Raw genomic sequence first — 121,896 nt, 5'->3', positions numbered from 1 at the left:
ATACTCCCTCTAAAGATAACATTTCTCTGGGGAATGCCAAGGCTGACTGCAGCTAAATTGGCTGCATCTTCTTCTGTTTCCCCTCTCCTACAGATGCCAGTAGTTCCAGCTCCCACCAACTTTTTCTCTGTTAATGATATTGTTGCTTTACAGGCCACGGCTGATGCTTCAGAGAAATGCAAGTGGGCTGCGTGCTGTCATAAAGATGCCTCGGGTGTATTGATGAGTGGAGCAGACCTGCCATGCCCCGTTGTACATTCCATTCTCTTGCAAAATTATCACATGGTCAAGACCATGTGTCAAAAGTAGGGATGGTGAATTTTGTAAATAAATATTGATGTAGGTTTTACTGTGTTTGATTTGTATGTCGCGGCATTTCAATATTCCCTGCGTCCCAGCCACGGCCTGAAGGACATTTTGAGCACTTAATGATGGACACTGAATTGACCCCTTGTGAGGGGAATAAGTAGTGGTTGGTGATTGTTGACATGGATTGAAGCTTTCCGTTGCAGGAGAGCCACAGCTCGCGCTGTTGCAAAAGCACACGTGAGAGAGATCATACCCAGGTTGGGTCTGCCATCAAAAATATCTTCTGACAATGGTTGCAGATTGATTTGAGAAACCATTTTACCTATCATCCCCGATCAGGGGGTGCGGTAGAAAGGGCAAACCAATGTTTGGCTCTCCCATGCAGATGACAAATACACCTTTTTCCCCAGAATGCTTCTTAGCCAGATCTAGCAGGTGAAGCTGAACACTGTTTGAACCCAGGTGATTTCGTGGTGGTGATAGACTTCAGGAAAAAGAGTTTGAAGGACCCCCATTGGAGAGGCCTGTACCAAGCTCTTCTGACCACCCTCACTGCGGTGATGGTTGCTGAGAGAGATTCCTGGATTCACGTGTCACACTGCAGACAAGTTCCTGATCCAGAAGATGATGGGATCTCGCCAGTTCCAGTGGTGCAATCTGGCCCTCCTCTGCATTAGCACAGGAGTGCTAATAAGAACAGTAGGTTGTCCTCTTGTTGGAGACCTGACAGAGGTTGAAAAGTCCTGAGCCAAAGGGGCCAACGCCGGCCCGTAGTTGTGGCCCAGAAGGAGATGGTCATCATCGAAAGAGACCCCTGCAAGGCCCACAACTTGTTCTTCTCTAGAGCAGAAATTGTTGCTAATCTTACATCTGGACAAAAAGAGTGTTGAGTGTGTGGTTTGGTGCCAGTAAAGGTAGGAGCAGGTTTACGGCTTGTGGGAGTTCCCATAGGACTTACCATTCTTAGTGGAGATGCCACGTAACCCTGACCCTATGACGTTCTCTGCATTACACAACCACACAGTCCCACCGTTGTTGGCTAGGACAGATAATACTTAACTCCTACCTAATTCAGTAGCAGGAGTGATGACAACCCCTTGGTGTATTAGAGGTAATCATTGGGGTGAACTAGAATGTAATTGTATAATGTATTACAATGGAACCAATACCTGTAAGTTAACTGTTAATGCAGACACCTATGGTACTTCAGTCTATAATGACATCCCTTTCAGAGGAGCTCCGAATGGAACCTATTGGTTGTGTGGAAAAATGGCTTACTATAGCATTCCCTCAAACTTGGGAGGTACGTGCACTGTTGGGTTTATGGTGACAGCTATGAGAACCATTCCAAATGATGAGAGGGATCTGAAGGCTTTGTTTAAAGACTACAAACTCCCTGGAATGAAGAGCAATAAGAGATCCCTCACCGACATCACTCGCACTCTGGCACCTGCCTCCAAGTTCAAAGTAACATTATCCTTAGATTTCCTAAGATTTCCAAGGCATCATTTTCCCCCAATCAATTGAACGTGTAATTTGGGCTAAGATTAGCTTGCAGTTTTTTTATGAATGCCCACAAGTCACCACTTAATTCTGGCGCATTATATATGAGGAAACATTACGGTTTCATTAATAAAGGCTTAGAGTATGTGAATGTTGCTCATCCAATTGATATTCAGTGTAAAAAAGAAAACCCCATCCATCTATGGTTTTAATACTTTATCAACATTGTATTATGTCCAACAGGATGTAATGTTGCTAAATATTACCACATTTTCAAAATAATGTAATATTATTGTACACGTAGAAAAAGTCTTAAAACAGACACCACAGTTTATATTAATCTCTTTATTACCTTTATTTAACTAGGCAAGCCTTATTAAGGGAATGATTAGAGGAATGTGCTGTAGTGCTGATTTTACAGTTAGTAAACTATCATGGTAAACATTTCATGAGACATGACACACAGCCTGGCAGGGACCCATGATAGTTCCCATCTTGGAGGCCTGGCAGGGTCTGGAATGGTACTGGGGCTCCTCACAAGCTGCACGCCTGCAGCTTCTTGTCAGCCTGCTTCAGAGACACCCAGGTGTTGAGCATGGAGGCTCGCAGTTTGGACCACACCAGGTGGTCACTGAGCCCGAAGATCTGAGCAGCAAACTGGGCCGCAGCTTCTGGGGAGAGGACAGTGGAGCAGCCAAGACCTGCGGGAGAGGAGCTCACAGGGTTAAGGTAAACACACAGATACAATAAAACGGGAGAATTACCACACATTACTGAATACACACAGCAAGAAAGACCGCATGCAGGGATGTACTCACCGCTTGGCATGCGAAGGGATGACCAGATGTCCTGTGCCCCCCAGTTGGGGGTGATAGGAGGGCAGTTGATGACTGGGTAGACGGTGTTTCCTGACATCACTGGACCAAGGCCGTTGCTTCTGCCCGCCACAGCCACAAACACAGTTGGTACTCCGTCACCTGGGAAAATACTGCACATTAGCTCATCCATCCTAATATGTTTTATATTAGATAGCCACTATATTACAGTTACTCCACATACCAAGCCATTATTTAAAACACTTTCAGAAAAAAATTGATATATCAGAATCTTCCACTCTCAATAAACATAAGCAAGCAATGGCTTTTACAATGCATGAACAATCTATGTAGAGGGGTAGCTATGTTTGTAGGGGTGCCCAGTAAGCTTAGGGCTAAAAGGCTAAGCTCAGCCCACCTTCATATTCAGCTTTGATGCGGAGAGTTTCATCTGGTCCTTTGTGTGCCGAGGTGACTCTGAGGTCACAGGGGATTCCGTAGGAGCCACAGGCCTTCCTGATCTTCTCACAGTGGGCCGTGTCAGAGATGGAGCCCATCAGAACCACCACTCTGCCACTGGCCTGGGGCTCCAGCAGCCGCTAGACAAAAACACACTGCCTGTTAGCCTCTACAGAATGCCTGGACTAACCTATTCCATTATGGGCTGTACTTGTACCAGGTCTGCATGTCATTTCATGACAGATTAAAACAAACTTGGTTAATTTGACAGAAGTTGTGAAGGTCACAAATGGTTCACCTGAGAACCTGATAATGTCTAAGAGATCACACTGGATTGGAACACAATCAACAGACACAACCAGTTAATTTTTAACCCCTTTTTTCTCCCCAATTTTGTGGTATCCAAGTGGTAGTAGTTACAGTCTTGTCTCATTTCTGCAACTCCCGTACCGACTCGGGAGAGGCGAAGGTCGAGAGCCATGCGTCCTCCGAACCACAACCCAACAGCTTCTGCTTCTCGACACAACGCACATCCAACCCGGAAGCCAGACGCACCAATGTGTCGGAGGAAACACCGTACACCTGGTGACCTGGTCAGCGTGCACTGCACCCGGCCCACCACAGGAGTCGCTAGTGAGCGATGAGACAAGGATATCCCTGCCGGCCAAACCCTCCCTAACCCGGACAACACTGGGCCAATTGTGCGTCGCCCCATGGACCTCCCGGTCAGAGCCTGGGCTCGAACCCAGAATCTCTGGTGGCACAGCGACGCAGTGCCTTAGACGACTGCGCCACCCGGGAGGCCACCAGTTAATGTTAAACTACCTTATTCTCTATCAGTATGGTATGTTGATTCAACACAAACACTAGTGCTTGTCCTCCTGATAACAGATACAGCTGGTCAGCTCAGGCTCTTTTAGGCTACAGGGCAAAAGGGCACAGAAGTAGTGGGATACACAAGGTTAGCTTACCTTCACGCTTTCAGAGACCCACTCAAAGTTCCTCTTCACCATCTGCATAGCTTCAGGAGTCACCTCCTTCAGGTCCCGGTACACCTGCAGAGAAGAGGAGAGCACACAGGTTTACACTACAGCTAATGTGGTGTAACTCAAAATCTGAGGTGGTTAAATAATGGCAACATTCGATTTTTTCGAATGATGAGATCACCTCACCTGTTTGTCTTTCTGCTGACTCCGATCTCCCGCTGGCCACAGCCTCCAGGAGTCATTGTCAATCACGTCAGCAAGCACTATCTCTTTAGTGCTCACATTCACACCAAACTCAATCTGTCAACAACAAAAAAACACAAAAAAACATTCAAAAGCAATGTTTTACGGGAAGACATTAAATTCAAAATGCCCCAACATGACTTCCACATCTAGCTTGTAGCACTGTGCTACCCCCCATGACCAGCAGAGGGTGGTGCTGAGCTGCATACCTTCATGTCCACAAGGGTGCAGTTCTGGGTGGCCCAGGCCCTCTCCAGGACCTCAAAGATGGCCACAGTGCTGCGGTTCATGATGTCCACCTCACAGCGGCCAATGGTGAGCCCAGCCAGAGATAACTTAGTTTCCAGCAGCTGCTCCTCTGACCATTGAGGGTCATTGTTGGCATCGTCCTGGGACAAACACAAATGGTGACCAAGATAAGACATTGATGTAAATTGTAAAACACAGCAATATTTGTATGAAGGAGGATGAGTTGATGCACCTAACTTTCAATGTTGTCCCCTGAGCGGACAAATCAAACCGGAAGATTGGATTACTGGAGAGGATATGTTTCTACTGGGCATGATTGGACAGAGAAATACACACACACACCTTGAAGAACATTTCCATTTTCAGAGGGTAGAACCTGTAGCCCTCCTTGACCCCTGGGTTCCTCTTGAGAAAGGATCCGGTGGCCACCCTCCGACAGACCCACTCGATTGGAATCATCTCACAGCGGGCCGCCACGAATGCCTTCTCCGACTGCTGCCTCACAAAAGCTGTCTTAATGCCTGAGGGATAGGGACATCACAAGGTCTTACTCAGCCACTGATGATTAAATCAAATGCACTACTACTAAGGCCACGAAGCCAATTAACAGCCAGTCAGATATGCCATTGTCTTAGATGAAGGAGAGGAAAGAGGGCTAGAGTGGGACACATTCTGAGTTGCAACGAATTCATTTCCACAGCTAGGCTTACAACATTTATTTAAAAATAAACGCCAACATGGAGTTATTTCTGATCAAGTAGTGTTTATTAACAGACTACTGTGATTCCGATGTCAAACACAGGAATGTAACATGGCCTGGATACTCAGGACAGCTGGCCACTGTGCTCAGTTACAGACAGAACAATCCCTGAGAATAGCTTTTTGATTGCATTCTAGCATGCAGACGAATCCATTCATGAATTGTTGGCACACTTAAATGTCCCAGGACAATGTATATTTCTCACAGATCCAAGAAGCTTTCGAATTGATTACAAAAAAATCGGATGTTCTCGACACTTGACAGGATGAGAGGAGGTATGGCGGAGGGCACATCTAAACAAAGTATCACAAGCACCCACACATGCATACATTGCCAAACTAATCATTACATTTACATGTCATTAGCATTTACTAACTTGCATAATTGATAACAGTGTAGCCTAACGACTCACCGGCCTCCTGCAGCAACTTGAAAACACAGCTCGTGGTTCTGTTTGCTATCGCGGCCTTGCCCTCCATCTGGTCCTTCCTCGCTGCATTCCCTGCTGTGATTTGGTCCTTCGACTGGACCAAAACATGGCCTGGCTCATCCGCGAGTTCGAAAATCTGCTTGGTCTTTCCCTCGTTTAGTTTCTGTCCCAGTTTCAGCTCTTCAAAACCAGAAAACAAAGAAACATTGAGTAACCCCAAACATTGGTTAATCGATTTTTACGATCAACGCGTGTTTACAGTAGACATCTGATTGCATCATCATTTCAATTATCCATCTTCAAATTACTTGATGGGCCGTTTTGCAAATGAACAAACATAAGTAATGGGCCTACAAGTTGTACTTTGGTGGAAAACATACCTGATGGAGACGCCATGTTGGAAGACGATCTGCAACCCTGAAAAGTAAAGCAAGCAAAAATATATTAAATCAAGTGTGGGAAATGTACACCCAAAATATCTTATTTATAATTTTCGCAACTTCACCCGCAACCCGTAGAAAAGTCAGCACAGAAAGAGGACTCTGCACTGAGCGAGTTCGTTGTGCGTGGCCTGGTTCACTGGGTGGGCGGGGTTTGTTGATTTAGACGCGGTCAAAGTAATGAAGGCCTCTCCACGTGGGGGGAAGTTATGCCTCATCACTACATTTATTTGTCTGAAATGCCAAGTCTCGTTTTTTGATTAGTATCTCTTGAATACTTTCAAATAAATTTCATTGCACCTTTATCACACGCAAAAAAACAGGGCGAATGATTGGAAATCTTGGACTAGCTGACATTATCAGGCAGTCATCAAATCTATATACTTTTTTTTCGTTTGTAAATTGTCGGCCTAGTACTTTCGCAATCTGCCACGGATGATTCCGTCTTGTCAGGGGCGGTCAACTCGAAGTAACGTTACATTTTAGCGATTCAATTCAATAGGCTTCATAGCAAGCATCCCCATTTTATAGCCCTGTACTAGGTTGAGCCCGTCTGTGTGTAGACGCTAACCAACAAGAGGAAGCATACTTTCCCGCTAGCTCTATTTTTAACACGTGGTCAGTGTGTAAAACGTGGAATTGCACTGCTGTGAGTGTGAAGTATACAAGCTGAGACGCGCAGGGACTGAAGAATGAGCGAGTTCGAAGAATCTGGCATCGGAGAAGAGTGCGGAGTGTTTGGCTGTGTTGCAGCAGGGGAATGGCCAACACAACTAGAAGTTGCCAAAGTGTTAACTTTGGGTCTTGTAGCGCTACAGCACAGGTGAGTTGATGTTTTCTAGCTAGCACGTTTACATAGCGCCGTCAACTATTTTGTATACCCATCCGCTAAGCACAAATTCCGATTCTTTCCCATAATTGATTATACACTTGCATTATCAAACCCTCAACCCCATTGTGCAACTTTCACTGAGAAAATACATTGGAGGGAGCGGTCCATTTCTCAGAACAACACATGATGTGACGTCAAACTTTCTTGATCACTTCTTGCTAAATTGGACATTTTAAGTGTTACTTTGTTTCCCGTGAAAGTATGGACATCTCGTCCTTGGATTCCAGACTAGCGCTGATACATTTCTCCAATGGAGACTCAACTCAATATCTTTCGTAAAGGTATTGTGTACCACGACTTTCAGACTCTTATTGTATACAACAGTCAACTGGTTACTGTGATGCTGAAACATACTTTTTCACATTCTGACGCCTACCTGTTTTTCTCGGAATGAGTCAGAGGCTGCCATGGAACAGACTGAGTTGATCTCTATAATAGGAATGTATTGATCCTCCTCTTTGTACTGGAAGTCAATACTCTCAGCACAGCTGCCCCCAGTGTCATGCCTTTTCACAGGTCTATGTGTATCTATAAAACAAGGAATCAATAGGGTCAGTACATCAGAGATTGAGTTGAGGGGTTAAATGCCTTTACTCACTTTTTACTGTGTGCAGAAGTCTGTGACACATGGGTTGTGTTCATATAGGCAGCCCAATTCTGATCTTTTTTCCACTAATTGGTCTTCTGACCAATTTGGATTTGACCAAATATCTGATGTGGTTGATCAAAAGACCAATTTATTGGAGAAAACAAATATCAGAATTGGGGCTGCCATGATGTACAAAAGAGCTATCTGGCGCAGATTCTTGACCTTGGTCCTCTCAAATTGATCGTGCTAATGTGCTCAAAGAATATTTCAAAATGTGTACAAAAGAATGTGATCTCTTCAGATTTTGATGACAGATTGTAATCTTGATTTGACTGAAAACACTGTTCTACTTTTTGAACAGATGGGACACACACAAGCCATATTGCAGTTTTGTAAAGGCCAATGTTGTAGCCTTTTCTCAGCAGTTTCCTGACTCCTTACCAACCCACCCTCTCGTGATTTGATTAGGAGACTCCTTGGCAAGTCACTGGACTGACTCACCCAGTCACACTGTCCATCATTAGTCTGTTACTGAGCCTTTGGTCATGTGTGGATTTTAAAATGAGATAAGACATTCTCGTGATGTGACAAACATAATTGTTGATGGAGGAGGTACAATTTAACCTTGATCCAATGCTTTCCTCTTCAGCCCTCTTTTTGCTGTCACGTCCTCTCTTTTATCCATCTCAGCATTGCCTGTAAGAAACCAATAGGCACATGACAAATCAGTGTTAATGCACAATATCAGAACCTCTTTTCCTCCACCAAGTTCTGCTGTCTCCGACTACCAGCTTTGGGGCTGATGGGGGTTAATTTTTAATCTGAGAAATTAGCTTGTTATAGGCTATAACATAGAGATGTGGGATATGTCTGAAGATGTAATGGCTTGTTTGTTATCTTTTATATGGTCACCACTAAATTATATTGAGTGACCTTCGGTTTATCTACAATTGCTATCTGAGTCACTTATTTTTTTACCTGTGTATGCTCGTTTGTCCTCATTCCTGGGGATAACCTCGTAACTTTGAGCTGTGTAAGAGTTAACTGGACGAGTCCTTTCTTCATGTCCCATTCTTGCAGTTGCTCGATCTGACGACATGAAAATGGCATCTTTGCCATCCTCGTACCCCATCATGGCCGCCCCAGCCAAAATGGCACCAGCCTCTGTTTGTTCCTCATATCTCATGGCAGGTCCACTATCCGACCTGGTCAAAATGGCATCCACCTCATCATAGAACCTCATAAGGTGGCGCGGGTCCGAGCCGTCAGCCCTTCCCCTCTGTAAGGAGCGGTACAGGTACTTGAGGTTCTTGTATTTGGTGTGACACTGCTTCCAGTCACGCTCCACCCCTTGCTGCAGTAGTCGGCAGGAGATCTGCACAAAGATGTCCCTCTTCCTGGTGGAGCTCTGCAGCTGCCTGCACACGCCCTCTTCAGACCACACCTGGATCAGTGCACGCACCTCCTGGTCACTCCAGTTCCGTCCTGTGTCGGACACCGTTACCACGTGGAACTGCTCGGTGCTAGACTGGTCCAGTGGTGATATGTGGGCCTCTATTAGGGTGGGAGACAGAATAGTGAGTGGGCAAAGGGCATAGCTGTTAAATTTCAGAAGGCATTTCTGCTGTAGGTTATTTGATTACACATACCTAATTCCCTTTGATTTGGGTCTGTGTCCAGCTCATAATCGTCACTATTGTCATCTGAAAGAGACATTTGTTCCAGGACTGTAAAAAGTAGAACTAAGACTAGGCAATGTACTCATTCAGTATCATCATTCATTAAAACCTCACCATCAATCTCAATGACCAGGTCTCCTGCAGGTGCTGTTGACTGTGTCTGACCTCCAAGAGTTTCAAGCCTCCCAGCTCCCTGGTCAACATCAGGTCCTCTCCTCTGCATATCATGGGTCCCATCCTTCCCATCAAGTCCCCTGTCCAGCAATATGGCCTCCAATTCGTCGAAGAATTTCATGTACCTTCCTGGGCCACTGCCGCTGCTGCCTGCAGCGGCCTGGGCGCTCTTGGCCATCTTGTACTCATACTTGAGGTTCTTATATTTTGTGCGGCATTGTTTCCAGTTGCGCACCACTCCGAAACCTCTTTGCATGCGGCGGGCCATCTCCTGGAAGATGGCCTTGTTGCGTAGCGTCCCTTTCAGACGCTGCCGGACGTGGCGGTCAGACCAGACGCACAGCAGAGCCCGCACCTCCTCATCTGTCCAGTGGCGGCCCCCCTCCGGGCCCACGCATTGGGCGTAGGGGAGAGCCCCATGAAGAATCTGACCCGGGACTCCTAAACGAACACACACATACGCTTACATTTTTAAAGGAATGTGAATCAAGGGATACTTTTTTGATATGGTCTGTTACAGATACTCAGTAATCCTTTTTCTAGGCTACTGGTATGTGACTCCAGTTGTGTCCGAGTCAACATCTTGGTCACAAAGCAGCCTCTGAGGCTTCTTATTTAGATGAGGGATCATTTAAAGACTGCTAGTTAGACTACTGCTGCATATACTAAACCACTTAAGATTTGGTACTACATTTATTAGGCATAGTCTATGGTCCACTGTTTTTCTGACATTATCTTAACAATCCTTCACTCACAGCTAGTGTGTTGGGATGTCGCAGATCATTTTATTTCATTGCTTCCTATAACCTACGCCAATTGCTATATACTCTAATTGTTTCAAAGTTTCCATATACAAATATTTTGTAAGCACTTGTATATTTCTCTCCCAATATAACACTGTTCCTGTAACTCCGAGTTACCTTCCTGCATTGTGACTAAGGAAGAGTGGGCCTCTTTCTCACTGGTCAGATCCTCCTCCTCTTCCACCAAGTCACTTGGGGTCATTTGGGTGTCCATCATGGCTGCTGCCCCCTGATTGTAGTTGTTGAATGTGCCTGGTGATTCAGCCTTCCTGGCTTGCAGTCCCAGCCTCCTGCACTGGGCTTGACACTCCCTCCAGTCCCGCAGCACGCTGAGCCCTCTCAGCTGCTCTGAGATGCATTCAAATGTGGCTCTGCTGCTGACGCCTGAATGCTGAGCTGCTCCCAGCTCCCCCCACACTGACAGAAGAGCCAGCACCTCCGCTTCCCCCCACTGTCCTGCTGCTCCTGTCGCCTCTACCTCTACCGTCTCTTCTTCACCTCTTCTTTGTCTCCCTGCTCCTCTCTCCATGTTTGAGCTGACCTGGAAACGCTTCTTTCTCTCCCAGCCCCCCTTCCTCTACTGCCCGGTTCCCTAGGCAACCAGGCGTTTAAGCCTGAGAGGAACGCCCACGCAGCCTCACTACTGGCTTAAGCTTTGTGATGTGGGGGAGGGATGGACTGTAATCCGAGAAGCAGCTTGGCAAATCGTCTGCAGCGCAAGGCCACTCCATATAAGGAAACTCCACTGCAGATACACACAACCCCCATTCCCCCCCCCCCCCCCCCACACCACTTCTCCTTCACCAAAACGGTTTAGTCTGCCCCAAGGCATTATGCATGCATAAAAGCTGGCCTCAAACATGTTGCATCAAGCAAAGTCGAGTAGGTTTGGCTGTAAGAGATTTAAGGACCGCTGTGTCATTGTTGCAAGTGTTTCCACCTCACATAAACTGTCATTCAAGCAATCTATTTGTTTTTGTTTACCTAGGGGTCAGGAAAGTGCTGGGATTGTCACAAGCAATGGAGTCAACCCACCAACGTACAACACCCTCAAGGTACAAATGTGTGACAAACAGAACCATTCAGTATGGAAACATGAAAGAGAAATGGCTACAATCCTACTCATTCTAGAATACAAAGATACTCAACTTGCCCTCTAATTTACACAACATCCCATCAGTTGCCTCAAACTAGGCATAATACTACCCCCCCCAAAAAAAAAAAAATAATATATATACACATGTTTAAACCCTTCCATCTGTGGGAGTTTCAGTGCTATTAGTTAACTAAAATCTCAGAAGTACAAGGAGAGAACACACTATAGAAATGAGACACTTGTAGCATAAAAACAGGCATGTGATATCATTACTTAAAGCTTTACTAATCACAGTTTGGCTACATTTATTTTTAATGCACAGGGTTTTAGGAGAGCAAAGTTCAGTGGGTGTGTACCCAAGATGTCCCTGTCTGCCTATGTGTTGTGATTAGCTACATCTCTTCCCAACTCAGGGAATGGGCTTAGTGAACAACGCCTTCCCACCTGAGAACCTTCTGAAGCTGCGCTACGGTAACCTGGGCATCGGGCACACGCGCTACTCCACCACGGGCATCTCTGAGCTGCAGAACTGCCAGCCCTTTGTAGTGGACACACTACACGGCAAGATCGCTGTGGCACACAACGGGGAGCTGGTCAATGCAGCCGCACTGCGTAAGAAGGTGGGTTGTGCTGTCATATCCACCGACCGTGTGTGTTTTTTTGTTTTAAAGGTACATTACTGTGTGTATGTGTATGGCAGGTGATGCGTCACGGCGTGGGCCTGTCCACCAGCTCAGACAGTGAGCTCATCACCCAGCTGCTGGCTCTGACTCCACCCATGGAGGAGCTGGATGCCCCTGACTGGGTGGCCAGGTTGGTTCTAGAACCTTCTATTCTAATAATACCCCATCTCCTCCTTTACCTCCTGTGATACTCTTCTTCATCTTGATTGTTTATTCTCGCCATTGCAGGATAAAGAACCTGATGCATGAGACCCCGACATCCTACTCGCTGCTGGTGATGTACACAGATGTGATCTATGCTATCCGTGACCCGTATGGAAACAGACCCCTCAGTATTGGGCGCCTCGTCCCCATTTCTAAACTCCACACTGCAGGTATTTTTGGTCCTTCCTTAGCGCTGCATGGTATTTTTGGATCTCTTGATTTGTGCATTATCTATGAGCAGGGTTACTAATCTATAATCAAATATATTGGCACCCTTGCACTTTGCAATGGAGCAGAGTGTTCTCTTTTCAAAACTGGTTGAATGGCAGGTGAGAGAAATTACACATGAATGAGAATCACTTGCCTTCAACCAAATTCATTTGAATTTTGAATAATTTATCACTTTCACTTTCAGTCAAAATCTAAATTTCAATATAGAATTTCTTTCTTGGTGCTGTGCAGTAGTAAATCAAGCAAATTCATGTGTGAACACCATTTTTATTTTAAAATGTCTACTCATTTTAGAAGAAATGGTGAATTGTACAAGGGTGCCACTGCCAATATATTTGACCACAACTGTATAAAGAGGTGGAAGCGGATGGATGATTGACAGGCCATACTCTGTCCACTGTTAGGTGCTGGCGAGGGGGAGACAGAGGGCTGGGTGGTGTCATCAGAGTCCTGCAGCTTCCAGTCCATCGGTGCCAAGTGAGTGCTCTCATCACCATGGTTACCATTCTCTTATTGCCATGGCAATGTGTGGCTCAATAGCCTCTTTCTGCTCGGTCTGGTCCTCAGGTACTACAGAGAGGTGATGCCTGGAGAGATAGTCCAGATCTCCAAACACGGTGTGAAGTCCCTAAGCATCGTCCCTCGCCCCGAGGGAGACCTCCCTGCATTCTGCATCTTTGAATATGTCTACTTTGCCAGACCAGATTCCATATTTGAAGGTAGGCATATTTAGAAGTTGGCCTAGCTAATAACACTAAAACTGATTTAGTACTTAGTCGGTGAGAGTAGTGAATAGTTTGACTGGGAGATTACAGCACACAATGTGATTTAAAAAAACAACATTTATTTAACTAGGCTGGTCAGTTAAAAAAACAATCATCTTATTTACAATGACGTCCTACCGGGGAACAATGCCGTGTTCAGGGGCAGAATGACAGATTTTCACCGTGTCAGCTCGGGGATGTGATCCAGCAACGGTGCCTTTGACCTGATGCCAGAGCACCTATAGTTTCCTCCTGGTGTTTCAGGTCAGATGGTGTACACGGTGAGGCAGCGCTGTGGACGTCAGCTGGCCATTGAGGCCCCTACAGAGGCAGACGTGGTCAGCACTGTGCCCGAGTCTGCTACACCGGCTGCACTGGGATATGCTCAACAGGTGAGGCAGCAAAAACACACTGATCAGGTCTTCTGTGTTTTCCATGACCATTTTTTTTTCTATGTAGTCGCCTATAGGACGTTTTGATAAGTTGCATGTCTTGACTATTCTTTCATATTTTTTTGTGCTGGGTATGTATGCATGTGCTCCTCTTGGGCTTCAGTCTGTACTATGCTGTTCCATCTCTGCAGTCGGGACTGCCGTACGTGGAGGTTCTGTGTAAGAATCGCTATGTTGGGAGAACGTTTATTCAACCAAACACACGCCTCAGGCAGTTGGGGGTGGCCAAGAAGTTTGGGGCACTGACAGACAACTTTACAGGCAAGCGAGTGGTGCTCGTTGATGACTCCATCGTCAGGGGCAACACCATCTCCCCCATAATAAAGCTCTTAAAGGAAGCAGGAGCCACAGAGGTGAGTGGCCCAGAGTTGGATCGTTATCAGCCCTCTTTCTATCAATTATACTGCAGGTAATCTCTCCTTGTTATAATGGTTGAGTACTATACTAAGTTTGGTCTCGCGTTGTCTGTAATGACCACTCATTTTGGTTGCTTACCTCCCTCCTATAGGTTCACATCCGTGTTGCCTCACCACCCATCAGGTTCCCATGCTACATGGGCATCAACATCCCCACAAAAGAGGAGCTCATCGCTAACAGGCCAGAGTTTGAGGACATTGCGGGCTACATTGGTGAGATTTGGAACGCTACAAAGTTCATGTTTTTGAGAGTAGTCCCCTCTAGATTCACATTTTGATCTGTGACTTGAGAAATAGTTGGCTAACACCAGTTGTGTGTGTGGCAAACTGATGTGTTCTGTAGGTGCAACCAGTGTGAGGTATCTGTCGGTTGAGGGCCTGTTATCAGCAGTGCAGGGAGGAATCCCCTCCCTCCAGGGGAAGGATGGGAGGATCAACACCAATGCCAGCAGGAGAGTGGGCCACTGCACCGCCTGCCTCACAGGCAAATACCCTGTGGAACTGGAGTGGTGACTGTTGACCACAACCCTCTCAACAAGTCATCAGACACCGCTGAAGCTGCCATAGATGACCACAACCAAACTGTTCTCGATCACACTACTGCTGTTTATTGTACTTAACCCTGAATCATTTGGGGGCATTAATGCTGCCATTCTGGCAACACAACTGTATGCATGTCAATGTATTACATTTGAATCCAGCCTTTTCATTCCACGTAAGATTACATTCCATTGTTACTGAAAAGCAACATTTTGTGAGGTGAAAGTAGCTGTGTTCCACCCCCTTATTTCTATCCTCTCATAGGAGAGATGTTACAAGTTGCCTTATCAGCTGTAAGACGCACAAGACTAAACAATGTTTAGTGGAAACTTCATTTCATATAGCCCAAAATCTTTCAATAGGAAAATACATATGCAGACCTGTTTAAAGTAGTTGAATCCTCTGTCTCCCTTATTTACATGAATCCTCCTGTAAAGTACATTTCAGATTATTTTCTATGTTGATCATAATTAGATTTTCCCTATTGTGATATGTAAGAAAATTAAAGTGATAAAATAAATCCATACAGCCCAAAACATTTCTAACTTATTTTATTACAAAGTAATTTAGTATATTTTATGCATCTATCCATTCAAAAAAAACAGCTATTATCCCACGGGGGCATAAAAAGACCTTGTGGGAACACTGTTCATTGTAACATGAGTGAGTAATTGGAACATCAGAACTGTTTTAAAAGCTGATATATAAAACAGCAACATATTTAACAGTCAGGCATATCATCTAGAGGTGCAGGCCTTCGTGGGCTGACATCATTTATACAGAAGCTGTCTCCTAGAGAAACTGGGGAAAGAAGGGAGGCTGGTTAACATAACAAAATGCATCTTCTATGAAAGATTAACGACAACACAGAACAGACTGAATAAGGTCATGGTTACCTTGGCGAACAGCCACATTGGCACTCTGCCTTGACAGGTGACTTTCCTGGGGGGAGAAATGGTCTCATCAGAACTGAATATATTCATTGCGGTGGTCAAAGTTCAGAATTTTATTTTCCAAGAAACAAAGCAAACGAACCTGGATGAATCCCAACAAATCTGTTGTATTTCACTCTCTAAAACAGGAGACAGGACAGCAATGTTACAAAATATAAGGAAACAAAATACTGGTATTCTATATGTACATTGTTTCTGTGGAAGACCCTTACACAAGCAGGAGAGGGCTGATCAACATGCAGGCCAGACCAGGAGCCTGCAGCTTTCCTGACTGCTGCGTCTGAGTGGTGATGGGGGCTGTGGCGGATCTGAGACAGGCTGGCCCTATGCGGGCTCCAGGTGTGGGAGTCACAGGAGATGTCCCTCTGGGTGGAGGACAAGTGGCTGTCTAAGTGATTCTGGCACCTGATCATTTCTCTCCGCTGGCGGAGAGATCCTGGTGAGTACACGCAGGAGTTGTCTCTGAAGCGTTTGGACTCTGGGGAATGTTTCTGGACCAGCTCCCTGCGACGCTTCCTCATGACAGAGTGGTGAGGAGACAGGGCCAGGGCAGCCAGAGCAGAGGAGGAGGGGCCTCTGGTGGTCTCTGCTCTCCTCTCACACATGCGACAGGAGGGGACCGATTTGCCCTGACAGACAAGCTTGTGGTATTTGCCCTGACACACAAGCTTGTGGTAGAGCTTCTGGAAGTCCTCATCGATCTGCTTAGTGGAGTTCCTTAGACTGATGGATGGGGAGAATGAATCCAGGGAATAGTGTCGCTGGAGCTTTGGCTGAGCTGCCCCAGCAGTAGACTCCTGATGGGTGACTCGAGATGAGTGGACTTTCAGTTGGGAGGTACTGCAGGCGTCTAGGTGGTGGAGCTTCCCGGGTGACAGAGGACTCTGAAAAGAGGGGGAAAACGCAAGGGAAGATCTGGGTTCCACCGTCACCATGTTTCTCTGATGATATCCAGCAACGCCTGATTTGAGGCTTCTATGGTCAGTGTTAGGAGATGCACGCTGGCCTTCCCAGCTCAGCAGTCTGGCTCTGTAGGGACTCTGTGCTGCTGAGGAGCGGTAGACAGACCTCTCTGTGTCTGAAGACATGTCCATACTGACCACAGGGCGTACTGCTGTGAAAATCCTCTGACTGGGGGCGGCACACCTCAGAGATGGGCTGCTCAACCCTCCTGCTGTGGAAGGGCCTTCAGATCTGTCAGGACTGAAGACAAGGGTAGTATACCTAACCCTGGTGGGTGGGGCAGAGGACATAGACACCGTGAAGGTTTGGTTTAGGGGGGAGGCTGCAGAGGGAGGGGAGGAGGGAGCAGAGGGGGGGGAAGAGGGAGGAGCAGAGGGAGGGGAAGAGGGAGCAGAGGTGGCAGGACTGGAGCCTGCAGAGGAAGGACAAGAGGAGAAGTCCATCAGTGGAAAAGGGCGAGACGGTTGTCCGTTTCCTGAATTTGTCCGCTTCCTGGGTGACTGCCTCTCTGCTGGCCACTTCTGGAGGATGACCTTGGTCTGTGGAGGAGGATGGGTGCCGTTTGTCCTTTTGAGGTTATACTTTGGACTCTTGGGGTTACTCACATTCAGTGTGGTGTTCTGAGATGTTGGGAGGATGGATTGGCTAATGTTGAGGTCAGGTTTTCTGTGAGCTGGTCTCAGGGTGCTGTTGAAGGTGCGGTTGAGGTTTCTGTTAGACGACCACCTGAGTCTGTGGTACCTCCTTAGCACCCCTACAGCCGCGTCGGACACATGTTGGCGCCTCCAGGCCTCTCCTATCTGACTGAGCATGCTGGGATACAGCTCCTGTAGAGTGCTCCGTTGACCGCTCAGAGAGCGCTCCAGCTCCCCATCCTGCTCCTCTGGTGCCCCCCACAGGTTACTTCTAGTCTCATTCACCTTGGAATTGTCCACCCCTGTTGGAGGCGATATAAATCCAATTTATTCATCAGAAATGTCAAAAACAAAAAAAAGTGCAGCAGTTGTATTTCATAAGTCACTGGGGTTTATGTTGAAATAATTAACGTACAGTGGCTGTTCTCGGCAGCCTGATGCATAACATAATCGTTACTGGGGGCAGTGACAGCACTCGTGTCTACAGAACCCTCATCGACACAATCACTGCTGGCATCATACTGGTGGTATGAGATGTCCATCTGTTGGAAACCATGAGAAGTACAGTAAGATTTATTTTTCCATGGGGTTTTGTTATGTGTATTTAAATCTTATTCTTGACAAACGCTACTATTATAACATTGCATTTTAGCTACACTGCTTATATATTTATATACTGGATTCTTGACATATCTGGATTACTGTTACGGTGCCACTTGGGTTAATTGACTGATTCGGACATTAAGATGTTATATGTATTGATTATTTGCATACTTGTTGACCTTTTACTACATTGTTAGGAGCTAGTAACATAAGCATTTTGTGGCACTCGCTATAACATCTGCAAAACGGTGTACGCGACCAACAACTTTGATTTTATGCTATAGTAATGTGAACTGTTAACATCTGGTTGGACTCTAGTCTCCAAACAGACAGATCTGTTCTACCCACAATCAGTTTTCTGTGTGTGTAGGTCATTACTCCATAGATTTCTATATTTTTATATATTACCTTTATTTAACAAGGCAAATCAGTTAAGAACAAATTCTTATTTTCAATGACGGCCTAGGAACAGTGGGTTAACTGCCTGGCTACCTAGGCTACCCTGCCGCCCCAGATTGGGAGAACTCCAATTAGATTAAGTAAAAGCAATTTACCTTGAAGTCTCCAGTGGTGTCATGTGGCCTGTGTATTTCAGAAATATCTGAAATAACAAAACATAACTTGAATATAGATTTAGATCAATTGAACAAGTGCACATCTCAAAGAGAAACAACATGTTGTAGTTCCCTACCTCCTAGTGACAGCTCTGCCAGGACAGCATCACTCTAAAGAGAAGGTGGATAAGAGGTGTGATCCAGAAAGAGATTCCTCAGAAAAATGTAAAGTCAACATAAACAGAAAATGTACAAAGTGGATGTAAAATAATTAGCCACAGATCATTTACAAACCTTTGACAATTCCAGCTTTGACAGCGCCAACTCTGACTTGAACATGCAACGGCTCACATCTTCTCCATCCAATGACAGGATACATGAAAAAAAAAAAAGAAAACATCAAGGCATGGAGCCAATTCTTCTGAGTCCAGATGGTTTACCCATCAACATAAAGCTGGCTACTTATTGTTGACAAGACTAAACAATTATTCTTCAAGCACTGAAGATCCACAGTGACACCATAAACTGACTTTTGTTTACCTTGGGGAGTTATGTCCTCCAGGTTCACCTCAGTCCCATCATCATGCAGCTTTGAATACTGTTGAGTCAGAAAGAGTAAATACAGGCACATTTGGATGTTTCCCTATAGGGGGGAGGTCAGAGACCTGGCCGTGTGGTGCCAGGATAACAACCTCTCCCTCAATGTGATCAAGACGAAGGACTACAGTCGTGAAGAGGGCACGACAAAGCCTATTCCCCCTCAGGAGACTGAAATTATTTGGCATGGGTCCTCAGATCCTTAAAAGGCTCTACAGCTGCACCATCGAGGGCATCACTGCCTGGTATGGCAATGGCTTGGCCTCCGACCGCAAGGCACTACAGAGGGTAGTGCGTACGGTCCAGTACATCACTGGGGCCAAGTTTCCTGCCATCCAGGATCTCTATACCAGGCGTGAAGAGGAAGGCCCTAAAAATGGTCAAAGACTCCAGTCACCCCACCCATAGACTGTTCTCTCTGGTACCGCCAAGTCTAGGTCCAAAAGGCTTCTTAACAGCTTCTACCCACAAGCCATAAGACTCCTGAACAGCTAATCAAATGGCTACCCAGACTATTTGCATTGTCGCCCCCCCCCCCCTCTTCTACACTGCTGCTACTCTCTGTTCATCATCTATGCATAGTCACTTACTCTACCTACATGTACATATTACCTCGACTAACCTGTGCATCGTTATGTTATTTTACTGCTGCTCTTTAATTATTTGTTATTTTTTACTCATCCATCCACTCATCTCACCTTATTTTTCTTAAAACTGCATTGTTGGTTATTAAGGGCTTGTAAGTAAACATTTCACTAAGGTCTAAACCTGTTGTATTCGGAGCATGTGACAAATACAATTTGATTTGGTACATGCTTGGTAGTCCTGAGTGCCATTGATGAGGGGTGTGCATTGTTGGAGCATTTCGTCCCGTGGCCATAAGGGGGATTGGCGAGAAAAGACTAGCTACTACCAAAGTCAGTCGCTACATACGTTTTGAAAACTGCATCTGCTCTGCTACTACTAGTTAGTTGGCTAACACCAAAAGAGGGTGTCTTTTCTAACTATGATCATCATACAAAATCGTCAGAAGAATACGGTCTACAAAATAAGCAAACTTCTAGTTACAGTCACGGCTCACGGCAGAGTTACAAGTTAGCCAACGTTAGCTAAACTTACGTTCCCTAACGTTAACTAGCTACCAGTCCATTTCCACCTACCTTCTGAACGATTCTCTCCAGATGATCAGTGTAAATCTTGACATTGTTCTGAAATTGATTTTTTACGAAGTCGTCCATGTTGTCAGACTTTATCAATCAAAACACTAAAACGGAAAAAAATGTATTCCCCTCATTTGTTTGCTTCTCTCCGGGTCAAGGGCTCTGACTAGCGGAATACAGCTTCGATCGGAAGTCGTTTTTTTTGTAGCAGGTTAGGATAATTAATGTGGTAGGTTAGGAGACAGGTTTAGGTTTTATGGTTAGCTAAATTGATCTCCTAACCTGATGCAAAAAGTCCCTTCTAGTCGTAGCTGTACTCCATCTAGTCACGAAAATATTTTTAAATTTCCCGCAACAAAATACTGAACTATGATTGGATGTTTCACTATGTGACACGTTTTTTTCTACATGGTGTGGTGTGATGTCATCTTCATGCGACAAAACATCGACCAGCCAACAACAAAATCAGTAGTTCTGTTGTAAAGTAACTATGTAACATGAATGTGATAGTGAATAGCCATACTTTAGATTTTCCGTATTCACCCGGAGATGGCAACGAAAACACTACAAGACATGGTGCTCGCAGCTTCTTCTTTGCATAGTGGCAAAATAGCTGTCACATTTGACAAGGGAATAACAGAAGGAGGTCCCATGTTGCTTTATTACCACGAACTTGTTGCTCTTGGAAATGAATTAACACTTTTTCTACAGATACAGTGTGTGCAAAATACAAGAGAAATTGCATTATATTGTCAGCCAGATATCAACCTTCCTGTGTGGATTCTGGGGTAAGTTTATTATTGGAAATCAAAGCAATTGTCTATTTATACAATAGATGATCTGGAACAGCACCATCCAATTAGCCCAAATTAGATTCATCTCTATGGCAAGATATTATTCACTGCTCTCTTTTTAATGGTGTGCAGATAGCTAATGACTCTCAATGGGGGTTGATCCATTTGATCAGCTGTTGCATACCATAGATTAGTATTACCCAAGTCTACTGTAAGTTCTCGGCTTGGACTACTGTAAACACAGCTCTCAAGGGGATCCTCTGTCTGTCAGCATCCTCCAGTTACCTGCTGCGTATGTACCACTGGACCCAGATGCGCCAGCACTCTTGTCTGCCCGTGTCATGAAGCAGTGTGGGCTGAAGTACTGTGTTCTACAGAGTGACCTGTTGCAGGTAAGAGTGGACTTCACAGAGCATTATGAGAGTGGTTTATATTACAACTAACTGTGGCTTAAAATTATGATTACTTGCTGACAGGTTTCACCTTCTGACTATTTGACTCTCTCTTTCCCTAGCAATTCCAGATGGCATTTTCCAACCTCATGTCTATAGAGGTGTGTGCAGTGTGGTCTGCTCACAACCTGACCCTCGTACTAGTACAGCACATACCAACTGCAGCCCGTAAAGAAGAGCCGAATGCTGACCTTTTTACTCTTGCTGCAGTTCCAGAGAGTGCCAGCCAGGGGGCACTGGCATATATATTACACACATCTGGAACCACAGGGCTTCCCAAGACCGTGAGGGTACCACATAAGTGTATAGTGCCCAATATACTGCACCTCCGGTATGTCCCTTTGGTTGGATTGGTGTAATGCATGTATTCCTGTATATCAATGTCCAGATTACTGGTTGCATTGAATGTTAAGAATTTCATTAAATGTTGTTTGTTAAACAGCATTCTGTCTTTATCTCTTCAGATCTCTGTTTCAGATGACACCAGATGATGTGGTGTTCCTGGCCTCTCCCCTGACTTTTGACCCTTCAGTGGTGGAGATATTTTTGGCGTTGTCATCAGGGGCACGTCTCCTCATCGTCCCCACTGCGATTAAGAGAATGCCCAACAGACTGGCTCATGTGCTGTTTAAGAAACACAAAACGACCGTCTTACAGGTAACTATGACAGTGGGATGAGAGTAACTTATCAAGCCTTTTGTTGCTTTTTGTTGTTGCATGTGCTAATTTTGTGTCTCCCTCAGGTGACGCCCACTCTGCTTGGGCGTTTTGGAAGGCGTGTCCTACAGGAAGAGGTCCTCTCTGCTGGCTCTTCTCTGCGTGTGTTAGCCCTAGGGGGCGAGGCCTGTCCCTCCCTAGCCCTGCTCCGTAGCTGGAGGCAGCAGGGGAACTGCACTCACATCTACAACATCTACGGCATCACTGAGGTTTCCTGCTGGGCCTGCTGCTACCACTTACCAGAGAGCCTCCTGCAGTCTACTGACGTGTGAGTGACCACTGAGCCCTAAAACCCTGACTGTGGCATCCAACTGCTGCCTAAACCAGCAACTCATTTTATGAACCTTTTATCCAATTCTCTGCACCCTGGACATATAATTGATTTGACTCTGTTGTTTACCGGGATGGATATTTCACAGGGCTGAATCCTCTGTGCCGCTGGGTCCTCCCCTGATGGAGACCACCGTGGAGCTAAGAGATGAGGATGGCTGCGTCATCACTCAGGGGGAAGGACAGGTGTTTATAGGTGGGATGGACAGGGTGTGCCTTCTAGATGACGAGGTGAATGTTGCTCCTGGTACAATGCGGTCCACAGGAGACTGGGTGCAGATTAGAGACACACATCTCTACTTCCTCGGGAGGCGGGACCGACTGGTCAAACGCCATGGACAGCGGCTGCATCTGGACACCTTACAGCAAGTCAGTACCATTTCAGACAGCATGTCATGTCAGGCACATATCACCAATTTTCCTGTGCTATCCCCACCTCCAGTCATTGATCTTTCAATCCTCCATGTCCCCCTTCAGGTTGTAATGAGTCTACCCCAGGTGGAGGCATGTGCTGTGGGTCTGTATGAGGGGTCTCGGCTGGTGGCCTTTGTCGTAGCCTGCTCTACGTCTGGAGAACAAAAGGCAACCCATTCCTCCTCCCCTGTAGAGCACCAGGTAGAGCATCTTGAAGAGACTGCCCCCTCAACTAGAGGCCTACAGAAGGCCATCCTCCACAGGTTGTCTCAGGTCCTACCCAGTCACAGTGTTCCAGACACCCTAGTCCTGGTCCCGGCCCTACCACTATCCTCACATGGTGAGTGACACTGTCCTCTGTAGCTGAGCATCGCTAGACTCTACTGTAGATGCTGCATTCTAAAACATTTTCTATCAGGGTTTTACCATTCGTTTTTGACCATGGTAGTATCTGAAGTCTGGTGTAAATTAAATGGTGTTTCTTCAGGGAAAGTGTCTATGGGTGAACTTATGAAGATCTACCAGAGACAGAGTGCAGGTTCAGAGTCCCATAGTGCACTGGGGGACATGGAGACACTGAGAGAGAGACTCCAGTCTCTGTGGAGGGTACAGACAAGCCATTATGTTGTTTTATTATGGTCACATACAAGTCAATATCCCCTTTACATCAAGAGTTTACATATTTGTACCTGTATATTTGTGTGTGTCAGGAGACTTTAGGTCTAATGGAGGATGAAGCCATCCAGGAGGACTCCAACTTCCTGTTAAGTGGAGGCGACTCTCTGCAGGCCCTGCGTCTCTGTAATGACATCACCACTGCCGTTGGAGTGACCTCATCAGGGCTTCTGGAGGTTATCCTGGACGGATCCTTCTCAGAAATACTGCGCCATGTTGCCATAGCAACACTGCCTTTCCCATCTGAGCACAGCCGGACATCCCATCCTGTGTCCATGAAACGCCCAGCAGACCCTGTCTCCTCAGCACAGCCCAAGAGACAGCATACAGACCCCTACTCTACAACAGCTGCAGAATGGCCTCTGGGAGTTGTAGTTTCTTCTTTGAAGAAGGCTGTAAGATGTACAGTGGTAAGGAGAGCAGGGGAGGTTGTAGAAATGGGTCAGTCAGACTCTTTGAGGACCAATGAAAACTCCTACTCAGACTCAGAGGGACCAATCAAAAGAACGAGAAATACACAGAAAAAAGGAGCCAATGATCCCAGTGCTAGCAGTGTTACCCCTCCCTCCAGAGAGGCTGGTGGTCTGGGACTGGTGGTGAGCTGGGAGTCAGACACAGGGAGGTGTGTAGACGCCTCTCCAGTCCTGCTGGTCCAGAGAGGAGCGGACGGGTCCTCAGGAGGCACCAGGGCCACAGTGTTCATTGGCTCCCATTCCCACAGGATGCAGGCCCTGGACCTGACCACCGGGGGTCTGCTGTGGGAAAGGGTTTTAGGGGACAGGATCGAGTCCTCTTCTGCTGTGTCCCGATGTGGAAGACTCGTCGTGGTTGGTCAGTATCCACATAAAGCATCTGCTTTTTTGGTTATGATAAATTGTTTAGTCTATTCTACTCTACAGTGTATATTTGGGGGTGGCAGGTAGCCTAGTGGTTAGAGCGTTGGACTAGTAACCAAAATGTTGCTGGATCGAATCCCCGAGCTGGCAAGGCTAAAATTTGTAATTCTGCCCCTGAACAAGGCAGTTAAACCACTGTTCCTAGGCCGTCGTTGTAAATAAGAATTTGTTCTTAACTGACTTGCCTAGTTAAATAAAGGTTAAATATTGAGGGTCTATGTTGTGTGTTTGTTCTCAGGGTGCTATGATGGTGGTGTGTATTTCCTGTGTGTGGAGTCTGGGGAGACACAGTGGGTGTTTGAGACTGGAGACACAGTGAAGAGCTGTCCTACTGTGGACCCTCTCACAGGCCTAGTGATGGTGGGGTCGCATGATGGCCACGTCTATGCCCTCGACCCACAGGTGTGTGTGTGTATGTGCATACCTTTCCAGTGTAAATCTTGCATCACATGCTCAATAGTTATAGGTTTTTGTGTGTATTCTAGGTTCGGCAGTGTGTTTGGAAGCGCCACTGTGGGTGTGGGGCGGTGTTCTCCTCGCCCTGTCTCCACCCCTCTCTCAGGCAGCTGTATGTAGCCACCCTCGGAGGACATCTCCTCTGTCTCAATCCTGTGAGTGTCCATGCTTCCTTACCTGCACAAATCACACTTAGTAGTAATACCCGCGCTTGTTTACTGACATGGCTCAGAAGCACTAGCACTGTTTGAGTGAAGACAACCGACTGACTCAATGTTCTTCTGTTAGGACACTGGTGCTGTCCTGTGGACATATTCCAGGAAGACTCCATTCTTCTCCTCACCAAGTTGCTCCTCGGGTCACATCATCATCGGCTCTGTGGATGGAAACATCTGCTGCTTCAGCCACACAGGGGAAATGGTGAGAGGAAGACCTGGCACTAAGATAATGGCAGTTTAGTGTCTTGATCATCTTCATTTTCCTCACTGAGGTGTTTCATTTGTGTTAATGCTTTGTGTTTTCGCAGGTCTGGCAGTATGTGACCAATGGACCAGTTTTCTCATCCCCCTGCATCACACCAGACAAGCAGAGGGTTGTGTGTGGGTCACATGACGGGTGTGTGTACTGTCTGAACTGTACTGACGGCTCATTGGTGTGGCGCTATCAGACCCCCAGCAGGGTGTACTCCAGCCCCTGTGTGTTTGACGGGTCAGCCTGGGGTAAGGAGGGTACATTGGTAGGCCTGGCCTCCACAGACGGGACCCTGTGCATTCTGGATGGAGAGGATGGGACCTTGAGAGCATCTCTCTCTCTGCTCGGGGAGCTGTTCTCCTCTCCTGTGGTGTGGGAGCGCTCCCTGGTGGTGGGATGTCGCAATGACTTTGTGTATTGTGTGGCGCCGACAGGGGAGCTCAAATAGATTCCTGAGATATGATATCGTGTTTTTGTACCCTCTTATAATATTAAAGAATAAGATCGGAAACAAATGTGTTGACACTCATTTGAATGAGGAATATGATTCTAAGCTTTGAGTTCAGACATCAGTATTTAATTTACATAATTCATAACATTTGCATCACTTTAAGATGTTCTCATGAATACCTTTTAAGTCAGACAAAAAAAGTGCAAATATTATCAAACAATATGTTGTTACATACAACACTGTGTACACTACACTATTGCACACAATCAAAGTTAAACAAAAATGCCAAAGTGACTGAGCCTTGGGGTCCTCTTTTTGACCAACGTTCCGGTAAAACCGCCTCTAACAACACACATACAGGTCTTTACATTGAGTAGTGAGAGCAAGGTAGTGATGGGAGAAATAGCCATAGGATGTCTGTCATCAACAGACAGCCCAGCAGATGTTCTCATAGCAAGGCTGGCTGGTTCACATGACATTGAGGAAAATGGAAGAGGATGTGATATAGCTGTAAGATTATCCTATGATGGGATTCACAGAATGTGACTTTCCAAATGCTGGAGGAGAAAAGGCCTTATTATAGGTCAACGCATTAGCGGTGACATGACAGGAGAATGTGTGTTACAGCCGGTAGGTTGTCTCTTTCCACAGCAAAGCAAAATACAGGACACAATTAAAGTGGTAAGAACATTGTGCAATTCACAACCACCTGACACCTGGTCTTTAATGGTTTGTTTCAGTACAGTCGACATTTGATTATGACAGATCTAGTGTTATTTTACAAACTGCGGTGAGATTCAAAACAACTCTGTCATGGCAATGTATTTATCTTTTTTACAATATAGCATCTTTGACAGCTGTCACAGTCATCACGGACACAGTGAGAATAGTTCTATACTAAGTACTGCTTTTGAATACATGTTTGTTTGCTTTTTAAGAAAAAAAGAAGCTTATTCTGTACATTGCAGACAAGGCTCAGAGATGACAAATATATTGTTTCAACATTGTTAAAACCAGTGCTTGAAATAAACCCCACGAGATAAGGAAATGTTTTTATTTTAAGGGAGATAAACCAGGGTTGATCATCTGTCATGTTGGGTTATTGGCTACTGGTAGCCCTTAACACTGTCACCAAAGTACCCTTGAAATTAAGAATCTTTATCCTTTTTCAGACCTGTCAAGACACGTCTTTCCAATACATCAGCATTTTTATCTTGTATTATGTTTAGTGTATGATCTATTTACAGCTGTGGAGCTTTGATTGGCTACTGAAGGGAAGGAAGGGTTGGGATTGGCTAATGCAATGGCCAGCAGTGGCCATGATTGGCTGCTATAGGATCTTTTGACTTGTTGGAAGATATTATATAGTTGATAGTATACAGCCAGGTAATCTTGAAAAAATAATTGAGTTTGTGTTCATGTTTTCGTTTAAGAGCATGCTTGAACTGAGTGTTCATGTTTGTAAACGTGTGATCATATTTATATTATGAATGTGAAACACACTTTTGACATAATCAAACAAGTGCATGGTTATTGTGGCATGGGAGGAGAATGACTTGGGCTGGTGGCTGAGGTTAGAATGCAGGGTCAGGTGCACACCAGAGAGGAGAGGTCAGGGGATGGTTTGGGACAGGGGTCATAGTTCATGGGCAGTGTGTGTGTACTGTACTGATGCAGTGTAGAGGTTAGAGAGTAGGTTATTTGATGATCTGAGGGCAGTCACTCCAGGCTTTAGCCTTGCGCTTGGCCAGAGCCAGCCAGGCCGGCTCAGTGGACACCTGGGGAGAGTCAGTGGATGGGAAGCGCTTGGTCAACTCCTTCACTGCAGGGGGCGATGGAGTGGGGTCTGCAATCTCAACTGGAACACAAGACCCAGAGAGAAAGGGTTATAAAGCACGCCGAGGACGCCATAAAAGTGTAGTCATCCATGCAATTTACATAACAGATTGGTTTGATTATGATGATCCAGATGTAATAGATGTGAGATATCCTAACTGTCCGATCCGATCTTGGGAAAGTGTGATGTCAAACACTTGTGAATATGCTAGCTCTTACCTGTGACAGAGCTGGGCAGGGTGTTGGCTTTCTTCAGGAGGTCCCGGCGCTCCAAGCGGCCCAGGAGGGTGTCTGGTCTCTTAGCTTCCTCCGGTGTCTGTGGTTTGGGAGGGTTGGTGTTTCTACTCCCCTTACCCTCCATAGGACTAAGCAACACATCCTATGAAACACAGTTACCTTTCAGCTGTGCTCTCCTACTGTTATTAGTACAGGTGACTACTGAGAACGTGCATGTCTTTCTCTACATAAGCACATGTGTGTGTATGTACGGCATTCGTGTATGTTAAAGTGCAGTAACATACGTTGTCTTTGTCCTTGGTTTGCTTCTCAGACAGTTTGGCCTCTCTGTGGCTGCGGCGTTCGTCTCGGCTCTGCTGCTGCTCCCTGAAGCCTTTCTGTTTCTGCAGCGCTAGCGTGATCCACAGAGGCCCTGACTCCTTGTCCTGGACCCGCGTACTGTCCAATGAGTGCCTACTCTGCAGTGATGGCTTTCCCTCTGTAAGGGGCGAGACGAGACAACTATCATATACTGGGACATTCACACAAAATGACTCAAGTAATTAAAATGCAGGAGTGACTTTCCTACTCGCTTAAAAAAATAAATCCATCAAATCTCTGTCTTGGACCAGCAGCACAGGCGTTTCCCAAGGTGACACTGACCTCTTCTGATGAGCTCCGTCTTCCTGTCAGCCTTCTCCCTCCAGGGGATACTGATGGAGGGGAAGAAGGACCTCTTCTCCTTGGGCTCCCCCTCCCCCTGGCCCTGGCTCTGTCCCTGGCTGTTCCTGTGGAGCTGGGCCACAGCTGAGGTCTCCTCCCTCCTCCTCTCACCTCGCTCCTCATGGCCAGCTGAATCAGCCTCCACCCAGCTCCTCTGGACCACTGCGTCACTGGAACTCTCTCTGCCCACTTTGGGGAGTGGAGAGGGGGGAGGGGTTGCAGGTTTAGGGGATGTGCTGGGTCTCTGGTAAAGTGAGGGTTTGGACGGCAGCTTCTCCCCCTCGCTGTGCATGGAAGGGGTGGGAGACTTGCCTGCTTTGGCCCGGGGCTCTGGAAGAGATACAATCACATGTCCAGGCTTGACCCCAGGAATGCTCTCTCTGAGTGGAGATGCAGGGCTGGAGCTATTAGAGAACACTGAGGCGTCAGAGTCGCGGTCAATGGGGGTCAGAGGTGAGGGGACCCCGTCAAAGCTGTCGCCAGCACTGTACCTCTTCTTCCTCTTGTCTGTCGACTGATCACTGTGGAAGCGGAGGGAGTAGTTGGTCCTCCTCAGCTTGATCCCAAATGGAGATGGCTGGCCCTTCTCCTCCCCCTCCTCCCGGCCATCAGAGTCCTCTGATTCTCCTCCCAGGCTCCCAGTATCTGTCTCAGAGCCCTTGGGTCTGGGTGAGGCCTGGGAAGAGCTGGGGACTATGAAAGACGGGAGGTCTTTGGCAAACATGCACTCCCCTGTTCCATCTGCAATCCGGACAGTCTTACCGCCCCGGCTCTGGGTCTTGCTGTCTGGGGCTGTTGAAGCTGCAGGGGGAACAGAGACACTGGAGGAGGTGTCGGAGACAGCAGTTGCTGGCCTTCCTCCTTCCTTCTCTTCCTGACTCAACACCTCAGAGTTCCTGTTTGAGTCGGCAAACTTCTTCCTGGCCGGGGTGATGGAGAACTTGGCGCTGGCGGACATGGTCTTCCTGAGGTTGCTATGGAGGAACGGACTCTGGTCCTCACTGCTGGGTCGGCTCTGGCTCTGGTGGTCTGGGTATTCCTCATACTTTCCCTCCCCCGCCCCCTTGAATATCTTGGAGCGGATACTGGCCCACTCTGCAAGGACGGCTGCACTGGACTGGTCTGTGGACTCGCTGAGGGATTTGGTTTTCCCAGACTTGCGGTCTGGTGAAGTCTTGCTCTTGGTTGGTGGCGGGGTGCCCATGGCAGCTTTCTTTTCATCTGCCAGACCCAGGAGAGACTTACAAGCTGTTTCTTTGATATGGTCCAGGTTGACAGCAGTCCCACAGAGCTGGGCACCCGTCACCAGGATGGCTGTGTGGGGGACATACTGAGAGGACGGGAGGGTTGGGGAGTCAGCTCCTCCAGGGGACGAGGCCTTGACTCCCTCTTTGTGTTCAGTCACAGCACTCCCCTGCTGGCTGGAGGCCGGCGTAACAGGCGTCAGGTTGACCTTCTGGAACAGAATCTGCTTCTCCCCAGAGGACACTTTGAAGGTGAACGGCCTTTGTCTCTCCTCCATCTCTCTCCAGCGCACCTCCTCCGCCCTCCTCTTCCTTTCAGGGTCAGAGCTGCTCGCAGCCACTTCTGCACACAGTCTCTTCTCCTCCTCCTCCTCTGCAAGCAGTTTTCTCTTTTCTTCCACCTGCTCTTTCTTCCTTTCCTCCTCTTCTTCTGCCTCTTTCAGTCTCTTTTCCTCCTCGACACAGAGACGCTCTGCCTCCAGTTCGTGCTGCTTCCTCTCCTCTTCCTCTTTCCTCATTCTTTCCTCTTCCTCTTTCCTCCTTTTCTCTTCCTCCAGTGTCCTCTGCTCCTCCTCTCGCTGCATAAGCTCCAATTCCTCCCTCATCCTTCTCTCTTCTTCTCTCTGTATCCTCTCTTCTTCCTCTCTGATTCTCATCACTTCCAGTTCTCTCTGTCTCCTTTCTTCTTCCTCCCTAATTCTCCTTTCCTCTTCTTCTTTCATCCTCCTCTCCATCTCCTCTCCCTGCCTTCTTTCCTCCTCCTCTTTACGTATAAGTTCCTCCTCCTGTTGGCGACATCTCTCCTCCTCTAACTCACGCAGCCTCCACTCCTCTGCTTTCTTCTTCCTATCCTCTTCTTCCTCTCTGTGCCTTTGTTCTGCCAGCTCTCTCTTCCTCCTGGACTCCTGTCTCTCGTCCTCCTGCAGTTTCTGCTTCTTAGTTTTCTCTGGGGGTGTCTCTTCCTCAGCGGTTCTGTGGACGTCAGCTGCATCTGTTTCCTCCTGCAGTATGCCAGGGATATCCACCTCTTGCAAATCCTGGAAAAAAGTATGTATTTTGATTTCTATTGTTGAGCTCCATCTCACTCTATTCCATCTACATGACAATTCTATGCATGCACATTCATACCAAAGAAAGACCACCAACTGTAAGGAACCTGACCCCCTCTCACCTGTGTGAATCGGCGGTGCTTGCGGGAGATCCTCTGGTTTTTGGGTTTGACAGACAGTTTATGCTTGGCAGCGGTGTTGTCCAGTCTAGGGACAGACTGTGGGACTCCGTCCAGGTCGATGGACTCGATGGTACCGGTGGCTGGAAGAACTCGTTTGGACCTAGGAGATTTCACTGGAGTACTTGGAGTCCCGGCCTGGGCAGCTCCGTGGCTCTGGCTGGGCCCTTGGCTCTGGCTGGGCCCTTGGCTCTGGCTGGCCCCCTGGTTGTCATGGAAAGAATACATTGTCAATCTCTTCCTATATTTCCAATACTAATTCTTTAGGTTACTACTGTAGCATTATAAGCTAACAGTGAACCAAAGAGTATGCAATTAGTATGTATACCAATGGTGCCCAGTCTGCCATTAATAATCCTGCCTTTACCTTTGTCTCTGTGTCCACTGGCTCAGCTTCCACCTGGGCTAAGACCTTCAGGGGGCTCCTGGGCACCTCCTCTTCATCTGAGCTGCCCTCGTCTCCCTCACTCTTCCTCAGAGAGGGGGGCCTCTGGCCAAACTTGATATTCTGTGCTATCTGCCTCTGCACATTCAACACGTACACACACATTTTGGGTTTGGTGTTAGACATTGACGAGAGCAGTAACGCTAAAGTGTCTGTTAGAGTGTAAGTGATTGTTACCTGGGGCAACGGTTGACTTACGAGTCATCAACCAAGACTGTGAACATACATCTGACTGTGTGTGCATGTGTGTGTGTGTGTGTGCATGTGTGTGTTTAAGTCCCACCTGCAGGTTCCTGACTTTATCTGAGACGTTTTCCTGGGACATGGTATGTTCTGGACTGGGCTCCTGTACTGCTTCCTCTGGGATAAACACACTGTCGTGGGAGAGGGCTCGGGAGCCAATGGGGTTCAGCTCCCTGCAAAGACAAAACGGACTCTACAGATATAGTATGTTATTACAGTCAGTCATTCATTTCTGACAGGGTGTAGTGTCCCTCACACACTCTAAACTCCATAAATTAAAAGATAAAAGTCAGTCAAGCAGTTTATAGACCACATTTCAACTGAACCGCACCACTTTCTCACCAGACCGTGAGATTTAATCGACTCTGCTGACATGAAAATAGATAAACAGATCCATTGCAAATCGAGAAGCCACATGGTAATACAGTGTCTTCAGAAAGTATACATACCCCTTGATCTATTCTACATTTTGTTGTGTTACAGACTGAATTCAAAATGAATGTGAAAAAAAAACATCGAACCAATCTACATACAATACCCCATAATGACAATGGGAAAACATGTTTTTATAAATTTTTGCAACTTTATTGAAAATGAAATACATGAATGAATACATGAATACAGAAATATCTCATTTAGATACATAAGTATTCACACCCCTGAACCAATACTTTGTAGAAGCTCCTTTGGCAGCGATTACAGCTGAGTCTTTCTGGGAAAGTCTAAGAGTTTTGCACATCTGGATTTTACAATATTTGCACATTATTATTATTTTTAAATTCTTCAAGCTCTGTCGAGTTGGTTGTTGATCATTGCTAAACAGCCATTTTCAAATCTTGCCATATATTTTTAAGCCGATTTAAGTCAAAACTGTAACTAATCCATTCAGTCAGGAACATTCAATAGCATCTTAGTAAGCAAACATAACGCTTTGTATTCAGAACATGAAATTCATTTCTTTGCCACATTTCTTGCAGTTTTACAAACAGGAATTACAGGATGCATGTTTAGGGATATTTGTATTCTGTATAGGCTTCCTTCTTTTCACTCTGTCATTTAGGTTAGTATTGTGGAGTAACTACAATGTTGTTGAGCCATCCTCAATTTTCTCCTATCACAACCATTAAACCCGGTTTCCTTCCTCTCCGGCAACTGAGTTAGGAAGGATGCCTGTATCTTTGTAGTGACTGCGTGTATTGATACACCATCCAAAGTGTGATTAATAACTTCAGCATGCTCAAAGGGATATTCAATGTCTTCTTTTTTAAATGTATTACCCATCTAACAATACGTGCCCCCTTCTTTGCGAGGCGCTGTAAAACACCTCCCTGGTCTTTGTGGTTGAATCTGTGTTTGAAATGCACTGCTCGACTGAGGAATATTACAGATAATTGTATGTGTTGGGTACAGAGATGAGGTAGTCATTCAAATATCATGAAAAACACTATTATTGCACACTATTATTGAGTCCATGCAACTTATTACGTGAGTTGTTAAGAACATTTTTACTGCTGAACTTATTTAGGCTTTCCATATAACAAAATGGGTGAATACTCGACTCAAAACATTTCAGTTTTTCATTTTAAATGAATTAGTAAACATTTCTGAAAACATATTTCCACTTTGACATTATGGGTTATTGTGTGTAAGCCAGTGACACAAAATCTCAATTGAAATTCATTTTACATTCAGGCTGTAAAACAACAAAATGTTGAAAAAGTCTAGGGGTGTAAATACTTTCTGAGGGCACTGTGTATATGTGGGATATAAGTTGGGTCTTCGTGGGAATAGTATCATAGGCTTTCTCTGTGGTCTGGGTAAGTGTGTCTTACTGAAAGGGATTAAAGACATAATGTGCTCAAGGCCATGCAGACTAAATTATTGATAAGACCTGTGTTTAGAGTTTGTTTCATTTTGAGGTGGAGGCCTGTACAAGCAATAGGGGGGGGGGGGGGGGGGAACTGCAATGGCGGTTCAACTCTTTATGACAACATTATGAGCAATGTATAGATGCAATCTTGACTGCTGGAGTATTTCACAGCACCAAACAGAATGCATAAATGTCCTGTTTACCTCAGATGTTGATTGGTCTCCTCATCATCTGAGACGACTCCGTTGCACACTTCCCCTGTGGAGAAGCTAGCCTTCAGCTCTACTGCATCAAAGCCCCTCTCCGCTGCCTCCCTCTTCTTCCTCCTTCCAAACAGGCGTCGGAACGGCTGGAATTTGCCCTGCCGTCGCCTCTCTGCAGGCAGAAAGAGAAATGATAACCAAAGCCACTAGCCACACACTATCAGCTTATCTCTCTTTATATCACACCCATGAACATGTTTGATTACATATAAATGTGTGGGCCGGAGTGTGTGTGAATGTGTGCAATTTACACAAGGTGTGTGAATGGATACAAAAGAACTCCGCAGCAGATGAAGTGAAGAGAAAACCTTGGCTCGGTTGATAATACTTACCTTCAACAACAGTACGTTTATGTGAACGCCTATCTGAAAGCCTATGTACAGTAGTAGGACTACTCAGGAGGACATGGTTGAGAACCAACATTCTGATCACATAACAGGCTGAATCATTCTGTCCTGACTGGACCTTTGGGAGTCACTCAGTAAATCACTCACTCTGACTGACTGACTCTGTCCTTCCCATATATATACTGTAATCCGTATGTCTGCATATGATATCACGTGTTTCACTTGAATACTCAAACGCTCTTTGGATAATGTAGAGACACAGGTGAGGAGCACTCCTTTGGTTATAGTTAATCCATGAGGTGATCTTTGATCAAGGGATGAAATATTATAAAACAGAAATACTATAAAACTAAATGGCTGCTGTAGCCTCAACGGTGCATTTTTTATTCTTGCAATGCATAAGCCGTGAACAATAAAGTTATTTTTTTTATCCACAGGTGTTCTAAAACTTTTGGCTGGTATTGTATATTTGTGTTCTTTTGTTGAGGAAGTATTTTTTTAATCAAATAAATGCATTATTATTGATTAAAATCACACAATTTAGCTCTATCCCTCAGTGTACACTCAACCCCGTTACGCCAATAAAAATGGTCAGTCCACCCTTATGTGCCATCATTAACAGGAAGTGACATTATTCAACCATTTTTAACTGCATGGTACGTAATCACATTATTTTATATCTTTGTTTTATTGTTTTTTAAAGACAGGTGGGGACTGTTGAGCAGACCAACACAAACCCATTACATGAAATACAGATGGAAAACTAGTACTTATCAAAATGATACTTTAACCCATAAAAATATACAATACATGAATTTCGTTGCACACCATGTGGTCTCCTGTCCTTCACCACATGAGGAGCCATTTTGAGCCCCCCCCCAAAATTAAACCCTGTCACACTAAACCCGTACACATGTTTCATTGTAAATGTCACGCCCTGACCTTAAAGAGCCTTTTTATGTCTTTATTTGGTTTGGTCAGGGTGTGATTTGGGGTGGGCATTCTATGTTCTATTTTCTATGTTTTTGTATTTCTATGTTTGGGCCGGGTATGGTTCTCAATCAGGGACAGCTGTCTATCGTTGTCTCTGATTGGGAACCATACTTAGGTAGCCCTTTTCCCTCCTTTCTGTGTGGAAAGTTTTATTTGTTTGTGGCACTATAGCACTTAAGCTTCACGGTCGTTTTGTATGGTTTATTGTTTTGTTGCCGTCATTTTAAATAAAGGAAAAATGTAAGCTCACCACGCTGCGCTTTGGTCTTCCTTCAACGACAGCAGTGACAGTAACAGGGGTTGCAAACCTGTGACAGGGTTGAGTTATATACTTTATTTATGAATATTGCATCTAAACAAATACACTTTTCAATATATTATACATTATATATAGTTTATATTCACTTATGAAACATGCTGTAATGTGTTCCATGTGAACAAAAAATATATTTTAAGGCAGGTAGCCTAGGGGTAGGAGAGTTGGGCAAGGCTCTTAACTCCAGTTGTTCCTTTAAGTCGCTCTAGATCCTAAATTACTCAAGGATTATAGTGTATACATGCATATATTCTAAGAATCTTTGATTTAACGTTATCCACTGAAACATCTAGGGAATGGTGGCACCCTCATCAACAGCAGAAAGACAAAGGCAGTGTCGAGCACGTCAAAATGCTGACCCAGAAAAAAAGGAACAATACTTTGAGAGAGAGCGTCAGATATGGAAAAGAAATGTTGAGGCAGGGAAAAAGGAAAAGTTCAGTGATTTAAAGTGAGAGAGACCAGCGTCAGAAGCGTAAACAGTGGAGAACATACAAAAGAAGCAAGGAGGGGAAAGGAGCACTGAGGAACTTGAACACTCCTCCACAAAGTCCAGATCATGTTCCAGAGCAGTCCCCACAGACAGGATCTTCAAGGTCAGGGCAATGTGGCAATGGTACATGGAACTTTTATTTTGAGTCAAGCCATGGAAAAGGGGCTCCTGATGGTGTGGGAGGAACGTTGAAGAGAACGGAGGACAGGTTGGTGGCTAAGGGCCGTGATATCAGTGATGCACAGGAGCTTTACAAAGCCCTCCGTGAGACAAACACGTCAGGTTGGTGGCTGAGGGCCATGATATCAGTGATGCACAGGAGCTTTACAAAGCCCTGCGTGAGACAAACACGTCAGGTTGGTGGCTGAGGGCCTTGATATCAGTGATACACAGGAGCTTTACAAAGCCCTCCGTGAGACAAACACGTCAGGTTGGTGGCTGAGGGCCTTGATATCAGTGATGCACAGGAGCTTTACAAAGCCCTCCGTGAGACAAACACGTCAGGTTGGTGGCTAAGGGCCGTGATATCAGTGATGCACAGGAGCTTTACAAAGCCCTCCGTGAGACAAACACGTCAGGGAAGCTGTTCTTTGTGAAGTGTGCCGATGTCGAACGTGCGATGGAGATGATGTTAAGCCCGATAAAAGCGGTGCCCTCCACCATGAGAATACACCAGGTCATCACCCGTGCTCCTGGTGAGCTGATGTCTCGTGATGTCAGCTGCCTTTGTTCAACAAAGAAGGACCGAAACTGTACATGCTTTAACACACACTACTTCAGTTTCAGGCAGAAGGTCCTGACTGCTCCAGAACAGCCAGCCAATGAGGAAAATCCACAACCTGTGGACGAAATCCAGTGGGGAAATCCAGGTCTTCTTAGGCAGTGGTGTATAGTGGAATACGATGATGACCTTTATCCAGGCTTCATCCTCTGCACGGATGAAATGAGTGTACAAGTGAAATGTATGCATCGTGTAGGACCAAAAACATTTTTCTGGCCTTTTGGAGATGACATCCACTGGTATCAGTTTGATGAAGTCCTTGAGATGATTCCACCCCCACAGCGTGTGACATCCCGCCACGTAGAGGTTGAGAGAGACGTGTGGGCCAGACTCTCAGGAAGAAAACCATGAATGAATATGGTGCTACTGAGAAGAAGGATAGTCATGCTGACACTAGTGCTGTAGTTACAGCTGTTCTAACATTCTAAATGCCCTTGGAAAATGTTCCTACAGTTTGATGACACGTTGAACTTTTATAATGCAACGTGTTGAATGTTATTAATTACTCTAATGCCGGATGTTTTTTAAATACATTTTTTGATATTTACTGCAGTTTGGTTAATAAAAACCAGATTGTTCTAAATATATCTAAACGTCCTTATTACATGGTTGCATCCAATGAAGTGCAATGTTTCCGGGTATATCTTGAAGGGATTTTGATAGTAAACTAAACTAGTTTATATAGAAACCGATGTGTCTCTTCAACCCTGTTACAGTATTCAACCATCACCCTAGTCTCAACCCTGTCACATGACAATATTTGTTAAAAGAAATGTCAAAGATGAATAAATATGAATTGAATGTTTTCTGAGCTCAGTCTGAAATGTTAAGGACAATCCCAAGATGATTAGATTTATGTTAAAATTCTGAACTGAAAGCATTTTTAAAATTTAAATGATGAGCCCGTTGACACCTGTCTATTTCAGGGTTTACTATAGGAACATTGCGATTTTGCATACATTGCGTTTTTGCTTCGTCATTATGGGGTATTGTGTGTAGATTGATGAGGATCATCAATGATCGGCTATGAAAAGCCAACTGACATTTACTCCTGAGGTGCTGACTTGTTGCACCCTCGACAACCAGTGTGATTATTATTATTTGACCCTGCTGGTCATTTATGAACATTTGAACATCTTGGCCATGTTCTGTTATAATCTCCACCCGGCACAGCCAGAAGAGGACTGGCCACCCCACATAGCCTGGTTCCTCTCTAGATGTCTTCCTAGGTTTTGGCCTTTCTAGGGAGTTTTTCCTAGCCACTGTGATTCTACACCTGCATTGCTTACTGTTTGGGGTTTTAGGCTGGGTTTCTGTACAGCACTTTGATATATCAGCTGATGTAAGAAGGGCTATATAAATAAATCTGATTAGATTTGATTTCAAATATATATATATTGTAGAATAATATTGTAATGTATCAAAATGTGGAAAAAGGAAAGGGGTCTGGATACTTTCTGAATGCACTGTATTCCAGCTATTTATATATCAATTCCAGTTGTACTTTATCAAAAGCCTTTAAGTCAGCTATGAATACCAGGCCTGGTTTCCCTGATTATTCATAATGTTCTATTTTTCCCAGTACTTGTTTTATATTACCTCCAATGTATTGTCCTTGTAAAAAATCTGTCTGATTAGGATGAATAATATCCAACATTTTTATAACACCTTTTTAATTCTATACGCCATGGAATTTGTCTAAATTTTTGCAATTTTTGAATTGTAATGGGCCTCCCATTTCTTTTAATGGACTGGATCTTTATATTTACCACTTGGGTCCTGTTTCAGTAGTTATGAAAATCAGACCTGGTTGAGTATCTGATAATCTACCATTTTTATAGGAGTGGTTAAAACGGTCCTCTGAGTACATCAAAAAAGGTTTGGTATACCTCAACTGATATGCCATCTATCCCTGGATTTATCCCAGACTTAAATGCTTTAATTGCATCAATAAGTTCCTCCTCTGTAGTTTGGCCTTCACATGAGTCTTTCTGTACAGTTGTTCATTTTACATTATTAACAGAAAAAAAATCCATACAATTAACTTCAGTTAGTGAAGATGGAGGAGACTGAAATGAAAACATATGCTTAAAATAATTAGCTTCCTCTTTAAAAACATTGTTTGATGAATCATGGGTGACTCCATCATTCGTAACAAGTTTCAGTAAATTCTTTTTGGTTGCATTTCTATGTTGAAGATAAAAAAAAATATTCTCCCATATTCCATCCAGTTCACTTAATTTTTTAAATAATATGTTATATTTGATCTTTCTTGAATAAGTTCCTCTATTCCTTTTTGTTGTTTCTATAACGTATTCTGTGCCTCTATTGCTCTCTGTCTGTACTGTTACTCCTTTTTACTTTGTTAATATGAACTCTTTTGACCTAAATTGCTTTTGTTTTAAAGATGAGTGTTGAATTGCATGGCGTCTAAAGGCCCATTTAAAAGTGGGCCTTTAGTGGGCCTGCTGTACCTATATTATGTCAGAAAAAGTCAGTTACAAATGATTCTGTTCTAGTTAAAAACAAGTTATCATCCAATAGGCTTTGATTAAAGTTCCAATATCCTTTCCCACATGGAAATTCTGTAAGAGTAAGGTATATGCCAATTATTTGATGATCCATTATGCCAAGATAGTGCAGGTCCACTTAGGCCATGGCCCAGTGTCCCAGGAGCCGGGACATGGAGGTGGAAACACAAACGTCTGAGGCTTTTTGGTAAAACACTAGGGTAAATCCTCAGTGGAAATGCAACATTATTAAAGTGTAGGGAGCTCCTAATGTGAACATTGGTGCTCAGCATGCCCACAGAGCATTTTAGATCTGCCAAGTGGTAGAATGCTAGCACGCCAGACCAGCTAGGCCACAAACAAAACAAACTAATATGATATCTACAGAATCCCCGACTATAATATTGAATGATGAAGCTCTACTACAGCGAAGACAGGAAATGACATTGACAGCTATGCTCAAGAGAATTTCCTGTTTATCAGAGTGTAAAATGCGGTTCCCTGAGTGCCGAAGCTTATCTCTGGAAATGTCAATGTCAGTGTGTAAAGGACACATTACAGTGTACATCTAATTTCTTCTCTCTACAAAATTCATTAGAGATTCGCACCCTGAGACCTAACCTCATAATGCACTTATGGACAAGAAAGTCTCATGGACAAGGAAGCTTGTTGTTCATTTATCTACAAGGCAGTTGCTTACTGCTACTATAACAACATAATGATTACAATATAATTTTGCTGGTATTGACCATGTGAATTATAGACCAGTATCCAGGCTTGAAATATTGATTCAGTAAATTACCTTTGTCCAAAACATAAATCATAGTGTACCTACCTAACACACAACCACGGACGATGCAAACCCCTCCACTGGCTCACACTGATAGGGCATGATTTCAGTTGGTCATGATTGAGTCATGGCAACAGAGCAGTTTTAAATGCCACAGTGTTGAATTGAAGATAAGACGAGGACCTTTGATTCCAATCTTTATCGCCTTGTTGGCTTTCCTTGCCTGTCAGATATAAACTTTAAGCCATATAATCTAAACATTCCCACATCAGGGGTGGTTAGGGGGTGTGTTTTCCTGGATTAGTGCATGTGTTCCCATGTGTGTCTGCCTGAGCAAAAGCTGAGGAACATACGCACATCCAGGTACTTGTGTGGCTAACTAACCCTTTGTATGTGCTGGAGTTATGGAAAACGCTGCTGTTCATGCTCCCAGGTGATTTTATTGTTACAAGGTTTCGAAACCCTTAGGTCTTTATGAGTTGGCCATGTGTCTGTACGAGCAGCTATGTGTGTATCTATGTCCGTGTGTGTGGAACTATCCTAGAATAGTACACTTTTTTTGTTGTCGACATACTGTGTACATGTTGTTAGTCCCCACAAGATGAAATGCTATTTCTAGGGGGTTTAGGGTTAAGGTTACAATTAGTGTTAGAATTAGGTTTAGGTTTAGGAGCTAAGCTTAGTTTTCGGGTTAGAGTTTGGAGCTAGGGTTAGGTTTAGGGTTAAGGTTTTCGGGTTAAGGTTAGGGGTTAAAATCCTCCCTGGATTTTGTGTTAAAAGCTCTACAACAAAGCTTTCTTTGTGTCCAACAAGCTTTCTCTGCCCTTAACCTTGTTCTGAACACCTCCAAAACAAAGGTCATATGGTTTGGTAAGAAGAATGCCCCTCTCCCCACAGGTGTGATTACTACCTCTAGAGCTTGAGGTAGTCACCTCATAGAAGTACTTGGGAGTATGGCTAGACGGTACACTGTCCTTCTCTCAGCACATATCAAAGCTGCAGGCTAAAGTTAAATCTAGACTTGGTTTCCTCTATCATAATCACTCCTTTTTCACCCCAGCTGCCAAAGTAACCCTGATTCAGATGACCATCCTACCCATGCTAGATTATGGAGACGTCATTTATAGATCGGCAGGTAAGGGTGCTCTCGAGTGGCTAGATGTTCTTTACCATTCGGCCATCAGATTTGCCACCAATGGTCCTTATAGGACACTGCACTCTATGCTCCTCTGTAAACTGGTCATCCCTGTATACCTGTCGCAAGACCCACTGGTTGATGCTTATTTATAAAACTCTCTTAGGCCTCACTCCCGTCTATCTGAGATAGCTATTGCAGCCCTCATCCTCCACATACAACACCCGTTCTGCCAGTCACATTCTGCTTTGCGTGGTGTATTGTTGACTCTAACTTCTTGCCCTTTGTGCTGTTGCCTGTGGCCAATAATGTTTGTACCCTGTTTTGTGCTGCTACCATGCTGTGTTGTCATGCGTTGCTGCCATGCTATGTTGTTGTCTTAGGTCTCTCTTTATGCAATGTTGTGTTGTCTCTCTTAATGTGATGTGTGTTTTGTCCTATATTTTTATTTAATACGTTTTATCTGTCATCCCAGCCCCCGCCCCCGCAGGAGGCCTTTTGGTAGGCCGTCATTGTAAGTAAGAATTTGTTCTTAACTGACTTGCCTAGTTAAATAAAGGTTAAATAAATGGGGAAACTAGGATTTTGAATGGGACTGAATTGTGTCCCCCCACAAGGTTAGTTATACAAGACTGTGTTTGTGTGTGTGTTAGTGGGAGGTCCTGTGATGAACTGAAGTGGGTTAGAGTTACCAGGCTACTCTACACCACTGTGAAGACAAACACTTTCTGGGCTCTCTGAGTATCCCTTTCAGGGCTATAAGTAGCAACCAGTGTGGGATTTCACTCAGTGTGTGTTGCTGCACAGGGGCATTGTGGGAAATGATACAGTAAACTCCATATCATCATCTCAGGCAGCTGTGTGAGTTTGAGTAGTGTGTTATGCTAAAAGCATCAGCAAACTACATCCATCTATCCTTAGTGATTCAAATACTATACTGTATGTTGACTCTTCACTCGTGACCATGTAAATCTTATCAAAATGTCCACCTTTACCAAGACCTCAGCCAAATCATAATCTGTCCTCATATCCAATCCACCACATCAGTGGTATAAATCAATCATAGAATTAGTGTTACCTTATAATTTATTAACAATGGTGCAATTTAGAAAAACAAAGGCCTTAACAGAACAGTGCACCAACCGTTTACCAACAGGATGTCAACAGTGTACCAGTCTGTTGAACCAGACTGCTGACTGAGCCAACCCTGAGAGTCTACTGGACTCAGCCTCTGTGTTTTAGCGTGTGTTATTGAGTAAACTGATGAGCTTCTCTAGCCTATTTATCTCTGACTGTCAGACTGTTCCTCACTCCCTCTGTGGAAGTGCTGAGTGTCATTGTACTGTGGCACTGATATCCTATTTCCCCACAACATGCTCTGCTCTCCCAGCATCAGGACCTGTCCTGCACTGCTTCTGCTCTGTTTCGCTAGCCGGCCCATACTGCACTCACTGCCTCTGGCGTGCTCACACACTCATGCGTGAAACTGTAAAGGACAAGTTTTCTGCAGAGTAGAACACTCAGCAGCACTCCACACGTCTACTCTAGCTAGCCGACTCCCGGGTTAAGTCTATGAATGGTCTACATAAAACATCTTGTACATAGTAAAGCTATTACTAGTAATATTCTGCTCCCAACACATACCGACATTTTGAACTACAGCGCAACATTACATTAGACTGTTTGTGAATGGAGAAAGGAAATGCTTAAAGCCCGAGCATAAAGTGGAGAGATGTGGGCCGTGTATTGATTTACCAAGGCCTGAACCATAGTCAACTAATATGATCCTATTGATCCATTTTTGTTATTTACCGTAGCTCGTATATCAACAATCTACTGCCATTTACTGCTCGCTGTCCTGATTCATGTTGTTTTCATCCTTTTTGTTTTTGTCCTGACAATTCAATCAATTCAGAATGTATCAGTTCACCATGGTAAATATCAATAGGAGATAAAAGAGCAGCTCTTCGAGCGGGAGCATAGTGCAGAGAACACATAGGGTCACGCAGAGGCCTTAGCACATCACACACATCTAAGCCTATGTAAAGCTTTTGATATCAGTTACTGTACTACACATCATCACACCATGCCTTTCTTAAAGAGACACGTAAAGAGAGCTCTAAATGTAACCCAACAAAGGCCTCGTTGTATCCTGACGTTATCATTCATTCTAGTCTAAGTCCTGTCTCTTTAAGGCTGTGTCTAAAATCACTCTTGTTTTCCTATTTACCTGGGCTTTCGGATACGGTTACCTCTAAATGAGTTTCACTGGCGTCCGTAGCCATGGTAACGGCACACCTTGTCTGTGGTGAGAGAAAAAGGGAGTGAACATGGGGGTTGTAGTTGTCTTTAGTGGGAGAGTCCCTTGTCAGGAAAGAAAAAGAGAAAATGCTGTGGACAGAGCAGCACTCACTGAGTGAAGGGAGAAACATGAGAGTTCACGCAAAGGGCGCACTTTGAATGGCACACTTGTCCCTTGCTCTCCTCTATCTAGCTATGCTCCTCTCTCCCCTCTTTCGGAGAGTCCCTTGGTGACTAGCTTGTTAATGGCAAGGGGAACCGCTCAGAGACCACTGTGCTACACACATTTTGTGTACAAACATCACTGCTATTATGAAGCCAAACACACACCCAAGATAGCTGGAAAAGTTTTGCAATTATATGACACCTAACGCACCTTTCAAATCAATATAATCCCAACTGAACAAAATCACAGGATACTCACAGTGTAATTTCCCTCTGCCTCTCCTCTCCTCGCCCCACTGCAGCTGTGAATAATGTGTTAACCCAGCAGGGAAGCACTTTGTTGCTCCAGACCTGCATTTGATTACAGACCCTCCACGTAAGCACAACGTGGATAATACTCGTCACACATGACTGCAGTGCTCCCTCAGATCAAAACCACATGGTACACCCACCAAGACCACCGCCACTTCTAACAGACACCATTTAAGAAACATAATGTATGGACATGAAAGATGCTGGTGTTATCTTGCACCAGAGAATGGCTGCAACACCTCCATCATACACATAGCCCTCTGGCTGCAACACCTCCATCATACACATAGCCCTCTGGCTGCAACACCTCCATCATACACATAGCCCTCTGGCTGCAACACCTCAATCATACACATGGCTCTTTGGCTGCAACACCTCCATCATACACATAGCCCTCTGGCTGCAACACCTCAATCATACACATGGCTCTCTGGCTGCAACACCTCTCATCCAACACCTGTCAGTCTCTAGACACCATCACGTTGTTGAGCCACAGATTTTCAGATGTACAGTGGAAACACACGGTGTGTAAAATTTGAAGCACTTGGGCCAGAAGCCTGGCATGGTGAGACAGTCCTGAGAAAGAGATGGGGAGAAATAGAGACAGACATATAAAGAAGAGGGGGGGGGGGGGGATAGAGGGAGCGAGAGGGATAGAGACAGAGAGACCACGAGGGAGAGAGAGAGGGAGGGATAGACAGAGAGTGAGATCAACAACGTGCTGTACTCTCTCTGCTACATGCTTCTCCTTTCTGAGGGTGACAGGGTCTGACAGAGCCTCTCAGAAATGTCTCGCCAAGAATGGCTCTTTGTCCTGACTGACTATAGTTAGGGCAGGACAAGGAGCCAGCAATCACGTGTGGAGATGTATAAGAGGGAATGTGTATATTGTGTGTATTGATGTGGGTGAGAGTATGCTATTGGTTGTAAGGGAGTAGTGACTGTGTTAGTGTATGCCGGTATTCATGTGTGTATGAGTGTTTGCATACGTGTACAGTATGTGCGTTGTTATGGATGTACAGTGCCTTCAGAAAGTATTCATACCCCTTGACTTATTCCACATTTTGTTGTGTTACAGCCTGAATTCAAAATGTATTATATATATATTTTGTCCTCACCCATCTACATATAATACCCCATAATGACAATTTGAAAACATGTTTTTAGACATTTTTGCAAATTTATTGAAAAAGAAATACAGAAATATCAAATTTACATAATGTGTCTTTCTGGGTAAGTCTCTAAGAGCTTTCGACACCTGAATTATGCAAAATTTACCCATGATTCTTTTCAAAATTCTTCAAGCTCTGACAAGTTGGTTGTTGATCATTGCTAGACAGCCATATTCAAGTTGCCATAGATTTTCAAGTAGATTTAAGTCAAAACTGTAAATCAGTTACATTCAGTGTCTTCTTGGTAAACAACTCCAGTGTAGATTTGGCCTTGTGTTTTAGGTTATTGTTGTGCTGAAAAGGTGAATTCATCTCCCAGTGTCTGTTGGAAAGCAGACTGAACCAGGTTTTCCCCTAGGATTTTGCCTGTGCTTAGCTCCATTCCGTTTCTTTTTTTGTCCTGACAAATTCTCCAGTACTTAATGATTACAAGCATACCCATAACATGATGCAGCCACCACTATGCTTGGAAATATGGATGGTGGTACTCAGTAATGTTTTGCATTGGATTTGTCCCAAATATAACACTGTGTGCTTTGCCATATTCTTTGCAGTATTACTTTAGTGCCTTGTTGCAAACAGGATGCATGTTTTGGAATATTTCAATTCTGCAAAGGCTTCCTTCTTTTCACTGTCATTTAGGTTAGTATTGTGGATAAACTAAAATGTTGCTGACCCAGCCTACATTTTCTCCTATCACAGCCATTAAACTCTGTAACTGTTTCAAAGTCATTATTGGCCTCATGGTGAAATCCTTGATTTCATTCCTTTCCAGCAACTAAGTTAGGAAGGACGCTTGTATCTTTGCAGTGACTCGGTGTATTGATTCACCATCCAAACAGATATTCAATGTCTGCTTTTTAACATTTTTATCTACGCCCTTCTTTGCGAGGTATTGGAAAATGTCTCTGGTGTTTGTGGTTGAATCTGTGTTTGGAATTCACTGCTCGACTGAGGGACCTTACAGAGAATTGTATGTGTGGGGTACAGAGATTAGGTAGTCATTCAAAAATCATGTTAAATGCTATTATTGCACACAGAGTGAGTCCATGCAACTTATTATGTGGTTGGTTAAGATGTTTTATTTTTTTACTCCTTAACTTAATTATGCTTGCTATAACAAAGGGGATGAATACTTATTGACTCAATACATTTCAGTTTTCATTTTTTATTAATTTGTACAAATTTCAAAAAACATAATTCCACTTTGACATTACGGGATATTTTGTGTAGGCCAGTGACAAAACATTTGAAATTCAGGATGTAGAACAACAAAATGTGGAAAAAGTTAAGGGTGTGAATACTTTCTGAAGGCACTGTATGTGCCTGGGCATATTTTGGGTGTGTGAGTAGAAAAGCTTTAGCTGAGCTGACCATATGGGTGTACAGTGGGGCAAAAAACGATTTAGTCAGCCACCAATTGTGCATGTTCTCCCACTTAAAAAGATGAGAGAGGCCTGTAATTGTCATCATAGGTACACTTCAACTATGACAGACAAAATGAGAAAAAAAATCCAGAAAATCACATTGTAGGATTTTTACTGAATTTATTTGCAAATTATGGTGGAAAATTAGAATTTGGTCACCTACAAACAAGCAAGATTTCTGGCTCTCACAGACCTGTAACTTCTTCTTTAAGAGGCTCCTCTGTCCTCCACTCGTTACCTGTATTAATGGCACCTGTTTGAACTTGTTATCAGTATACAAGACACCTGCCCACAACCTCAAACAGCCAAACTCCACTATGGCCAAGACCAAAGAGCTGTCAAAGGACACCAGAAACAAAATTGTAGACCTGCACCAGGCTGGGAAGACTGAATCTGCAATAGGTAAGCAGCTTGGTTTGAAGAAATCAACTGTGGGAGCAATTATTAGGAAATGGAAGACATACAAGACCACTGATAATCTCCCTCGATCTGGGGCTCAACGCAAGATCTCACCCCGTGGGGTCAAAATGATCACAAGAACGGTGAGCAAAAATCCCTGAACCACACGGTGGGACCTAGTGAATGTCCTGCAGAGAGCTGGGACCAAAGTAACAAAGCCTACCATCAGTAACACACTACGCCGCCAGGGACTCAAATCCTACAGTGCCAGACGAGTCCCCCTGCTTAAGCCAGTACATGTCCAGGCCTGTCTGAAGTTTGCTAGAGAGCATTTGGATGATCCAGAAGAAGATTGGGAGAATGTCATATGGTCAGATGAAACCAAAATATAACTTTTTGGTAAAAACTCAACTCGTCGTGTTTGGAGGACAAAGAATGCTGAGTTGCATCCAAAGAACACCATACCTACTGTGAAGCATGGGGGTGGAAACATCATGCTTTGGGGCTGTTTTTCTGCAAAGGGACCAGGACGACTGATCCGTGTAAAGGATGAATGAATGGGGCCATGTATCAAGAGATTTTGAGTGAAAACCTCCTTCCATCAGCAAGGGCATTGAAGATGAAACGTGGCTGGGTCTTTCAGCATGACAATGATCCCAAACACACTGCCCGGGCAACGAAGGAGTGGCTTCGTAAGAAGCATTTCAAGTTCCTGGAGTGGCCTAGCCAGTCTCCAGATCTCAACCCCATAGAACATCTTTGGAGGGAGTTGAAAGTCCGTGTTGCCCAGCAACAGCCCCAAAACATCACTGCTCTAGAGGAGATCTGCATGGAGGAATGGGCCAAAATACCAGCAACAGTGTGTGAAAACCTTGTGAAAACTTACAGAAAACATTTGACCTCTGTCATTGCCAACAAAGGGTATATAATAAAGTATTGAGATAAACTTATGATGAAAATTACAGGCCTCTCTCATCTTTTTAAGTGGGAGAACTTGCACAATTGGTGGCTGACTAAAAACTTTTTTGCCCCACTGTATGTTGCGCATGTGTCTACATGGCAGTGTGTGTGTGTGTGTGTGTCTGTCTGTCTATGCTGTGGTAGACAGACTTGAGAGCAGAGCTGCAGATGGGATGAGAGAAGCACGAGGAGCGGCCATGTGCTCTGCAGAAGCAGAGAGAGAGATGCCTTTGACAAGGGTACAGCTGCAACACAGTGTGACAGTGGCATAGCATCACAATGCTGTGTTGCAGTGGAGCTGCTGTGTAGCCACTGAAGAGCTCAACATCACTCCACTGTGACACAGCCCTGTGCAATGGCTTCATAGCACAGCTCATTGTCATAAGCACAGTGGGACAGCTAACAGCTAACTGCCATAGCTCAATGGCATTGCTCAGTGCCATGATAAATAGCGCAATGGGTTGGCTATAGTGTCGTAGCTTGACAGCGTAAACAGCTTGTTGTCGAAGCAGACAGACGAGGTGGAACTGTGCAACCCTTTACCTATTTTAGCGGCACAACTTGACAGGGCTGCGCACCACTGCAGAAAAACCTTAGGGAACATCGATCTGCCCTTCTGCACAATGTTTTACCCAGACCAGCGGCGTTGCTGCTGCTGCTTCCTCTCTCTGCGGCTTTGGGAGAAACAAAGGGAAATAAAATACAAACAGAAAGATAAACAGCAGCTTTGGGGTTGTTATTAAAAATAGAGGATGGCGATCAGGTATGAAATGGAGGGCAACTAAGGTATTTGAAGGTATGGATGAGGATGAGGGTTGGAGCCAAATTCCCTTACTTTAGCAGATACCTGTAGCCTCAAGGCAAGTTTTTAATTGGATTACAAATGTCCCTTATATTGAGGAAGCAAACCTAATAAGTAGTACTACATAGCAAGGTGGGGGTGGGGGACAAGGACATAGAATCCATAGATTCAGGTCAGGGCCTCTAGTTGGTTACAGAATATTGGTTGTTATTGACTAGAGTGCCAATAACATCTGCAATGCATTACAACAGGGTTGTTATTGTCACATTTACCCCTCTCTTTGTCTCACTCTCTCTATCCTCTGATGAAAAATATCTTAAGTTTAGCAACCACAGGTTCCCATGGCAACAGAGTCTTGGCTAATCAGAACCGAAGGACACGCCAAAGGGATCTACCACCACAAGAGGCTTGTCCCTCCTCACTCCAAGGAAGACTCAACTATCACCACTGCTTCCGTAACACATAGAAGCTGACGTCACAATGAGATCGACAGGAACATGATGGCCAGATGATGTTCCCTGTCACCATACTGCAAGTCTTACCATATGCAAGAATATATCATCTATAAAACCGAGAGCAACAACATCAGCTATAATATGACAGCAGGAGTTGGAGTGAAAAAGAGGATGATAGAAGGGATCAAACAGAAGATGGACTAAATTGAAGTCTAGATGTGAAGAGTAGCAGAAGACAGAGGAGACAAGGTTGGATGGTGGGACAGAGCGTAGAGATACACAAAGCAGCAGTCACATGACCAACAGGGTTACACTTACCCTACTGACCACTAGTGAGGTAATAGGCTTCCATCCTGTGCCATGCAATAACAAAAAAACTAAACAAATTGGCCTTTTTTCCCCCTCACACTTGCCATCTCACAATGGCACAGTGATGCGAGGCTGACACATCATGTGCAAACTGTTAATGCTCCCTACTGAAGCATATTTGCATCCTATAAACTTGGACAATACAGTATAGCATTATTCATTTACCAGGAAGAAATGTAAAATGCTGTTCCATTCAAATATGATTGAATGTTTTTGGGTGATGAGCATTACACCAACCTGCTACAAGTTGAATTCCGTCAGGAGCAAGCTAACAGTAATTATATCATTCTACCATTGTGCTCCAGTTCTACACATTCAGGACATGTACTTTACAATTGACACAATGGATGTTTAAAGAGAAATAGTGTTTGTTACTGTGTAAGAATGCAGTCTTACCTTGCTGCTATTGTGTCTGTGTGCAGAGATACTGTATCTCTATGCGAGTGGTGTGTGTGCGCGTGGCCGTTCAACCTGCCTGCTGTCACTGTGGAACTAGGGCATTACCTGGAGTCAGGTGTCATTGCGCAGATGCAGTGAGGGCTTGAGTGTGTCCGTGTGTGTACCCCTTGCATGTGACCGTGTGTTTTTGTTTCCAAATGTTAAGACTGCAAGTGCACGCAGTGGCTATTTGTTGTGATTGTCGGCACATGGCATCTGCAGTATGTTTGCATGCATATAGAACTTTCTGTGGGACTGTGTGTAGACACGTTCATGTTTAAGTAGAGGTGTCTCTCTGAGGGAAGGGCGTGAGGAAGGGGTGGCCTGTCAGCCTGTGATAGGAGAGACGCTGGGTGTCCTGCTGTGTCAGTTGCTGCTGTGCCAGTTGCTGCGAGCCTAAGGAGGCACAAAGTAATACTTTGTTTCCTAGCCTGATCTGCCAGTGCAGGAGGAGAACAGAGTGGCATTTTGTCATTTCAACTGGCTGACGCACACAAAGCCGATCACTGTGAATGAACTGAAAATGTGTGTGTGTAACTGTGTGTGTGCCTATTATAGTACATGTGATACAGTGGGTCTCGTGTTGTAGCAGTATCTCAGAGCACTTCCCTAATGTCAGGAGACCCATCTTGCAGTCTTGAGGAATGCAGTCTTTGTGAACTCCTTCATAGAATAGTCTGGTGGAATTATGATGTTGTCAGAGGGTTCTAACAGTCACAAGATCAATTGTATAGGATTATACAAATCTGAGAGGGTTAGAAACCATTAGGTCTAAAGAGATATCATTGGATGATCATAAAATGAAGAGGCTTTATTGGACTAAAATCCAAATGTTATATTAGGGTAAAGCTATACAAGTTTTATTGAGAAATACGTTGTATTGTAATCTGAGATCATGTACAGTAATCGCATCAGATAAAAAATAATTGTATTTGGCTAGCAGACGACTAGCCATCACTATTTCAAAGTTAGAAGGGTCTCCCCCAGCAGCATAATGGGGTGTCGCGTTACAGCCTAATAGGCCTGTATGAGTCACCTATGAAGCCCCTCAGAGCATTGGCAGTATTATCACACTGCAGTCTCATAAGGATATGGTAATGTTGGGGCTTTACCAGCCTGGAGGCTGGCTTCATTACAGCAGTATAACACATCAAAGACTCACTGCTCTCTGACTGGCTTTATTAATAGAAACTCCCACAAAACACACACACAGGGGAAATGTGAGGAGAAATAAGTCTAAATCATTTAACATTATACGAGCAGGGAGATTTATCAACAGCCTGCAGCGATGACTCTCAGTCATACAGTAGCAGCCATTGCTCGTATATCGTAAAATGTGGCTTTTAATTTGAATGCAAATGTGTATTGATCAGAATGAAATTCCTCCAGTATGACTGGCCTGTTAGATGGTGCTTTATGAAAAACTGGTCCAATTCTTATTCAGGAATGTCATGTCCTGATGGATTGAACTATGTGGTGCTACAGGAATTGTGCAGTATTTGAATAGTGTGATTGGATCGGATGCTGTGGTAAGAGGCTCATGGATAAAATTATTGTGAAAATGGACTAAAATCTATTACAGGAATGGCTCAGATCCATTTATGGAAGAGGAAGCCAGTACTGAATGCAGACAAAAACAACCCTTCATAGAGTAGTTTGTCGACAACGCTGGGAAAACAGGATGCATATCAATTCATTCCATTCATTCATTCCTAGAATTCCCTCGAGGATGCTTTCTCTGACTGCTATTTTAGCTTGAACCAAATCTGTGAAAATGCACTATCATACTGTACCTACAGGCCAGAGGGTCAAATTACAATTTGGACAGACCTGGGAAGGAATCAAGTGATTCAAGTGATTAAACATCACCGATTACACTATGTGACACAGAGACATGTCCTCATCCTCCCAAAAAGATGCTGTTTGAGCACATTTCCATTTGTAATTTCTTACAGTATATCAACAATACTTGTTGTTACATGTAATCTCTCTCCCCATAGATTACAGGGAGCACACACTGTTTATATGGCAAAGCCAAATGTATAAACAAACAACATACCAATACGGTATGGTTTTGACAGCGGATTTGATTTCTGTCTATAGCAAGAGACGACTTGACTAAGCTACTGTATCTGAGAAACCACAAAAACGGAGGACCTTACACCGTGGCAAGGTACCAAATACCAATGCAGTATTTTATGTTCTTTCTAAAAAATAAAAAATGTATCCCCTGCCCCATGAATTATTGACAGTGAAAGTGACGCTTTGGGAAATTGTTTCTCTAGTTCCCACTGCAAAGGGTACAGTACAGACTACAGGGCTACAAAATGCAGCAACTCATTTTGATGACTCCAAACACTCAGTGCTACAGTAGGGGGGGAGCATCCATCTGTCTATGTGCCCACTTATCACCTACCCAACCATATACATCCATAGACTTTGAGCAGGGATATAATTATTTTTGCCAAACCACTTTGGTCTCATTTAAGACATGGAAGTAGGCACTCAGAGCTCATTTAGGGTTAGATGTATGAGCTATGAGATATGTAACCCTCTCAGAGGTCTATTGTCAACAATGCTCCCCATCTGGGAGACAAACAAGGCTGGGCAGTTTTTTAAAAACGTCTACACATCAAGGCATGGGGCTTTACTGGATCTTCTTATTGCTCATTCTGCAATGAGTAAGCTAATGAGATACTCGAAAGAAGCCAACCATACCTGATATGTAGACAACGCAGCATCAGCCAACTGTATCTTTACTAGTGATAATAAACCTGAATGTCAATTTCTGGCTAAATTCATGGACTAAAATTGAAGGAAAATTGCAATACATAACGGTAAATGCTGCATTGAAGAACGAGGCCAAAATCTTTGACTGAAACACCACAGACCCGTTGTTACAACGTTTGAGACAATGATTTCTGTTTTATACATTCCATCTAATATATGGGGATAAGGATCGAAACAATAGTGCGTGAAATGCATAATGGCATCTCTCGGGTCCATGGCAAAATAAGATATGTCACAGGTAGGCCCTACGTCATGGAAGTGATGCAGGGATGGACCCAAGAGACCGTGGGGGGTCGGCAACATAGTAAAGATGTTCACTATAACAGAGGCGCTGCATTCTTGGTTATATATACATTGCTATAAGAAGGCGCATGTAAGCATGATATGGAGCACAAAGCATCTATCTTTTATGTAATATGTTATCACAAATATGCCTACTGCATATTGAGACAGTAGCCAACAAACGAAAGCTGTAGGATGAACATCCAATTGATGCAATCATCGAAAATGTGATAATGAAAATGACACATAGCCAATTATCGGCGCAATTCGAGCCATGCCAAATATGTTCACGCATTTATAATTAAATAAAACAACATTGTCCATTTCCAGCGCACAAACACATCTGTAAAGGATGGAGCAATCGTCAGCAGGTCAATGAAAACGAGAGGCTGTGACAAGGTCAGCAGCCTATTGAAAATAAAGACACAATTTATGACAAAGAAAATATGCCAGAATAAAGAACAAGCTCCACCACCTTATAAGTGATCTCGTTTCCCCCGCAAATCGGCCTTGAAGTTGCCGGCGGCGCCTTGTATCTCCAATCTAACAGCTCATCGACCCTCTTTGTGTTGCTGATGCTGCGGGTGCTCGCGACAGACAAGCACGCATGGCCAAGCGTACAGACCGCTCTGGTGAGAAATAGAGTCCCGCACAGTTGCACGCACGTGAGGGTGTGGCTGGCGGAGGCTGCGCTTGGCACAAAAATCACCCAACGTCCACAAGCGATCTCCTTCCTCAAGGCTACGATGCCACTCTCCTGTTTGTTAAAAATCGTTGCCTAGCCTAGGCCTGTATAGTATATGTTCACACAATAGCTTTGGCTATTGATCTAGTATAAATAATGTCTGGAAAGGCATAGTATATGTCTTTGATTTGATTCGGAGTGGAGGTGCTTGTTTGTCATTGACAGTCTTCACGGTCTGTCACAGTGAAGTGGCCTATCACATTCGGTCTGAAAATGATTACTATATTAGTATAGAAAATCTTACTTCAATTAGCCGCAGTGCAATGGATCTCAAATATTGGGCTAAAATTTGATGTGACGAATATGCGCTCTCTCTGTATTTATATATGGAGGACATACGTGACACTGTTATTGTTCGTTGGCTGTGGGGCAAGACTGGCATGACTGACTTCTTTGTGCATCTTGAGCCAGCCCTTGCAAAATGACCAATGAGTGGGTGCTTCCACAATTCACGAAGCATAAAGGCCTCCATAGTTGGAGACGATTCCAATTATTTAGCACCACCCTAAAAAAATAGGCCTAAAATAATACAAAAATGTTACTTCTTTATCAGATCAATGTGCAAAACTGCTGTTGGAAAGACAGACATTCATAATGCAGTCATAAACTGAAAACTAGTTACAACTGTAGGTAGGCTGGGCTTCCAGTAGGAGTCGGCATAGGATTCGTAAAGTCCTTCCCTGCTCCCTCCCAAACCCAGCGGGACAAAATATACTCCACAACTACAGTTCCCACAATCCCCACTGACGCTTTCTTCTTTTTACAGGAACAGGAGTATTTTTGGTAGTAGCAGCCTACTTACTGAGAATACGATATTATGTGTACGTGGTAGTTTACACAATTTTTTCTCCTCATAAAAACAATAGATCACATATCCAACGGACATCATTCAGAGATCGATGATGCCTCCGCGAAACCAAGATTTCGGACTGAAAAAGGCTGGAGGGGCCAGGAGCGGGTCCGTGATAAACTTCAGAAAAACTGTGAATTCCGGCTCTTTACGCCGCAGCTCTGCTGTCTTGCCATCGGTGCTGACGTTCGCTGTGATCGTGGCGTCCGGGGGCCTTCTGCTCATGATAGAGAAAGGAATGCTGAATAGTATGGAGACACCACCACCTCTGGGATACAGCAAGAGGTCAGGCTACCTCAGACAAGCCCGAAATCTCGATCCAGCTGCGGACGCAGAATCCCAGGTAAATTGAAGCCACGGTGTGTAGATTCCCAGTAGCTCACCTCTCGATTTGGCTGGACATGTTTTGGAAGAATATGACTTTAAAATACCTTAGGCCGACAAATGTATTCATAACCAAATAACTAAAGGACTTATTACTCCATTAATGTATTTGTCACAGGACACTTTGTGTAAACAAATAATGTAGATTATAACTTCAAAGTCATTTTATTTATATAAAAGTACATGATGCCATCTCGTGATGAAATGTTAGGCCTTGCTTGAGCACTACAGATATTTAATAGAAATCAAGTGCCGTTTGCCCATGAACATTTCATGGGAAGCATTTGCTACATAATTTCCATTATTAGTGGTCTACTCTGATGGAATGCATATCATAACATGTTGTGTAGGTATTAGATTGACACGAGTGATATTGTACTATTATCTTAAATGTCTTACATGAACTCAGCAAACAAAAAGAAACATCCTCTCACTGTCAACTGCGTATATTTTCAGCAAACTTAACGTGTAAATATTTGTATGAACATAACAAGATTCAACAACTGAGACAAACTGAACAAGTTTCACAGACATGTGACTAACAGAAGTTTAATAATGTGTCCCTGAACAAAGGGGGAGGGGGGGAGGCAAAATCAAAAGTAACAGTCAATATCTGGTGTGGCCACCAGCTGCATTAAGTACTGCAGTGTATCTCCTCCTCATGGACTGCACCAAATTTGCCAGCCAGTTCTTGCTGTGAGATGTTACCCCACTCTTCCACTAAGGCACCGGACATTTCTGGGGGAGAATGGCCCTAGCCCTCAGCCTCCGATCCAACAGGTCCCAGACGTGTTCAATGGGATTGAGATCCGGGTTCTTTGCTGGCCATGGCAGAACACTGACATTCCGGTCTTGCAGGAAATCATGCACAGAATGAGCAGTATGGCTGGTGGCATTCTCATGCTGGAGGGTCATGTCAGGATGAGCCTGCAGGATGGGTACCACATGAGGAAGATGTCTTCCCTGTAACACATAGCGTTGAGATTGCCTGTGTAATGGATGTGAAACAGCTAGCTTAGTTAGCGGTGGTGCGCGCTAAATAGCGTTTCAATCGGTGACGTCACTTGCTCTCAGACCTTGAAGTAGTAGTTCCCCTTGCTCTGCAAGGGCCGTGGCTTTTGTGGAGCGATGGGTAACGATGCTTCGTGAGTGACTGTTGTTGACGTGTGCAGAGGGGCCCTGGTTCACGCCCGGGTATGGGCGAGGGGACGGTCTAAAGTTATACTGTTACACCTGCAATGACAACAAGCTCAGTCCGATGATGCTGTGACACACCGCCCCAGACCATGACGGACCCTCCACCCCCAAATCGATCCCGCTCCAGAATACAGGCCTCGTGTCACGCTCATTCCTTCGACGATAAACGTGAATCCGACCATCACCCCTGGTGAGACAAAACTGCGACTCGTCACAGAAGCGCACTTTTGCCAGTCCTGTCTGGTCCAGCGATGGTGTGTTTGTGCCCATAGGCGACGTTGTTGCCGGTGATGTCTGGTGAGGACCTTACAACAGGCCTATAAGCCCTCAGTCCAGCCTCTCTCAGCCTATTGTGGACAGTCTGAGCACTGATGTAGGGATTGTGCGTTCCTGGTGTAACTCAGGCAGTTGCTGTTGCCATTCTGTACCTGTCCCACAGGTGTGATGTTTGGATGTACCGATCCTGTGCAGGTGTTGTCACACGTGGTCTGCCACTGCGAGGACGCTCAGCTGTCCGTCCTGTCTTAGGCGTCTCACAGTACGAACATTGCAATTTATTGCCCTGGCCACATCTGCTGGCCTCATGCCTCCTTTACGTTCATACAGATGAGCAGGGACCCTGGGCATCTTTCTTTTGGTGTTTTTCCAGAGTCAGTAGAAAGGCCTCTTTTAGTGTCCTCAGTTTTTGTAACTGTGACCTTAATTGCCAACCGTCTGTAAGCTGTTAGTGTCTTAACGACCGTTCCACAGGTGCATGTTATTGAATTGTTTATGGTTCATTGAACAAGCATGGGAAACAGTGTTTAAACCCTTTACAATGAAGATCTGTGAAGTTATTTGGATTTTTACGAATTATCTTTGAAAGACAGGGTCCTGAAAAAGGGATGTTTCTTTTTAGTTTAGTTTTAAATTTATTTTACATCTCCCCCAAACCCCATTCAGATTCTCCAGGAGATCCGTAACCGCACCATCCGGACCATGTGTGGTCAGAAGAACATGCCTCACAGTGTGTGGTCCCTGAGCCCCCTGCAGAGGAAAACCCTGCTGCAGCACATCCTGGTGAACGACGAGCACCGCTTCCTCTACTGCTACGTCCCCAAGGTGGCCTGCTCCAACTGGAAGAGGGTTCTGAAGGTCCTGAGTGGGGCTCTAGAGAACGTGGACGTCAACATCAAGATGAACCACAAGAGTGACCTGCTCTTCCTGTCCTCCCTGAAGCCTGAGGAGATCCGCTATAGGCTGAAACACTACTTCAAGTTCATGTTTGTCAGGGAACCTATGGAGCGCCTTCTCTCTGCTTACAGGAACAAGTTCGGGGAGATCAAGGCCTACCAGGAGAAGTACGGTGCCGAGATCATCAGGCGCTACAGAAAGGGCCATGCCAAGGATACAGCAGTGGCTGGGGATGATGTGACTTTTGCTGAGTTTGTGCGCTACCTGCTGGATGAGGATGTGGACCGCATGAATGAGCACTGGATGCCCATCTACAACCTGTGTCAGCCATGTGCCGTGTCCTATGACTTCATTGGCTCCTATGAGCATCTGGAGAGTGATGCGGACTATGTGCTACAGCGTATTAGTGCACCTCCACACGTCCACTTCCCTGAGCGACAGACATGGTACAAGCCTGTCACCAAGGAGACGCTGCACTATTACCTATGCAGTATGCCTCAGAAGCTTCTCAGGGAACTCCTGCCCAAGTATATTCTAGACTTTTCCCTGTTTACTTACCCCTTCCCCAACACAACCACTGAGTACTGCAGACATTAACTGCAAGATGGTATTTTATACTTGGAAATATTATTTTTCTACAGCATCTTGTTACACATTTGCCATGTCTTAAAAAAAAAATATATATATTCTGAGGGAACAAGCAGTATTTTGATATGTTACTTTTTACATTAGATGTTACAGCATTGGGAAATATGAATTGTGTGTTTGAGTATATGCATAAAACCACTAAACTCGAAAGGAATTGTATTTTTAGAAGGAAAGAGGATGTTACTGAATCAACTTATTGTCCAATTGCTCTAATTACTGTGCACTCCATCTGGGCTTCAACCAAACAATGACCCAACAAAGTATTAAAGCCCCAATAACACATTTGTATTTTGTAAACATATTTTCCTCTACACTTTTATGGAAATCTCTTATGGGTAATTTAAAGGCTGTTGTGTTGTCTCTGATGTTAGGTACAGACGAGTGCAGTGAATTTGTTTGTACAAAACTTTATTTGAAGGAATAAGTTATTAATTTAGGCATAATGGGAATAATATGTAACATTAAACATGTAAAAATACCACAGAACACAAAGCTGAACTAATGACCTATTCTCCTATCAGTGGTCTAATAACCAAGTCCAGTTTCTTATAAATACATTTTGTAAAAGTATCTCAGTCCAATCACCTATGGATCTCCCAAGTATAAGCAGAAAATGTACAGTACCTCCAAGGTACACTTCAATTTGACAATACTATTAGTAGCTCAATTAGTCAATTTTTTTCCATGGAGAAACATAATATAGACAATCAAATTCTTCAAACAATTGGCACTGGAATTATCTTTGGTGAGAGGACGGCATGATTTCAACTTTGATCCAAGTTATTGCATCCTTCATAGAGAAGGACGGTGGCATTTTAGACCATTAGAAGCATTTTTGTTGGACACAAGAGTTGCTAAGTTGTGTGTGAATCTTTTGTGTGATGCGTCCAAACTGATACCCTTACAGGCTTCTCACGCACTCACTCCAGCTCCTTCATTTCCCTGTCTGTCGGGTGTCTCTACTCCTTAAAGCTCACAATTCTGTGGAGGAAAAGGGAAGTCGCATCAATTACAGGTTTGAATACAAATCAGTGTGATCTATAAAGTCTGTTTTATAGATGCTAGGGGATCGCAGTGATTGCAGAATGGATATAAAAGTAGGAAGTGGTGTGATGTGTCTGTGCAAGCACGTACGTAGTATTGTGAGTGTAACTCACTTCTCTGGTGACCGGTCGGTAGAGCGCTCTGGAGTTCGCAGGATGGACCGTTCCGGGGAGGGGGGACGGGGACTCAGAGATCTGCTCAGGGGGGAGGGGGGACGGGGACTCAGAGATCTGCTCAGGGGGGAGGAGCTCCGCAGTGAGGAGAAAGACATACCTTGCCTGCGCATCTCCTGCACAGCCCTCTCACTGAGGTAGAGAGACAACAAGGGCATGAGGGACAGATAGTAGCTCTCAGCCTTTTCAATTACACGCAAACAAACATTTGGATTATTGAGGTAGGTGACTGATAAGCTGGGCACATAGAGTCATTCAGCTCACCGCTCAAAGCGCTCAGTGGTCAGCTGTCTCTTCAGCACGTCCATCTCTGTTTGCAGCTGAGAGACTTTCCCTCGGAGTAGTGAAACCTCCCTGGCATGCCCTGCCCTGCACACACACACACACACAGTTACTTATCTTTATTAAATCAGTAAGACAGTAAGATTGTGTGTAATCAGTGGGTCTGTGAAGTACATTCGTTGGCTCGAGGATTCTTTAGGACCTTCTCTTACGTTTTGCTGTCAGCTAAGGCGAGTCTGTCCCGCAGAACCTTCAGCTCCGACTCCCTCTCGCTGGCGCTCAAATGCGTGTGGAACTCCTTCTGCCGATTGGAGGAGAGAAGTGTCTCTAGGTTACGGACAGTCAGCCTCTCACTGGCCAGCTGCTTCTTCATCAGCTCTGCCTCCGAGCGCACGTCCTCCAGCTCTCCTGTCACCTACAAGAGCAGCACAAGCTCATAGACAGACATAATGAAAGGCAGAGTCGACACTACACAGACGGCACATTTTCTTATAGCTGAGGTTCCTGCATTTAGCCTGTATCGCAACTTATTGGTACATGCATTGTGTGTGTGTGTGTGTGTAGTCAAAAGTTTGGACACACCTACTCATTCCAGGGTTCTTTATTTTTACTATGTTCAACATTGTAGAATAATAGTGAAGACATCAAAACTATGAAATAACACATATGGACTCAAGTAGTAACCAAAAAAGTGTATGAAAAATCTAAAATATATTTTAGATTCTTCAAAGTAGCCACACTGATGACAGCTTTGCACACTCTTCGCATTCTCTCAATCAGCTTCATGAGGTAGTCACCTGGAAATATTTTCAATTAACAACTGTGCCTTGTTAAAAGTACATTTATGGAATTTCTTTCCTTCTTAATGCATTTCAGCTAATCAGTTGTATTGTGACAAGTTCAGGGGGTGGTATACTGAAGATAACCCTATTTGGTGTAAATACCAAGTCCATGTTTGCTGAGTATTTTATATATAGCAATGGTGGAAATGTCTCATACACACACACACACACACACACACACACACACACACACACACACACACACACACACACACACACACACACACGGTGTACATTTCCACCATTGCTAAATTCATGAAGGGAAAAGAAAAGGGTGGAGGACTGAGATGCAGTCAGTTTGCTCACCCTCTCCAGCTCCATGCTCTTGGAGGTGAGCTGGCGGGTGCTGAGCTCTTTGCTTGAGTCCAGTTTGACACAGAGCTCCCTGACAGAGGCCAGGTCAGACAGCAGGACAGTCTTCTCCCCCCGGGCCGCCTGCAGCTCCTCCTCCAGCCGGGACATGCCCCGGGCCAGGGACGACACCTGGGCCTCGTATGCCTGCAGGGCATTCATGTGCTATAAGGTTGGGACAGAACAGGCATCCTCATCACCAATTGCAACAATGCAAGTGAATTCAGTACAGTAGATATTGGGTAGAGGTAGGCAAGAACAGATATCATAAGCTATTGGACATTTTAAACAAAACTCTACCCATTTTAAGCTTTATCTACAGCATTTTTCTCCACCCACATTGTCCCCCTCCCCCAGTCTCACCTCCTGGATCTCTCTCTCCTGATGTCCCACAGTCTCTCTGAGGTGTCGTCTCTCTGTGTCTGAAGAGAGCAGCTCCAGGCGGATGGAGTTGTTGAGGCCCTCAGCGTGCTGCAGCTTCAGCTCCCGGTCCTCTGACTCCCCATGGGCCATCCGGAACCGCTCCAGCATCTCCCTGTTCTCCTTCTCCTGGAAGACAACATTATTTAAATCAGTTAAAAACTATTGGAAGGACTTCATAGCAACTGGAGGATGGCTAAACAATGGAAAACAGCCATTATCAATTCCAGTAGATACATCATAATCCAATTGTAATATCTACACTAGAATACAATCCCTTTGAGGGAAACATCTAGTGTGAATATACTACTGCTGTGTAGAGTGTTACTGCTTACCTTCGCAAGCATTATATTCTCTATCCTGGCCACTTCTGAGATGTAGGAGTGAACTCTCATCTTCAGCTCGTCTTTCTCATGCAAGGCCTCTTCCATCTCGGCATGCACAGCCTGGACACACAACATGTGCAAATGAGACCCATGAAAACGGAGTATGTATGAAATGTTTGCATCCCAATTAAATAAAATAACTTGTAGGGTAAACGTGCCCCCAAGTTAGATATGTCTATTGTGGGTGACAGAATTTTGTTCTGTTCACAAAAGCTCCGTTATCAAACTGTGCTCTGTACCTGGTTCTCCCTGGTCATAGTGGCTAGGTCATCCTGTAGTCTCCGGTTCTCTCGCAGGGCGATCTCTCGGTCTCTTCCCACTCCAGACAGCTCCTCCTGGGCAGAGTCAAGTTGTCTGCGTAGACTGGCTATCTCCCGCTCACGGCTGCTCAGTGCCCCCTTCAGCTGACTGCAGGTACAACACAATATCACTGATCCACTTGCTCGCTCGCCACACACACACACACACACACACACACACACACACACACACACACACACACACACACACACACATATTCGGTAGACATGCCTCTCACACAAATGCACGAACAGACAACTCAAAACACACAAGAAGAGTGTACACTTACTCTAGGGAGTTCTCCATGTCTTTAACAGTAAGTCTAACTTCCTCCAGTGTCTTCTCCTGCAGAACGAGAGACGGAACAGTGCTCACTCTGCAGGACTGCCTACTCCTATAGTTCTAGTCCCTCTAACATGTACAGGCCAGTCACTGGTATCTAGTGCCCTACCTTCCTGGACAGCTCGTCCTGCAGCAGGGCCAGGCTCTCAGTCTTCTGGTCCACGTCATCCTGCAGAGCATCCTTCTCCCTGTCCAGAGCAGAGACAGTCTTCTGGAGCACAGTAACGCCGTCTCTCTGGGTGGAGCCATGGCGACTCAGCTCAGCTGATGGAATTATTTATTTATTTAAAAAAATATTTTTAAAAGCATCTCAGAATAAACAAAGGGAAACAGTGTGTAAGATATCCAGGTCTAACTAACCCCTGCATCCACAAACCCCTCACCTATTTTCTCCTCCAGTTTCTCCATCTGCTGGTGGGCAGCATGGAGCTCGTTGGTCTTCACAGAGAGCCTGTGTTGTGTGTCAAACAGAGACTGTTCCATCTGCTCCTGCAACAGCCTGAACATAGAGTGGGAATTAGCCATTTCCCATCACTACATTACATAAATGACATCACATCCACACAAAGAAAGACAGACGGACACCGACAGACAGTACCGTAGTGCGCTGGACTCAGCTCTCTGCTGGGCCGTCTCCTCTGCAGTGTGGACCAGGGCAGTGGAGCGAGCCTTCAGCTCCTCCTCTATAGCCACCCTGCCATCCTTCAGCACTGACACCTGAGACCGCAAGTCCAGACGCTCCCTCTCCAACTGGGGACCAAAAACACACACCATAACACACGCTACTGCTGGTACATCATGCATGTAAGATCAGCTGAGGTGGTAATAATTGCAGAGGCAGACATGATTGACAGCGCAGTACATGGTGGTTGTAAAATCTGTGTACGGTGTTCTATCTACAAAAAGTAATATGATCAACTGCGACAGGATCATTTGGCTTGGATTTGGTGAGAAGTTGATCAGTCTCACAGTCTTGATGGTGTTTTCCAGGTTCAGGATCCTCCGCTCCTCTTCCTCTCGGTCTGTGAGAGCACAGGTCTGGGCAACTTTTAGTCTCTCCCGGAGTGTGTCCCTCTCGGAGGTGATCCTTTGTAGGACAGCATCAGCCTGCTCCCTCTCCTCCTTCAGCCTCAGGACCTCTGTGGACAGCTCTGATCCTGTACGGACCCGCCTCAGCTCCTCCTGAACCTACAGTAAAGACATAGATATTAGAGGTCGACCGATTAATCAGCATGGCTGATTAATTAGGGACGATTTCAGGTTTTTTTGCCTTTTTGGCTGCCGATTATGGCCGATTACATTGCAATCCACGAGGAAACTGCGTGGCAGGCTGACCACGAGTGCATCGTCAAAAGGACCTTGTGGCTGCAAGGAGCCAAGGTAAGTTGCAAGCTAGCATTAAACTTATCTTATAAAAAAACAATCAATCTTCACTTAATCACTAGTTAATAACACATGGTTGATGATATTACTAGTTTAACTAGCTTGTCCTGCGTTGCATATAATCAATGCGATGCCTGCTCATTTATCATCAAATCACAGCCTACTTCAACATCGCCAAACGGGTGATGATTTAACAAAAGCGCATTGCCGAAAAAAGCACAATCGTTGCACAAATGTGCAGTTGAAGTCGTAAGTTTCCATACACCTTAGCCAAATACATTTAAACTCATTTGAACTATTCCTGACATTTAATCCTAGTAAAAATTCCCTGTCTTAGGTCAGTTAGGATCACCACCGAGTCAGGTTTGTAGGCCTCCTTGCTCGCACTTGCTTTTGCAGTTCTGCCCACAGATTTTCTATAGGAATGAGGTCAGGGCTTTGTGATGGCCACTCCAATACCTTGACTTTGTTGTCCTTAAGCCGTTTTGCCACAACTTTGGAAGTATGCTTGGGGTCATTCTCCATTTGGAAGACCCATATGCGAACCAAGCTTTAAGTTCCCGACTGATGTCTTGAGATGTTGCTTCAATATATCCAAAGAATTTTCTTTCCTCATAATGCCATCTATTCTGTGAAGTGCACCAGTCCCTCTTGCAGCAAAGCACACCCACAACATGATGCTACCACCCCAGTGCTTCACGGTTGGGATGGTGTTCTTTGGCTTGCAAGCCTCCCCCCTTTTCCTCCAAACATAACGATGGTCATTATGGCCAAACAGTTCTATTTTTGTTTCATCAGACCAAAGGACATTTCTCCAAAAAGTACACTCTTTGTCCCCATGTACAGTTGCAAACCGTAGTCTGGCTTTTTATGGCGGTTTTGGAGCAGTGGCTTCTTCCTAGAGTCTCCTTCCTGAGCGGTATGACGGCTGCGTGGTCCCATGGTGTTTATACTTGCGTACTATTGTTTGTACAGATGAACGTGGTACCTTCAGGCGTTTGGAAATTGCTCCCAAGGATGAACCAGACTTGTGGAGGTCTACAATTGTTTTTCTGAGGTCTTGACTGATTTCTTTTGATTTTCCCATGATGTCAAGCAAAGAGGCACTGAGTTTGAAGGTAGGCCTTGAAATACATCCACAGGTACACCTCCAATTGACACAAATTATGTCAATTAGCCTATCAGAAGCTTCTAAAGCCATGACATCATTTTCTGGAATTTTCCAAGCTGTTTAAAGGCACAGTCTACTTTATGTATGTAATCTTCTGACCCACTGGAATTGTGATTAATTGAAATAATCTGTCTGTAAACAATTGTTGTAATGTAAACAATTGTTGGAAAAATTACTTGTGCCATGCACAAAGTAGATGTCCTAACCGACTTGCCAAAACTATAGTTTGTTAACAAGAAATTTGTGGAGTGGTTGAAAAACGAGTTTTAATGACTCCAACCTAAGTGTATGTAAACTTTCGACTTCAACTGTACTTATCCATAAACATCAATGCCTTTATTAAAATCAATACACGGAAGTATATTTATTTAAAAGAAATTCATGCTAGCAGGCAATATTAACTAGGGAAATTGTGTCACTTCTCTTACGTTCAGTGCAAGCAGAGTCAGGGTATATCCAACAGTTTGGGCTAACTAATTTGCCAGAATTTTACATAATTATGACATAACATTGAAGTTGGTGTAATGTAACAGCAATATTTAGACTTAAGGTTGTCACCCGTTCGATAAAATATGGAACGGTTCCGTATTTCCCTGAAAGAATAAACATTTTTGTTTTCGAAATTATCATTTCCGAATTTTACCGTATTAATGACCAAAGGCTCGTATTTCTGTGTGTTTATTAATATTATAATTAAGCATATGATTTGATATAGCAGTCTGACTGAGCGGTGGTAGGCAGCAGCAGCCTCGTAAGCATTAATTCAAACAGCACATTACTGCGTTTGCCAGCAGCTCTTAGCAATGCTTGAAGCACAGCACTGTTTATGACTTCAAGCCTATCAACTCCCGAGATTAGGCTGGCAATACTAAAGTGCCGATAAGAACATCCAATAGTCAAAGGTATATGAAATACAAATGATATAGAGAGAAATAGTCGATGCATAATTCCTATAATTAACTACAACCCAAAACTTCTTAACTTCTTTGGGGTACCCCCCTTCTTCTCAATTTCCGCCTAAAGACATACCCTAATCTAACTGCCTGTAGCTCAGGCCCAGAAGCAAGGATATGCGTATTCTTGGTATCATTTGAAATGAAACACTCTGAATTTTGTGGAAATGTTCAGTGAATGTAGGAGAATATAACACAATAGATCTGGTAGAAGAAAATACAAGGAAATAAACATATGTTTTCTGTTCTTTATTGTTGCTGCATCATATTTCAAATGACCAAGAACAGCCAAACATATAGATAGGATGCTGGGGATGATTTTAATTAAGAACTTTTTAAAACATGTTTTTTAACCTTTATTTAACTAGGCCAGTCAGTTAAGAAATAATTCTTATTTTCAATGACGGCCTAGGAACAGTGGGTTAACTGCCTGTTCAGGTGCAGAACGACAGATTTGTACCTTGTCAGCTCGGGGATTTGAACTTGCAACCTTTGCAACCTTTCGGCAGGGTAGCCACTAGGCTAGCCAGGGTAGCCACTAGGCTACCCTGCCGCCCCAAAATAAGATGGCAACAATAGCCGAGCAAAGTTTTAGACAGATAACTTGAGCGAGCTACATGACATTGAAAATGAGCGAGCTACACGAAAAAATGAGCGAGCTACATGGCATTGAGCATGAAGTCACCCAGGTGTCCCACACAAATGTAACCAAATGTACCCAAGTGGCCGAATTGGTAATAACTATATATAAAATACATAAATGCTATTCTAACACACACCAAAAAAATATATATAAAAACTATTATTATATATATTTTTTTAAATAACAAGGGTAACTATTTACTCTCTCGCTTTCTCTATCAATTTCCTCTATAATTTGGGTTAAATCTGTATACCTAGATTTTGTTTTAGCTTTTCCTGATTTATTCGCCATAATCTTAAATATATAAACTTGCTGAAAATGCAGTTGACTATGTACTGCTATGCGTAACACTTGTGGCTCCGTCAAGTAGGATTTGCAATGGCTAATGAACCTAATTTACGCCAGAGATTACGACAAAGGCTGGTCTTCGAACGTATAACCATTACATATTGCCGTTTACCTCAACTCATTGGCTATCTTCCAAGCTAGATTTCAAGATGATCAGTGGTCATTGGGCCAAAATACAGTCAATCAACGATAGACCGGTCCTACCATTGGTGCGCAATGAGGTCATTGATTGGTGTCTTCAAATCGGTTTGTTTCGGTCAATACGTCCCGGGAAAAGAACCATCACATATGGTTGTGTTAGTAACAACTAGAGGATTGCAATGAAACCAACCATGACCGGATAAACATTTGTTTAGTGTGTGTAATTACCACGAACGCTTCGTCCAAAGTTGAATGAGAAGGAAATCACGACGCAAGCGGTTTACAAATGTTTCGTGTTAGGCTATAAAAATGGATGTCATCAAACAAAACGAACATTCACTGTGTAGTTAGGACACTTGGCATTGCCAGCAGAGGAAGATCTTCAAAGGTAAGCGATTTATTTTATTGTTATTTCTGACTTTCGTGACGCTAATGCTTGGTTGGAAAATGCTAGTAATACTTGTGTGTGCAGGGAGCTGTCCTCAAAAAATAGCATGGTTTGCTTTCGCAGTAAAGCCTTTAGGAAATCTGACACAGCGGCTGGATTAATAAGATGCTCATCTTTTAAATGATGTAAAATACATGTATTTACAAGAATGTTTACTATAACAAATGGTGTATTTAGAATGTTAGCGCTCTGCAGTTTCACCGGATGTTGGCCTGGTGGGACGTTAGCGTCTCACCTACCCTAGAGAGGTTAACTGGGAATATTGAAGAACTGGTAATATTGAACCACCAGCTTTCATATGTTCTCATGTTGGGGAAATTGGTGAGGAAAAAAAAAACATTTAAAAAAACGGTAGATTTGCAGGAAATTAGCTTTAAAACAAAATTCTCTCCGCCAACAAGAGGGGTGTGAACAGTTTGGGGTCGCGAGGTTGGAGTTTGTTACTATACCGATAAACATAATTATTATTATTATTATTTATATTATATGACAATATCCATCCAGACCTTTGCCATCTAAGAAATGTGTGTGACCGGACAGTAGTAGTACTTGAGTGCCCCCATCATAGACACTGGCTTTCAAATACTGATCCAACGGAGGAGGGTGTAAGATGTGTATTTGACACCTGAATTGATAGGTATGTTTAGACTTTAAATGTTTGGTACTACACTGAAACAATCTTTTTCATTTGATATGCCATGTCCTGGCCTGTCTCACCTTTTTGCACTGTAAACTAAGCTGGTCCCGCTCAGCAGTAAGGGCCTTGACGTTGGTTTGGATGTCCTCCATGTGTCGCTCAAAACCCAGCAGTACAGCCTGGAGCTCATCTCTCTCCTTCACTGTCCGGGAGAGCTCCAAATCAACATTGTCCCCCTAAATAACACAGAAAAATAAATGATTTACCATACATGCAAACAAAATAATGATATAAGAGGCTTACTTGTACCATGAGTTTATGTACGTATATACAGTAAATAAGAACATAACTATGTATTCTTTGCATTAGTATAAATGGCTGGCTCTTTCACCCTGCCATGCCAGCCTGTTCTCCCCCTGGGGCTCCTGCCCCTGCCTGGGCTGCTGCGGGTGGGGGTGTGGTCCATGACGCCTGGTCCCCTGGCCCTGCGGTAGCGCTCAGCCTCCTGTCGGTAATAGTCCCGCTCCTCTTCCAGGCTCCTGACAAATGCGTCCAGGCGAGATGGGGAGCGGTCCTTCCCACACACACCGTGTTTAGACCTCATGCTCTCCAGCTCAAGAACCAGCTCTTTATCTAGATACAGCAACCAGAGTCAGTTGGGCTTAGGCCAGCTCAGGCCAACTATAATCAATGAGACATTTGAGTCCCAAAGTTCCAGTGAGACAGGAGAAAAACACTGCTACTCACCAGCATCAGTCATTTTCTCTAGTTTGTCCTGAAGCCTCCTCTTCTCTTCCTCCAGGAAGTTCATCAGTCCCTCCATCTTCTCATTCTGCTCCCTGAGCTCCCCCAGCTGGTTCCTCAGACGGTCCTTCTCGTAGTCTCCCTCAGCGTGGTCCTAAAACATCCAGTCAGAGGAGTCAGATACAACTATGATATTGTGAGTAAAATGCTGCAGATTCAAGTTTCCCTTTAACAACTATCTGATGTGGTACTGTAACAGATAGACATTGAGTTTTAACAGGAACGTGAAGGCTACAAGCCTTTATAAGCCCAATAAATAAATAAAAAGTCATACCCTTCTTAACTTTGTGATTACATCTTCCAAGTCCTCCAAGGCTCGGTGTTGCTTTTGGATTTCTTTCTGAGGAGAAAAACAGGCCACAGATTTTCCTCAAATTGAACCCTGTCTGTCTGTCTTTATACAGTACTCCTCCTGTTCCCATGTATCATCTTCCTCCATTCTCACATTGGCCTCCTGTAGTTCCAGGTCAGCAGTCTCCAGCACCAGGTCCTTGTCCTTCTCCAGCTGCTTGGCCAGGTGGTCTATGTGGGTGAGCTCCTGACACAACTCCTGGTTCTTGGCACTGAGGTCCGCCACCTCAGTGGATGCATCCTGCTTCCTCTGCTGCAGCCCCTGAACCTTCTGCTCCAGAGTCCTGTTAGTCTCCTGCAGGTACTCGATCTGGGAACACGACACCGAGAGGTCAATGTGTGGTAAGTGCTCAAAGGACTTTGGCAAGCCTGAGTTAATGGTTGTTGGTGTTGACAGAAACAAGTAAGTTATTTGTGGTCAGTTTCAATTTGAGGGTAGGTTGCGGAGATCAATTCAATGTGTGGGTAATACCCATTGTGTGGAATGGGTCAGGTTTCAGTTCTTACCTGCAGGTTAAGGTGGGCAATCAGTTTCTCATTGCTGATGGTCTGAGCCTCTAGGGAGATGACATCATAAGGACGCCCTCCATCAAGTGCTCGACTAAGACGCTCAATCTCTTTGTCTCGCTCCTCAACCTGTATGTGCAGGTGTTTGATACCACCCTGAGCTCTTTCAAGGTCTAATTTCAGTTTGGTTACATCCTGCTGCAGCTCCTGAATCCTAGGGTAAAATTAATCACAAGTTATTACTAGGAGTGTAATGGTACACATATTGTATTGGACTGGGGGGGTATATAGATAGATATTCTAAAATGGATTAAGAAATATATATCCTCAATCTACACACAATACCCCATAATGACAAAGCGAAAAATATAAAAACAGAAATACCTTAGTTACATAAGTATTCAGACCCTTTGCTATGAGACTCGAAATTGAGCTCAGGTGCATCCTGTTTCAATTGATCATCCTTGAGATGTTTCTACAACTTGATTGGAATCCACCTGTGGTAAATTCAATTGATTGGACATGATTTGGAAAGGCACACACCTGTCTATATAAGTTGACCGTGCATGTCAGAGCAAAAACCAAGCCATGAGATTAAAGGAATTGTCTGCAGCATTGAAGGTCCCCAAGAACAGTGGCCTCCATCATTCTTAAATAGAAAAGTTTGGAACCACCAAGACTCTTTCTAGAGCTGGACGTGTGTGTGTAATCCATTTTAGAATAAGGCTGTAACGTAACAAAATGTGGAAAAAGTCAAGGGGTCTGAATATTTTCCGAATGCACTGTATGTATGTACACACACACTAAGACCTGCTTTTTCCATGACAGACTGACCAGGTGACTACAGGTGAAAGCTATGATCCCTTATTGATGTCACTTGTTAAATCCCCTTCAAATCAGTATAGATGAAGGGGAGGAGACAGGTTAAAGATGGATTTTTAAGCATTGAAACATTGATTGTGTATGTGTGCCATTCATAGGGTGAAGAGGCAGGGTGAATAGGCAAGACAAAATATTTAAGTGCCTTTGAACAGGGTATAGCAGTAGGTGACAGGCGCGTTTTTCACGCTCAACAGTTTCCCATGTGAATCAAGAATGGTCCACCACCCAAAAGACATCCAGCCAACTTGACACAACTGTGGGAAGCATTGGAGTCAACATGGGCCAACGTTCCTGGGGAACACTTTCGACACCTTGTAGAGTCCATGCCTCAAAGAATGCAACTCAATATTACGAAGGTGTTCTTAATGCTTTGGACACGATCGATAGTGTCATGACTCTCCTGGCTGAGGATCCAAGGCCTCAGATCAGCTTGGCAAATGGCTGACGATGACCAGACCTTGGAAAGTGTACGCACTGTTTATGTCAAGATTCCATCCAATACGTGGTGTAGACACAACACGTATTGTTAGTGTAGACAATATGCAAAAGGTTGAAACTATTTTTGTAAAGATAGGAATGTGATTTTAGTTCTCTAACGAGATCATAGTTTTTGATTATACTTTGCACAGCAACTAGCCAAGCGCGAATAAGGTCAGAGAGCTTGTCAGCATGATGGAACCGCCCTTTTCAACCAGAGCGCTTAAAAGGACTGGGTAAGAATGAACATTTCATACCAGAAGACGTGAGACCGTGGTCCATACGTTGAAATGGTTGGAAACTCTATGGAGATAACCTCACCTACTAGACCAGAAAAGCATGGAGCGTTAGCTACATGTGGGAAATGGTTGAAACAGTGAACCAACACGAGGTGAAGAAGATAACCTCACCTACCAGACCAGGGTACCGCCAGTCTGCAGCTGCGTGTGTAAAGTGCTTCAAACTCTGACTAAAGACACGAGGTGTGAAGGAGAAAAATCGCATCTTAGACAACCATTGGTGCATCTAAGCTGCTCTGAGGAAACAGCCCATTGAAGCCAGGACAACTAAGAAGGACATTGTGACCTCTGGTGGACAACCAGAGCCTTACACCAATCGACCCCTTCCTATAGAAGAATTGATTGGTTTCATCAAAGACATACAACGAACAAAGATATCCACACGTAAATACATTGATTACTTCTTATTCCAAAACAGGCGGTGGTTCGTGTGCAAAGTAAATGGTTACTATGAGCGTAGTTTCCAAATGTACGATAAGTGTCTCTTTCGCTCTCACTTTTTCCCCCTTCCCATCTATGATGTAACAAGCCGTCATGTCTTGTCAGTCCACTTGGAACTTTTGTATCGTAAGTGTGTATGTGTATTCTATTATTATTTAGTTAGTAAATAAATAATTAAACCAATTTGTGTAGTACTGAATACTCAGCAAAGGTTGGGGTTCATGCAGAGCCAAGAAGGTTATGACTGTTCAGAATGAGAACTGATATAAGGTAATGATTTATAAGTGACAGTTATCAATATACTGTTTTAACTTATATCTTCTAGAGTTTCGGGAGATGGTAACTCGTTAAACAACTTCTTCGTAGTGCCACAAATTCCTAATGAGTTAATTGTTACATTATTAATTTAAATCGGGTAACAATTAAACATAGTTAGTGGCTTGAATAAATAACAGTCATCACATTAATGAAAGTCACGTCACGACAATAGATTAGATAGTCAAGTGCGCTCCTTTGTATGCCTCGAGTAAATCTCAGCTGAAAAATAAAAACAATTCAGGCTATTCCATTAAAACAACTAGAGCCTATGTGCTGATTGCAATTAAAATTAAAATCTTAAAATTGGTGCATTTCAAACTGTCCTTTTGTGACACGCAGCCGGGAACTAGTTCTGTACAATGGCGAGTGGTGGGGTCGTTAAACCAGGAGAATCCTCCATCATCGTTTAGATATCCAGTTTGGGAACATTTTGGCTTCCCAGTAGATTACAACAGTGATGGACAGAGAGTTGTGGATAAAATGTAACAGTATTTGCCAATGTTCAATGACAATAGATTGTGCAGCTGCCTACATCTCAGTATTCCTACCACTGGAGCAAGACGGAAACAACACAGCTTCGTTTCCCCTTTGCATTCAAGCAGCTTGTCGTAGCTGATTCTGCGCCAAAGAAATTACAAGAGGGATAGGTATGTTTATAGCAGTTGATACGCGCCCATTCTAGGTGGTTGAGAATATAAACTTCCCTCTAGCACCCATTTCAGCACACAGGTATTACACTCAATAGCCTAGAAAGTAAGCCAAATTCGAGGTTATCAATGAATTGGCCAATGCACCCTGTGTTGCGCTTACCACAGATATATTTATATATACAATTTAAACTAGGCAAGTCAGTTAAGAACAAGTTCTTATTTACAATGATAGTCTAGGCAGAACTAGAGATTTTTTACCTCAGGGATTCGATCTAGCAACCTTTCGGTTACTGGCCCAAATCTCTAACCACTAGGCAACTTGCTGCCCCTAATGGATGGATGGACCTCCAAGGCTACAGAGAAGCTGTGACAGCCCCATTACATTACCCCGGAGTGGGAGATGAGAAGTACCGTGCTACAGACACGCCTCCTTTATGAGAGTCACAAATGCACATATTTTTCTCTTTGTAAGAAAACATTATAGCATAAGCCTATACAATGTCTGAATCATGTTTACATATTGATTTCACATGCATATTGCACATTATTTTAGTGTTGTTATTGAGTAATTGTGCATTTTGATTTAAGAAAATACTAAGTGTTGATATGGCTCCATATACCTGATGAGAGCACAATCAGGAACACCAATACTTTCTATTTTCTAAAATAAATAAATATTAACTACAGTAACGGCTGGCATTGAATTTTCCACTGTACCGAAAGCGAATCGTGACCCCCAAACCCACAATACGTACTGAACTGTGGCTTTGGTGAACTGTTACACCCATAGTTATTACAAAGTTAAAACATTGCAAATATCCCTTTGATGCATCTTGATGTGAATAGCACTAGCATACTATTTAATTGTACATTGTTAATATGTTTAAATAAATACAAAATAAATTGCTTGAAAGTGATTAAACAGCTACAAGGAGTATCCCACCTGTCATCAGCCACCTGCAGAAGATCTGCGATGTACGGGTCATCAGGCTGCGCCACAGGTTGAGTGGGGCCAGAGGAGGGCGGGATAAGGTCATCAATCTGCATCCGCTGACGTCTGAAAGGAATGCTGTGCTTTTTCCCTCCTGCCAAATCATCATTAATGAAAACATCCTGGTGTGTGGTTGTATAGAGGCTGGATGTACACGTTAGAAAAACAAGAAATGTAGTGGTGCTCTAGCTTAAGAACTTGAGTGAATAACTTGTGGGTGAGTGATAGAAGTATGAGGTGGATGCCAGTGGATGTTGGGTCTATGTCCTACCTGGTGTCTGCACCACAGCCTGCATATTCTTCTCCTGCAGCTGCTGAATGCGCTCCGTCTTGGCCTTGCTGTCCTTCTCCAGGGAGCGGACCTTGTGCACATACTGGTTGTTAAGGAACTTCAGGTCTGATGTCTCATGGTCCAGCTTTCTGATGTAGGCTTTGAGCTCTGAGACAAAGGGCAGTGACAGGTTTCATATCAAAATATATGTATTGTCAGTGATAACAGAAGGAGTAAAAATGAATGGGTTAGACCAGTTATTTCTGTTACGAGAGGACAGTGGGATTCATATATGAATGGACTACTGCTTCACTGAGTGGCATTGTGTGGACTGATACCTCTGCTTACTCGCTCTTTCTCCTCCCCAAGTTTGAGGAGTCCAAGGTGCAGCTCGTTGTTCTCCCGGACCAGCCGGGCATTCTCCGTCTTGTATGGCTCAAGGAGGGCATCTAGATTACGGCTTTCTTTCTCAGTCTTCCCTGCATTGAGCTTGGCATTGCGCAGACTTTCTGTGGTGTGGACCAGATCACTGCAATAGAGGCAGAAACACACAAACCTCATTCACTATAACATGGGACGCAATAACATCTGTCTATACAACTGGTAATTTACTATCATGTCCCAGAGGTGAATATGTATTTACCTGAACAATCTTTCCACCAGTGGCAGGGTCTCGATTCCCAAAGGCTGTCTGTATCCCAGTTGATCCAGACGTTTCCGAAGGTTGATAAACTTCCTCTCTGCATTGGTGCTCATTGTTGCTGCAGCAGTCTACAAAACAGGACATAGTAAAGATTCGTAGACAACTCCATCTGTGGTTATAGCTAGTTTATTTGCTGACTACAGTTTATTGACTCCATAGCTAGCCAATACTATTGGACTAGCCAAAGATGTACTGGTAGTGCATTGACAACTGAAACGGGCTACTATTGCACCAGAGCAAGTAACGTTAGCCAGCTCATTCATCCTATCAAGCTGCAGCTAGCTAGCTAACGTTAGCTAGGTCGTTCAGGCCAGGTAAAGAAAACAGGATTTCACTGACAGTCTAGCTTGCTATAGCTAACATATATTCTTGCCAGTAAACTTTAATTAACTGTTATTCGCTAAATTATACTCACAAATCCACGGTCCGGTTAGCTAGATAGCCAACTTAATTAGCTAACGTTAGCTGTGATTGTTGACATGACTTCTGTCAACAAAGTTATCGAACAAACAACGCTGAAAAGACTGCATGAGACTCTCACATATGTGCCAGGTGAAACACCTTGTAGAGGTTTGCGATGGTGGTCAGTCAGTACATGGATTTTTCATGAATGCAAAGCGGTCGTTCGACTCGCCCTGATCTGATCTGAACTAGCTAGCTAGCTTGTTCTCTGTCGGCGGTAAAGTAGTTTGAAAATGGCGCCGAAGCTCATCCCACTTCGCTTTAACTTCTCCATGGAAACGAGACACATGTCACCTGAACCTGTGCCAGTGAACATCTCCAAAGTCTCCAACGAGTTCAGTAGTAGCCTACACTCAGTTCTACTTCGCAGTTGTAGTTATCACTACATAATGAATGAGCTCAGTGCTTCTAATCTAATGCCAATTATATAATAGAAATGTTAAACAAATCCATGAAAAATTTGACATTTTAACATTTATTTGGCAATATGGCATTATGTTGAAAAGTTTGCAATCACACAAAAATATTCCAGTAGAAGACTGACATTCTGTGACTATACAAAGTTCAAGACATCAGTGTGATGAAGGGGGCTTTAGATTTTGAGTAGTGTCATACAAGCTAACATGTATTTGGCCCACAACCTCACAATTTTGAAGAGTTTATCATGTACAGGCGATGTGCGTTATAACAAAGGAAAATCACAGACAGAAGAAATCAGTAACATTGTGATCTCTGTGCAAATAAGATCTCACTCACTCACACACACATTTACATAGGAGTCATTTAGCAGATGCTTTTATCCAAAGCAACTTACAGGAGCAATTAGGGTTAAGTGCTTTGCTCAAGGGCACAACGGCAGATTTTCACCTAGTCGGCTAGGCTTTTGTGCCTGCTACACACAACTTTTTACAACTGTTAATTCATTCCCATCCATACCAGTACTGCAGACAATTTCAAGTGCCATTTATTCAATTTCAATTAATGTACTTCGTATTGGCCACACAGCAATGACGGATTGGTTTCAGTAAATAGTGTTTCTTCTGTGTGTGGCACTATGAAGCAATAGAGAGCATATGTAAAGTTATAATGTGTATGTTTGTAATTAATGGGACTGGGCAATGCTTGAGAAGTACTCCAACATGTCTCCAATGGTAAACTCCATGGTGATACCAGACCCAGGGTAGCAGCGGCCAATCAAGCCTTCAAAGTGTTTGTACTGACGGATGAACTCATCCTGCATGGAGTGCCACACCACCTATTGGAGAAATTGAAAAGTACACAACAACAAAAAAACAAGACCAGGATCAACCACTGAAACTACCAGCTTAAGTGAAACTAGTGAAACTACCAGCTGTTAAGATAACATATCTACAGATCTATAATAGATCAATAAAATAAATGATCATTATAATAATCTATAATAGACACACTGCAAACTTCTAGGTTCTCTATCACTAACCTGTAACAGGCTCTCCTCCTCACACAAGTGCTTATCCACCTTCTTGTACAGGTTGTCCAGGCCCTTCTTCACCTCCTTGCCGGGGTACTCCTTGATAACTTTACGCAGCTCCTGTTTATTGAAAGCCAACTGGTAGCTGACCTCCTCCTCACGCACCCCCTGGGCCACACGCGCCTCCACTCCCTCAAAGAAGTGCTGCAAAGCATAGAGGCGTACTTGATCAACTTGTGCATTTTTAAATTCTATACATTCAAGTATGCATGCCATGTAATATGTGAAATCACATAATGTGTTATATGTGAAATCACAATGTGTTACAGTTATCATATAACATGTATGTTACATATAAACATCAATCAAATTTACATTAGCTTTGTCAAGTGTAAACCCCCTCTCTCACATTGAGTTTCTCCAGGGGCTGGCCCAGGGAGTTGATGACGTAGGACTGCAGATGGTCTGTGTACTTGTGTTTGGCCTCTCGCCTCTCTGTCTCAAGGCAGGAGATCTTCAGGCGGGACTGTGTGGAGAAGATGTGGTGGAAGTTCTCCATCATCACCACGTCCCGGGGCGTCTTCTGACTCTCATTGGCCACTTTCTCCACTGGATACACCCCCAGCAAGACAAACACCAATCAGAGCACAGACTATCAGCCAACCACATTACTCAACATACACACAAAACATTCACCAATCATAATATTCGATCTCCCTGACAACACAGGGCAAGTATTAGACCTACCATTCATAAAGACGGCTCTGATAAGCTTGACATATGCCTTGTCTAGATCCCCTCTGCGCTCTGCATTACGGAAGATGGTTTCAGCCAGCTCAGCAAACTCCTCGAACCCAGTGACAAAGGGCAGGATGCCCACCTTGCTCTTCTTAGAGATCTTCACCTCCTCCATCTGTCTGATCTGACCAGACTGAGAGAAACATGAACAGCTTCACACACACATCCAACAGTCTGTAGCAGTACTAGATACACAGATCAACAGACTCGACTGTTAACCTGAACTCTACTCACAATGCACTTGTCAAAGTTTCTCTTGACGGTGACCAGCACATTGCCGAGGGTGGTGCTGAGGTAGGAAGCGGGGTCCACATTCTGGGCTGTCCACACGTGGTGACTCATCTTCACCAGCATGTACAGGGAGTGGAAGCTGTCGATCTTGTCTCCCAGGGCGATGAGGCTGTTGAGTTCCGTCTCAATGCTCTGGAAGATCTTGTTCATCATCAATCGCACCATGTCCTTCCTGAGGATGACCAGACGGTGGTAAGACACAGAACGAAAGATAATAATATGGTAAAAGTGAAGAGGAGGATAGAAGTGGACCATGAAAGATGGTATTTGGACTTGTCATATTTGTCGCATGTTTAGTGCCCCAAGTACAGTGGTTACCAACCGGTCGATTGTGATCTTCAAGGCATTCCTAGTCGATCACGAAACATTTCTGTAGAAAAGCAAACAATAAAGGCTTGCGCTCCTTTTTCAATAAATTTTTTCACTGCTGGCCGGGAGGTGCACATGATTCAGAAGCCATGTGCACCGGGTAGGCAAAATGTCCCAATTTTGAACCTTTTCAATTGTCTGAAAATACAAAACTCTGGGAGATCTGTGGCTAAATCAAATGTGCCTACTGCGCTGGCCAATCAGATTGCTCACAGCCTACAGCTTCCAGCAAAGTTTGATACTAGCCTACATGAGATTTCGTAACATTTTAAAAGCCATGACTAGAGAGAGACTGAAGAATACAGCAAAGTGCTGCTGTTTTTAAGAGTGAGTTCATGTTTACGTTTTTATTCAGCATTGACAACACTTTTTATTCAACACTATTACAAAACAAAAAACATGCTTCTCCATACTACCACTTGCGCTGCAATGAATTAGTAGCCAAGTGTATCGATAGCCCTGTATTTGTATTATTTTGTGCATGAGGCAGATGCGGTGAGACTCGAGTTTTGCCATCAGGTGGAAGACTGTGTCCCCTCTGGTCAGTCTCACTGGAGGAAAGGATTGAGAGAGCAGGGACTGTGAGAGGCGAACCCTCTGCTGCGCTCTCCCTCCGCTAAGACTAATAATGTGTTCAAAACAACTGTGAACTAGGACATCTCCGACTTGTTTTGAAAGGTCATCCAACTCGGAGTTCCAAGTAGGAAACTCGGGCATCTTTCTCGAGTTCCGATCTGAAGATCACTGACATGAGTTCCCAGTTGTCTTGAAAGAACCATGACCATCAGATGCAGGTACCACCAGTCCAGTAAAATAAAAAAGTGAATTATTTGCAAATTATTTCAACTTATACTCAGCTGTGCCTCACAAGTGCTACACCAACTGATCTATTTTGTTATCAAAGCTTGAGTTTTGAAATATAATATGGTCTGAGAATAAAAATATTGTAAGGCCAGGCATATAGCCAATATGCTGTGATAATGTATTTGGCCTACTGCACAAACCTCATTCCTACATAACTGTTATAATTAGGTTAATGTTACATTTTTTAAGTCATGTTAAAAAATAAAATCTGAGCAGTCGATCATGGCTTACTTTTTGACTGAGAAAGTGATCTTGACTCAGAAAAAGTTGGTGACCACTGCCCTAACACTATTGATGGACATTCAGAGCATACAGTAAATGTCAGTAAGAGATGAGAGGCTAGCTACTCACTCAGTCAATGACATTGAGTGTCTGTGTTCCCCTGGAGGGGGCTGTCTGGAGGGCACCCCTCCATCAGACTCCACTTCTCCCTGATAGAACAAAAAAAAAACTGTGGTTAATCATTTAGAAGTTACTCATAGTCTCACTTGCAAACACTCAGCCAGTCAGACTAGAATGGAATTCACCTGAGCCAGGGTGGGGTGCTGCTGTAGCTTGAAGAACTTGCTGATGAAGTCTTGTTCTGCTAGACAGAGAGGCTCCAGCTCACTAAGAACCTGCTCAAAGATCTACAGAAAGAGAGACACCTACATCAATTGATCCAACATAAATAAAACACACAAAACAAATGGCGCATCTAAAACGATAAAGAGATCTACAAAAAAACACGGGTAGTATGTGCAATATATAGACTGTAGTATGGCCCTGTCTGTGAGCATCACCTTGTCGAACTTGGTCCTGTCGGCCACATCCAGGTCTGAGGCAGACATGTTGCCCATGTCCAGCAGAGAGGAGGACTGGGAGCGCCTGCTGCTGGAGCCCTGCACTGTCAGCTTATTCAGACTGGAGGTGGAGCCCGTCAGCTTCCCAGAGCTGCCATGCAGGCCTGGGCCACCAGAGGGGAAACAGTTGAAGGCACGTTCTAACCACAGGCTAAATACTAGTCTGTGGAACATTTCCCTATCTATAGCCCATGAGACCAAAGCTGCATTCACATGGACTTATTTTCAAAGCAGAGCAACTGTGCTGTTAAAAATAAAGAACTTTGTGGCATCTCAAAAAAAAAGTCCACAAAGCCCACGTGAATATGCATCTTTAAAACATGTTAGTTTAGCGGTAATTACACATAACATGAACAGCTGAAAACAATTGAGAGACAAGAACATATGCAACATTGAAACGTTGAAAGGCGTGCTCGGTGATAAAGACCATTAAATATCTTATTATGGATGTTGGACATTCATTATCAGAGAACCTCGCTGGATGAGTAGTAGGATCCTATGCCATACAGAATGTACATGCTCATTGTTTTTAAAATGTCTGATCGGTGTTAGTTTAGGTGCTCTTTAAAAAGTGGCCTGTAGAACGTTCTATGGATGGCAGATTGGGGTTACTCTAGGTGGAAGGCTGAGGGAGGGGGCCCTGGCTGTGCAACAGTATCAGGGACACAGTAGTGGGGAGCAGGTGGGTAGGAGTGGGTGTGGGTGGCAGGTTACAGGGGTCTCACTGCGTGACCCGTATGGGATACTTACTTTCCGTTTCCTGTTTGAGAGCACTCTCTTTCCGTGGAAGCGTGGCTGGCGGCCAGTTAGAACGGCAGGCATCAGAGACAGAGACATGTTAGGCTCATGACATGAAGAATGGGGGCACGTTAAGGAGGTGAGAGTCAAAGGTAACAGACTGAAATGCACTGCAGAGGCTGTGGTTGGCCTTAAGAAAGCCTTTTTGAAAACAAAAGTTTTGCTCATTTTGTTTTTTAGAGAGAAAAGCTAAGACTGAAATTCAGAATTCAGGAAGCAGAGCCTTATATTCCTCCCAAATGAAAGGACCGTTTTTAGAGCATTAAATACAGTATATTTCAGTTTACTTTACAGGTAAACTTAAATGAGGGATTTCATTCCCCATGTAATGTTTAGGCTCCCCAGTTAGTCTTAAAACACTAAATTAGTGAAGTCATACTCTGCAGTTAGAATGAGTAGCAGGGTTAATTTTCGGCTCTTCATACAGTAAACAGACAAATAGGGAAATAACAATGAGCAAAACACCAGCTAGCAACACCGAGCAAAACAATGACATCACACAGGGGCCTTTCCTAGGCAGTGAAAGCTATGACACAGGAAGCAGTACAGGGCAGTTAACTACATGTAGTTGTGTTTACTGTTACCATATAGTCCAGGAATACCGCAAGGGGAACCATGCAGAAAAAGCTGGTGATGTTACAGTATAGATGGACAAATATTGAACAGAATTACACACACTTACCTCAAAACCAAATCACATAAATACAGTACACACACACCACAAATACAAACCATACGCAAAAACCCAAGGTGAAAAAAACAGCACCTAATTGGCTAAACAACACCACAAACAAACCCCACAGCAACTACAAGCTCTCACAGGGAAAAGAAAAGACAAACAATCACACAAACATCACACATTTAAAAACACGCCAAGGTCTTACCAAACTTATTTCCCTTCCCCTCTTTGGTTGTGCCCGCCATTTTGATCTTCGCCACCTCAAAGAAATCTTTGATTTCTCGTTCATATAATCTGGTCATGTAATCAACATAGGTCTGAAAACAGAGGGAGAAAAATCAATGAATAACTGTCTACTTGTTATGAGACACAGTAAGCGATGATGGTAGGGCTGCTGGTGATGGAGACGTTATAGTAGTGGTGGTAATGGTGATAACAATAGAATATAGCTAGGGCAAGGGCAGTAATAATGATGATGATGAGGATCTTTGAGAGGAAGCCACTCACCCTGGACAGGCCGTCATACTTCTCTCTCTGGGTGTTCTTGAGCCACTCCATGAGCTTGGCGTATCTCAGCAGGTCCCTGTGCAGGGGGCTGTGTTTAGGCAGGGTCAGCTCTGCCGTGTGTTGGGAAAGCGTGGAGCTCTGGTCATGGCCCTGGATGTAGATAACACAGGTAGTTAACACAGCTCATATAGAGAAACACCCTCTCAAACACACACACAGGCAGGGAGAGAGAGACTTTTTCTTGAACCATCTTGGTCCCTTTAAGGACATCCCCTGCATTCATAGGGACAGTTTGTGTGGCCCGATGGAACACTGAGGTAGTACAAGATTAACTGTTCAGATATTCAACCTCAACATTCAAATAACCTCATCGACAAGAACATCCCGGCATTTGTAGATTTTCAAGCTTTTTTCCCCTTTCTCAGTTAACTTATGGCTGGGGGCAGTATTGAGTAGCTTGGACGAATAAGGTGCCCAGAGTAAACTGTCTGCTACTCAGGCTCAGTTGCTAATATATGCATATTACTAGTAGATTTGGATATAAAACACTCTGAAGTTTCTAAAACTGTTTGAATGATGTCTGTGAGTATAACTGAACTCATATGGCAGGCAAATACCTGAGAAAAAAATCCAAACAGGAAGTGGGAAATCTGAGGTTTGTAGTTTTTCAACTCATTCCCTATTGCATACACAGTGTCTATGGGGTCATATTGCACTTCCTAAGGCTTCCACTAGATGTCAACACTCTTTAGAACCTTGTTTGATGCTTCTACTGTGAAGTGGGGGCGAATGAGAGGGGAATGAGTCAGAGGTCTGCCAGAGAGACATGAGCTGACCACGCGCGTTCACGTGATAGTTAGCTTGAGTTCCATTGCATTTCTACAGACAAAGGAATTCTCCGGTTGGAACATTATTGAAGATTTATGTTAAAAACATCCTAAAGATTGATTATTTACATCGTTTGACATGTTTCTACGGACTGTAATGGAATTTTTTTGACATTTCGTCTGCTCCTAGTGAACGCGCGAAATGAATTTGGATTACTGGGCTAAACGCGGAAACATAGAGGTATTTGGACATAAATTATGGACTTTATCGAAAAAATCAAACATTTATTGTGGAACTGGGATTCCTGGGAGTGCATTCTGATGAAGATCATCAAATGTAAGTGAATATTTATAATGCTATTTCTGATTACACAACATGGCGGATATCTGTTTGGGTTGTTTTGGTCTCTGAGCGCTGTACTCAGATTATTGCATGGTGTGCTTTTTCGGTAAAGCTTTTTTGAAATCTGACACAACGGTTGCATTAAGGAGAAGTGTATCTATAATTTCATGCATAATAGTTGTATCTTTTATTAATGTTTATTATGAGTATTTCTGTAAATTGATGTGGCTCTCTGCAAAATCACCGGATGTTTTGGAACTACTGAACATAATGTATACTGAGATTTTTTTATATAAATATGAACTTTATCGAACAAAACATACATGTATTGTGTAACATGAAGTCCTATGAGTGTCATCTGATGAAGATCAAAGGTTAGTGATTTATCTCTATTTCTGCTTTTCGTGACTCCTCTATGTTTGAGGAATTTTAATTATGGGATTTCTGTTGTTTTGAATGTCACCCTGCACTTTCACTGGCTGTTGTCATATCGATCCCGTTAGCGGGATCTCAGCCCAAAGAGGTTAATTCACTTGCTTCTAGGGCTGCTACCAAGCATGCAGACAGGCAGAAGTATTATGACATGGCACCCCAGCACAGCAAAGTCACAGCAGCACTCTGACACAGGAAGGAAGCAAAGTGCAAGGGGAGCCCAGTCAATCCTTCAATGGAGGTAGTGGAGCAAGGTCTGAGACGTTTCTGAGGCGTTCAGACCCGTTGAGATGAAAGAGAGGAGGGTTAGCTAAGAAGTCATGAGCAGCACAACTCATGCGGTCAGTAAATGCATTTTGTGAAGAAATCAGGGGCGTGTAGATAAGTAGGAAAGGTCAGCGGTAAGAGGGGAAGGGTCAATGGGGTTGCTGTGAGGGTACTACTCACTGGAAGCGACATACAGGAGGACCTATAGAACTGAGGGATGGTCATTTTGAAGTGACTGAAGTGGTTGAACTGACAGGGACAGAGAGCAGAGTGGGGTGGTTCAGAGTGAGGCAGAGAGTGAAGGACAGGAGGACCAGAGTAGTACAGGAGGGAAACAGAATAGAGACAGGAAGAGACACGATCAGAGGAAACAGAGCTTAAACTAGGAAGTGGATGAGGAGGACAGAAAAAGCCACCTGCCAAAGGCAGGAAACATTCAAATACTGTAACAAGAAATGTGTACAGCACTCTGTTATGCCTCATTTCTAGTCATAAATGTTGTTCAATACGAATCTGAATATACATCTTGAGACCATGTTTAAATTACCTAGAGGACTAGTGAAGTGTTACTGTGTTGTGTGGATTACCTGGTGGACGAACACGTTGTTGAGGTGATTGGTGAGGCGCCGGGCAAAGGTATCTCTGAGCTCAGTGAACAGGTGCTGCTGCTGTTTCACAGCCATCAGTTTCTCATGGCCTGGTCTAAGTGCCACGTTCATGCACTGCAGTAGAGCCTCAGAAGCATTGATACAGGCCTCAATGCCTTTGGGCGAGGACAAGTCTCCATCCTGAAGGGCCCTGATGTGTCCCTTCGACAAGTCCATATAATTCTGAGGGACAGGTATTCATCATTTACATTTAAATTGTAGTCATTTAGCACACTTTTTCACTCAGTCCCCCTTTCCAGCATTGGCGAACATCCTCTGTCCCCCCTGTGCGAGCACACCATGTCTATTTGTATGGTCACAAGCTCTGTTCATGACACAAACTGTTCATACGTGACACAAAATGTTGCAGTTTTAAAAATAATTTTCTTGCAATTCTATAACATGTCCATGTCTAATGTTTATTCATGTGATATCTGAGTGACTCAAACATCACAACAAAATCTATGGGCTAAAAAAACCTAGCTAAAAAAACATTAGCTGACATGGGCTAATTGATCTTTATAACTTTCTGACAAGTTATAAATAGCTCTCTAAGGTTTGCAATGAGTAACATGACAAGACGAACTGATGCTGCACTATCCAATTTTGAAATCGCACCTTGTGCATTCTACTATTATAAGCCGGACTGACTTTTGAAAAAATAAAAAAAATAAAAAAACATTGAACCACCGCTTTAGCAGATGCTCTAATCAACCACGTACAGCATCAATTGGAGTTAAGTGCCTTGCTCAAGCGCAACTCAAAAGATTTTTCACCTAGTAGTCTTGGTGATTCGAACCAGCGACCTTTCGGTTACTGACCCAACGCTGTTAACCGCTATGCTACCTGCCCGCCCCTCATCATTCAACATCACCTCATTAAACAAAACCAACAAGTCAAAGAAAATGCACCATATCTTGTGGTACCGCATTGTAATCGTACCAAATAGAGGCAAACCATCCATCCAAACAAACTGACAGCAACAGGAAACCTTCCCCCACATCAACCACAAAGCTCACCACCAGGAACTGGATCTCGTCCAGCAGCTTGCCATTGTTGGTGTTGCTGATCTGGATGAGGCGGTTGCTCTGGGAGATCTGGTCCATCTGCTCCTTGACGCTCTGCAGCATCTCCTCATAACTGCTCAGCTTGCCCTCGATGGTGTCCACCTCTGACAGAGCCTCGTCCAGTAGCTGCATCAGGATGTTCACCTGCTTCTCAGATGCCATGATGGACTGGATGTTGGCCTGGGATTGGGGGGATTATTGGAGGTGGTCACTTTAACTACACTGTTCATCAAATCACGGTGAGCCAAACCACACTGTAATGTGCTCAACCATAGATCACAAAGGGCAGTAGTCTGCGCATGTCAAGTCTATGTTGTCCTCAAGAAGACCCAAGTCTCCATGGCGCTGTCTACTTACCCCATCCAGAACCTGTAGCTCCCTGGAGAGTTTCTCAGCAAAGGCCTCTGCGTTAGAGATGGCATACTCGCACACCTCCATCATGCCTTCAATGTCTTGCTCCTCACGGGCATTCAGCTCTTGGTAGTCATCCAGAGCATCCTCGTCGCCCCCGGCAACACTCTGGCTCTCACCACTGGGGACTGACTCTAAACCAAGGACGGAGAGGATGGTTTAACATTGTGCACAGCGCATACAGTACTGTACACACACATCCACACAAACAAACATCACCCTTCCATTTGAACAAATATACAATCAAAAACACATACACTACCGGTCAAAAGTTTGAGAACACCTACTCATTCAAGGGTTTTTCTTTATTTTTACATTGTAGAATAAAAGTGAAGACATCAAAACTGCGAAATAACACATATGGAATCATGTATTAACCAACAACAAAAAAATTGTTAAACATATCAAAATATATTTTATATTTGAGATTCTTCAAATAGCCACCCTTTGCCTTGATGACAGCTTTGCACACTCCTGGCATTCACTCAACCAGCTTCATGAGGTAGTCACCTGGAATGCTTTTCAATTAACAGGTGTGCCTTGTTAAAGGTTAATTTGTGGAATTTCTTTCCTTCTTCATGCATTTGTGACAATCAGTTGTGTTGTGACAAGGTAGGGGTGGTATACAGAAGATAGCCCTATTTGGTAAAAGACCAAGTCCATATTATGGCAAGAACAGCTCAAATAAGCAAAGAGAAATGACAGTCCATCATTACGTTAAGACATGAAGGTCAGTCAATCCGGAAAACTTCAATTTTGCAGTCGCAAAAAGCATCAAGCACTATGATGAAACTGGCTCTCATGAGGACCGCCACAGGAATGAAAGATCCAGAGTTACCTCTGCTGCAGAGGATAAGTTCAGAGTTACCAGCCTCAGAAATTGCAGCCCAAATAAATGCTTTACAGAGTTCAAGTAACAGACACATCTCAACATCAACTGTTCAGAGGAGACTGTGTGAATCAGGTCTTCATGGTCGAAGTGCTGCAAAGAAACCACTACTAAAGGACACCAATAATAATAATAATAAGAGACTTGCTTGGGCCAAGAAACATGATTAATGGCCATTAGACCGGTGGAGTCCAAATTTATTTTTGGTTCTAACAACTGTGTCTTTGTGAGACGCGGTGTGGGTGAACGGATAATCTCTGCATGTGTATTTCCCACCGTAAAGCATGGAGGAGGAGTGATGGTGCATTGCTGTGGACACTGTCAGGGATTTATTTAGAAATCAAGGCACACTTAACCAGCATGGCTACCACAGCATTCTGCAGTGATATACCATCCCATCTGGTTTGGGCTTAGTGGTACTATCATTTGTATTTGAACAGGTCAATGACCCAACACACCTCCAGGCAGTGTAAGGGCTATTTGACCAAGAAAGAGAGTGATGAGTGCTGCATCAATGACCTGGCCTCCACAATCCCCCAACCTTAACCAAATTGAGATGATTGGACCGCAGAATGAAGGAAAAGCAGCCAACAAGCGCTCAGCATATGTGGGAACTCCTTCAAGACTGTTGGAAAAGCATTCCAGGTGAAGCTGGTTGAGAGAATGCCAAGAGTGTGCAAAGCTTTCATCAAGGCAAAATATGGCTATTTAAAGAATCTCAAATATAAAATATATATTTGTTTAACACTTTTTTGGCTACTACATGATTCCATATGTGTTACTTCATAGTTGTCATGTTTTCACTATTATTCTACAATATAGAAAATTGTAAAAAATTAAGAAAAACCCTTGAATGTGAAAATTGACCAGTAGTGCATACACTATAGAAAATGTCTACACAAAAACAGAACAGACTAATATTCATACTGACTTGCCTAGTTAAATAAATGTTAAAATATTTAATAAACATCTAGTAACACCCATTCAGAAGCCACTCACTCAATATCCAAATAAGGCAAACAATAGCAACAACTTTCAAAGATGTGCGAGTCTACTATGAGAATAGTGAATCAACACCATGAAATCACAATGAAGAGGAAATGGGAAAAGAAGTTAAGTGCTACCAACCTTCCGCTTTAGGAAGCTCTGGCCATTGACAGTTTAAGAGAGAAGAGTGAGAATAAAGACGTGTTAAGCCACAGAAAGCCACACCAAAGGTCAACTCACAGGTTAAATAGATTTATCTGGAAACACTTCAGGTTGAGTTCAGGAGATTGGGAACAGGCAAGAAAGAAAAGTATCACAGATGCAAGGTACAGGGATCAGTGAGGGTCACTAGAAAAACATACATGCTTTTGATCCTCCCCCATAGAGCTGTCATACCTTCGAGCAGCTGGGAACTGACATTCACAAACTCCACCTTCTTCCGCAGGTAACGCTGGTTCAGCTTCCAAATACAGGAGATGAAGGAATTCTTCTCAGCTGTGCTGCTGGCCACCCATCGATACACCTTCTCAAAATGGAGGTCAAACTCTGGATTCTCCTGAATGACAAGAGCAGAAGAGATGCCATATGTGAATATCAATCAAATTAGCAGGAGGATAAAGCATATGAGGAAAGGAAGGAAAAGAAGAATACCCACGTTAGGAGGAAGAGAGAGACAAGGTTGTATGCGAAATTACATTCAGGCAGTGAGAGGAAGTTGAGAAAAATGACTCTTTCCCTGACCTTGCTGGCATCTTTTGCATCCACTTCAGCCAGATCCCTCAGTTCCCAGGCCATCTGCCGTTTGTAGAAATCCCCTTTGTCTGACTTCTTCACTTTGACCACTCTCACCTGCACCGGCCTCTCTGTGGTGACTGAGGTAGAAGCATCGAACCGTTATAATAGTCTAATAATGGGGTAAAAGTGATATGTGGATCCATTTCTCTAAGCCTTATCAGTGAAATCACTGTTTCTGATGTTAAATCTCTGACAGTGGTTTTCAAGTCCGGAATGTTTACATCATGACACTGGTGAGATGGTGAAAATGGCTGATTCATGTTAGTCTTTAAAGGCATTTATGCCACACCTGTGGCACACAGGAAGCAGTTCTTCTTCTTTTTCCCCGCCTTGCAGACGTTGACGATGCTGAGGAGACGCTCATCATTGGGCGTAAAGATGTCCCTCTGGAGGGCGTGCTTGATGGCTGTCATTGTTGTTACTGTAAATACAAATCATGCAGACATAATGCTAGGCTGACGGCTCGCAGTAAATTCTTCTGCTACAATAAACTAACGTCCGTGCGCGTAGCGTTTGGCCGGAGCAAGAAGTCTGGGTAGCCAGGCAAACTCAATGCAACCTTCATATAATTCCGTTTTACACACCATTTTATTCCTCCCAGTGGGACACAGACTATGACACTATAATTTACAACTATAGTATAATACCATATTACCAGTCTACCTGATCATTTTCCGACCTTCCTACAGTATACATTAACATTATGGTAAGAACGTCTGCACCGTCTACATCACAGTATTTCTGGTCAATGGTGCAGTCAAAATAAGTAAACAACGGTTAGCTAGCATGATGTAGTTAGCCAAAATGGTTCTGGACGTGTCTAGCGATTGACAGCTAGCTATACAAGCCAGACAGCTAGCTACATGTAAACAAAAGGGCCATTCTGTTAGCTATATCGTTCTGCAAAGTGAAGACAGTGTCCTTCAACCAGCTAGCTAGCTAGCTGTCTCGAAAAGCATGAGAAGCAGGCCATTCTTCCTGGCTAACTGCTAACGTTACTAGGTTAGCTAGCAAAGTTGTAAGGCTAGCTTGGTGTCTTATACAGAACATACGTACCTTAAATTGAATTTTGATAGAGAATCTAATGCACTAGGGATGTTCTACACTTAATCACTATTTATTGTCATTTAAACGTGATCTTTTTTTAGCGCTATTAAAGCAAAATATTAAGCAATCTTCTCCACTGCTATAAAACACTAACTACTTCCGGGTCACGTCCTTCAGAATAAGAGTCCCGTTCTGTATACTTTGTAAATTAATAACGAGGGTGAAATGATGGAAAATATGCACAATTATCTATATATTTATACTAGCTATCATACATAGAATAATTACAAGTATTTCTATGAAATGTTATGGGATTAAAAAAATAATAATAATTGAACCTTAAATGTTTTTGGTGTGATACTTCTATCATGTATTGCACTGTACATACTTTTCTGTACAAGGGGGTCCATTCTACACAGGAGCACTTCAAGTTTCCAAATCCATAGAGTTTACACCCAGAGGAGCGTCGCTGCTCATTTTGCGGGCCTTAAAGAGTGGCCATAACCATAAATCCAATCGTCTTTTCATATTGGACATACATAGTGCACCCTACACTATTTAATGTACGTTGTGTCTCAGGAAAAAGGGGGCGTGTGGGGGGGGGGGGGTCCATTCTACTCAGGAGCACTTCTATACTGACCACAAATATAAACACAACATGTAAAGTGTCAGTCCCAAATATCTCAGAAATGTTCCATATTTTATTTGACCTTAATTTAACTAGGCAAGTCAGTTAAGAACAAATTCTTATTTTCAATGACAGCCTAGGAACAGTGGGTTAACTGCCTGTTCAGGGGCAGAACAACAGATTTGTATATTGTCAGCTCGGGGGTTTGAACTCACCGCTCTAACCACTAGGCTAAACATATTTCTTTCAAATTTTGGGCACAAATGTATTTCTCCCCTAGAAGTGAGCATTTCTCATTTGCCAAGATAATCCATCCACCTGATATGTGCGGCATGTCAAGAAGTTGATTACACAGAATGATGATTACACATGGGACAATAAAAGACCACACTAAAATGTGCAATTTTGTCATGTTACACAATGCCACAGATGTCTCAAATTTTGAAGGACCGTGCAATTGGCATGCTGACTGCAGGATTGTCCACCAAAGCTGTTGCCAGATAATTTTATTTTAATTCCTCTATCATAAGCCGTCTCTACCAACGTTGTTTTATAGAATTTGGCAGTATGTCCAACCAACCTCACATACCACAAGACCAAGTGTAACCACACCAGCCCATGACCTTCACATCCGACTTCTTCACCTCGTCTGAGACCAGCCACCCGGACAGTTGATGAAACTGTGGGTTAACACAACCAAACAATTTCTGCACAACCTGTCAGAAACCATCTCAGGGAAGCTCATTTGTGTGCTCGTTGTCCTCACCAGGGTCTTGACCTGACTGCAGTTTGGCATCATAACCGACTGATCGTCTCTATGCAAAGGAGATGTGTTGCACTGCATGGGGCAAATGGTGGTCACATCAGATACTGACCAGTTTTCTGATCCAAGCCCTACCTTTTCTAAGGTATCTGTGACCAACATATGCATATCTGTATTTCCAGTCATGTAAAATCCATAGATTTGGGCTGAATGTATTTATTTCAGTAGACTGATTTCCTTATATGAACTGTAAGTCAGTCAAATCTTTGAAATTGTTGCATGTGGCGTTTATGTGTGTTCAGTAGCTAGCTTTTCCCCAATGGTTCCATGCTAGCTAGCAAGTTATTCTGTACAGTCGTGGCCAAAAGTTTTGAGAATAACACAAATATTAATTTTCACAAAGTCTGCTGCCTCAGTTTGTATGATGGCAATTTGCATATACTCCAGAATGTTATGAAGAGTGATCAGATGAATTGCAATTAATTGCAAAGTCCCTCTTTGCCATGCAAATTAATTGAATCCCCAAAAATCATTTCCACTGCATTTCAGCCCTGCCACAAAAGGACCTGCTGACATCATATCAGTGATTCTCTCATTAACACAGGTGTGAGTGTTAACGAGGACAAGGCTGGAGATCACGCTGTCATGCTGCTTGAGTTCGAAAAACAGACTAGAAGCTTCAAAGGGAGGGTGGGTGGTGCTTGGAATCATTGTTCTTCCTCTGTCAACCATGGTTACCTGCAAGGAAACACGTGCCGTCATCATTGCTTTGCACGAAAAGGGCTTCACAGGCAAGGATATTGCTGCCAGGAAGATTGCACTTAAATCATCAATTTTTTGGATCATCAAGAACTTCAAGGAGAGCGCAAATAAGCCATTTCTTTCCAGGAAAAACATACTTGGATTGGACTGCTGAGGACTGGGGTAAAGTAATTTTCTCTGATGAATCCCCTTTCCGATTGCTTGGGGCATCCAGAAAAAAAGCTTGTCTGGAGAAGACAAGGTGAACGCTACCATCAGTCCTGTGTCATGCCAACAGTAAAGCATCCTGAGCCAAGGGAGTGGGCTCATTTACAATTTTGCCTAAGAACACATCCTCCGAGAGCAACTTCTCCCAACCACCCGGGAACAGTTTGGTGACGAACAATGCCTTTTCCAGCATGATGGAGCACCTTGCCATAAGGCAAAAGTGATAACTAAGTGGCTCGGGGAATAAAACATAGATATTTTGGGTCCATGGCCAGGAAACTCCCCAGATCTTAATCCCATTGAGAACTTGTGGTCAATCCTCAAGAGGCGGGTGGACAAACAAAACCCACAAATTCTGACAAACTCCAAGCATTGATTATGCAAGAATGGGCTGCCATCAGTCAGGATGTGGCCGCCCAGAAGTTAATTGACAGCATGCCAGGGCGGATTGCAGAGGTCTTGAAAAAGAAGGGTCAACAGTGCAAATATTGACTCTTTGCATCAACTTCATGTAATTGTCAATAAAAGCCTTTGACACTAATGAAATGCTTGTAATTATACTTCAGTATTCCATAGTAACATCTGACAAAAATATCTAGACACTGAAGCAGCAAACTTTGTGAAAATTAATATTTGTGTCATTCTCAAAACTTTTGGCCATGACTGTATATATCAAGTCCAGTCTGCTGTAGAACTCGAAGCTGTGTAAAACGCAAACTCTCATGGAATGAACAAGATTATGATGTAACTTTTACAAAATCAGTATCCCTTCGAGCCAAGACCCAGCCTCTGCCCTACAGTTTCCTGTTTCTGGGATGGACCAGTCATGTGACCCAATGCTGCACATTGTTGCCAACTATTTTTCAAGGAAAGTAGCTGTTGGTTGCTGCTTTTTAAATGGATTATCTTTATATATTTTATTAACAAAATAAATGTTGGCTGCTGGTTTCTACATTTGTCACAAGATGACGTCATTTTGTATTTATATAGCCCTTCGTACATCAGATGATATCTCAAAGTGCTGTACAGAAACCCAGCCTAAAACCCCAAACAGCAAGCAATGCAGGTGTTGAAGCACGTTGGCTAGGAAAAACTCCCTAGAAAGGCCAAGACCTAGGAAGAAACCTAGAGAGGAACCAGGCTCTGAGGGGTGGCCAGTCCTCTTCTGGCTGTGCCGGGTGGAGATTATAACAGAACATGGCCAAGATGTTCAAATGTTCATAAATGACCAGCATGGTCAAATAATAGGTCTGGGACAGGTAGCATGTCCGGTGAACAGGTCAGGATTCCATAGCCGCAGGCAGAACAGTTGAAACTGGAGCAGCAGCACGAGTAAAGCCCACAAAAATCTCCGCCACGGCACAACCCAAGGGGGGGCGCCAACCCAGACAGGAAGATCACATCAGTAACCCTAACCCTATTACAGGGGCTGAGTCACTGGCTTGCTGGGGCTCTCTCATGCTGTCCCTGGAGGGGGTGCGTCACCTGAGTGGGTTGATTCACTGTTGTGGTCATCCTGTCTGGGTTGGCGCCCCCCCCCCCCTTGGGTTGTGCCGTGGCGGAGATCTTTGTGGGCTATACTCAGCCTTGTCTCAGGATGGTAAGTTGGTGGTTGAAGATATCCCTCTAGTGGTGTGGGGGCTGTGCTTTGGCAAAGTGGGTGGGGTTATATCCTTCCTGTTTGGCCCTGTCCGGGGGTGTCCTCGGATGGGGCCACAGTGTCTCCTGACCCCTCCTGTCTCAGCCTCCAGTATTTATGCTGCAGTAGTTTATGTGTCGGGGGGCTGGGGTCAGTTTGTTATATCTGGAGTACTTCTCCTGTCCTATTCGGTGTCCTGTGTGAATCTAAGTGTGCGTTCTCTAATTCTCTCCTTCTCTCTTTCTTTCTCTCTCTCGGAGGACCTGAGCCCTAGGACCATGCCCCAGGACTACCTGACATGATGACTCCTTGCTGTCCCCAGTCCACCTGGCCATGCTGCTGTTCCAGTTTCAACTGACCTGAGCCCTAGGACCATGCCCCAGGACTACCTGACATGATGACTCCTTGCTGTCCCCAGTCTACCTGGCCATGCTGCTGCTCCAGTTTCAACTTCCACCTGACTGTGCTGCTGCTCTAGTTTCAACTGTTCTGCCTTATTATTATTCGACCATGCTGGTCATTTATGAACATTGAACATCTTGACCATGTTCTGTTATAATCTCCACCCGGCACAGCCAGAAGAGGACTGGCCACCCCACATAGCCTGGTTCCTCTCTAGGTTTCTTCCTAGGTATTGGCCTTTCTAGGGAGTTTTTCCTAGCCACTGTGCTTCTCCACCTGCATTGCTTGCTGTTTGGGGTTTTAGGCTGGGTTTCTGTACAGCACTTTGAGATATCAGCTGATGTACGAAGGGCTATATAAATAAATTTGATTTGATTTGATCAGTGACTTAACCCACTCAAGTGACGCACCCCTCCTAGGGACGGCATGAAAGAGCACCAGTAAGCCAGTGACTCAGCCCCTGTAATAGGGTTAGAGGCAGAGAATCCCAGTGGAATAATGTTAATTTGCACATTTTATGCAAGTTTATTATGTCCGTCAAGTCTCAGGAAATGAGAAATTAAAAAACGAAACAGAATGTTTAAAATATTTGTGTATTCTATTTTGTATGTTTATCCTGTCCTTCAATCTCTAGCAATGATAAATTATCCAACAACTAAATATATTGTCTAAAGCTAGAGGACTCCAGATATCTCCAGGAGTGATAAGTATAACACAAGTATTACACATCAACCAGGATTAATGGGTAAAGCAATTTGTGACTGTTTTTGTTTTTCGTATTAAGTGGCTGTATTGGAGGGGGAGTGATTTCACCTCTTTTTTGAGTCTATAACCAGTTTCTCAGGCTCTAACTCAGTGTACTTCAATCTATAGCTAGCACACTCCTGATATCTCCAGGAGTGATAAGGTTCATTTTTGTCTTAATCTGTTGTCTAGTATTGTCTTTTTGCTAGCTAGGGCCAACTACTTTAAGTGCTGTCTGTCTTCCCAGTAGCCTACTTGGTGTGTGAAAGTATAGCTCAAGAGCACACCTCCCGGTACTAGTTGCTTTGGAGAGGAGAAACCACTCCCCCTCCAATACAGCCACTGATTATCAAAACAACACCCATAACAATTTAAGCATTACGAAACGTATATTCGATCAAATAAATCTCACGTAGCAAATATGCATTAATGATTTTATTGACCAAATTCGACACTCATTGACCTCCATACAAAAACTCCTTGCTTGGTGGGCGAAACAACGAAAAAACGCCACCTGCTGGTGGGCGAAACAACGAAAAAACGCCACCTGCTGGAGGGAGACAGATTTTCCACCGAGTTGTGACTCTTCATCTTCCTACTCTTTGGAAGAGGTAGGGTTTGATGTTTTCAGAAGATGGCCAAGGACTCTGATGCCCTAGCTTGAGGGGGAAGCTGATTCTACCATTTGGAAACTAGAAGTGCTCCTGAGTAGAATGGGCTCCCCTTTACTGAGAGAGGCCCAACTCGGTGGAAAATCTGTCTCCCTCCAGCAGGCAGCGGTTTTTGTATTTTTGCCCACCAAGCAAAGGGGTGCCCATTCTACACAAGAGCACTAACAGCTTCCAAATGGTGGAACCAGCTTGCCCGTGAAGCTAGGACAGCAGAATCCTTGCACATATTCTGAAAACATCAAACCCTACCTCTTCAAATACTATTTTAAATAATCCCACAGCGCCCCATCGCACGAGAGGCTAAAGCGAAGAGGGGCGGGGGAGGCTCATAATGCCTAGGGGTCTCAAACAGGTTGATCGCAGCCCACCTATGATTAGCTTACCAAAACATTCTAAAAATACATGCAATTTAAGAGTTCCTTTACAAAAAAAAGATTGCAGGTTTGAAAGTGCAGTTCACTGTGGTTTTCTGGACGCAGTAATCCCACTCTAACTGCAGTAAAAAAAAAAAGGTTATTTTGGATGCAGTATTTGGAGCATACTACAGTTATACTGGACTCTAACTGCAGGTATACTGGAGTTTACTGCAGTTATACTGCACACTGACAGAATTTCACCGCAAACTGTCATAAATAAATCTCACAAGTATCCACCACACAAGCTCCCAGCTACTATCTAATCAATGCAACTTTTGACATTATCCCAGCCCTGGTTAGCCACTATTGTCTTAAGAAGCCAAACCTAACAATATCTGCCAATTCATTTCCATCAATATTACCTGTCTGTCTATGTGGTGCGTGCTTTTGTCTATTACTGTTACTCTGTGTGGAGCCAGCCTTTCCCTGCAACTTTCCCTGGGGACGAGGAACATCATTTATCAATATATTTTAAATTTGAGATTCTTCAAAGTAGAATCCCTTTGCCACCCTTTGCCTTGATGGCAGCTTTGCACACTCTTGGCATTCTCTCAACTAGCTTCACCTGGAATGCTTTTCCAACAGTCTTGAAGGTGTTCCCACATATGCTGAGCACTTGTTGGCTGCTTTCCCTTCATTCTGCAGTTCAACTCATCCCAAACCATCTCAATTGGGTTGAAATCAGGTGACTGTAGAGGCCAGGTCATCTGATGCACCACTCCATCATTCTCCTTCTAGGTCAAATAGTCCTGACACTGCCTGTAGGTGTGTTGGGTCATTGTCCTGTTGAAAAACAAATGATAGTCCTACTAAGCGCAAACTAGATGGGATGGCATATAGCAGCATAATGCTGTGGTAGCCATGCTGGTTAAGTGTGCCTTCTAAATAATATCACTGACAGTGTCACCAGTAAAGCACCCCCACACCATCACACCTCCTCCTCCATGCTTCATGATGGGAACCACACATGCAGAGATCATCCGTTCACCTACTCTGCATCTCACAAAGACACGCGGTTGGAACCAAAAATCTCAAATTTGGACTCATCAGACCAAAGGACAGATTTCCACCGGTCTAATGTTCATTGCTCTTGTTTCTTGGCCCAAGCAAGTCTCTTATTATTATTGGTGTCCTTTAGTAGTGGTTTCTTTGCAGCAATTTGACCATGAAGGCCTCACGCAGTCTCCTCTGAACAGTTGATGTTGAGATGCATCTGTTACTTGAACTCTGTAAAGCATTTATTTGGGATGCAATTTCTGAGGCTGGTAACTCTAATGAACTTATCCTCTGCAGCAGAGGTAACTCTGCGTCTTCCTTTCCTGTGGCTGTCCTCATGAGAGCCAATTTCATTATAGCGCTTATTGGTTTCTGCGACTGCACTTGACGAAACTTCTTGACATTTTCAGCATTGACTGACCTTCATGTTTTAAAGTAATGATGGACTGTGATTCCTCTTTGTTTATTGTTTATTTATGGACTTGGTCTTGTACCAAATAGGGCTATATTCTGTATACCACCCCTACCTTGTCTCAACACAACTGATTGGCTCAAATGCATGAAGAAGGAAAGGAATTCCACAAATTAACTTTTAACAAGGTACACCTGTTAATTGAAATGCATTCCAAGTGACTACCTCATGAAGCTGGTTGAGAGAATGCCAATAATGTGCAAGCTGTCATCAAGGCAAAGGCTGGCTACTTTGAAGAATCTCAAATATATAATAAACTCAACTAAAAAAGAAACATCCTCTCACTGTAAGCTGTGTTTATTTTCTTAACATGGGTAAACTTAACATGTGTAAATATTTGTATGAACAAAGCAAGATTCAACAACTGAGACATAAACTGAACAAGTTCCACAGACATGTGACTAACAGAAATGGAATGATGTGTCCCTGAACAAAGAGGGGGTCAAAATCAAAAGTAACAGTCAGTATCTGGTGAGGCCACCAGCTGCATTAAGTACTGCAGTGCATCTCCTCCTCATGGACTGCACCAAATTTGCCAGTTCTTGTTGTAAGATGTTACCCCACTCTTCCACCAAGGCACCTGCAAGTTCCCGGACATTTCTGGGGGAATGGCCCTAGCCTTCACCCTCCGATCCAACAGGTCCCAGACGTGCTCAATAGGATTGAGATCCGAGCTCTTTGCTGGCCATGGCAGAACACTGACATTCCTGTCTTGCAAGAAATCACACACAGAACGAACAGTATGGCTGGTGGCGTTGTCATGCTGTAGGGTCATGTCAGGATGAGCCTTCAGGAAGGGTACCACATGAGGGAGGAGGATGTCTTCCCTGTAATGCACAGCGTTGAGATTGCCTGCAATGACAACAAGCTCAGTCTGATGATGCTGTGACACACCGCCCCAGATCATGATGGACCCTCCACCTCCAAATCAATCCCGCTCCAGAGTACAGGCCTCGGTGTAACGCTCATTCCTTCGACGATAAGCGTGAATCTCACCCCTTGGTGAGACAGAACTGCAACATGTCAGTGAAGAGCACTTTTTATCAGTCTTGTCTGGTCCTGCGATGGTGGGTTTGTGCCCATAGGCGACGTTGTTGCTGGTGATATCTGGTGAGGACCTGCCTTACAACAGGCCTATAAGCCCTCAGTCCAGCCTCTCTCAGCCTATTGCGGACAGTCTGAGCACTGATGGAGGGATTGTGCGTTCCTGGTATCACTAGAGCAGTTGTTGTTGCCATCCTGTACCTGTCCCACATGTGTGATGTTCAGATGTACCGATCCTGTGCAGATGTTGTTACACATGGTCTGCCACTGCGAGGACGATCAGGTGTCCGTCCTGTCTCCCTGTAAGTGCTGTCTTAGGGGTCTCACAGTACGGACATTGCAATGTATTGCCCTGGCCACATCTGCAGTCCTCATGCCTAAGGCACATTCACGCAGATGAGCAGGGACCCTGGGTATCTTTCTTTCTGTGTTTTTCAGAGTCAGTAGAAAGGCCTCTTTCGTGTCCTATGTTTTCATAACTGTGACCTTAATCTTCTACCATCTGTAAGCTTTTAGTGTCTTAACGACCGTTCCACAGGTGCATGTTCATTCGTTGTTTATGGTTCATTGAACAAGCATGGAAAACAGTGTTTAAACACTTTACAATGAAAATCTGTGAAGTTATTTGGATTTTTACTAATTATCTTTGAAAGACAGGGTCCCCAAAAAGGGACGTTTTTTGTTGTTGCTGAGTTTATATTTTGATTTGTTTAAAACTTATTTGGTTACTACATTATTCCACATGTGTTATTTAATTATTCTACAATGTAGAAAATAGTAAAAAATCCAGAAAAACCCTGGAATGAGTAGGTGTGTCCAAACTTTTGACTGGTAGTGTATAGCGAAAAATACACCTTTGAAAATGTTTACTAATCGAAAGTTTATTATTTGAGATTATTATATTTTTAAATGCAACCTTTATTTAACTAGGCAAGTCAGTTAAGAAGTCATTCTTATTTACAATGACTGTCTACACTGGCCAAACCCGGACGACGCTGGGCCAATTGTGCGCCGCCCTATGGGACTCCCAATCATGGCTGGTTGTGATACAGCCAGTGATACAGTCAGCCAGTGATACAGCCAGCCATGACAGCCTACAGCCTGGCTGGGTGTGATACAGCCAGTGATACAGCCAGCCATGACAGCCTACAGCCTGGCTGGGTGTGATACAGCCAGTGATACAGCCAGCAATGACAGCCTACAGCCTGGCTGGGTGTGATACAGCCAGTGATACAGCCAGCCATGACAGCCTACAGCCTGGCTGGGTGTGATACAGCCAGTGATACAGCCAGCCATGACAGCCTACAGCCTGGCTGGGTGTGATACAGCCAGTGATACAGCCAGCCATGACAGCCTACAGCCTGGCTGGGTGTGATACAGCCAAGCACTGAGATGCAGTGCTTTAGACCGCTGCACCATTCGGGAGCCCAGGAAAAGACTAATCTGACCAAGATTGTTTTTAGATGCCCCAAAAAAATTCTCAGGGAGGACCCCCAGACCCCCCCACCAGGTTATGTCCCCTACTTCTAAAACCAAATTTGCACCCCTGGAGCCAGTTGATGTGATAACCATCCTGTGGGTTGACAGCTTTACTTTCCCTATAACCTTCTCAATTACACTAAACAAAAAAATAAACGCAACATGCAACAATTTCCAAGATTTGATTGAGTTGCAGTTCATATAAGGAAATCAGTCAATTGAAATAAATTCATTAGGCCCTAATCTATGGATTTCACTTGACGAGGAATACAAATATGCAACGGTTAGTCACAGATATCTTTTTTAAAAAGAAGGTTGGGGCGTAGATCAGAAAACCAGTCAGTATCTGATGTAACCACCATTTGCCTCAAGCAGCGTGACATCTCCTTCGCATAGAGTTGATCAGTCTGCCAGGAATTGTGTACAGATCCTTGCGACATGGGACCGTGCACTATCATGCTGAAACATGAGGTGATGGCGTCGGATGAATGTCATAACAATGGGCCTCAGGATCTCATCACAGTATCTCTGTGCATTCAAATTGCCATTGATAAAATGCAATTGTGCTTGTTGTCCGTAGCTTATGCCTGCCCATACCATAACCCTACTGCCACCATAGGGCACTCTGTTCACAACGGTGACATCAGCAAAACGCTCGCCCACATGGGGTCTGAAAACTCGCCAGCGACGAGGTCGCTAAATTGACAATACTTGCTGATGCACAACAGCACAACCCATATATGCAGTCATTGACACAACCTGCCTTTTTCAGTCTTGCCATTGGTGATGCCTTTTCCACCATTCATGAAGAAACATAGTTTGAATAAATATGTAGGACATTTTCTATTTTTAGTGTGTAGGTTGTACGTTTTCTGTAGGTTACATATGCCTACATGTAGTTTACAGACATCAATCCCCAGAAAATCTAATCCAATTGAGATTTACACATACTGTAATTGATTTATGGAAAGAAGTGGGAATGATTTACTTTTCTATGTTATTAGTGAAGAATCACATTTCAGTGGTTGTGAGGAATTAGGAGGTTTCATAAACTGGCAAAACCTCAAACATGTAGCTCTGATGTTACTCAGTGAAATCAAAATGTATAAGTGTGTCTTTATTGAGTATGGTTGTGTGCTAGTGACTGTTCCTGAATCTCTATGACTGGCATGGTCCTGGTGCTGGTTTGTTTGATTTCTGCTGAAAGTGTTAGAATGAACCAAACAGACACCACTTTTACGGGCTAGCTCATCACTGTGGAAATGACACAACACATTACTCTCACCTCTCTACCTACACCTCTTATAACTCACAACAGGACCCAATTACCATCTAAGAACACCAGGTGGCAACATTCATCTGTTTCCGTACTGATGTCAATTCAATGTCCATTCCACATTGGTTCAATGTATGTAATTTAATTGAAATGACGTGGAAACAATGTTGATTCAACCAGTGTGTGTGCTCAGTGGGTTATGTCATATTGTTAACTATCTACAATAACAAATGTCTTATTAATTATCTATAATTTCAAATAGCTGAATATGAATATTGAAATATCTCAAAAACACATTATTTTGTCTCTGTGCCCAGGATACACTAGACAAGCTATTATATATATACCAAATCAAAGTGGGTGGTCTGCATCATCTTTAGTTTTGGGGGGGGGGGGGGGGGGGGATCTGTAAACCCCATCCACATACTGTACTTGTCCCTCAGAGACATTGCTTGATTCAATCAATTGTGTGGGTTGGTCAGATAGAGAGTGTAATATAGCAAGGTAGTGCAGAGGTTGCTATGTTTTGTTTTCTACAGACACAATTGTGTCTTGTCTCTGTCATTGTTTCATCGGTGCCCATTATCAATATTCACAATAAGCAAGGTGGCGGAATGTGTTCATTTTGTACAAAAATACGTTTTAGATAATTTTGTCATTTGATATAATGCTGCTATGAGCGTGTTTTTTGCTCCTTCACAGTAATTAGTTTAGACGTTGTATTAAACATGTCCTATCTGTCATGACGTTGCCCTCTTTGGTTATAGCAAGCCCCATTTCCCTCTCCCTGCCTCCCCCTTGCCTCCTTCAACTAGGCTGCTGTGGTCAGAGAGAGGTCGTAAATTCCTGAGAAGACCCTGCCACATGGCCCCACAGTATAAGAGGCAGAGTAAATTTTCATAGAGCACAAAGGAATTTCTTCCACCTCACAGAACTTGAGGTACGAACAAATTTCAAAGTATAAAAGATCGGTGAAGAATTCAGCTACGAACTGGTCCGTTTGTTACAACTTGGGGAAGCTCATGTGACACGGTGTGGCCACATTATCATAACACTGTTTATATAATAGCCTCAGATATGAGGTTTACATCTAATTGTTGTATAATATGAATGAGTGAGTATGATACCGTTTACACAATTTTACAATGTGATTTTGGACGGTTTAATGAAGGAAAACTCAAAAAGGGAATTGGAGTTACCTAAATCAGAGGACCGCCCCTGAGCCCTAGGTTCAGGCATCCTCGGACAGCCCTTTTCTGCAATTCCGAATAATACCCAACTTTGAGAAATTATCAGCAGACCATGTTTTTCTCCATTAGGAGAGGACAAAGGTTGTAGACCATTGCTGAATCTTTTAACCATACCATGTGGTTAAACTCTTAGACTATCGATACCGACAGAATAAGAACAAGTCTTTGATATTAATTACTAGTCTGCAGCTAGGAATTCGGTATCATTGAATGCGAAGAACGACAACTGCCGAAACATCCATTCTATAACAAATTAATGTCACTCTGAACTATGTCCTCTAACCAAGAGAGAGAGAGAGAGAGAGAGAGAGAGAGAGAACGAAACTCTCCAACAGAAACAAACTTTTCAACAAAGATCCCGACGATACACTGAGCGTAAATATATATATTGATTGCAATTGTTCCCGAATGAGTGAGTGTTCATATGCAAAGGATTAGCATTTTAATTGTTATAATTATCAACTCTGTAGTGTCTCATCTCAGTTGACCCCCACTTCCCCTTTTGTCTAACAAGCCGCGATGCCGGTTTAGCCCACTAGGACACATTCCCCTATCATTTCTTGTAACCACATTTACCTTGTTTGTTTGTTTATGCATTTCTGTGAATTACTTAGTTAGTAATAAATAAATGATTTAAGACAATTGATGTATGGATGACTCATAGTGAAGACTGGATTCGTGCAGATAACCAACCATTTACGACGTTTGGAATGAGACTAACGTGAGGTAAAGTAAATAATTCATTAATCAGAAGACTATGGATCAAATATGAAAATATCTGAAAGGTTATATTTGGAAATTATAACCTTGTAATATGAATATTTTTCCTTGGTGCCCCGACTTCCTAGTTAATTACAGTTACATGATTAATCAGTTGATCGCGTAATACTAATTACAGAGAATCTTTGATAAAAACTATAAGTCTTCAATTTAATGATAGTAAAGACACAACATATCTAAAACATAGATATGTGTCCTTATAGATCCCGACAGTGATCTAAGGATTTGCAGTTCTCACATGTTGACCCAGAAGGTTATGTTTACATCTGTTTCTTTGGTTACATGTACATATTACCTCAATTACATGTACATATTACCTCAATTACTAATCGGTGCCCCCACATATTGACCCTGTACCAGTACCCCCTGTATATAGCCTCACTACTGTTATTTTACTGCTCTGTAATTATTTGAAACCTTTATTTTTAATTTTTTCTTATCTATTTTTTACTTAACACTTATTTTTCTTAAACTGCATTGTTGGTTAAGGGCTTGTAAGTAAGCATTTCACTGTAAGGTCTACAACTGTTTGAATTCGGCGCAAATTCATTTGATTTTATTAGATTTAATTAGAGATACATAGACATAGGAGATAACAAGCTGATAGCCCCAAAGGACTGAAGCAGATTCAGGGAGGTGAGTAATTCAGAAGTGTGTGAGAGAGGTCAAGACTCTAGGGTAAGGGTTTTTAAAGGGAACAACCACCCTTTAAGCAGCTGTTTTTACCATGGTGCCTGTGTATACTGTGTGTCATTTTAAGTCATTTAAGTCATTTTCAGCTTTCTGGCATCGTTCTGGCCCCAGGGTACCCATGGCTCTCCTGGAGCCTTTAGAAGGATGGGAAACTAAAGGCCAAGCATGGCTGGTGAGATAACTGGATGTTAGAGTTGGCAGTGTTGGAGATTTGATTATAGGAGTGCACTGAGATGTACGGAGCTTCTCACATCCCACAGCAAGGATTTGAAAACAGTTATTGCTTTAATATGAAAATAAACAATTTGTGTGATATAACATTTTCTTCAGAGAAGAAGTGAAGTAAAACAGTGTTTATACAGTAGCCTATGCGCGTTTATCATGTAAAGTGCCTTCAGAAAGTATTCAGGCCCCTTTACTTTTCCACATTTTGTTACATTAAGCCCTATTCTAAAATGGGTTAAATTCAACATTTTCCTCATCAATCTACAATCAATACCCCACAATGATACATTTTGCAAATGTATAGAAAATAAAAAAGATTTACACAAGTATTTAGACCCTTTGCTATAAGACTCGAAATTGAGCTCAGGTGCATCCTGTTTCCATTGATCATCCTTGAGATGTTTTTACAACTTGATTGGAGTCCACCTGTGGTAAATTCAATTGATTGGACATGATTTGGAAAGGCACAGTCCTGTCTATATAAGGTCCCACAGTTGACAGTTTATGTCAGAGCAAAAACCAAGCCATGATGTTGAAGGAATTGTCCGTAGAGCTCCGAGACAGGATTGTGTCAAGGCACAGATCTTGGGAAGAGTACCAAAACATTTCTGCAGCATTGAAGGTCCCCAAGAACACAGTGGCTTCCATCATTCTTAAATGGAAGAAGTTTGGAACCACAAGACTCTTCCTAGAGCTTCCAGGACAACCATCTCTGCAGCACTCTACCAATCAAGCCTTAATGATAGAATGGCCAGACAGAAGCCACTCCTCAGTAAAAGGCAAATGACAGCCCACTTGGAGATTGCCAAAAGGCACCTAAATGACTCTCAGACCATGATAAACAAGATTATCTGGTCTAATGAAACCAAGATTGAACTCTTTGGACTGAATGCCAAGCATCACATCTGGAGGAAGCCAGGCACCGCTCATCACCTGGCCAATACCATCCCTAAGGTGAAGCATGTTTTTCAGAAGCAGAGACTGGGAGACTAGTCAGGATTGAGGGAAAGATGAACAGAGCAAAGTACAGAGAGATCCTTGATGAAAACCTGCTCTAGAGCGCTCAGTACCTCAGACTGGGCCAAAGGTTCACCTTTGTAACTTCGAGACAAGTCTCTGAATGTATTGAGTGGCCCAGCCAGAGCACGGACTTGAACCCGATTAAACATCTCTGGAGAGACCTGAAAATAGCTGTGCAGCGACACTCCCCATCCAACCTGACAGAGCTTGAGAGGATCTGCAGAGAAGATGGGAGAAACTCCCCAAATACAGGTGTGCCAAACTTGTAGCGTCATACCTAAGAAGACTTGAGGCTATAATCACTGCCAAAGGTGCTTCAACAAAGTACTGAGTAAAGGATCTGAATACTTATTTAAATGTGATATTAAAATAAAATAAAAATACATTTTCAATAAATTCTAACTACCTGTTTTTGCTTTGTCATTTGGGGTATTGTGTGTAGATTTTAGAATAAGTCTGTAATGTAATAAATACTTTCTGAAGGCACTGTAAATACCGCTACACAATCATTTATTGTACAAATAAATCTCCCTACAAGGATGAAGAGATTGCAGTAATTGCATAAAGGACATGTGCATTGGTCAAATGAGCAGCTGAATAGGTTGTCCTAAATAACTGCATGCCTGAGTATGATCATATTTGGCCGTGTCACTTTACATGGTCTTGACTGGTTCAATGTGACATGCTGACGCGTGTGTTTGGCTCAGAGCGTTCGAGGAAAATGAGCCTGTTTTAGCCCAACATGTTTAATGTGTATCCTGTGGTATTGACAGCCCACACATACACAGCCATTAGCTTTTACCAACGCACATGTCTTTTATTCCACAAACTCTGCTTGCCTTTGGTCATGATTCACTCACTGGTCCTGCTATTTTGGTGCTTGATCTCACTTGTCCACATATTTATTTATTTTGAGAAAGTCAAAGGAAGATGTGAGTGCCCACGTAGACAATCTGTTGATGGAAGTGTTGACACAAAAACAAAACCCCAGGTGGCTAGAGGTTACAATTAATGCGTAACACCAGCTAGCTCCACTCCATTTTCCCATCATTAAGAGTGTGATAAGGAACTTCCCACAGTGGGCTCGACCACCACGACTCCGGGGACAAGAGGTGTCTCTAGTAAGTGAACCTGTCAGGAGTGTACTACAGTGCTGAGGGAGCCCCCTACGACATGCACAGAAAATGACGTGCAGATGTGACCTGCAAACAAAAGAGCTTTTCACACCGGAACTGCAGCGTCGAGGGAGAATGGCGGCATCTGTGTAATCTACATTGACATTCACAATGGTGATGAAATCATTGACAGCCTTTCAATATTTCATAAAGAATCAGAAAGGTCTCTAAATATGCATTTTAAGCAGGTTGACATTTTGGGTAGCCTTGTTTTAGCATGCTTAGAGTCACATCTGTTTCACCCATGTCTTGTTCTATTGCCAGGACTAACATAGGGGGTAGTAAACCAAATTATCTTAATAATTATAATTAATAACCCTAATAATATGAGTACTCTGATACTATGCTGCAGACCTAAAAGAAGAGCATATACAATTGTTCAAGAGACCAGCACAAGATTCATTAGCTATGTGAAAGTTGTCCAAAACAAGTACTTTCTGTGTAGGAAATGCAATGAGTAGAGCATAAAATCAAGTCTAAAAAAAGAATTACACTCACAAAATAGGAAAGCAAGTGTAAGTACTATTGGTGCCCGTGGTCTTTGCTTCGTGGGTGATTAGTAAAGATTTTTGTTGATTTTATGAATCTCCACTTCACATTCTGGATGGAAAGTGATCTGGCAGATATAATAGTGGACTTGTATCTCCTCTCATCATTTATATTGAAACTGTTGCTTCTCGAACAAAATGTTCTGTTGAGGGTCTATTTGTGATCCAAAACACTGTTGAATGTTGTAGCTTCAGAATTACATTCATGTGGTCCGTTTTTGACTTGATGGAGGGTTAAAAATGTGCTACTTTTGCAGCTCTGTTGACCATGGGTTCTTATTGCTCTCTTCAATCAACAGGTATAGTAAAATAATAGTTGTTTGGGGAACATTATTATTATACTAGTGCAATTACTCTATAATTAAGTGAGACCAAGATAAAGGATATTAGTCTGACCATTAACAATGATTTCAAAACAATGAATGTCTCTATCCGGGAGTCAAGAATGCCCTATGGAAAATCTTAGAGCTAAAATAATATTTAAGGTATAATATACCCTCTTGTTAGTAGGATGAACTCGTAAATGGAGATCAGAGGGTAAAGGATGAACTAGTGTTGATATCTTATTATAGTGATAATAATCAATCATATTCTATGAGAGTGAAATCCGTTATTTCTCTGTTCTTTGGGTTCTTTGTATTGAAATCCCGCATCAGTCAAATGGCTCTTGATAACAGCCTTCTCACCCCAAAGAGACAATGAGGGCTAAATTATCAGTGTTGAACATCAGTATTTACTGGCTCACAAGGAGGGGCTTTTCCACAGATCACTAAAGACGGAAACAGACGATAATTGCAGATACTCACAGGATACTGGTACATGAGCTATGTACAGAGGTTTTCTAAGCATTGATTTTCCTGATTTGCACAATGTGAAAAAACACAATGACTTGCAATATGCACTCTTCTTTCTATGAAGACAAGACCAGTCTGTGGCCGATTATTCCATCACGTTTATTTATCCTTGTATTTATTGTTTCTAATTGTAAACAAGAGGTCAGGGAAAATGGGTTGAATGGAAACATCTCTGCTTGTTGTAGAATCATTGCAGAGTAAAATTATATTTTTATTTGATTGAGAAAATCACCTTTCTGTATCCTATGATGTCAATTTACTGGCTTACTGCTTATGAAAGCAACATGTCTGGATATAAAAAGTTTTGGTTCACTTTATGACAATCTCTCCCATGTGGTTGTCCTCTTTAATACTGAGGTAAACCATGTTAAGCCCAGGCCTAAATTGAGCAAGCCTAATTACTCCGGTGATACAAGCATTTCACAATAACATTTGGTAAATATGTGTATGCTAACCATTAAAATGTGATTTGATACGTCACAGAGACAGTAACCTTCCCATAATACCTCTGGGTCCCGTCTCAAACAAGCCAATTAGGGCTGGGCATACAAATGCCAATCTAGATCCCCCTACCATCCCCAAACTCAGACTGCAGTGTGATCTAAAAGGTCATGACATTTCACCACTTCTTCCATGAATGGTTAGCCAAAGGCATCTGTCTCAGACAAAAACAGGAGGTTTTACAAGTCAGGTTTGGATGAAGCAAAAACTGTAGGCCTCCACATCAATATCACATCCAGATACAGTGTAAAGAAGTCTATGGTCATTGTATCCAATTTGTGCCAATGAGTGTTATGGGTAACCCTTCATTTAAAAAAAGGTTAATTATATGAATTTACGAGGTAAATACTTAGCAACAAAAACTAAATACGTAGAAACAATTTAATCTTAAACAGACTCACTAGGAACTAAGAAAGTAAGTACTACATACTTATTTAGTAATAGTATAGGTAAGTACAAGTAAGAAGGTAAGTAGTAAGTACCAGCGCATTACTATATAAATACATGGTCACTCCAGTCTCTTTTAAAGTATACCTAGGAAACACAACAGAACATGCATGGTCATTTATCATTAATTACCAAATAAATACCTTCAAGCCATCCTCTGGTGTTGATATTCTCTCCCATTGTTTCTATGCAATGTCCTTTTAGTTACTGTGTATGTTCATAGTAACAGGGCTATAAAATGAAGTGATGTCTGTTTCCACTTAGACCCCTTGACTATTTTCATATTTTGTTCATTTACAGCCTTATTCTAAAATGGATTACAGTTATTTTTTACCTCATCAACCAGAAGGTTGCAAGTTCAAACCCCCGAGCTGACAAGGTACAAATCTGTCGTTCTGCCCCTGAACAGGCAGTTAACCCACTGTTCCTAGGCCGTCATTGAAAATAAGAATTTGTTCACCTGTTGGGGCTAGGTTAAAACATGTTGGGGCTAGGGGGGCACAAGGAGTTCCCTGAAGGGAACACGCCCTCCCATTCAGCTGATAAAAATATTATTTCAAAATATTTAACTTTCACACATTAACAAGTCCAATACAGCAAATGAAAGATAAACATCTTGTTAATCTACCCATCGTGTCCGATTTTTTTAATGTTTTACAGCGAAAACACAACATATATTTATGTTAGATGACCACCAAATTCAAAAACACACAGAGCGGTATTTCACAGTCACAAAAGCATAAATATAGACTAAATGAATCACTAACCTTTGATTATCTCCATCAGACGACACTCATAGGACATCATGTAATACATGTATTGTGTGTTTTGTTCGATAATGTGCATATATATATATATATATATATATATAAAAAATCCCAGTTTACATTGGCGCATTACGTGAAGAAATGTTTTGATTCCAAAACATCCGGTGATTTTGCAGAAATACTCACAATAAACATTGATAAAAGATGCAAGTGTTATTCACAGAATTAAAGATAAATGTATCCTCTATGCAACCGCTGTGTCAGATAATTTTTTTTTAAAAACTTTACAGAAAAATAATAATCTGAGAACGGCGCTCAGAACCCAAAGAAATAGCCGCCATTTTGGCGTCAACAGAAGCTACAAAAAACACTATAAATATTCACTTACCTTTGAATATCTTCATCAGAAGGCAGTTCCAGGAATCCCAGTTTGACAACAAATGACTGATTTGTTCCATAAAGTTCCAAAAAGCCCGTAATTTAGCCACTTGTTGTTAGCTTGTTCAGCCCAGCATTCAATCCTCAAAAAGCACGAGCAATTCCTCCAGACAAAAACTCAAAAAGTCCCGTTACAGGTCGTAGAAACAAGTCAAATGATGTATGCAATCCATATTTAGGATGTTTTAAACATTAATCAGCAATAAGGTTCCAACCAGAGAATTTCATTGTCTGAAGAAACGCATAGGAACGGTAGGACACTCTCTCGTGACCGCGCGTAATGAGACCGAGGCTTTCTACCAGACCACCCACACAAAGATTGGACATGATTTTGGAAAGGCACTCACCTTTTTATATAAGGTCCCACAGTTGACAGTGCATGTCAGAGAAAAAAATCAAGCCATGAGGTCGAAGGAATTGTACTTAAAGCTCTGAGACAGGATTGTGTTGAGGTACAGATGTGGGGAAGGGTACCAAAACATGTCTGCAGCATTGAAGGTCCCCAAGATCACAGTGGCCTCCATCATTCTTAAATGGAAGAAGTTTGGAACCATCAAGACCCTTTCTAGAGCTGGCAGCCCGACCAAGCTGAGCGATCGGGGGAGAAGGGCCTTGGTCACGGAGGTGACCAAGAACCCGATGGTCACTCTGATAGAGCTCCAAAGTTCCTCTGTGGAGATGGCAAAACCTTCCAGGACAACCATCTCTGCAGCACTCCACCAACCAGGCCTTTAAGGTAGAGTGGCCAAACGGAAGCCAGTCCTAAGTAAAAGGCACATGACAGTCCGCTTTGAGTTTTCCAAAAGGCACTTAAAGTCTCTCAGACCATAAGAAACAAGATTCTCTGGTCTAATGAAACCAAGATTGAACTCTTTGGCCTGAATGCCTAGTGTCACGTCTGGATGAAACTTGGCATCATCCCTACGAAGCAGGGTGGTGGAAGCATGCTGTGGATATATTTTTCAGCGGCAGGGACTGGAAGACTAGTCAGGATCGAGGGAAAGATGAACAGAGCAAAGTACAGAGAGATCCTTGATGGAAACCTGCTCCAGAATGCTCAGGACCTCAGACTGGGGCAAAGTTTCATCTTCCAACAGGACAATGACCATAAGCACACAGCCAAGACAATGCAGGAGTGGCTTCGGGACAAGTCTCTGAATGTCCTTGAGTGGCCCAACCAGAGCCCGGACTCGAACATCTCTGGAGAGACCTGAAAATATCTCTGCAGTGATGCTCCCCATCCAACCTGACAGAGCTTGAGAGGATTTTTACAGCTATGTCTTCAGATACAGCCATCGTGTTTCGCATTTCACAAGCTGCTCTTTGGTAGTAACACTGATCAGGAAAATGACAATCACAATGACCTCCACTGATGGACCCATTTTACACGAATAAAGCAAGGAGGAGGGAGTATAAGTTAGAGAGCGAGTTACAGATAAGCATAGGAAGTGCAGAAGGCTGTGGAAGAGTGTGGGCACTGACAGGAAATAGTACTGGTTCATCACTGCACCCCTCTGCCACGCCTCTGAGCTAAGGGTCAGTCTCAGGTTATATGACAAAAGATAATGGGACAGCTGGACCCCAGAAAAAGGAGATGTGTTTTGGCTCAGTAAGGGGATGACTGCCGCTCTTAACCAACTGTGCTAATTTTGTACATAATGTTGCTGCTACCATCTCTTATTATCGAAAAGAGCCTATGGATATCAGAACAGCGTTTACTCACCTCGATTTGGACAAATATTTTTTCTTTAATGAGCCCGACGCCCGCAGGATATACTGTTTCTCAGAGACCAGGCCCAAATCCCCATCATTCACGTAAAGAAAAGACGGAGGACAGGGGGCGGAGATAGCCCCAAATTGTGAGAATTTGTTGGCGAGTGTGTATCCCACCTCTACCATCCGTTCTATTGGCCAACGTGCAATCACTGGAGAATTTACTGGATAAGCTCCGTTCGAGACTATCCTACCAGCGGGACATTAAAAACGGTGAAATCTTGTGTTTCACTGAGCCGTGGCTGAACAATGACACGGATAATATACTGTTGGCTGGGTTTTCCATGCATCGGCAGGACGGAACTGCTACGTCCGGTAAGATGAGGAGTGGTGGTGTGTGTCTATTTGTCAATAACAGCTGGTGCGCAATGTCTAACATTAAGTAAGTCTCAAGGTATTGCTCGCCTGAGGTAGAGTACCTCATCAAATCAAATCAAATCAAATGTATTTATATAGCCCTTCGTACATCAGCCGATATCTCAAAGTGCTGTACAGAAACCCAGCCTAAAACCCCAAACAGCAAGCAATGCAGGTGTAGAAGCACGGTGGCTAGGAAAAACTCCCTAGAAAGGCCAAAACCTAGGAAGAAACCAAGAGAGGAACCAGGCTATGTGGGGTGGCCAGTCCTCTTCTGGCTGTGCCGGGTGGAGGTTATAACAGAACATGGCCAAGATGTTCAAATGTTCATAAATGACCAGCAGGGTCCAATAATAATAAGGCAGAACAGTTGAAACTGGAGCAGCAGCACGGCCAGGTGGACTGGGGACAGCAAGGAGTCCTCATGTCAGGTAGTCCTAAGGCATGGTCCTAGGGCTCAGGTCCTCCGAAAGAAAGAGAGAAAGAGAGAGCACACTTAAATTCACACAGGACACCGAATAGGACAGGAGAAGTACTCCAGATATAACAAACTGACCCTAGCCCCCCGACACATAAACTACTGCAGCATAAATACTGGAGGCTGAGACAGGAGGGGTCAGGAGACACTGTGGCCCCATCTGAGAACACCCTCGGACAGGGCCAAACAGGAAGGATATAACCCCACCCACTTTGCCAAAGCACAGCCCCCACAGCATATCTTCAACCACCAACTTACCATCCTGAGACAAGGCCGAGTATAGCCCACAAAGATCTCCGCCACGGCACAACCCAAGGGGGGGGGGGGGGGCGCCAACCCAGACAGGAAGATCACATCAGTGACTCAACCCACTCAAGTGACGCACCCCTCCCAGGGACGGTATGAAAGAGCCCCAGTAAGCCAGTGACTCAGCCCCTGTAATGGGGTTAGAGGCAGAGAATCCCAGTGGAAAGAGGGGAACCGGCCAGGCAGAGACAGCAAGGGCGGTTCGTTGCTCCAGAGCCTTTCCGTTCACCTTCCCACTCCTGGGCCAGACTACACTCAATCATTTGACCCACTAAAGAGATGAGTCTTCAGTAAAGACTTAAAGGTTGAGACCGAGTTTGCCTCGCTTACATGGGTAGGCAGACCGTTCCATAAAAATGGAGCTCTATAGGAGAAAGCCCTGCCTCCAACTGTTTGCTTAGAAATTCTAGGGACAATTAGGAGGCCTGCGTCTTGTGACCGTAGCGTACGTGTAGGTATGTACGGCAGGACCAAATCATAGAGATAGGTAGGAGCAAGCCCATGTAATGCTTTGTAGGTTCGTTGTAAAACCTTGAAATCAGCCCTTGCCTTGACAGGAAGCCAGTGTAGAGAGGCTAGCACTGGAGTAATATGATAAAATTTTGGGGTTCTAGTCAGGATTCTAGCAGCCGTATTTAGCACTAACTGAAGTTTATTTAGTGCTTTATCCGGGTAGCCGGAAAGTAGAGCATTGCAGTAGTCTAACCTAAAGTGACAAAAACATGGATTAAGAGCATGATAAACTGTAAACCACACTATCTACCAAGATAATTTTCATTTCTATATTTCGTAGCCATCTATTTACCACAACAAACCGATGCAGGCACTAAGGCCACGCTCAACGAGCTGTAAAAGGCCATTAGCAAACAAGAAAATGCTCATCCAGAAGTGGCGCTCCTAGTAGCCGAGCTGCCTCTCTAGCCTTTAGTGGGACATTAATCTGGACGCTTATAAGAAAACCCGCTATTCCCTCAGACGCAAGGCCAGACGGATTACCAGGATGTGTACTCAGAGCATGCGTGGACCAACTAGCAAGTGTCTTCACTGACATTTTCGAACTCTCCCTGACCGAGTCTGTGATATCTACATGTTTCAAGCAGACCACCATAGTCCCGGTGCCCAAGAAAGCGAAGGTAACCTGCTTAAATGACTACCGCTGTCACATTGTATAAATGATTGGAGACAGGCGCAGGAATTCATAATAGGGGGGTTTAATACTCGGATACATGGAAAGGCACGGGGAGGAAGCCCAAAACAAACACATATACAAAAACACAGGGATGTAAGCCAAACAAAAGAGCGAGGTAAAACCTCTAATAAATACACAGGACGAGCCCCACAATACACTACACAGGGCGAGACCCGTAATAACAAGTGCACGCAGCACAAAAGCCGAAATAACAAAGCACAGGTACTCACAGGCCAATGGACATGGGAACAATAACCGACAAGACAACAGTGAACAGAGGGCACATATATACAGTTACTATCAGTGGAATTGGAATCAGTTGTGCATAATGAGACAGTCCAGTGATGCCTAGAGGCCTGTGACATAGACCTCTGGAACTGATGCACAGAATGAGCAGCATTACCGGGGGAATCTGTGACAACCGCCCCTTAGGAAAAGAAGGGCTGAACACGCCCCCATTCACATCAACGATGCTGTAGTGGAGCGAGTTGAGAGTTTCAAGATCCTTGGTGTCCACATCACCAGCAAACTATCATGGTCCAAACACACCAAGAGTGTCGTGAAGAGGGCATGACAACGCCTTTTCCCCCTCGGGAGTTTGAAAATATGTGACATGGGTCCCCAGATCCTGAAAAAGTTCTACAGCTACACAATGGAGAGCATCCTGACCATAAAGCGCTACAGAAGTTAATGTGTACAGCCCAGTAAATCACTGGAGCCAAGATTCCAGCCATCCAGGACCTACACTACCGTTCAAAAGTGTGGGGTCACTTAGAAATGTCCTTGTTATTGAAAGATAAGCACATTTTTTGTCCATTAAAATAACATAAAATTGATCATAAATACAGTGTAGACATTGTTAATGTTGTAAATGACTATTGTAGCTGGAAACGGCAGATTTTTTAATGGAATATCTGCATAGGCCCATTATCAGCAACCATCACTCCTGTGTTCCAATGGCACGTTAGCTAATCCAAGTTTATAATTTTAAAAGGCTAATTGATCATTAGAAAACCCTTTGCAATTATGTTAGCACAGCTGGAAATTGTTGTGCTGATTAAAGAAGCAATAAAACTGGCCTTCTTTAGACTAGTTGAGTATCAGTATTTGTGGGTTCAATTACAGGCTCAAAATGGCTGAAACAAATAACTTTATTCTGAAACTTGTAAGTCTATTCTTGTTCTGAGAAATGAAGGCTATTCCATGCGAGAAATTGCTAAGGATTTGAAGATCTCATACAACGCTGTGTACTTGTATGGTCTTGTATGTAAGCATTTCACAGTAATACCTGTTGTATTCAGCGCATGTGACATTTTTGATTTGATGTATTTGGATGGATGCTCTAGTAATATAATGGCACGTCCAAAGTGTTCCTGTGTAATACACTCAGGTAGGCCAGTTTGATTCACTTTCTATTGTTTATTTTGGGATTGAGTGCTGAAGTGTTGCAGAATAATATATTTTTTTAAGTGCTCCTAGATGCCAGTGGGGAAGTTAGATCTTCTTAAAGAGTCATTGGTTGAAACAAACAAACAAACACTCTTATTCTTCTTGATCAATATCTCCTTCCTTCATCCTTATCAGTTATAAATGCAAATCATCAATGTGACCTATTACAGCTCAAGCAATGATCCTCTTTTAAGGGTTCTTCTCATATTTATTAATTCATTTGACATTTGAGCTGTATTTCCCTGTGGCTCTGAACATATTGTGTGTATCAGATATTGTTCACACGTGTGTCAGTTACTGTATAACTGCAGTGAGACAGTGAACACACACACACAGACACACACAGACGTAAATGCCTTAATCTTGTTTGGACTCCGGGAAGAGTAGCTGCTGCCTAGGCAGCAGCGAATGGGGATCCTAAATAAATACAAAATACACACGCACACGCACGCACACAAACAAACAAAGGTTAGAAATGTTCGCATCATTAGTCACCTGAAATATTTAATGAGGATAGCATTGATGAGTTGTAGTTTAGTTTGACATGTGGCATGTACAGTATATGCATAGGGGTTCTTTAGACCACTGTGAGCCCAACATCCAGAAGAGATCATACTAACGCATCTGATTGCACATTTTTCCCTCATGATCTCCTGAGGCATCTGACACCAATTAAATATTAAATCACTATGCAACAGTGTTGTGAAGATGAACATTTCTGGTCTGTCCTTTTCCAGTAGTTGTAGCATACTATTCAGTTGGTCAATGACACTCAGTGGGGTCGGTGGCTGGGTAAGCACAGGCTATTATCAAAGACAGATTTATTCACAAATAAACCTTGACGAAGCCAAAGTTCACCATACAAGGGATAGCCTCTGATGGCAGCATATTTCATATCATCCAGCAAAATGGCACACTTCTCAACTCAGCTCAGCCATTGATCGATGTAGCATCCACAGTTACAACTGATAGGTGTCACTAAAGACCAATATATGGACACATTTCATCCGAATAATTTGCTATGCAAACTCCATAGCTTTTCACAATGGATTTCCAATTCTTCCAGCGCAAACACACACACACACACCACATAACATTAACAGCTAGCAGTGAGGGAGTTGGTGGTTGCCTTGCCTGTCATGAATAATGTCATGTTTTGTATGCTGTATGCTGCTCTGTCTGGTCTTAACTTTCATTATAGTTGACGTTCCACTCTTTGAACCCTCCAAATGGTGCATTACATTATTTCAGGTGCAGTATAGTAGTGTCCATTTGTCAGATTGTTTTTGTTAGCTAGCTTTGTTCACTTCAAGGGAATGCAATGGAAAATGATGTAGACACAACATTGCCCTGGGGACTTGCTTCCATTCAGCCACAAGAGCATTAGTGAGGTCGGGAACTGATGTTGTGCGATTAGGCCTGGCTCGCAGTCGGCGTTCCAATTCATCCCAAATGTGTTTGATGGGGTTGAGATCAGTGCTCTGTGTAGGCCAGTCAAGTTCTTCCACATTTATCTCGACGAACAATTTCTGTATGGGCCTTGCTTTGTGCACGGGGGCATTGTCATGCTGAAACAGGAAAGGGCCTTCCCTAAACTGTTGCCACAAAGTTGGAAGCACAGAATAGTATAGAATGTCATTGTATGCTGTAGCATTAATATTTCCCTTTGATTGGAACTAAGGGTCCTAACCCAAACCATAAAAAACAGCCCCAGACCATTATACCAACTCCACCAAACTTTACAGCTGGCACTATGCATTGGGGCAGGTAGGATTCTCCTAGTATCCACCAAACCCAGATTAATGGACGCTTCCAGATGGTGAAGCGTGCGTGATTCATCATGCCAGAGAACGAGTTGCCACTGCTCCAGAGTCCAATGACGGCGAGCTTTACACCTCTCCAGCCAACGCTTGGCATTGTGCATGGTTATCTTAGGCTTGTGTGTGGCTGCTCCCATTTCATGCCGCTCCCAATAAACAGTTCTTATGCTGACATTGCTTCCAGAGGCAGTTTCCAGAGGCAGTTTGGAGTGTTGCAACCGAGGACAGACAATTTTGACACGCTACGCTCTTCAGCACTCTGCGGTCCCGTTCTGTGAGCTTATGGCCTACCACTTCGTGGCTGAGCCATTGTTGCTCCTAGACATTTCCACTTCACATTAAAAGCACTTACATTCGACCGGATAGCTCTAGCAGGGAAGAAAATTGACAAACTGACTTCTTGGAAAGGTGGCATCCTATGACTGTGCCAGGTTGAATGTCACTGAGCTCTTCAGTAAGGCCATTATACTGCTGTGTGCTCGATTTTATACACCTGTCAGCAACAGGTGTGGCTGAAATAGCCAAACCCACCAAGTGTATCTATTAAAGTAAGTGTATCTATTAAACCTAACCCTAGCCCTAAACTTAACCTTTATCCTAACCTTAACCCTAACCCTTATTCTAAACCCCACCCTAACCGTAACCTTAGCATTCAGTTGCTTATCAACAGATAGTTTGACCATCTGTAGAGTAAATTTTCCAGATGGACTATCCGTGACATAAAGTTATCTTACACAGGTCAACCATAACCTCTCACATTAACTTACAGTAAGCTACAATACATGGCTATGTCCTGGTGACCCTTGGGTGGTGGTATGTGAAAGCTAAATGCATATTAGCTTATCTACCTGTGTTTAATTACCTTCTCTGTTCACCTGGTTGCCTTGTTATTTGGGTTCCTCTGTTGGCCTGTATCTTTGCTAAGGTCTCATGTTTTATTAGTGTGCGGTTGGCTTGTTTCTGTTAAGACTCCAAGGAAATGCTCTAGATTTTCCCTTATCTCTGATTGCTGTGTTTCTCTGCGCCTGGGGTCGATATCGCACTAGCGTTACTGTTACAGTATACCGAAGCCAACAATGGACCCAGTAGAGATTTCTCAGTCATCCGAGGAACATTCCGAACACCCCCATTTATGGTCGGCTCTCACCCACCATGGAACTGTGATTAATCGCCATGAGGCGCGGCTGCAGACATTGTTGGATTATTTAAGAACTATTGTGTCCGCTCTGCAGACAGGACAGATGGGAAAAACAGCTGCTGTGGCTGTTCCTAATCCTCCACTCCTTACCAGCGCAGTGTTTTCCTCCCTTCGGAAGCCTCATCTCCCGGCACCAGAGTGCTATGAGGGGCATCCTGGGAGGTGTCGTGGGTTCCTGCTCCAATGCTCGCTGAAGCAATTCACGGTGAAGCAACGCTCGGTGAAGCAACTCACCATGCCTATTCAGCTATGGGTTCTGGATTATCATGTGGAGTTTTTCCAATTACATTTGGTGGACTCTCCTGAGCTTCCCCTGGTTCATGGACATCTGTGGCTTTCTATCCATAATCCTCAAATTGACTGGCCCTCGGGAAGAGTTCTGGGATGGAATCCTTCATGCCAGTCCACCTGCCAGCAACTCTCTCCACATCTTTCTGGCCCTGCTTGTCTGGAGGCTTCCGATTCTCCTGTTCCCCCGGCTGAGGATAACAAGCCTGATCTTTCCCACGTACCTCAGGATTACTGGGATGTGGGTCAGGTCTTCAGCAAATGAAGGGCCAGCGAACTGCCTCCTCACAGGTCCTACGATTGTGCCATCGACCTCCTGCCGGGCACCACTCTTCTGAGAGAAGGGCTGTATTCTCTCTCAGGTCCAGAGACTGCAGCCATGAACAGTTATATTAAGGGGGGGCTGGTGGCTGGTTTTATTCGGCTGACCACTTCACCTGCAGAAGCGGGGGTTTTCTTTGTTGGAAATAGGGATGGGGGATTGATTATCGGAGTTTAAATAACATTACCATCAAGAACTGTTACCCTCTTCCTCTTATGTCGTCAGCCTTTGAGAGACTCCAGGGAGCTATGGTTTTCTCAAAATTGTATTTACAGAACACGTTTAATCTGGTGCGCATCAGACAGGGAGACGAGTGGAGACAGCGTTCAACACCCCAAATGGACATTATGAGTACCGTGTCATGCCATTTGGACATACAAATGCTCCAGCCGTTTTCCAGGCCCTGGTTAATGATGTGTTGCGCGACTTCCTCCACCAGTTTGTGTACCTGGATGACATCATCTTCTCCGGGTCCATGGTTGAACACATCCAACATGTTTGCCAGGTTCTTCAAAGACTCCTCTCTCCCCACTTGTTCGTGAAGACCGAAAACTGTGAGTTTCACGTTCCTCAGATCTCCGTCCTGGGGTACATCATGCCTCAGGACTGTGTACGGATGGACTCCCAAAAGGTAGAAGCGGTGATCAACTGGCTGCGGCCAAGCACAGCCAAGCAAGTCCAGCATTTTTGGGGTTTTGCTCATTTCTACCAGAGATTTGTGAGAGACTTTAGTTCTGTGGCTGCGTCATTGACAGCGCTCACCAAGGGCTCGACTGGGCATGTAAGCTGGGCCCCTGCTACTGAGAAGGCGTTCCAGGACCTGAAACGTCTTTTTTCTTCTGCAACCATTCTAGTTCATGCGGATCCTTCTCTTTCCTTCGTGGTAGAGGTGGCCTCTGATGTTGACGTTGGCGCTGTTCTGTCTCTGCGCCCGGCTGAAGACCAAAAGCTTCATCCTTGTGCCTTCTTCTCCGGGCGTCTCACTCCAGCTGAGAGGAACAATGATGTCAGAAATCAGGAGCTTCTTGCGGTCAAACTGACTTTGGAGGAGTGGCAGCATTGTTTGGAGGGTTCAAACTATCCCTTTACAGTTTAGACTGACCACAATAACCTGGCTTTTTTCCTCTTGAGGCACGGTCCAAGTTACTTCAGTGGGCTCACTCGTCGCATCTCACCTCTCATCCGGGAGGGCAGCAAATGCTAGAGTTTCTGAGGAGGTTTTGGTGGCCCTCGGTGGAGGCGGACACTCGGACCTTTGTGGCTGCCTGTCCGACATGTGCTCGGAACATGGCTCCCCGTCAGCAGCCTCTTGGGCTTCTTCATCTGCTGCCAACACCTTCTCGACCCTCGTCTCATCTCTCTATGGATTTCATCACGGTTCTTCCATCCTCAGGGGTCCACACTGTCATCCTGGTCATTGTGGAAAGCTTTTCCAAGGCGGCACATTTCATTCCGCTGCCTAAGCTTCCATCTGCCCGTGAGACTGCTCAGCTAGTTTTTCAGCATGATTTCCCCTTCAGACTTTCACTGGATATCGTCTCCAACCGGGACCCCGAGTATGCCTCCAGATTCTGGAGGGTGTTCTGTAATCTTCTGGGGTCATCAGCCAGTTTGTCCTTGGGCTATCACCCTTGTTAACAAATTATAGTTTGGCCTCCCGTGTGGCGCAGTGGTTAAGGGCGCTGTACTGCAGCGCCAGCTGTGCCACCAGAGACTCTGGGTTCGCGCCCATGCTCTGTCGTAACCATCCGCGAACGGGAGGTCCGTGGGGCGACGCACAATTGGCCTAGCGTCGTCCGGGTTAGGGAGGGTTTGGCCGGTAGGGATATTCTTGGCTCATCGAGCACCAGCGACTCCTGTGGCGGGCCGGGCGCAGTGCATGCTAACCAAGGTTGCCAGGTGCACAGTGTTTCCTCCGACACATTGATGCAGCTGGCTTCCGGGTTGGTTGCGCGCTGTGTTAAGAAGCAGTGCAGCTTGGTTTGGTTGTGTATCGGAGGACACATGACTTTCAACCTTCGTCTCTCCCGAGCCCGTACGGGAGTTGTAGCGATGAGACAAGATAGTAACTATTAACAATTGGATATGATGAAATTGGGGAGAAAAAGGGGTAAAATTCAACAAAAACAAACAACAACAACAAAAAACTATAGTGTTGGCAAATCGGTTAGGACATCTACTTTGTGCATGACACAAGTAATTTTACCAACAATTGTTTACGGACAGATTATTTCACTTATAATTCCAGCACAATTTACATACACTAAATTGACTGTGCCTTTGAACAGCTTGGAAAATTCCAGAAAATGATGTCATAGCTTTAGAAGCTTCTGATGGGCTAATTGAAATCCTTTGAGTCAATTAGCAGTGTACCTGTGGATGTATTTCAAGGCCTACCTTCGAACTCAGTGCTTCTTTGCTTGACATCATGGGAAAATCTAAATAAATCAGCCAAGACTTCAGAAAAAAAACTTGTAGACCTCCACAAGTCTGGTTCATCCTTGAGAGCAATTTCCAAATGCCTGGAGGTACCACATTCATCTGTACAAACAATAGTATGCAAGTATGAGCACAATGGGACCACGCAGCCATCATACCTTCAGGCGTTTGATTTCCTATCATTTCCAAGATGGCGTAGCAGTGCAGACGTCTTTTGTTCATCCTCTCGTGTACTTTTGTATTTTTCGTCTTTTTGTATATATTTAAATTTAAATTTCAATCTCTTTTCCATTGTAATTTAAGTTATACCTTCCGGTAATCTGCCTTACCCAATGTGATACGGAACCGTTATTATTTAAAAAATGTAGACCTTATAGCAAGAACCACCTAGCCATCAGAAGTCAACCAGCTAATTAGCTACAAGTCATTGTTAGCCACTGCTAGTGGCCTTTACCTTCTGCACAGATACCAGCCCTTTTTTTGCCTGGATAATACTCGCCAGCCTACCAGTATCGGACTGTCTCTCCACTACAACGCCGGATTCCTCCCGTAATCCCTGGACCATGACTCTTGATATTCACAGCTAGCTAGCACCCACCGAGTTACCCAG

General features: G+C 43.8%; 8 protein-coding genes across 23 annotated transcripts; 3 read left to right on the top strand and 5 right to left on the bottom strand.

The window, feature by feature from the left end:
• Positions 1-2,015: 2,015 nt before the first annotated feature.
• On the bottom strand, positions 2,016-10,912 carry paics (phosphoribosylaminoimidazole carboxylase, phosphoribosylaminoimidazole succinocarboxamide synthetase). Of its 2 annotated transcripts, XM_020492789.2 has the most exons (15): positions 10,449-10,912; positions 9,469-9,969; positions 9,325-9,378; positions 8,654-9,229; positions 8,300-8,371; positions 7,463-7,614; positions 6,135-6,171; positions 5,737-5,934; positions 4,907-5,085; positions 4,525-4,704; positions 4,259-4,372; positions 4,058-4,141; positions 3,046-3,226; positions 2,631-2,789; positions 2,016-2,513 (listed from the first exon to the last, which is right to left on the bottom strand). In XM_020492789.2, the coding sequence occupies exons 1-15, from the start codon at positions 10,858-10,860 to the stop codon at positions 2,347-2,349; spliced, it is 3,066 nt and encodes a 1,021-aa protein (XP_020348378.1). In that variant the 5' UTR covers positions 10,861-10,912; the 3' UTR covers positions 2,016-2,346. The 2 variants fall into 2 exon arrangements, with proteins under 2 accessions (XP_020348378.1, XP_020348379.1); XM_020492790.2 differs by lacking the exons at positions 7,463-7,614; positions 8,300-8,371; positions 8,654-9,229; ... (1 more) ...; positions 9,469-9,969; positions 10,449-10,912 and adding an exon at positions 6,260-6,772 and having other exon boundaries at positions 2,138-2,513.
• ppat (phosphoribosyl pyrophosphate amidotransferase) lies at positions 6,322-15,255 on the top strand. The gene is made up of 11 exons (XM_020492792.2): positions 6,322-7,017; positions 11,320-11,386; positions 11,841-12,047; positions 12,128-12,240; positions 12,339-12,484; positions 12,950-13,022; positions 13,113-13,264; positions 13,574-13,701; positions 13,893-14,114; positions 14,270-14,390; positions 14,521-15,255. The coding sequence occupies exons 1-11, from the start codon at positions 6,887-6,889 to the stop codon at positions 14,688-14,690; spliced, it is 1,530 nt and encodes a 509-aa protein (XP_020348381.1). The 5' UTR covers positions 6,322-6,886; the 3' UTR covers positions 14,691-15,255.
• On the bottom strand, positions 14,830-20,553 carry si:dkeyp-117h8.4 (uncharacterized). Its single transcript, XM_020492791.2, has 10 exons — positions 20,183-20,553; positions 18,966-19,023; positions 18,720-18,778; positions 18,563-18,596; positions 18,426-18,472; positions 17,684-17,810; positions 15,883-17,570; positions 15,753-15,789; positions 15,614-15,659; positions 14,830-15,518 (listed from the first exon to the last, which is right to left on the bottom strand). The coding sequence occupies exons 1-10, from the start codon at positions 20,258-20,260 to the stop codon at positions 15,488-15,490; spliced, it is 2,205 nt and encodes a 734-aa protein (XP_020348380.1). The 5' UTR covers positions 20,261-20,553; the 3' UTR covers positions 14,830-15,487.
• aasdh (aminoadipate-semialdehyde dehydrogenase) lies at positions 20,530-25,902 on the top strand. Its single transcript, XM_020492788.2, has 13 exons — positions 20,530-20,970; positions 21,248-21,368; positions 21,491-21,759; positions 21,893-22,085; positions 22,172-22,413; positions 22,565-22,844; positions 22,953-23,229; positions 23,377-23,495; positions 23,600-24,395; positions 24,699-24,862; positions 24,946-25,071; positions 25,205-25,336; positions 25,443-25,902. The coding sequence occupies exons 1-13, from the start codon at positions 20,732-20,734 to the stop codon at positions 25,833-25,835; spliced, it is 3,351 nt and encodes a 1,116-aa protein (XP_020348377.1). The 5' UTR covers positions 20,530-20,731; the 3' UTR covers positions 25,836-25,902.
• Positions 25,903-25,948: 46 nt separating this feature from the next.
• cracd (capping protein inhibiting regulator of actin dynamics) lies at positions 25,949-53,895 on the bottom strand. 5 transcript variants are annotated; one of them, XM_031833526.1, is made up of 10 exons: positions 40,182-40,236; positions 35,497-35,554; positions 33,847-34,018; positions 31,814-31,946; positions 31,453-31,608; positions 31,029-31,289; positions 28,554-30,894; positions 28,196-28,389; positions 27,894-28,053; positions 25,949-27,696 (listed from the first exon to the last, which is right to left on the bottom strand). In XM_031833526.1, exons 4-10 carry the CDS (start codon positions 31,853-31,855, stop codon positions 27,536-27,538), a joined length of 3,315 nt encoding a protein of 1,104 aa, XP_031689386.1. In that variant the 5' UTR covers positions 31,856-31,946; positions 33,847-34,018; positions 35,497-35,554; positions 40,182-40,236; the 3' UTR covers positions 25,949-27,535. The 5 variants fall into 5 exon arrangements, with proteins under 5 accessions (XP_031689386.1, XP_031689385.1, XP_031689382.1 ...); XM_031833525.1 differs by lacking the exons at positions 35,497-35,554; positions 40,182-40,236 and adding an exon at positions 53,619-53,895; XM_031833522.1 differs by lacking the exons at positions 35,497-35,554; positions 40,182-40,236 and adding an exon at positions 48,551-48,681.
• A 731-nt stretch (positions 53,896-54,626) lies between these two features.
• Positions 54,627-58,424, top strand: chst14 (carbohydrate (N-acetylgalactosamine 4-0) sulfotransferase 14). Its single transcript, XM_020492786.2, has 2 exons — positions 54,627-55,081; positions 57,262-58,424. The coding sequence occupies exons 1-2, from the start codon at positions 54,788-54,790 to the stop codon at positions 58,087-58,089; spliced, it is 1,122 nt and encodes a 373-aa protein (XP_020348375.1). The 5' UTR covers positions 54,627-54,787; the 3' UTR covers positions 58,090-58,424.
• On the bottom strand, positions 58,270-75,394 carry cep135 (centrosomal protein 135). 5 transcript variants are annotated; one of them, XM_020492783.2, is made up of 24 exons: positions 75,114-75,394; positions 74,639-74,766; positions 74,334-74,524; positions 73,996-74,163; positions 73,677-73,818; positions 69,667-69,880; positions 69,254-69,469; positions 69,083-69,148; positions 68,752-68,902; positions 68,396-68,637; positions 68,085-68,240; positions 63,250-63,468; positions 62,879-63,030; positions 62,664-62,779; positions 62,390-62,544; positions 62,228-62,283; positions 61,878-62,046; positions 61,588-61,698; positions 61,196-61,381; positions 60,788-60,997; positions 59,852-60,054; positions 59,622-59,726; positions 59,275-59,489; positions 58,270-59,121 (listed from the first exon to the last, which is right to left on the bottom strand). In XM_020492783.2, exons 2-23 carry the CDS (start codon positions 74,749-74,751, stop codon positions 59,294-59,296), a joined length of 3,537 nt encoding a protein of 1,178 aa, XP_020348372.1. In that variant the 5' UTR covers positions 74,752-74,766; positions 75,114-75,394; the 3' UTR covers positions 58,270-59,121; positions 59,275-59,293. The 5 variants fall into 5 exon arrangements, with proteins under 5 accessions (XP_020348372.1, XP_020348370.1, XP_031689378.1 ...); XM_020492781.2 differs by having other exon boundaries at positions 59,298-59,489; XM_031833518.1 differs by having other exon boundaries at positions 59,298-59,489; positions 60,788-60,979.
• Positions 75,395-75,614: 220 nt separating this feature from the next.
• On the bottom strand, positions 75,615-89,659 carry exoc1 (exocyst complex component 1). Of its 7 annotated transcripts, XM_020492775.2 has the most exons (20): positions 89,480-89,650; positions 88,713-88,844; positions 88,370-88,500; positions 88,025-88,184; positions 87,770-87,787; positions 85,699-85,886; positions 85,294-85,521; positions 84,215-84,457; positions 83,808-83,876; positions 81,759-81,908; positions 81,457-81,568; positions 80,525-80,569; positions 79,715-79,878; positions 79,460-79,561; positions 79,284-79,363; positions 77,643-77,871; positions 77,358-77,541; positions 77,020-77,219; positions 76,620-76,814; positions 75,615-76,415 (listed from the first exon to the last, which is right to left on the bottom strand). In XM_020492775.2, exons 2-20 carry the CDS (start codon positions 88,834-88,836, stop codon positions 76,263-76,265), a joined length of 2,775 nt encoding a protein of 924 aa, XP_020348364.1. In that variant the 5' UTR covers positions 88,837-88,844; positions 89,480-89,650; the 3' UTR covers positions 75,615-76,262. The 7 variants fall into 7 exon arrangements, with proteins under 7 accessions (XP_020348364.1, XP_020348365.1, XP_020348367.1 ...); XM_020492776.2 differs by lacking the exon at positions 87,770-87,787; XM_020492778.2 differs by lacking the exon at positions 83,808-83,876 and having other exon boundaries at positions 75,649-76,415.
• Between the last annotated feature and the right edge of the window lie 32,237 nt (positions 89,660-121,896).

This window comes from Oncorhynchus kisutch, linkage group LG10 (genome assembly GCF_002021735.2).
Source record: "Oncorhynchus kisutch isolate 150728-3 linkage group LG10, Okis_V2, whole genome shotgun sequence".
Lineage (NCBI taxonomy): Eukaryota > Metazoa > Chordata > Actinopteri > Salmoniformes > Salmonidae > Oncorhynchus > Oncorhynchus kisutch.
The sequence above is the reverse complement of the archived record's forward strand: the minus strand, read 5'-3'. Positions and strand labels throughout refer to the sequence as shown.

Coding starts and splice junctions, on each gene's coding strand:
- ppat (XM_020492792.2), top strand. CDS start 6,887: ATGAGCGAGTTCGAAGAATCTGGCATCGGAGAAGAGTGCGGAGTGTTT. Junction 13,023..13,112: donor TTCCAGTCCATCGGTGCCAA/GTGAGTGCTCTC, acceptor TCTGGTCCTCAG/GTACTACAGAGAGGTGATGC. Junction 13,265..13,573: donor ACCAGATTCCATATTTGAAG/GTAGGCATATTT, acceptor CTGGTGTTTCAG/GTCAGATGGTGTACACGGTG.
- paics (XM_020492789.2), bottom strand. CDS start 10,860: ATGGAGAGAGGAGCAGGGAGACAAAGAAGAGGTGAAGAAGAGACGGTA. Junction 9,230..9,324: donor CCCAAATCAAAGGGAATTAG/GTATGTGTAATC, acceptor CCACCCTAATAG/AGGCCCACATATCACCACTG. Junction 3,227..4,057: donor GGGTCTCTGAAAGCGTGAAG/GTAAGCTAACCT, acceptor GTTTTTGTCTAG/CGGCTGCTGGAGCCCCAGGC.
- si:dkeyp-117h8.4 (XM_020492791.2), bottom strand. CDS start 20,260: ATGGACGACTTCGTAAAAAATCAATTTCAGAACAATGTCAAGATTTAC. Junction 19,024..20,182: donor TGGAGAGAATCGTTCAGAAG/GTAGGTGGAAAT, acceptor CTGACTCAACAG/TATTCAAAGCTGCATGATGA. Junction 17,811..18,425: donor ACACCACTGGAGACTTCAAG/GTAAATTGCTTT, acceptor GGTTTCCAACAG/ATGGACATCTCATACCACCA.
- aasdh (XM_020492788.2), top strand. CDS start 20,732: ATGGCAACGAAAACACTACAAGACATGGTGCTCGCAGCTTCTTCTTTG. Junction 20,971..21,247: donor CTTCCTGTGTGGATTCTGGG/GTAAGTTTATTA, acceptor TCTGTCTGTCAG/CATCCTCCAGTTACCTGCTG. Junction 22,414..22,564: donor CTCCTGCAGTCTACTGACGT/GTGAGTGACCAC, acceptor GATATTTCACAG/GGCTGAATCCTCTGTGCCGC.
- cracd (XM_031833522.1), bottom strand. CDS start 48,611: ATGTTCCCTAAGGTTTTTCTGCAGTGGTGCGCAGCCCTGTCAAGTTGT. Junction 31,609..31,813: donor ATAAAGTCAGGAACCTGCAG/GTGGGACTTAAA, acceptor TTGAATGTGCAG/AGGCAGATAGCACAGAATAT. Junction 30,895..31,028: donor AGCACCGCCGATTCACACAG/GTGAGAGGGGGT, acceptor ACTTTTTTCCAG/GATTTGCAAGAGGTGGATAT.
- chst14 (XM_020492786.2), top strand. CDS start 54,788: ATGATGCCTCCGCGAAACCAAGATTTCGGACTGAAAAAGGCTGGAGGG. Junction 55,082..57,261: donor CTGCGGACGCAGAATCCCAG/GTAAATTGAAGC, acceptor AACCCCATTCAG/ATTCTCCAGGAGATCCGTAA.
- cep135 (XM_020492781.2), bottom strand. CDS start 74,751: ATGAGCACCAATGCAGAGAGGAAGTTTATCAACCTTCGGAAACGTCTG. Junction 69,470..69,666: donor TTGCCCACCTTAACCTGCAG/GTAAGAACTGAA, acceptor TCGTGTTCCCAG/ATCGAGTACCTGCAGGAGAC. Junction 60,055..60,787: donor AGAGCATGGAGCTGGAGAGG/GTGAGCAAACTG, acceptor CTGCTCTTGTAG/GTGACAGGAGAGCTGGAGGA.
- exoc1 (XM_020492775.2), bottom strand. CDS start 88,836: ATGACAGCCATCAAGCACGCCCTCCAGAGGGACATCTTTACGCCCAAT. Junction 79,562..79,714: donor ACAGGACCAAGTTCGACAAG/GTGATGCTCACA, acceptor CTCTTTCTGTAG/ATCTTTGAGCAGGTTCTTAG. Junction 77,542..77,642: donor GAAACTTTGACAAGTGCATT/GTGAGTAGAGTT, acceptor TGTTTCTCTCAG/TCTGGTCAGATCAGACAGAT.